The sequence below is a fragment of the Dicentrarchus labrax genome, unplaced genomic scaffold (assembly GCF_905237075.1).
Source record: "Dicentrarchus labrax unplaced genomic scaffold, dlabrax2021, whole genome shotgun sequence".
In the NCBI taxonomy this organism is placed as follows: Eukaryota; Metazoa; Chordata; class Actinopteri; family Moronidae; genus Dicentrarchus; species Dicentrarchus labrax.
In genome coordinates, this window is record NW_026136702.1 from 8,081,312 (window position 1) to 8,203,207 (window position 121,896).

The 121,896-nt window shown below is 38.9% G+C and overlaps 5 protein-coding genes across 18 annotated transcripts; 3 read left to right on the plus strand and 2 right to left on the minus strand.

Moving 5' to 3' along the window:
• Positions 1 to 13,385: 13,385 nt before the first annotated feature.
• On the plus strand, positions 13,386 to 22,139 carry LOC127351307 (uncharacterized). 11 transcript variants are annotated; one of them, XR_007880853.1, is made up of 7 exons: positions 13,386 to 13,484; positions 14,784 to 14,857; positions 15,373 to 15,481; positions 16,395 to 19,709; positions 20,630 to 20,785; positions 20,871 to 20,963; positions 21,722 to 22,139. XR_007880853.1 is itself a non-coding variant. In XM_051378690.1 (7 exons), exons 4-7 carry the CDS (start codon positions 18,693 to 18,695, stop codon positions 22,031 to 22,033), a joined length of 1,578 nt encoding a protein of 525 aa, XP_051234650.1. In that variant the 5' UTR covers positions 14,719 to 15,412; positions 15,791 to 15,979; positions 16,395 to 16,714; positions 18,677 to 18,692; the 3' UTR covers positions 22,034 to 22,139. The 11 variants fall into 11 exon arrangements, 5 of the variants coding, with proteins under 5 accessions (XP_051234650.1, XP_051234671.1, XP_051234682.1 ...); XM_051378690.1 differs by lacking the exon at positions 13,386 to 13,484 and adding an exon at positions 15,791 to 15,979 and having other exon boundaries at positions 14,719 to 15,412; positions 16,395 to 16,714; positions 18,677 to 19,709; XR_007880852.1 differs by lacking the exon at positions 13,386 to 13,484 and having other exon boundaries at positions 14,719 to 14,857.
• A 22,502-nt stretch (positions 22,140 to 44,641) lies between these two features.
• Positions 44,642 to 50,639, plus strand: erlec1 (endoplasmic reticulum lectin 1). Of its 2 annotated transcripts, none has more exons than XM_051417893.1 (14): positions 44,642 to 44,966; positions 45,118 to 45,222; positions 45,752 to 45,832; positions 46,012 to 46,089; positions 46,186 to 46,249; positions 46,365 to 46,411; positions 46,512 to 46,735; positions 46,864 to 47,005; positions 47,097 to 47,258; positions 47,343 to 47,402; positions 48,280 to 48,404; positions 48,495 to 48,572; positions 48,735 to 48,810; positions 49,591 to 50,639. In XM_051417893.1, exons 1-14 carry the CDS (start codon positions 44,826 to 44,828, stop codon positions 49,660 to 49,662), a joined length of 1,455 nt encoding a protein of 484 aa, XP_051273853.1. In that variant the 5' UTR covers positions 44,642 to 44,825; the 3' UTR covers positions 49,663 to 50,639. The 2 variants fall into 2 exon arrangements, with proteins under 2 accessions (XP_051273853.1, XP_051273863.1); XM_051417903.1 differs by having other exon boundaries at positions 46,189 to 46,249.
• Positions 50,640 to 51,697: 1,058 nt separating this feature from the next.
• gpr75 (G protein-coupled receptor 75) lies at positions 51,698 to 54,772 on the minus strand. Its single transcript, XM_051417880.1, has 2 exons — positions 54,388 to 54,772; positions 51,698 to 54,043 (listed from the first exon to the last, which is right to left on the minus strand). The coding sequence occupies exon 2, from the start codon at positions 53,909 to 53,911 to the stop codon at positions 52,268 to 52,270; it is 1,644 nt and encodes a 547-aa protein (XP_051273840.1). The 5' UTR covers positions 53,912 to 54,043; positions 54,388 to 54,772; the 3' UTR covers positions 51,698 to 52,267.
• A 1,545-nt stretch (positions 54,773 to 56,317) lies between these two features.
• Positions 56,318 to 80,247, minus strand: psme4a (proteasome activator subunit 4a). Of its 2 annotated transcripts, XM_051417861.1 has the most exons (48): positions 79,550 to 80,247; positions 78,185 to 78,325; positions 77,911 to 78,027; positions 76,535 to 76,591; positions 74,981 to 75,025; positions 73,715 to 73,864; positions 72,449 to 72,512; positions 72,288 to 72,362; positions 71,804 to 71,926; positions 71,621 to 71,713; positions 70,380 to 70,645; positions 70,059 to 70,245; positions 69,856 to 69,945; positions 69,596 to 69,660; positions 69,115 to 69,265; positions 68,923 to 69,021; positions 68,752 to 68,821; positions 68,562 to 68,629; positions 68,235 to 68,450; positions 67,035 to 67,192; positions 66,380 to 66,475; positions 65,994 to 66,049; positions 65,821 to 65,877; positions 65,620 to 65,675; positions 64,867 to 64,965; positions 64,624 to 64,686; positions 64,443 to 64,538; positions 64,140 to 64,271; positions 63,815 to 64,024; positions 62,584 to 62,720; positions 62,246 to 62,299; positions 62,026 to 62,155; positions 61,822 to 61,903; positions 61,540 to 61,693; positions 61,333 to 61,402; positions 61,096 to 61,221; positions 60,775 to 60,927; positions 60,534 to 60,638; positions 60,344 to 60,435; positions 60,131 to 60,262; positions 59,812 to 60,020; positions 59,627 to 59,712; positions 59,376 to 59,504; positions 58,564 to 58,719; positions 57,117 to 57,279; positions 56,880 to 57,013; positions 56,597 to 56,737; positions 56,318 to 56,387 (listed from the first exon to the last, which is right to left on the minus strand). In XM_051417861.1, exons 1-47 carry the CDS (start codon positions 79,744 to 79,746, stop codon positions 56,603 to 56,605), a joined length of 5,544 nt encoding a protein of 1,847 aa, XP_051273821.1. In that variant the 5' UTR covers positions 79,747 to 80,247; the 3' UTR covers positions 56,318 to 56,387; positions 56,597 to 56,602. The 2 variants fall into 2 exon arrangements, with proteins under 2 accessions (XP_051273821.1, XP_051273829.1); XM_051417869.1 differs by lacking the exon at positions 76,535 to 76,591.
• An 885-nt stretch (positions 80,248 to 81,132) lies between these two features.
• wdr27 (WD repeat domain 27) lies at positions 81,133 to 121,375 on the plus strand. Of its 2 annotated transcripts, XM_051377734.1 has the most exons (24): positions 81,133 to 81,465; positions 81,889 to 82,030; positions 82,673 to 82,797; positions 83,040 to 83,153; positions 83,259 to 83,310; positions 83,979 to 84,049; positions 84,149 to 84,257; positions 84,345 to 84,447; positions 86,308 to 86,390; positions 86,717 to 86,781; positions 86,977 to 87,089; positions 88,073 to 88,146; positions 92,922 to 92,991; positions 93,783 to 93,851; positions 93,943 to 94,046; positions 94,679 to 94,768; positions 95,646 to 95,767; positions 97,608 to 97,741; positions 98,964 to 99,061; positions 100,013 to 100,134; positions 102,666 to 102,763; positions 106,915 to 107,017; positions 109,706 to 109,804; positions 120,533 to 121,375. In XM_051377734.1, exons 1-24 carry the CDS (start codon positions 81,331 to 81,333, stop codon positions 120,644 to 120,646), a joined length of 2,409 nt encoding a protein of 802 aa, XP_051233694.1. In that variant the 5' UTR covers positions 81,133 to 81,330; the 3' UTR covers positions 120,647 to 121,375. The 2 variants fall into 2 exon arrangements, with proteins under 2 accessions (XP_051233694.1, XP_051233705.1); XM_051377745.1 differs by lacking the exons at positions 86,308 to 86,390; positions 86,717 to 86,781; positions 86,977 to 87,089.
• Positions 121,376 to 121,896: the final 521 nt, after the last annotated feature.

Sequence of the window (121,896 nt, forward strand, 5' to 3'; positions counted from 1 at the left end):
AACTTAGTTTGTGAATTACAAATGTAGTCTTTTAATTTCATATCTATATTTAATATCCTTTTAACACGTTATAAGTGCAAAGCTGGTACATTTAAATTGTGAATTTAATTGGATGTAAAGTTTCTAAAAAGTAAAATGATCTGTCACAGATGACTTGACTCCCCTGCAGTATAATGGTTTGTGACAACTTTCCTGAATTGAGGAAAAAAACTAAAACTTTGCACACTAGCAGTAATTGGACTTTAACCACTCCTGCAATGATTCTTTTCATTTATTTATCATTTATATTAGTTAATTTTGAATTTCTTCTGATACAATTTGCATAGAGCAGTTACATTTAGCCTTTTGGACAGCACAACTAAATTACAATTGCTTTCTTTAGACTGCAGTTGTACTCCTCATTATGGTTTTATCCTGAAATTAAGACTGGAAAATAACAATATATTGGAAACAGTGGAATCAGAACAGGACACACAACATTGGTGATCTGTATGTCATATGGAGATGTGGTGAAAGTACCATTTTAGGGGAAATGGCCATTTTTGGAAATAAGAGACTGCATAACTTCTAATATCCAAGGCAAAGTTGAAAAATTCTTTATTATTTTTAACTACCTGTTCATTGAGCATTGTATTAACCCGTGTCTTAGCAATGGTTGTTTTAATTTGAAAACTGCATTTGATAAGGAATGGCGCATGATTGTGTCCAACAATGAGAAATACCTCAGGGAAACATATTCAATATAAAACATCATCAAGGCTTTGTATAATTGGTTTAATAAATAGTAATTTGTGCTGGAAAAAGAATAGTACAATTCTACATTGCATATTGCTGTGCAAATGGTCCAACGTTTGTGGATAAAAGTCCTGAAGTTTCTGTTGTCATGGTAGGCATCATGACAGCTGCTACCCTTAGACATTGGAAAGCCGGTAAGCCCCTAGACTTGAAAGAATGGGCAAACCTCATGACGGCTTTAAATCAGCACATTCTCAATACGGTAGACGGATATCACACTTACGTGGCACTTCCTACCACTGATCTTTACTCACTTTGCTCCTTTTTTCATCTTTTTCCTTTTTCCCATTTATCTCGCAATGAAACATTTGGCAGCAAGTGAATGTTTTGCGTATCTTGAATTGCAAATGATGATGTCATGTAGTGAAAAAACAAAAAAAGTTCACTTTAATTTTCAGATGGATCTCCAACCTACGTATAATTTTAAAGTGGGTTTGACAAACGGTCCAATATATTTGTGTATTCGCTCTCTACAGAATATAAAATTTAAAAAAACAACCTACCTGTGATGTTGCAACCTAGCTCTTATGAATAAGAACAGGAGTAAAATGGGATCGTTAATAGATTGTATGCCGTTTATAGATGTCAGCAGTAAACATCAGGCTGCAGACCTCCATCTTACTGTAAGCTTTTTAAAAAGACCAAATCCATCTGGGTGTTGCATAAGGTGCGTGATGCAGCATTGTTTCTCATTAGTATCCAGCGTGTTAAGATGCCAACTGACAGCAGTCCTGGGGGATAGCTTTGTGCTGCTCCCTTATTTATGTGCCTACTGCAACTCAGGAACGTCTCATCCTACATGCTCTCCACATCCCCCATCTTTATACATTAAGCTCAACCTCAGGAGCACCTCTGGCAATGCAGAGGTTGGGTATATTTGTCTACCCACTCAGAGGGCGACGGCGAAGTCTGAGAAGGTTTTTAGACATTTCAGTTTTATGTAAATGTAATTAATGACATGCAGAAACATTCATTTCAAGTCGTCTAAAAATAACAGCAGATGCTATTTCAACAGCACGTAAATCTGCTTATGTAGACGTGAACAAATTAAAAGTACATTCATCAGAAAGCTATAGTATCCTTGTATGAGATGCTCCCAAACAGTTGGGTTGGTTCTGTTGCTGATTGCTGTGCCACTGGATGCTTGTATGTGATTGGTGCTGTTATGTATGTAGTTGGAGGTTGGTAGGCTTCATGGAGAGGGTAACAAATAAGGTTGATTTACCCCTGATTGCCGTCTGACTTTCAGCTTCCTTTTTTGTATTACCATTGACTGGACCAAATAAAACTGCGTACATGTCAGTTGACCTTGGCAATCATTGTTACTGTAATTTCGGACGTTTCTAAAATATTCCAATGTTCCTTGTGGCTGTTGTATCCGCTACACAGCAGACAGGTGATTATGCAGACTCTATGTCAGCCTCAGGCTTGTAGTATGGTAATTCCAGATGTCATGCATATAGTTTACTTGTTCTGCTTTGCATGCAACAGATGACACCAGAGATTTTAAACTTTGATGGTTTGTTGGGTTTATCTTGAAATTATAATATTTTATAACTTGTTTTTCAAGTAACGTTAGCATAATTAAACAAAAAAAAGAACCATTGAAATATACTAGCAGATATTATGCCAGGTGTGTGACATAACATTGCTGCAAACTCATGTTACATAATTGCAGTGTATAGTGTAAATAGAAGAAACATTAACTCATAACAACAGAATCATATATCAGCCAAATCATTAGAAGAGACTCTGTTTTTTTAATTTTTCCTTTTAACTGTAACGATAGTACAGTTACCTCCCAAAATTCTATGCAAAACATCGACCAGCTTATTAAAATCAAGAGCTAACAAGATGGCTATACTAATAGCTAATTATGCAATGAGCTTAAATGTTTACTTGTTAGTTTATTGATCATTTTCCTGCCACTTTTGTTTAGGGATGCTCGATATTGGCTTTTCTGCCGATATCCGATATTCCGAAATTGTCCAACTCTCAATTTCCGATACCGATATATGCAGGCTTTTTACACTAAAACTGTTAGGTAACAACAAAACATATCTCCTATTGTGGAATTAACACATTATGCCTAATTTTATTGTGATGCCCCACTGGATGCATACATAAATGCAATATGGCTTTCCAAATGTAAACACTGTCTGTGCAAAATAAGAGAACTTCAACTTTCATTGTATTATTACTGAAAAGAGCTTTGGTTAATGTGTTTAATTGTATTATGCACCTGAAGGAGTGCCAATGTAAATTCTAAGCCAATTGTTAGTTTGGTTAAGGAACAGCTCATAGCAGGGTAAAATATTTAATGTGCATTGCAGTTATTTTGTGTTAATATTAAAATCATTCAGCTTTAAATTGTTTGCTTGTTAGCCACGGTTAGCAACCAATCAGTCTAGTTGTTGTTGTTATACATCATCTAGTGCGCCGGTAAACGTTCCATGCTGTGTTCATGCAGGCTCGGAAATGCTGAAGCCTACAGAACAAACATCGGTTATAAAAACCCAATACCGATAATTCCCGATATTACATTTTTTAGTGAATATCGGCCGATAATATCTTTTGTTATTTGTGTAGTTTAAGAAATGCTCATCGTCATCTGAGTGGATGCAATCTTATAATCACCTTACTCAGAAATGTATCTATACTCTAATTATTTGCAAAGAATACAAAGAAGTACTGATCAATAAATACAGTATATCCGGCCTTTGCCTACTTTACAGACACAGAGTCTGAATGGCCATACCAAAAACGGTAGAGGAGCTTTGTCAGACAGACAGATACATTTTTGATTCCAGTTCTTGATTGATCACTCTTTGTGAAACAGGTCAGTTTTCTGGTTTGTCGAGAGTGCTCGTTGATCATTCTGATGTTGTGTGACTGGCTGTCCAGATGCTCCAATATGTTGGAAGTGGGCACAGTCCATTGACACTGCTGAGGCTGCAGTGAGGAGCTCTGAGGATACTGCCAGTGCCGCTTGCTGGCCCTCTAACCATAGCAGATGATTGTGCTTGCTCTGTAATTCGCTCAATTTAGCGACTGTCAGTGGGTCCTCCACTCACCATTTGCTCTTCTAGGACTTTTAGAGGCCCACTGTTGCAAGATAAATGTGACTACAAACGGTAAGTAATGGCTCATTAAAGTTTACAGGACATCCATTTTACATTATACTGTCCATACTATTTTAAAAGTATGAATATAATGTATAAAACCACGTTCCCATAATGTTAGCTTAAAATTAAGCAAGCAAACACAAGTGTTTAAATCCTAGAGACTACAAATGTTTTGTGACATAGCATTTGTCCTAATTGTGACACCCACGTGATAACAAATCAGCATTTTGGATGTTGAGTCTATTCTTTGCAGACTCCTACTGTGCGTTGCTGTAGGCCCTGTGTCTGAATCTGACAGGGAGGTCCTAAGTTTATGTGGCGTGGCACCGGGGTAGACACACACCATTACTCTGAAGCCCCAGGTTCACGCATGAACATCACACACAGCCCTCATCCTGCCTCCCCCACTGATGGCTTCCTGGCTTGCCAAAGAGAAGGGCTGCCCTCCTTTTCTAGCCTCATTGATTCTGGAGGGTCTCCATCAATTAAATCTGATAGACTTTCAACTCCACTGAACTGAGCGCAGCAACTATTCTGGAAAGCAGAAGGGTTACCCCAGCCTGAGAACCTAACCCACCACAGGCTCCTTCACATGAATGTAGAGAGACACATCATTGTCTTTAAGCACATACTAACCACGGGCAGGAGCAGCGCCTACATTTGATCTCACATAAATCTCGAGCTGCAAATACAAAAGAGCTATTTCTATAATTGCAAACAATATGATTTGTTATTTAAATTGCTGACAGCTATTTTTTTCAAATGAAACATGCTGCCTGGAGGTACAACAAGTCAGTACTGAGCTACACAGACTACCTTATTTCAGATCAAGGGAAACGTACAGATCACGTTTTCTCCTTTTTAATATATATTTCCTGCCACGTTGTGTATCGTAGTATGTGTGTTTTCTCGAATAAAACTGGCATGATTTGTGTTAATTGATTTAAAAGCTGATGTTTGCATTACTGCTATTCCTTCAAGTAATTACTCTATACACATAGCCTCATTATTTCTCATTTACATACACAATTCACGTACAGTGATAATTAGGCTATTATCATTTTACACCCCACTGACACACACATAAAATACAAAATACTTTGCAGTAAGATCACTAATAAATAGGGATTAGTAGGTTATTATTGATTTTTAGGTATCACATTGTTCGCCGTGTAAAAATACATGATCTAATGTGGATGTTTGATTATTAAATTATAATGTTGATAATTTGTCACTTTGTCTTTCTGTCTTCTATCCGAATCTTAATTAACGATTTGTAGAATAATAGTATAATAGAATAATAGTTGGAGTCAGGATGGCATTTTTCACATTGTCAACAAACCTCATAAAAAGCTGAAAACCAAAAATGAATTGATCCTCACCAGTAGCATCTGTGTAATAAGGCCTGATATATCTTATTCCTATACCGCCATTACTGAAAACACATCAATAAATGAGACACACTGTTGCACTGGGTGACATGTTCCTTAATGAACTAGGCACTTAAGTTTATTTGGCTAAAGCAGGACTTCAACCAATCAGATTAACGAACCATATAACCAAACTTTTCTCAAAGCCAGTCGGGACAAGAGCGACAACATATTTTTAAAGCGATAAGAGACTTCAGTGCCATTCTTTGTTCTTCTTACAATGAAGAACTACTATGTAGTTCTGATATAACTGATGCTAGCAGCATTTATGTTAACCCTCTCCCACATGTCGTCAAATCATTGTTAAACCACGCCCGTAGCACCGTAACTGCCAGTAGTTCCTCAGGGGTTTCTGATTGGTATGGTACAGACTAGTCACAAATGCATAGGTCGAAGCCTGGCAAGATGGATTCTCATGTGATCCAGCGGCCTCACAAGGTTAGCTGAATGTTGGGTTCAATCTCATGTAAGTGGAATTTATGAGCTTCTTGGAATTAAAAGCCCTTCACATATCAGATGAGGATAAACAGGTTGCAAGTAACAGTGAAGGAACAACATAGTCAGACAGAGGTGACACCAGACTAAGGCTAAGGAAAAAACAAACATTTATCCAGGAACTTGCTCAATCAGTGGATGATTCATATCTCAGAACAATTAATATGACCACAACAATGGAAAGAAATTTAACATTTTCTATTGTTAGAGACCATACATTTAAAAACACTTTACTCTTTCGACAATGTGTAAGCAGTGTATGAACTTTTTACCAGAAGTTAACTGTATTAGCTGTTGTAACTAAAATACCATCTGATAATTAATATAAGATCATCTCATTTATGAAATGCTTGACCCTTAAAGTTTTACTACCTGCTAGGAGATATATGACTAGAATGGACGACAGCATCAATGTTTTTGTCTTTTTTCTGCCTTTATAGATAATTATGCTGTATAAATAAACAGTCTTTCCTGTTCTGTATACAGTACAACCTGTATTTTGTTCCACAGTTGAGGCTGTCGTCATTGGCGTAGTGAACAGACATGAGGACTGATGGGTTATTCATGTGTAAACAAACATGGCATGTGTGCTCCGGGGCAATCTTTTGGAAGAAATGTCATTCTGAATTGCAGCAACTGTTGATGACACATGCATTCCCCCGGCAGCGGCAGACCACAACTACATTTTGGCGTACGTATATTTACAGGGATCCCTGACATTCTGAGCTTCATGGAGGAGAATGCAGAGTGGTTATGTGCCCAAAATGAGTGAGGCAGGAGGCTAAACCAGAAGCTTACCGACACCTCACCAAAGCCATTTCTGACGGTTACAATTCAGATGAAGAAGCCTGTTTTCCCCCCCTGGTGAGCTGAGGCAGGAGAAAAGAGAGCTATAGTGCAGACGATCAAAGAAGCATCGATCGGGTCTGCTGCTCTCAGAGCCCAGTGGAACAGAGCCTGCTTCTTCTCCAACCGTTCTCCAACACTGAAGTCAAGGCCACAGCTCCCCTGAGAACAAAATCACACACGGATTCATATACCTTCTCAAATTGATCATTGGTTTTGTTTTACCTTTCTTGTTAGTCGTCTTTCATCCAAAAGTGTCTAAAAGTCGGTCAATTGCTTACCCACCACTAATCTGCACATGCACACTAGAGCATGACACTTGTGAGTGTGGAATTATTGTCCCACAATGCAATGTGCACTAGAAATGGAAGAGCCACAGACAGCTGGAAAAATGTGAAACAATGCCGGGCGGTGGTGCAACAGCTCTGCAAGGACAGCCCTGGAAAGCATATGTCCTTGGAAATGCTTAGTGTTCTCTGCTATTTATAATGCTTTTTCTTTTTTAAAATACTTTTCAGAGGGTATGGTGTAATTATCTTTTCTGTGTGGCTCACTATTTTTCTCCATTTTGTGTTAGCAAAGAGAATAGCCTATTTACTAATAAGGCCACATGGTATACAATGCACTACACTGTCCCTGCTCCAGTACAAGCAGTGTCTTTTGTGGTGGTACACTGAATTTCAAATTCAAACAAATTATTAAGTATTAAATAACAGCCCTATTCAGGCATATTCGTTTTTAGACTATACATTTTGATTGGACCCGTGTATTTAATAGCATCTAGTGGTGAAGTTTCAGATTGCAACTAATTGAACACCGCTGGTGTCTGTATTTGATGACTTGGAAATGAGAAGAGTGAAGGAGAAACTACTATGGCCACAAAACACGCGAAAAACACAAAACTCCCTATCTACAGCGAGTGTTTGGTCTGTCAATTAATATTACATTTCATTTCTGCCAATAGATCCTCCTTAATGTTACACACTGGACCTGTAAGCCTTAACCAACATGTGTGAGTTGTCTCAATGTGTGATTTTACTACACCTGATTATGTTTGTTTTTATTTTTTCTACTGTATGTGTAGGTTAGAAAGTGGGAGCAGATTTTGATTAGAGAAGAGGCTTCATGAACATTTCATCGAAGGATGCTACTTCCTACTTCAGCAACATGGTAATGCCAGAGAGTGATGATGGCTGTTAGTGTTTGGGTCTTTGATCGTGGCAGGTTTTCAGCACAACAACAAAGTGTTATTCCAAATAGCTGCATCTTGGTGAGTCTCTGACTTTACATTTTTAGTGCAGCAGACAGCTTTTACTGCCACTAATGCTGTTACCTATAAAATTTCTAACACTTCCTTTAATATCATTCCTCAACCTGCCGAAGAAGATTGACAAATGAAGCCTGTCTTGGGAAACTTTAATTATTATTCTGTATCTTTTGCACATTGACAGCCCTGCGGCAACAAGAAGTCAAAATTTATTTCAGAGTCAAATCTTCCTTTTCTGCTTGTTACATGCTTAGATATATATAATAAGCCATATACCGTGTAATAGAACTTTGTAAATAACAAATAGCCAAATAATACTTTTTATTTCATTATCACTGATTCTTAAAGCAATACATTTTGGGAAGTAGGTTTATTTGCTTTCTTGCCAAGAGTTTAAGAAGATTGACACCACTCTGTGTAGTAAATATTAAACTAAAGTCAGGAGCCATCTAGCTTAGCTTAGCACAAAGATTAGATTCTGGAAATCAGCTGAGGAAATCAGCTTACCTATGTCCAAAAGTAAGAAAATCAATAATAATGTGATAATAAGTGCGCTTAAAGGAACAGTGTGTAAGATTTAGTGGAATCAAGCAGTATAGTTGCAGATTGCAACTCACTGGCTTCACTCTCCTCCCCACCCTCCTGTTTTAAATGGCAGTTCAACAATGCGGGGCTGCCACAGAAGGTAAGCCGTGGCAGCCGTTCCAAAAACAGAACAAATCTTCTTTTCAGGTGATTACACACTAATGAAAACATAACAATTAATATTATATTCCATCTGTGCCAATATATCTCCTAAATGTCACACACTGAACCTTTAAGAGGTGCCGGGGGGTAGATTTTGTTACCTTTGGACAGAGCCAAGCCAGGTGTTTTTTCCTTTTTTCCAGTCTTTGTGCCAAGCTAAGCTGATTGCCCTGAGCAGAAATTAAATGCCTCAGACAGCCTACATTCAGTTCAAAATAAAGAAAGGCATTGGCTTGATTCTTGCCAGTACTATCAGTTAGCATGATTGGACCTGAACCTGGTCACCATTGCACACTGAGGAAGGATGTTTTGTCTGAAATGCCTGCCGGTTAATAAATAATTTAATTATGTCCAGCTGATGTTTTTTTTCTTCTTAATATATATTTTTTTTATGAATCAATCTTTCTGTTTACAGTATTATCACTCTTCTAAGGCATTGCCTGTAACTTGATAAATCGGCAGCAAACAAAAGCCATCATTTGACCTTTATATGTCATACTGTATCATCATATGAATGAAATACTTCACTCACTCACGCATCACTGAAACTTTGAGCTGGAAAGTTTTCAAAGAAGTGACCTCAAAGCTCATCTCAACCAGTGGATAAATCCATTAGAAAAGATAAATAATGGAGAGCTGGCCCTTTTTAGGGATTTTTTTTTTTCTGCATTCTCTCAACCTTAATGTTAACCCTGCAATCTGAATTATATCTTATTCATTCAATATGACATCCTAATAGCACAGAGAGCCATATCCTGTATCTAGTGATAAGACTGTTTTGTACTAACAGCCCCTTGGTCAGCGATCTTGCATTCTTTGATAGAGATTAAATGGAGGAATAATGCAATGTGACAGGAAAAGGAAGTCTCTCATCCTACATAGTTCACTACTTATGTTATCAAAAACAGAAGCACAAAGTTTATGAAAAATGGACAAGGATTTACATTCCATATCTTAGGGACTGAAAGAGCTTGTGTTGCTCATATGAACACATTCCAATTCTATTTTTATTAAAGCCTAAATTCAATACAGATGGAGTTAACATGCACTGTATATGTTAATGTTAAACATGTGTCTTTTAAATTAGGAGGAGGAGACAACGTAACAAGGTTATAATACAGAAAATATGAATTATTTTTGAAACTTTAATTGTGTACATGTCACAAAAATAATGTTTGTTCAATGGGGCCGATCACACCAGGCAGCTCCACGGACCCACACACACACACACACACATATATTTATATTTTCCCTCTCTCCCCAATCCTACTCTGTTTTTCTGAAGGCGCATTATACCTTAGAGGATATGAAAAGTAGCTACATGTGAAAATTGCTTTTTGACAGAAGTAACTTTTCAAACTGAGGTTTAGTCCTTAAATGAACTTGTTCAAAAAGTCAGCTTCATCTTTGTGTAAAGCACACAGACCAAACTCGTAATAGCGTGGCTGACTCTTCTGTAGGAAATTATTGTTTTCAAAGCAACTGAGATGAAAATAAAAAAAGCTTTCAAGGGACCTGTTTTCAGACATTCCTTTTGTTGTACATTTGAGCTTTTTTCATGTTCATCTTTCATGTACATGATCATAACATGACCTTTGACCTTTGCAGTACTTTTAATGGTAGGGCTTGTGCAGAATGTAGGACTTTCACCACAATTAGCTTGTCTCAGACAAATTAGTTTGATCTGCGCCTAAAAACCTCAAGTCAGAACAGAATCCGTCTTGTGCCTGTCTGTGTGGATCTTCTATAGTTTAAGCAGTCAGAGACTTATCTTCACCTTATCATGAGCTGTCCCAGACGATACAGCAGTTTTCAAACATGCTTGATTACCTCTTAGCCAGAAACTGAATGCACTTGCGGTTGGGGCACCTTGGCAACAAGTCTGAGACTAGAAAAAAGCAGTATCCAGTGAGAGCGCTTGGGAAACCGGAGGCGGGACATGGAGGAAGAGATGCAGCAGACACACACATACACAGAATTATATTATTAATCTAACTGAAATTGTGTGACGAGCTTCATGGGGACTGAAAAAGAGATAGAGTAACATTATAAGATGTGTTCGAAGACACACAAAATATAAACAAATCATCCCAACTGAGAGAGAACTGTCTCACGTGGCAAATAATTAATGTCATTGCGTATGTATCTTATGTTGTTCTTACCAGCCCTCCAGAGCCCTGTTGTTTTCCCTGACCTTTTGCATCTTTATTGTTTATTATTACTGTGTAGTTTATGTTAACATGGTTTGTCAACATTGCATTGTATGCAGTCGTGCCAGTAATGCCACTTAAACTGAAAAAAGGAGGTCTTGCAGCTTTTAGTGTAGCATGTCAAGGCTAGAGGTTGTTGATCTGATGTCTCAAGACAGCACTGAGGTAAATGCAGTTAAGAAATATCATAAAAGTTTAGTTGCAGCCTGTTATATTAAAATTTATTTAGAAAATTTCAAGTTAAAAAAATTCACAAACCACTATAACAATTATTGATTTTTTTATATTGTGGGAGAGAGGGTGGTAGAATTTAATGGTGTTACCCTTTAAACAAAGTCCCTGTATATCAAACATATGTGATCATACATATTCCTAATGTTTGGCGGCTCAAATACTGTATATTCCGTATAAATACAGTGTCCATGAAGTTAACGTTCTTCTGGCTGTTAAATTTCACTTCCATCAGATATGAGAGAAGTGTAATTTTACAGTGAGTTGAAATATCAAAAAAATAAAAAAATATTTAATTTAGAACTAGGCACCCTACTGATATTCATGAGAGACACATAGCTTTTGGGGACATCTCAGTGAGATGCCACTGAGTCCGATTACCTCATCTTCATTAGCAGGAAAAAAATAACACATTTAGCTTAAATTTAAATTAGTCATTTAATACAAAGGGGCACCACCCCCTAGGAACATATTAAGTGAGACACATTCCTATGTCTTGAATTTTACACAGTACTTAATTCTGCATACTAATGGGGACATTTGTCACAAAGATCATTCTGCTCCATGGTTGATGATACAGGTGTTGACTCTCTCCGTAGTGGTGAGACTGAAGAAACAGGAAGTCAAGACGAATCTTCATGTTACAGTTAGTTAAAATGTAAAAACTCAAGGCTACAGCTAGGAACAGGAAGACATGCTTCAGTGCATGTATATGTAAGTCCCTGAGGAGGGTAAACATACTGTGAGGCCAACTCTACTGCAAACTCTCCTGTCACTGCGGTCACTGCAATTGCATGCCAATTGTTTCTTATTCAGCAATGAGACAAGGCAAAATAAAAGCCCTATAAGTGTGTATGTAATCCATCGTCACTCTGTGTCACAAAGCAAATGAAAGAACATAAACACACTACTGTGAAATATAATTAACGTACCTGACCATGAACTGTATGTACTACAGGTGTTGCGGTGGTGCTACTGCTGGAATGAAAACCTACAGCGTAGGTATATACGGTGGGACTGCTGTTAACCCCTGGCATTAAGTATAAATCCAGTTTAAGTAGCAAAGAAGTAGTGAGACATTGTAATACTGCCACAAAACCTCTTAGAGGTACAAAGCGTGTGATAATGGTGGCAGACACATGGGTGGTTTTAAAAGGCACTGGGAAATGTTTTGTTGTTTAGGTACAAGAACTGGTTTAACATTATAAAATGCTATAAACAAGGCCACTAAATACTGCCTATGTCTTTGTGACACAGCTGTGGGTTGACGGTATTGTAGTAATGTCTTATTAATAATAATGTTGACAACAGAAGGTACAAGGAGAGAAAATTCCTCAGAGCGCAGACAAACAGAGAGAGATATTTCCCAGCGAGAGGGAGCGTTGGGGGCAAACAGTGATGTGCTGGTAGAATTTACACTACTGTTCAAATAAGATTTATTATTTATTCTTCCTTTAAACATAGGGATTTATATAACGATATCACAAGGTGTCTATGGTCTGTCATGACCCATTTTGCCAGGCTCACTGAGCTAGACAAAGGGGGAGAGAACTCTCAATTTAAAGTAATTTAAGAAATATTCTATATGAAATGAACTAACTACTTACATAATAAATTAATCTGTAGTCTGTAAATCAGTGGCGGTCGCAGTATTGTATGTATGTGTGGTGTTGTGTAGGCAAAACAAAGAAAAATCTGACCAAAATGGTTATAGTAATAATAATAATAGCGTGGCAGGTCTGGTGCAGACATAGGGAACAGGGCATGTGAATGGAGGAATCAAGCCCAACTACAAAATCCCCCATTTCTGTCTCTGGTCAAAAAGGCAGCACTGATTTCACCAAAAACAAGTGTTTAGCTCCTTGTCATGCAACAGCTTAATCGGCACACGCTTCTCATTATCAACTAAGGACAACGAAAGCATGATCAGAAAAAATTGTGGCAAACAAGCCAGAACCAGAAACAGTACTTGAATCCACACATAAGGGTTCGTTTCCAGTCCTATACGAGCAAATAGTTGCATAGAACACTGAAAAAATGGAAGAAGGAGGGTTGTTCAATTTACAAGTATGCATTTTGTATATGCTACATAATTAATTTATATTTCTCTCCAAAACATGATTAAATCTTTAAAAAGCATTTCAATATTGAGGAATTTAAAACCTACATGTCTCCATCATTTGAAGAAGAAAGGAAAAAGTTATGTTTTATCAGCGAAAAGGCCGCCTCAAGGGCGGGCTCCTGGACAGGAAACGGTTGCTGAAGACCTGCAGGCTCCGCCATTTTCTCCCTCGCTGTGATATTTTCTATGGATTTGGGCTTCTCAGGACACATAAAGGTAATAAAACTTGTCAAATATGAGCCAGTGTTAGAAGCAGCGTGTTTATAATCAAGATTTGAAAAGGTTTGGCTTTTTATTTGCCGGTAATGTCGAGTAAATCCAAGTCAGTCTTCATGCTAACGTTTGCGGTCATTCACTGGTTGCTAATGGTAGCGGTCATGCCTGCCCTCATTGAATATCTTTATCTTCATATCTTTATCTTTATTAGTTTTTATGTCTGTTAACGTAATGTGTGCACGGCAACTAGTTTGTATGGGGAAATTCATAGAACATAGGCCTAGGTCTATTCTCTTTTCAAATTGGCACCTGTCGGAGGTATTAAACAAGTTAACGAGTGTGGGGGATGGGTAACTCTGACATTGGCTTTGGTGAAACATGGCTGCTGTAACGAAATGGACTAGGCGATATTAAAGTAGGTATCTTAGTATCAATTCTGCCATGCTGAGGTTCAGCAGTGTACTTTAACGTCATGTTCAGCTGTTCCCATTATGGAGGTGATTATGGTCCGTTCAAATTAACCCCTTTGGGGGAAAAAAAGTAATGTTGTTAATGTTTTTTTTTTTTATATACAGTCCGTGACTTTTGGGGAGCCTACTACTTAATAAGAAACACACTCGATTTTTGAGTATTTATTGATTGATTTATTTATTTTTTTGCTTTGTTTTTTCTTTCGGTAAGACATGCTTGTTCTTTCGTGCACGTCCACTGCGCACAGCTCCATTGACCTGCTTCTCCCGCAGCAACATGCTACCCGACTCTCACTCGCCTTTCCGAGTTTGGATAGACGTTGCCTCCGAGATGTAGAATGTGTATTGTAGATGAGAAACACACATTTTAGGATCACTGACTTGTATCAGAGCAGACATGGCCTGCGATTTTAAAAAAAATTTATAAGGAGGGCAATACCAATATTTGACAGTAATATTCTCAGCTGTCGTTGTTGCTAGGCTTTCAGTGTTTTCCATTAATTAACTCGTATGGGTCCGCCACAGTCTGTCACAGGGAAAAAAAAAATATACCGTCTCTCATATCTCTCTGTCAGCCCCTCCTTCCCTGCACTCTCTCGCGCGAGTAGGCTCACGCACTTACACACACACACAAACAAAACACGGGCACATGGACAGGTTGCGCTGTAATGGTGATAAACATTTAATACACCGCGATCGCACCCCCCCCACCCCACCCGTCGGACGGTCCGATCGCACCCCTAGCCTCCTGAAAATCTGTTGGAAACACTGCCTTTAGTTCATTATCAACTATAGCTCTTTTTAACATTTATTTATTTTTTCTGTGTAGATATCCTCCATCCAAGACCAATATTTGATATAAGGTATGTCTCTGGGTGCTGTGTCAAAGGCTCTGTAGTAGTGGTGAGTATTACTATTCACTTGCTTTTGTTGGTTTACTGGATGTGTTTAAACAAGAATGAATGGATTTCTCATGATTATGATGATATTATTTTCAAAAATATTGTAATGATAATTGCTGTAAATCCTACTGTCTTTAAGGGTGTAATGTTTATTTTTTGTTGAAACTATTTTGGAGAAGTGTTTCTAATAATTAGTCTGTCAGGATTTCACAAAATAATTTAACGGCACCACAATTAAACCACATAAAATGGCTGTGATTGTAATTTTTTGTAATTTTTTCAACAATTACTAAACTATATTGCTTTAACTTTTATGATGGTAAGATTTATTGATTTCTGGATTAGACTGCATTGGTTTAACATAAGAGTGTTCCCTAATAAACTGGCAAGATTATGCATTTTTAAATTATGGTTATTTATAATATATAATTATGGTTTTAAATTATGATTTGCTCTATTTCTGTAGGATGTGTGTCAGTGAGTTGAACTTCCATTTGTTTGTCTCTCTTTCTCTAGTGAATGTGGCAGTGTAAAGGGTGTTCAGTCGCTGTGCAAAGTAGGTCTGAATTACTTCACCATTATAAACTCAAACACCCACATTTTGGACGCACCATAAATTATCCATGTACGTATTCTAAATGTCCCTGTACATTTAAGACATGGAATGCTTTAATCATCCATCAAAGTAGAGTGCATTCCACACAAGATAATCAGACACGAAAAGAGTTGTCCATTTTCAGCTGTCACTTATGTGCATGCAAAAATTTAGCTAATGAAAGGGAGTTTTTTGTTCATATCAACACACATCTGAAGAAAAATGAAAATGTAGGTTGCATGTTCGTTGGCTGTAGTTTTCAAACAAGTATTTATGGAACCTTTAAGTCTCATAAGAGTCGCCGGCACACACCTCACACATTATCTGATTTTCTACCAGGTATTGTAAAAACAACTACAATAGCATCTCCACCATTAGATGATTTGTTTGCTGATAGCCAGGATGAGGAGTGTGTGTTAGAGGAAGTTTCTGATTCTTCACGAGATCAACACAATGCACTTCCAAGTGCAATTGAGCAGCAGCTTGCAGCAGCCTTACTAAAGTTGGAATATTTAGTCCACGTGCCAGGTACAGCAATTGATGATTTTTTGCAAGAACTTTACTACTTGATAAACATAGCATCAGTCACAGTATCTAGAAGTGTTGTGACAGATATCCTTAAGCATCACAAAATACAAGTTGATGACTCTGTAGTTACAGAAATCACCACAGCAGTATGCTCATCTAACCCTGTTCCAAAAGCAATTGAAAAAGGCGGCCCTCTTAGTACTTCATATCAACGTAAACAATTTTATAAGGAAAAATTCTGTGTTGTGGAACCAGTTACTTACATACTTGATCATAAAAAGAAACACACCTTTCAGTATGTCCCACTGTTGAAATCTTTGCAACAAATTTTAAATAATAAGGCCATTGTTGATAAGATAATTGAAAATCATAGAGGACAGCAGGACACTGAACTTGACCCATCTCTTGAATTCAGGTCCCCTGAAGATGGTTTGCATTTTAACGCAAACAGCTTCCTAAATGCAGAGGAGTTACGGATAACACTGCGTCTGTATGTGGATGATTTTGAGACCTGCAATCCCCTAGGCACCTCTAGGAAAAAACACAAGCTTTGTGGTGTTTACTGGATACTAGGTAACCTGCCACCAGGCTCCCACTCATCTTTATCATCTATTTATCTTGCAGTGCTTTGCAAAAGTGTTGATGTAAAAACATATGGTTATGAAACAGTCTTGGAACCCCTTCTTCAAGATATTAAAATTCTCGAGGACTATGGTGTGTATGTGCCTTTATTAGGTAAGTCTCTTAAAGGTACAGTACTGAGTATTGTGGCTGACAACCTGGGCGCGCATGGTATTGCAGGGTTCATAGAAAATTTTTCTGGTGATTACGTTTGTCGCTTTTGCACAGCAAAGAGTTGTGATTTCAGGAATCAGTGTGTTGCTACCGGTGCTTTCAGCCTTAGAACTAGAGCTGGCCATGCAGATCATGTAAAATCATCTTGTGAGAAGGGTACACATTGCTTTGGAGTTAAGAGAGAGTGCATTTTTACCAAAACTCTGTCTCATTTTCATGTTGTCTCCGGTTTTCCGCCTGATGTTGCTCATGATATATTTGAGGGCATTGTGCCTGTTGAGCTGGCCCACTGCTTGGCATTAATGATATCAAAGAAGTTATTTACATTAGATGAACTAAATAGAGCTATACTGACTTTCCCCTATAAATGGTCCGACAAAACAAACAAGCCACATATTGTACCACAAAGTTTCTTGGGTCGGAAAACTATCGGTGGCAACGCTCATGAAAACTGGAGCCTACTGAGGCTGCTCCCATTTGTGATAGGTCCCCTTGTCCCAGAAAATGAGCCAGCATGGCTTGTGTTGATGGATTTAAAAGATATTGTGCAGTTAGTTGTTGCTCCTGTGCATACAGATGAATCCATCTCATACCTTGAAAGCAAAATTGTTGAGCACAGACAGAGGTACCAAGACCTGTTCCCTGGTGTCAGACTTCTACCCAAACACCACTATGTAGAACACTACCCGCAGATGATAAGGTGTTTTGGCCCTCTAGTCACAGTTTGGACAATGAGATTTGAAGCCAAACATAGTTTCTTTAAGAACATTGTTAAACACACAAGTTGCTTTAAGAATGTACCACTGACTTTGGCTTCAAAACATCAAATGATGATTGCATTTCACCTAAACTCACCGTCTTATGGTAAATCTTGCCTAGATGTATCTACTGTCTCCACAGTTCCAGTTGATGTACTGAAGGAGGAAGTAGCTGAGGCTATAAAGCTAAAATGCCCTAGCACATCTGAAGTGCATCTTGCTAAGAATGCATCAAGCAATGGCATAGCCTACAGCAATGGCATGATAGTTGCCCATGGATCAGTAGGTGGATTACCAGAGTTTGCTGAAATTAGTCAGATGTGTGTAATAAATGAGATGTTGTTCCTCATTGTGAAAGTGCTGTGTGGGTGGTACACTGAACACTACAGAGCCTTTGAGCTAAGCTTGTCACCATCCAGAGAAGTAAAACTTGTGGCACTCAGTGAACTCACTGACCCCTATCCACTGGCCTCTTACACTGTTGGATCAAGTCATATGGTAACCTTAAAAAGGCAGATTATCATAAAAGGTTGGTTAACCACCAAAATGGTGATTAATAGTAGGACTGAACAGTTAATTGCAATAAGATATTTTCAGTCCAAAGTAATTGCTCTTTTTTTTACACACGTATATTTGGTGATATGGTAATGTGCATGCTGAGTTGTATGTTTTGTTATTTTGTCACAAGACATTTGTCTTTGGAGTCTGTCAATCTGCCTGCATGTGTATCATCACATCTATTTTCTCTTCACATTCAGACTGTATTTTTTTGTGCTTTGTTGCCCATGGGAGTTTCTCTGAAATCTCTTTGTATATCCATTATAGGTCATACTGTATTGCATGCACTGATTTTTGTGGGTCACATCCTAGGCTTCTCATTTGTTTCCACCTCTTTCTAGTTTTCAGGATGAACTTTAAGCTAGTACAGATGGATTTTATCAGGTAGTAGTTGGGCAAATTACAAAATGAAAGTGGGACTAGAATCAATTCTCCAAGGCCTTCTTCAAGGCCAAGTGGTAAACTGAAAATGAGAAACCTAACATCATGTTGCATCAATTAGTGTATTGACACAAGTAAAATACTTGACATAAAACAATAAGCATTAATCTTTTTTTCCTTTTTGTCACTTTCCTTCTTTTTACAGACTGAGACGTAGAAGGATGAATGCCCCGACACTTCTCAAAGTCATCCTGGGTGACAACAGCAGCCAAAGGATGACTTTTCAAAATGGACTCCCAGGATCTGTTAATGAACTTGTTAGTGAGGTACAAAGACAATGTGGACTTGACTATGACTTCAGACTTCAGTTTATGGATGCACTATTTGGAAATGACTTCATGAACCTCACTTCAATGGATGAAGTACAGGATAGAGGGACAATTAGAGTGATTGCCATGACAGATTCCTCAACTCCTCAGTGTGCTAATATCCTTCCCACCTCAGCTGCCCATCACTCCCTTAATGAATCCTCATCCCTGTCCAGTGGATGTGTTGACACTGACATACTCTCTTCACCGGAGTCAGAGTCATCCGGCTCTCGGTCATCTTGGCCGAGCATCTTTCGTGTTCCTCAGTTTAGTTATGATGCCGAGTTGAAACTTGCGCAGGGCAATGCAGCTTACAGGGAAAAGGGTACATTGTTTATTCCTGATCCTAAACTGAAGTCGAACATTCTTGAGGGCCTAGTGCAAGAAATTGTTAAGTACAAACTTTATGTTTCTGACAAAGACTTTAACACAGTTGGAGAGGCTCTAATCTCAAAGCATCCTTGCCTGACTGAGAAAGGCTCCCTCTCTGGATATGCTGGATGGAAATGCAGCTTGAAGAACAAACTGGCAATCTACCGCACTCACCTAAGAAAGCTTGGATGTCCTGAGGTGACAATAAACTCACTCAAGCACAAACCAGAGGGCAAATCAAGCCCTGCTTTTGGCATTAAAAAACCAAGAAGGTCTGAAGTGAACTACTGTCCCCCCTATCCTACTGGAGAATCTGAGAAGAGTCTTGAGAGTGTGAGAATGGAGCTTCTTTCAGATGTTAAGAAGAAGAACAACAGGGAAGCAGTAAGGATGAAAATGGAAAAGACATTTGCATATAGGAGACAGGAAGTGGTTCGCGACACACCAATGATAAGAGACTTCCAGACGAGATGGCCAGCACTTTTTGAAGTAGGCGAGGTATGTGATTTATTCTCTCTCTCTCTCTCACTCACTCACACTCTCTCTCTCACACATTACAAACTAAAATTAAATCTGTATGATTCCTATCTGTTGATTTACCTTAATTTGACAAAGTCATGTAACTTACCTGCTGGCTGCTTAGCAGACCCTCTCCCAAACTAAATCAATTGTTAATCCTTAAGTGTTCTTGGGGATATTTCCAGCCACCCTGTTGTTTATTTTTTAAGCCATTTTGGCTGTGTTGAATGAATATAGCTAAAATTTGCAAGAAAATTAAAAAAAAATAATAATTGAAATTGAAATCTCAGTACCTTAATTAAGCCTAAAATGGCAATGCTATCAAAATCCAGGCTTAAATGTTCCTAGCGCCAAAACCTGCCCCATTGAAACCCATTAAAACAACTTTTTTTGATCCCACGTTTATCCTAACATAACATCTCGCACAGTATGGTAAACATACTGGCATTTAAAGGGTTAAAAACAAAAAATATATAATTAATATTTTATATGTATATTTCAGGCTGAAGTAGTTCTAAAAGACTGGCGTGTTTAAGTCGAAAAAAATATCAATATATACTATTTTTTTATAGCAGTTTATGGGAACAAGCCACGTTTTGGCTTTAGGAACATCCACAAAGTAAATAAGTTAAGAACACTTAAGGGTCACCAAGTTTCAGCCGGAAAATATTTGGAGGGTATAGATGATTTTTTAAAAAGTATGATCATGACATAATATAACTAGAAAATAAAGCAATAAAACAAGGAACTTTTTGAATTATTCTGCTCCTGTACAAATGTTCTAATTTAATTTTAACTTACTGTTGGTCATGGTTACTTGATTGGTGTTCGTTTTTTTATTTATTTTTTTATTAATTGCTGCCATATTGCATGTTGTCTGTAATCATTCTCATTTTCAGATAAATGCTGAATTCAAACGGATCACAACAATGCCCCTGCAGTCCAGATTTCTATCGCAATTAGATGTTCACTCCGAGAAACTGCTCAAAATGTTTAAAAACAGAGGAGGACAGATTGGCAGACGCCTAGGGGGCATCATTGCACCCATGGATGAAGTAAGTATACTCTCTGGGGGACAAACTCAAACTTACACAGACAAACTCAAGCAAAACAACTTGTGCTTCTGTTTTTCTGCCTCAGGATGATGACGTGGATCTGGGAAGAGAATGTGTCATAAAGGCACTCTGCGTTTACCTGAACGAGGACCCAGAGAATCTATTGAGAGAGTATGTGGTAAGTATTACTTAGGTTTAGTATGTTGATGTTATCTTTCATATTTTGTATAAGCTTTAAAACATCTACCCATTGTAATTACTTTACAGTCAGCTAACTTGTAAGATAATATGGTAGTGATCTTAATCTATACAAGTAGTTCCGACCAAGCAATCTGATTGTTCAACAAGACATTTAGAACGTGCTCAAATCAGCATAACAGCACGCCTGACTCAAAACTAACAATATTATTCCGCCATCTCATGTTGTTGTATCCATCTCCATGATAACCATCCATGATTCTTATTTTTATTTTTTAGAAACATTGTTACTCGTGAAAAAAAAATCTAACTAAATCAACCTCCTGTAGAGTGTAAAAAGAATGCACACTCGCAAAAACCTTTTTAAATTTGAGAGCAAATTGTCCATCAAAATGAATATATTTTGATACATTTTATTTTGTTGGTAATAGTTGTATAATCGCAATATTACCCGAGAGGGTGTACTTAAACGTCATTTGAGCATGACAGTGATGCGCTCAGGAGCAAGCGCCTCGGTCCCTACCCTCTTGGGTAATATTGCTTAAATCAAAGTGTGTGTTATGTGTGTGGTTTTCAGCCTCTATGAGCCACTTTGTGTTAATTTCTGTATGAAAGTGCCATATAAATAAAGTTTGATTTGATATCTTAATAAATTACTCAATACAGATATGCAGTATTCCCTATATGGACGTGGCATGTAGTGTAATCACACTTTGATTCTTTTTGTGTATTGTACAGGCAGCAGATGAATCCCTCCTCCAGGAATCCATTGAGGAAACCACTATGGGTATATACGTCTGGAAACACAGAGATGACAGTGAAAAACCAGAGGACATTGGCATTGTCCTCGAGTCCCAGATTGTGATGCAGGATATGGACAGTGTTCCCTTAGCTGCTGCCATGTTGTTTGGCCTAATATATTCTTTGAACTTAAACTACCCTGCTGAACTCAAGTATACCTTTGAAGTGCTGCAGAAGGTGGTCATGGAGCTTGAAGGCAATGCACTGTCCAAAAAAGCCCAAGTCCTGAAGAACAGACTTTATCAGTGAACTGGCTATCCAGGCTCTCGAGCTTGATTTCTTAAGACATACATTATGTCACCTACCTCTTCCAGTTGTTGGACTTTTCTTTTGGGCGGGTAGGAGGCTTTTTGTTTTTTTTTTAATGGAACTATAACATAATTTCCCCCCCCTTTTTTAGAGTTTGGGGTGATTTTTGTTTACTGTGAACATTGAAAAAATTATAGTGGCTTGTTTACGATTACCAGTGTTCACATTATGGAACACCCTGTGGTCATGGTCAGGCTGTGTGCTATGTACCATAGAGCAAAAGGACAGGTGTGTATTCAAATGAAAATTCTCTGTCAGTGTGTTGTATGTACATAGATGAGTTTTAATGTGTGGTGACCGTAGCTTTGGCTTCAGGTTCTGCTAAATGGTGTGCACAAATCTCCCTCTGTTATCCACACGAACCTGCACACATTTCTGACTCCAGGGACTCTTCTTTGTTGAAGGAAAAAAAAGGCTATCCAACTTGTTTGCTTGATTTCTTAAGACATGCATTATGTCACCATCTACCTCTTCCAGTTGTTGGACTTTTCTTTTGGGTGGGTAGGAGGCTTTTTTTTTTTTTTTTTTTTTAAATGGAACTATAACATAATTCCCCCCCCCCATTTTTAGAGTTTGGGGTGATTTTTGTTTACTGTGGACACTGGTAATTGCAAACAAGCCACTATAATTGTTTCAATGTTCACATTATGGAACATCCTGTGGTCACTGTAGCTTTGGCTTCGGGTTTTGGTTCACCAATAATGTTCTGTCTTTGTTGGGGAGAAAAAAAAGGTATTTTTCTGGTAATACTGTATGCATTATTTCATCTACCTCTTACAATTGTTTGATTTATTTGGGTGAGTGGGAGGCTTCTTTTTCCACTATTTTTTTATCAAACTGAAACAGACTACTACCCCTATTTTTAGGGTTTGGGGTGATTTTTCTTTAACTGCCGTTCCTTCTTGATGCTTGAAACAATGTTCTAATAAATATAAATGGAAATTTTCAATTAAATAGTGTTTACTTTGTTTTTTCACTGAATTGTCAATATATATGATTTCCCAGGTAGTACACAGCAAGTTGTATTTTTAGTCATTACGGATGTTTGTTATGCACTGTCTGGAGTTAATAATTGAAGATATGTCGGCCTATTACCACGTCCTTTTTTATTTTCCGTAAAAGATTTGGCTTGATTAAGTGGGGTTGGGGGTGTAGAAATTAATTTCTTAAATTACCAATCATCTTATAAAAGTAATTTAAATATTTAAAGTATACCAAACTTAATAGTGTCCAATTTACCTGTGGAAGTTAGGTTAGCTTCACGCAAAAAAATTATGTTGGTCCAACTGATGATAATTAAATATCATACACATTAAAGAATAGCGTTCATTTAACATAAAAAAATCAGTCAGTTTAGCAGAAGATAATCTAATATACTTAACATCAAATAAATATTTTAAATTTATGTAAGAAAGTCATGTTGGTTTAACGAATAATAATTTAATGTACAGAACATGAATATATCAATTTGAGTAAACATAACTTTATTATGTGCAACCGATGTCCATAATTTTTTTATGTAAATCCAAAAGACTTTTTTTTTCAGTGAAGAAACCAGTGAATGGATGTGCCACAACTGTCTTCAATTACACAAAGATTAAAAAATGGAAGTAATTGTTTTGGAGCCGAGGATTAACGGTTTAAAAGTCAGTGCGCATCTTCAGTTGCTAATGATAAAGAACGCACACTAAGCCCAAAATATTGTTGTGGTCATGAACTCAGAACTAATTTCAACAGCTACATTGAGACAATTACAAAAGCCTACTAAGAATTAAACATTTCTCTAAATTGGCTTGTTGTTGAAAGGTGCTGAGCAAATAAATTTGCTTTGCCTTTAATATCTAATCTAATCTAATATCAAAGTGCTCAAATCAATATAATGACAGAGCGCTGACAGGTGCGACTACAGCCATATCTTATTCATTAAAGTTCCTCCTTGTTTTGTTTTTAGGTGGTCGCAGCTCTTCAACGAAAAATTAGCTTTGTTTTTCCGTTTTTTTGCTCATAAAGCCTTTTGTAATGCACAGTGCTTAAGGGAATTACAGTGTGTGCTCCTTATACCATGCACAGTCCTAAAAGCCCTGCACGGTGTGTGCTCATAGCAGGTAGTACATAAGAGGAAGTGGCTTGCTGGTTTTATACAACAATGCATGGATTAAATTTTTTTTTCTTTGCCACAACACTGGAGTACCACAGCCACATTAATATCGACAGTGATGTTATACAGTTTCCTTTACTGTAATAAAAAAGCATTTTAGTGCTCCAATTGCAGTATAAAGAGAAGCGTCTGTGTTACATTTCACATGTATGTGCTTGTAGGTGTTGTGTATATCCTCACTTACATGCTTATCTCCTTAGAGAAACAAATGAGCAAACTGTTAGCTGCGGCTCCCATGTGTAGGATTTTCTCGACAGCTGCTTTCATGTTGCTGACATTTGCTTAGGCTCTGTACAACCGTGATCAAATTAGCACATCAGAAACTTTCTTTAGGGTGTTGGAAAGCTCAATAAACCATTCCTGAGTGTATTTAACAATTCTGATATTGATTCTTGGCTTCAGTGAATCAGTGAGTCAAAGGAATCATTTTCACATGCAGATGCTTCTAAGAGATAACTACTAAATCAGCGTTGATATCATATAAAAGAAGAAAACAGACTTTACACTAAATAAACGTAGTGTGGTTTAACTGTGGTGCAGTTCACATTTATAATTCATTGTATCTGCACAACTGAATAAAAAAATCCAAGGCTTGTCTTGACTGTAAATCTTTTTGTATTGTAATCTCGGCCTGTAAATCATCTCTGATAGCTCTTCATTTGGTACAAGGCAGGCTTTTTGGATGCTACAAATCAGTCTGAGCAAGTCTTATATTTACAAGCAGATAAATGCTTTATGAGTATCTCAAAATTAGAGAAAAAGTCAGGTGTGCAGGACATCAATCAAAAACCCTGAGATTTGTGTGGGAAAGAAGTCTATTTATTGGGGGAAATGGGTAAAAGAGGGAGTGCATACTTTGGGAGAACCTTACAAGGATGAATTATAGCTTTCAGTTGATGAGATGTGTGCTCAGTATAATTTGAATTATAAGGATGTTTGAAGATACATGCAAATCAGAAGCAGTGTAATGGTGTTGAGATGCACAAAGGAACAAATGGGATTGAGGAGCTATCATCAAGCATAAATAGCATAAAATGTTATGTCAACTGAACAGTGTTATTTGTGATAGTTTGAGAATTGCATGGCAAAGAGACTTGAAATGTGAAACAGATAAGGCGACATGGTCACACATTGTATCGAATACAGGGAGGGATATAGCAGAAGCAAGGGGAAGAGGTATCCTATTTAAGGTTTTTGAGTTTACTACACACCCATCAAATTACACTGGATGGGACTGAGCCAGGATAAGATGTGCTGGAGGTGTAAAGGAGCATAAGGCTCCCTTCTTCTCACACTGTGGGATTGTCGTGTCACACAGCCACTGTGGGGCAGGACCCTACAGCATATGGAGGATAGTCTTGGGAATCAAATATCAAGAACTTCGAGACTGCCTATTCTGTGAGGCGGAGGAGTTGAATAATGCAGAATTATAAATTGTATGCATGGGAATTGTTTCACAGCTCAGATTTGTCCTCAGTTTTGAGAGTTTTGAAAGGCCTTCCTTTATTAAGGAGTATCACGATTCTTTAATAAAGACTACATCTTATGAAATAATCATAGCAAAAAGTGGAGTAAAGATATAATCAGGTGGGACAATTTTATTAAAAAACTCAAGATACAAGAAAAATGAACTGGTAATTGTATTTGTGATTTTGTGCATCGTTGACGTATGTGTGAATGCATGTATGTACTGTATGTCTAAGATATGTATATTTCAGTGTGTGCATGAAATTAACACGTTCATACAGAATGTTATATCATTCACGCATATAATTTTCCCCCACTTATGTGCAAATATGTCTTGTTTGCCATGTGTTATTATGTGGTTGGTGGTTTAAAAATATTAAATAAAATAAAAAAGAATATACCCTGAAAAAGTCATTCCAAGCCATTTGCTGTCAGTCCTGGTTTAGAAATGTTTGTGCGTGCATTACTGTGAAATGAATTGTAAACTAAGTTAATCTCACATTTACTGTCAGCAGAGCACTTACATACAGAAAGATGACATAGCGATAGTACTATACTGGTTATCTCTAGCTTCAACATTGGGAGAATTTTCATTTAAATATATGACAAACCTTGCAGGCAAAAGAAATGTCTTTGACACAAATGTGAAATAAATATATTCGGCTTAAACCTGTAAAATGGAATATTCTGAACTATCAGTACTTTGAAGAACCTTTATATTGCTCATTATCCAGTAATTTATCTCTGACAACATATATTCATCCCAAGGTCACCTCTGTTAGCCTCTAATAAATGTATTTGTCCTCAACCTGTTTGTTTATATTATAGTTGCATTTAGGTTGTATATTCTCTTTCTGTTAACATCTCAGTTAAACAAGGTTAAAGGTGAAGGTAGAAATTCTAAACAGGACCTAAAATGTATGTCTTTGTATTTTATTATGTCCCATTTTGTCAAGTGTTACAACTTTACTTTGCATTTCCCTAATAGGAGTAGACTATCATAAATCTCTGGGTTGCTGTAGCCAGCCACTTCACTGAGCATTGCAAAGTAGCTTCTTCATCTAAAGTTGCCAAGTGTGAGCCAACCTCAAGCCACGTGGCACTGTGCCTTACTCGTCTTCTGAGCCAGTGATTGTCCTGTTCTTTGCACTTAGTTACCGCTAGTGTTTGTTTGTCGTATTTTGTGAACAATGCATTGATGATTTCACTGTAGAAATCAAACCTATGGTACTTTTGAGGTTGTATGTTTTTGTATTACATTCAAATGGTGTCCATTAGACTCAAGCCATTTTTCTGCACAACCATAGTTTACGGTTGAAAAATGGCAAAAAAGAAAACTGTGCACCTGCAAGGAGGCAGGACACAGTTTTATATGCTAAGGTAATAAACCCATAAAAGTGTTCTGTTCAACACAGAATTAGCAGCTATAAGGAGCAATTTGCATCCCTTTCACCAAGTGAAAAGAAAACTTGTTTATTGGCTGAGGAGATGAGAAAGGCACAGTGCCACATGGCTTGCAGTTGTGAGGAGTGTCAGACCACTGTCGGCAGCCTTGGAGGAGGCAGCTGTCTTCCAGTCACTCAGGGAACAAAAGTTCCTTCCAGATGTTCAGGCGCTCAAAGCTTAGTCTGAATAAAAGAAATTTGAATATGAATTGGACTGTAATAGTTAGTAAGTTGGTGAATTTCAGTAATTGTCACATTCAATTTCAAGTATTTGCTTTGAATTTCAAATTGCTGTATTCAAGAAATTTAAATTCAGCTTCTTAGTATAAGCATGATAAATTCATATTTATGCAGTTTAAAACTCAATCTTTGCTCACACTGATCTCTGCTCATGTGTAAAATAACATCATATCATATAAACAGACAGCATATTATTTAAACAGACAGCAGTTTAATACAGGAGGGGATTTTATAGCTGCTGTGCAGAGCAGAGATTAATCTACATACACAGCAGCAGCCAGGATACATACAGTATAAATGCAGTGCAATGCACTTGAGAATTTTAATTAGTTAAGTCTTAATTGGCTTGAGTCTTCTAATCTAAAATCTAATAAAGTTCAATTGCAGTTCCATCCACTCTGTTTACACACTAGATGTGTTCATATAGATTTATTGCTGAATAAATCAGTTCCATCCAACTTTGATACATTTTCATGTACAAAGCATTTGCTAGTTTTGACTTGATTTCATTCGATATTAAATGAAGGTGCTATTAGGATTTAAGAGTGTTGGACAAGTGAAGAGAAGTTAAAATTGATGTAGAAAATGTATGGGTTAACATTGTAAAGCAAATAAAAAAAAGAAAAAAGTACAGGATAAAAGAAACAATTTACACAACATTTAAATAAATAAACTACAATCTGCAGTGTGAATGGTTTTAATTTACAGTTTTGGCACCCAAGCACTAACCCTCGACCTATATTGTACTTTACACTTTAATGCCCTTCAACAGCCTCCAGAATGGGCACAAACTATATGGCATCCAGCCATAGGTTATCTGTGTGGGTGGCGATTGTAACAGTGATAGCAAAAACTGTAACAGAGCAAAATGTTTCCAGGAAAGGAAATGTGCTCTCAAATAAAACACAACATTGGCTACATTACATTATGGTTTGTGACTACTGTGTAAATTTAGTATCTCTTCCTTTTCAACTATGCATTCCTGCTTGCTGAACATTTTGCAACTTGTGGTAAATATAGGTATTATTTGTTTTGCCTTTTTATTATGGTTTTTAAATATGGTAATATTTATGGTAATCTCCATTTACATTTTCAAACATTTTTTGTTCCTATTCATCTCATGGACAGTCATAAAATACAATTTAACAACAAAACACTGCCCAAAATAGCCCTTGATTCTTCATGTGGTTTTAAGTAAATATTTACATATCTAGACTTGCATATAATATAGTTTGTGGTTGCTACTGTAACCAGAGTGGCCGTTGTTTCAGTATATTGTACATTATACTGTATATTTGTATAATGATGGGTGAATCATGAGCTAAAAGTATCCGCTCAGCAGGTCATCTGTCAGGGTTGCTGACAGTACCAGCTGGCCCGTTCTGGCTGCGGTACAGGCAGGTTAGAGGGTGGGCCTCCCACAATCATGGTTCTCCTTTCTATATCAGGGGCTGGAAACACAGCCAAGCCTCAAGTTGTGGTGTGCCGTCCTCCAGAACAACAGCCTAATTGATCCAAAAAAAAAAAAAACACAACAGAAGGAAAGGAGGAGCAGATTGCCCACGCAGCCATTCATGTCCAGCACATTACTTCGGGTCCCAAGTTCAAACTGGGTCGAGGATAAAATAGCAAAATCACTGAGGCTACAAGATCAAAGGTGTGCAAGTCTGTGTGTGTATGTTGTGTGTGTGCACGTATTAGCCGGTAAAGGTATTTTGTGGCAAAATGATTAAAGTGTGGCGATGATAATAAATTGAAAGCCTCCTGGACATCACTGGCAGGCAGAAGATGAGTGTGTTTATGGGTGGGTACCTGTGAATGTGTCCTCAAATAGTCCCTGATATCAGCATGTTCAACACAGCAGGACTGAAAAAAAAGTGCATGACTTAAATAAAGTTCACTGTTAAAGAAAGAAACAGGTCAAAGAGGAAAATAACTTTTACAAGATAAAAATACTTGTACTGACACTTGACAATGAAAAGTCATTTTTAGAAATAAGTTTTTGCGCTGTATTTCTAACCTGTGAACTAATATCTGCTCTCAGCTCCTCTGTCAGCTCTCATTTCAGGAACACTTTTTCTCTTACTGGCAGTGAGGAATTAAAACATTAAATGAATGTTAATCAGATACAAGCGGCTTGTGAGATCCTTTGCATCTTCTTCAACATACAGTTAAGCATTAAAAACACGAGTGTACTATTTTTAGTTTAGTCAAGACCCACTGAAACATTCCTGGGATTTGAATTTACAAGATGAATATGGGTCTTTTTTTCCTATATTTTTTTTTACCGTGGCCTCAAAATTAATTCAAATTGTGGAAATAGCTTATTTGCTTTATTTACGAGAGTTCGATGAGAAGATGCCACTCACATGTCTGTGCATTGAGTTTGGAGGTGGAGCCAGGAGGCTAAAAGCTTAGCATAGAGACTGGGGCAAACGGCTAGCTCTCCTCTAACCCTAAATGTCTTGCTTGCAAAAAATGTAAAGGTTATCATTTGTGGGGTAATTTCCTGAAAACCAACAATTCCAAAGGGTCTTTTTTTACATTTCTGATTTTACGCAGATTGTCTTGCTGTTTCCCCCTGCTTTCAGTCTTTATGATAAGTTAAGCTAATCATCTCCTGGCTATATCTTCATATTTAACACAGACTAAAAAGTCCAGTGTGTATCATTTAGGGGGATTTATTGGCAGAGATGGCACATAATATTCATGGGTATGTTTTCATTTGTGTATAATCACCTGAAAATAAGAATTTTGCTTTTGTTACCTTGGAATGATTTTTTATTTATTTTTTATTTGCAGACACCGCGGGTCACCTTCCATGGAGGCTGTTCTTCACATGTTTCACAGCCACCGTAGCTTTATCTTTGCGCTTAAATAGGGTGGGTGAAGCGAGGGAGTTGCAATCTGCAATTACACTGCTAGATGCCACTAAATCCTACACACTGGTCCTCTAAGAGAGCTGTTGATCTCCTCACCTCTCTTGGAAATAAACATTCAACCATTAACTAACTATATTAAGTCAGCATTCAACGGTTTGTGTGAGGACATTCATCTGTACAAATAGGCCTAATTCATTTCTTAGTGATATCCAATAAGATTCCTTTCCTCACTACAGAAATTAAATCTCATTGTAATGAGTCAAGGAGGTTAACCTAAAACCCCCAAAAGTCAAAATTACATCTTAAAAGCAGAAGTCACAGCCAAATCTAACACCTTGAAGGAGGGCATGATTAAGTGTGTCCAAAAGTAAGACTCTAATTTTCAAAGATAATTACCTGCCATGAAACACTTTCTGAAAGATTTAAGGGCTGACAATTAACTTTGTGATGTAACGACTCCCTTCATTAGCTTTAGTATCTGAGGATTCTCTCAATAGATGATTTTTTAGAAATAAAATTGAATTATCATGTCAAGCACTTTCTAGGTAAAACCACCGGCAAGTGAAATCAGTGAGCAGATCGGGGAGGCTGGAGTTTATTTTGGCAGCATACCTCTGCATCCCAGCAGCGCTGAGGGTGAGAAGCCAAGCAGTCAGCTCTGAGGGGATCCCAGGTAAAAACTGCGAATGCATCATTAATTTATCCCAGTTTACATTGTGGCAGAGACTTCAAAGCTTGCTTTTTTGTTTCTCTGCGTGTGTCCTCTGTCTTCCCTCTGGCCCTGACCAGCCTGGCCTTTTTGGACACTGGAGGCAGGTGGAGTAGCAGGTCAGGATAGAAGGTAAAGCAGCATGGATCCTGCCAGTCACACAAGGCCCAGAAGACTGAGTGGCCAGGCCCTGCAGGACCAACTGGCAGATGGCTGCCTCAGGATAATGACCAGGTGACATCTGCAGAGTGAACAAGCCATCAGGCTAACAGACTCACCTTGACCCACCGGGGAAGCCAAGCTGCCCATTCTCAACCTCCTTCTCCTCCTCCTGCAATTCCCTCAGGTTACACCCACAAACCAAGAAGTATAACAGAAGTTTATTGATTTACAAAGTTTCTCAACTCCCTGAAAAAAGAGGTGTGAGATGGTCCTGAAAAAACATTAACAGATTTTATGTGGGTGTTTGAATTGAATTTTCTTTTATTCACTAGAGATTCACTCACTGCCTCTATCAATGCCAAATGACTGGGAGTAAATGTTTCTCTGAACCATTCTTCTTTTTTTTCTGTGATTCTTACCAAAAACCCCTTAAGACACCATATTATTGTCAGACAAACCAGACTCGTGGGATCTAATTTCAGGTGTCAGGAATATGGTAATAACATAGTATAATAGCAAAAGAAAATTGCTGTTTTTTTTTAATTATTCTTCTCACAATGTTGCTATTGACAACTGATTTTGAAAAGGCAAGGTTTGTTCCTTGTCTAAAGACTCATACACACTGACTATGTGATGCTGTGCACAAAGGTCATCTTTTGACAGCACTGGGATCATGATAAGGTCAGATTCCTTGTGCCATTTGGAAAAGAGGCAGTGTGATACCAACATGCCAATATAATTTCAGCATGTCTTTTTCATCTGAGTGTTAACACCAGACATTGTTTACTAAATAGCTGACTGTGGCTGTATGACTGGCTGGCAAACTGATGTTAGGGATAAAGTTGCGAAAACCTTGGAGGCTGAAAACAAAGAGGGGCCAAAGAAAGAAGTGAATTGAAAATAGCATTGTAGCTGTAACAGTTGTGCACACTAAGTTATAATGAAGCACATAGTTTCTGTGTTTTGTGTTCAAGTGTTAGATAGAAAGTAAGTAACTGTGTAAGGTTTTGGGCCCCCTGGGGGATACCTTCAATAACCTGTATATAAACAGAAAGAGTGCAAGATATAATATAATATTTTTACTTTCACCAGTAATACACCTGGATGGATTAGTTAGACATAATGATGTGCATTATGGAAGTGTATTCTGACTACCTACATTGTAATCAGAAATCAGTAAACCCAAATGTTCAAATTAATTAAATGAAACAAGTAGTGAAAACTTAAAATTAGTTTTTATGTATATTAATATCATATCATTTTTGATCAATCTGAACTTTTTTGCAGATTATGTAACCACTATATAAAAGGAGATGCAGAGTTCAAGATAACCAACCAGAACCAACCTAACATGCCACACTCCTTGTTTGATGATTTTATTCACAGGCTTTCAAAGAGTGCAATGCTTTGGATGAAGTTTTCAAAGTCCATGACGAACAGGTGATTATACATTTCACAGGTTAAATTTTTGTGTCAAGTTGGGGTTAAGCTTAATGATTTTGTTTTTGAATTCCACAATTGCTCCCCTCCATAGTCCATTTCTTTACCATCATACCAGTATGTCAGCACATTATTTGTGAATTTATGTCATTGTGGAGGTCAATTAGTTTGGACTTTTTTGGAATAAGGTTTGATTAGTAAACTTAGCAAACAGTGCACTTCCACTATTTAGATCTTCTTAGGAATTACATGATATCCACACAAGGTGTGCCACTGTTCTCCATGTCCTTCTTGTGTACCTGCATGAGGTCTGGATTCTGGATTTTTCAGAACATGCTTGTTAAGTCCAATTGAATAAATATCAGACCCATTCTATATCAACCCATATGTTCATTACATTTTTGTTAACATACATGCATTTATTTATGAAGACAACACGCATAAATCAACATTTCAGTAAATGTGCCAGTGTTAGCCTGCTGATTTTTAGCCCAGTAGTGGCACACTGTCATCTTCTCAGTGATCAAGAGCACAAACTTTTTATGATAATCAACCATAAAATTCTTTCTCTTACTGCCCGTGTTGTTTCAGTGAATGTTATTAGTGTATGATCCCTTTCTTTATTTGTTCAGGACGATTTGGATGAGTCAGATCTTGGGGATGCATCAGTGGCTTTCTTTACAAACTCCAGTTGTAAATTCTTACCGTGGCTGCCGACTCTCAAGACTGTCTTGATGATACATGTGTAGAACTGAAAATCTGAAAAGAAATAGTGGATTCCAGGGGCTTACTCGGTTAGAGCGTGGTCCACAACATGAACTGTTTTTGTTGAAGTTATTGCTCTACTCCACAGGCTTTCAGCCAGGTGGCCAAAAGTCTTTGTTAACATTGTTAAAATGACATGTAGTGTTGTATAAAGAGTTTACAAGCTATTTTACCTTTATTAAAGGTGCACTATGTAGTTGTGGGAAATAAATTTAAATCATAAGAGAAATCCTCATTGATAAATTTTCACGACTGAATAAATAAATGGTCCTTAGGAAAACACAATTTCATACTGTTTTACGTTGTTTATATTTACAGGACCGTTCTGAATAGCCTTCCTAGCTTCAGTGTTCCAGAGACAAAAATTCCCTCTGACAACAGGTTGTTTATTCTGTTATGAAAGTATATCAAATAGATTATTCTGATTGTGTATTATTACCTAATTAATATTTTATGACCCTCCTGAGTTTGAATTTCTTTTCCAAAACTACATAATGCACTGTTGAAGTTGCTAGGTTTAAACCAGATGGCTAAAAAACACTGCCTTAATGTAAAGTTTTGTCATTTTAGGAGAGAAGTTAAGCAATTAATACATTTCTGCCCTACATGTTTACAACCAGGTGTCCCATAAGTGTGCCTTCAAAACTGTAAATACAAATGTTTCAGTCTGATAAAAGGGAAGAGTGTAGGCAAGAGTTTCTACTTTTAAATAAAAAAAAAACATTGACTTGTACTTTTATGTTAGGCAATGAGTTGCCACAAATATGTTATGTTTTGGGCTAAATGATTGAGTTTTATTGAGTCAAAGTTTCTGCGTCCTCAGACTTTTGAGTTTATAAACTCAAAGAAGTAAGTAGAACTCATTTCATGTTTACAGTGTGTATAGGTAGTGTGTATCAAGTTGTGTAGGGTGTATCTGAAATCTATTCTTTAACTTCACGTTTAACTACAAACAACCATGAGTTCCACAAACAGACGAGACAGACCAGGCATTTCCACTGGCCTCCATAGAGGGTTTTCGCCCACTCGTCCAACGGTTCCTAGAACAGCTGACGGCCATACAGTGGGTAATGCAGGAATCTGGGTCTCTGGACAGATCAGCTGAAGACAACATCACTAGCATGTGTGGATATATTTAACACAATATCTATACACATACATGATGCATTCAAGAGAGAAACTATGAAAGAGGAGTGAAACTCTTCCTAAATCCTTCAAAAGCTCTTCTGGATCTGGAGGATCACAGAACAATATCATATCAGAGGACAAAGTCCGCGAGCGCCTGGGTGACACAATTTCACTCACTTTGTGACTGGTGTTAAAAAGCATCAGTTGCAGAAGTACCGAAAAAGTAACAGATATTGTGGCCAGAGAAGTGACGGAGAGTGTGAACTCCCAGCTCTCAAAAGGCTGCAGAAGCAGTGGGGGCAGCAGCGAGGGGAGGGGACCACCCGTCTCAAACTCTTTCACACGTAGACTAAAAGTCATAGTCAGACACATGGTAAAAATCCTTCAGAGCTGCACAGCTAAGATGAACTACAGGTCACTGAAAGAGAGGTTGTGGGCAGAGATTGCAAATTCTGATGTTGCTGTCAAGCCAAGTGGCCATCACATTAAGAGGATAGCCCAGGCGGTGCTCAAGGAGTTGCGATGCGAAGATCTTGCAAATGTGCCTTCTGTCCCGGGATGTATTCATTTACAGTCACATAATTGAGACTCTGAAAAGGCATCTGGTGACACCCAAAAACTCTGGTGGATTATTTTCACATCTAGCCAAGACCATGGCCAAACCATTCACTGCCTGCTTCAGCTGTGGCTTCAAAGAGTAATCTTTTGCGGTCTCGTGGCTGGTAGATAGGACAGACCTTTTTCCACAGCTGTGTAGACTTGGACACTTTATGCTACTAGCCTCAGCTCAGCTAGTAGCATAAAGTGTTCCACCTGGATGCGACATAAGTCATATTATTATCATTATCACTATTATTCATCATTTGCCATCGTTGTGACTATTGTCATTATCATTATCAGTCACTTCTACTAGTATAATTGTTCCTATTGTTATTACTGTGCATTTTTTTCCTTCTCTCTTAACCACCCGCCCTCTCTCTTTCTCTCACTAACCCCGACCGGTTGAGGCAGACAGCCGCCCACCTAGAGCCGGGGGCTGTTCGAGGTTTCTGCTGGGAGAAAGGATGTTTTTCTTTGCCACTGTCTCCGAGAGGCTTCGGTTTCCTCCCCCAATTGAAATAGTTATTATTAAATCAAATAAAAAATAGAAAACAAATAAATTTTTAAAATCTTTCTTATTAAGTTCATTACACCATGGCAATGGCTGTGCATGTAGCAGCTGGTAGCTTCCTCAAACACACACAGCCTTTCAGTAACTCTCATACTGCAACCTGAACGTACACTTGGTTGACTAAAGTAACGTTACTATCCCTCACACACCGGGGAAGACAATATAAAGACAAGATACTTTATATTGAGAATTCATTAAGTATAGAACTAAAGAGGCAGAAAAGAAATTCAGCACATGTGGGAAATAACTAATATTATGAGGATATGCAACAAAGAATACCATAATGAAATATTAGAAAACAATAAAAACAATATTAAAGGTGTGTGGGATGTGTTAAATAGTATAATTAGAAATGAATCTAGAAATCGAAGTTACCCTCAGTATTTAACTGACAAAAAACTATCAATAATATGGATGATGTGGTTAGTGGCTTCGTCAATCTTTTGCAAGTGTGGGACCAAAGTTGGCAAAAGGAATCAAGTAACCAAAGACACCCAAAGAGAATATTTGGTTATTATGAACGAAGTCATTCAGAGTAGTAGGAGAAAATCATAGACATTGTAACATTGTAACGGTCTGGAATTAAATTGACATGACAGTAGTTAAAAAAGTCACTAATGGACTTGCAAAACTGCTTATGCACATCTTTAACTTATCGTTTCTAAGAGGTAAATTCCAAGCAAAATGAAAATTGCAAAAGCGATACATTTATGTAAAACTGGGGACAGACACCACTTCTCAAAATACAGCCTTGTTTCATTATTAATTCTCTAAGATACTGGAAAAACTCTTTACTGAAAGACTTGACAAATTCATAGAGAAGCATAAATTACTGACTGACTGTCAGTATGGATTCAGATCAAACAGATCAACATGTCTGTCACTGAATTAATTAATTGAAGAAACTACTGTCATGGCCCTGCTCCTCTCCTGCTCCCTTTGCTCCTCCTCCTTCCCTGTGTGTGTCTGAGGGTGCGGTCTCCAATCACCTCACCTGTGCTTTGCCTCACCTGCTCTCTATCACCTCGTTAGTTTCAGCCCTGAAGTACCCCGGTGCCCCTTTGCTCGGTGCCAGATTGTTTGTTCAGCAGACTTGGTGGTACACTCTTGGCTCCACTCAGTGAGTAGCTGGCTCCTTAGTGTTTTTCCCTGTTCCTGCTCCCCTGTCAGATCCCCGTATCTCCAGAGTTTCAGGGATTCCACCTCTTCAGAGTTTTCAGAGATCCTATCTCTCCGGAGTCTCAGGGATCCAACCTCTCCAGAGTTTCCAGAATCCGACCTCTTTAGAGTTCCAGGGATCCTTCCCGTGTAGACCAGGTTCCGGGGTCAGCTCTTGAGTGCCTCCGGATCTTTGTACCCTCCGCCAGTTCTCCAGTCCACCCGTGCAGTTCGGGTCCCAGAGTCAGCTCTCCAGTGTTTCCGTGTCTCCGGTCTGCCTGCTGATTCTCCGGCCCGCTCCTGCTGAGGCCGCCCCTCATCTCCCCCAGTGTTTGTGTGAAATAAAGCCCCATCTAAACCGTCCATCTTGTCTGTGTGTCTGCTCCTGGGTCCAACCTAAACACTACACGTCACAACTACTAATTGTACAGGCAAAAAAAGTATGCAGTTGGGGATTTTATAGATCTTATAAAAGCTTTTGATGTCGTAGATCATAATATGTTACTTTATAAATTGGAAACGTACGGTCTCGGGGGGGTGGTGATGTTGAATTGACAAGCTATACACTAAAAGTAAGTGTTTTTATAAAGAACCTTTTAGAGGTTCTTGGTATGTGTTTGGCATCTTTTAAAGGTCCTAAATAAATAAAACAGTTTCAAATGGTTCATTTAAAAGAACTCTTGCGGTTCTATATTGAACCTTTTAAAGGTTCAATCAATATCCCAAATATTTTATTACAAAAACACAGTAATTTCACTACTACTACTACTACTACTACTACTACAATTAAAATAACCAATAATCTTTAATAATTGAAAGTTCAACAACAGTAAGCCCTTGGTCAAAAGAATAAAAAGAGGTGGTTTCATATTTAAAATTCACTGTATTGATCATCAAAAAGTAGTTGCATCATATAAACTATACTACTATAAGATTATACACAATATAAATCGTAGGCTACATTACAAAATATCAAATATTACAGTCAACAAACACACAGTAATTAAAATACATATGTATATAATTATATAGGCTATATTAGCTCCACGTATAAATGAAATACAACTCCAATTTCAGTTAAGATTTTAAATATTTAAAAAATCACATTTGAAATGACCAATAAATGTTAGTGAATAGTAATGGCAGATTTAATTCAGCCTGTAAAACAAAAGAACAAAAGGCTAAAGATGTTAGCTTATGTTAATCTTAACAAACACTTTCTTGAAAATCACCATTTGCTTGTTCACTGTGAAATTTCTCCTCTTGTGATGGTGACTCCTTCCATCTTTATGGATGCTTTCACAGTAAGGAGGGGACCCCCCTTTGTTGTGGAAGATGGTGGTTGAGAATGAGCTTGTTGGTTCCTGTGGAAAAGAAACATGTAAGACACTTCCTGAGTAAATGAGCTTGGAGCTTCTTCCTTCAACGGGGCAGCCAGAATCAGTACTGCTAAAGTCTGAAATTTAAGAAGAAATACATGATTTCTGCATAAAACCATGTGTGAGAGATACCATCTTAGTTAGCTTCAGCTCACAGCACCTGGCTGGACTGGAGGTCCCTCTGACTCCCACTATGTGACACCCTTATGATGTTAGGTGTCATCACATTGAGGGGATGTTGATTTAGCTCTGGGTCTTGGACAAAATGTAACCTTATTTCATGATACACTTTCAAACATCAATCATAAAAATCACAAAAATCATAAATAAGTAAAATAAAAGAACATAAATCAGATTCATTGGAAATTAAAATGTCAGGCCCCCAAACATTACAAATATATAATTAAAAAAAACAGTAAAACAATAATAATTAAATTGATTTTAATGTTTTTAAATTCATTTTCCAGTCTAATCCTGACCACATGTCCAAAACAATGCTGTCAAAACAGCAGTGAAGGTTTATAACACTTATTATATCTATAAAAGGATAATGGGAATAGTGATATATTGATATTGATAGATGTGGCAACATGGAAACAGTAGCATTGCCATGGTTACCACTAATGTTATTTCTTTGTGCCAGCCAAACTCTATATGTTATGTTATATTAAACTTGGTATCTGTAACCACATGTTCTTCCACAGAGCTAATGAGGCTGCTTAGAATTTGACAACAAAACAAAGATTATGTTGTTTGGAAATTGTAAAAGTAGAAGTGGGATAGATGGTGTATAGTATATAAAAAATACATCTCTAGGTGTCATAATGAACCACAAAGTCTGCTCGAAATTTCACATAAAACTTGTGATACCAAAGCTAACAAGGCACATTCTGAACCACAAAGTGCTGCACCTTCTTCACTGTTCACTGATATTGCCATATCTTCATTAGTGTGTGGAGGTATGGGGCAACACTTACAGGACTGCCCTACAGTCATTATGTATATTGCAAAAAAAGGCTATAAGGTTAGTTAATAATGTAGGTTTTCAAGAACACACTAACAAGCTGTTTTTAAAGTCAGATGCCTTGACGTTTAATGTCACACAGCTAAAATATTGTTTAAAGCAAGAAATAATACTTATTTTTGTCAGGACATGAGCCGCAATTTCTAATCAATTACAGTCAATCTCTTAACTTGTAGTAGATAGAAAGAGCATTAGAACAAAATGTAATAGAGGGGAATGGTCTGAATACTAAGTACAATGATCCCTTTTGCCTACATCATTTTGCATACAAATACATGTGGTTCATTATAAATGTGAAACCATCCAAAAGAGCAAATAATATCTACACCAGGTGCTTATAGTTAGATTAACTCAGCCGGATTTCATTAAGACTTAACTTTATCTTAGCATCAGTGTAGTGCCTGAAGTGGCTTTGTGTGCTCAGTAATAACACGTGTGTTTATACATTGGAAGTTATTTGAAGCATCTAATGAAGGTTACAAATATGCAATAACTAACAATGCTTCATCTTCCTGGATATTCATATATTTCCGTATATGAAGCATGAGATTAGTTCAACCAGAATCAGTGGCTCATTCATCAGCTGTTTGGTATCGGCTGACTGGTAATGTCCAGTCATAGCCATGCAGGTGTATGGCGAAACCAGTAAAATGACTTCCACTCATGTCAGTGCAGCCGTCTGTTATATCATTTATATATTTCTGTTTATCTGGAAAAACACTTGCTGACTTGGTTTAATTCTATACATTAAACTAGTGCCTTGACTTCATTTCTCCATCAGTTGTCATCCATTCCTCTAATTTAGTGAATGCTTTACACATTAGCCAAGTGGTAGACAGTGTGCTCATACATAAAATGGAAGAAGACATCATCTCTCACATATCTCAGCCAATTATACCCATCTGCAGTCCAAATTGGTGCCAAAGAGATCTAAGGACTGCATTCAAATGATGATGGATTGTGTAGGTTGTCTTTGCATCAATAATGCTAAAGCAGCCAATCGAATATAAATGACTCAGTGAATGCAGTATGCACTGTATCTTTCACTGGCGAGATAAACAACTTTGTTAAGACAGGAATGTATTTATTTGTTCTGTCAAAAGCTTATGTGGGTTGTTGTAGACTTTCTCAGATGATAATTTAGAGGAAACAGTATCTTGCGTCCAATATTGCACAGGTGTTGTTTGTTTGGAGTCAAGACAGCTATGCAGTCGGGATTGTTGGTTTTATTTTTTATTTTTTTAGCAATACCAACATACATTATAGAGTGACTGAAGATTCCAATCAATAATAGAAGGATGTATCATAATCTTTTTCACAGTTATCTGGCTCATTTTCTAATCCTGCTCAGATTGTCTTGGATTTCTAGCTGCTAAAGTGCTGATATTGATCAAATATCCACTGAATCTCAGTTTCCATTCTCTTTTCCCAGTCCGTCAAGAACTCTCTCCCTTACCTCGCAGAATTTGTGCCAATCACTCTCAAACTGTGAAGAAACACTAAATGACTTTCATTCTCAAAGTCTCCCTAGCTTCCCTAAGCTCTTCTAGCTTATGCTCACTGCTTAGGATGCATTTTCAAGTAGTTAACCCACTTTCTGTTCTTGCTCATAGACAAAATGTACTTCTGGGGTTTCACTGACTTTTGTATTCGAGCGTAGCGTCTCAGGACTCTCTGAAACAGCTTAGAGCTCAGACAATGCAAACAGTATTTACATAAACAACCATGGTCACCTTTGAGGATGGTCATGGTTGGATGGGCTGCTTTAGTTGCAGAGAGAGCTGTAATTTGAGGTTTCCCTAAGCTGGGAGAAGAAAGAAGAGAAGCAAGACTGTAAATACAGAATATCACATCCAAATAAAAAGAGACAAAGTTTGTGTTTATACAAGGATTGGGTTAACCATGAGCGCACAAACCTAGAAGTACCATAACCTCAACATTTGATTGAAATAAAACAAACAGGTCTATACTGTATGAATTAAATCATGGGCTCTGTGCCATTACAATGCATTCAGGGACTCAGGGATACTCTGTCTCCACTGACCTCTTCTCTGATATTATCATATAAGAGCTAAGCCTGAATCACAGGCAAACATAGCGAGGACCAGCTCTTTGAATATCTGGAGCCTATCCAGATCCATCCAAACAAAAATACTCTCTCATTACTTTCTCTGCAGGGATGTGGAGAGCAGCCCTCTGATCCACTGGCACGGTTAAATCCATTTCTTTCATGTTTCGCCGACTTTGTTGACTTTGTTTTGCTTCTTTGCATCATTTATTCAAGTTGTAGCTCCCTTTACAAGATTTGTTTAGCCTATAAAACAGTGTTTTAGTTTGAGTCAAACACAACAGGTGCATGAGTGACAACTGTGTACATGCACAGCAGACAGAACTAGGATAATTTGCTTTAAAATGCATATCAGGAAGCATACCACATGTTCTGACAATTCTGCCCTTAAGCTGGTAAACACACCTACCAGTCTGTGGAAGATTATTCAAAATGGTTTGACGGTTTGAGCCTTTTGGTGTTTTCATCACTCAAACAAAATCAGTACACAAATTGAGTCTGTGTGATTAAGGCAGCAGAAAAAAGGCATGATGTAACGTTAATATGCTTGACAAGTGTGCCGTATTAATGTGAACACTACAATGAACCGTAATTGATTAATTAGACGTGCTGTATGGACTCCGAGTCTGAAGGGGAATGTTAGAAAAAAACAAGGAAAGCTATGAGGATTACAAAATAAATACAACATGAAGAAATGCTACAACCAAATCAATATTGAATGTTATTAAGAAAATCTAGCAAAAGTGACAATATTGATCTGACACCTGACATATTCTACGTGTATTTTTGGGTGACAGCTCAGGAGACATCTTAATCTCGCTCGAGACCTTCAAATGTCAAGATTCATTTCTCTCTGTTCCCTTTGGAATGATCTTATTATAGTTGGGGAGATGACAGTTGTATCAATTATGCATAAGGTGAGAGTGTGTGGAAGGCATCTATGCAAATCAAGTTCACCCCATGGATCGCAGTGAAATAAATGAAAATGCTCATTTCAAAGTGGTGAGTTCGAGTATGTTCCTGCCAGTAAGGCTCCGTAAAAGACTGTGAACGTCCACAGAGGAAGAGACATTAAAGAAGTTTTGACTCGCTTGAGCTGCAATTGTATCTGAAATACCAATTCTTTTCAGGTCTCTGACATTTTTGCCATTTTGAAGGAAAATTGATACATAAAAAACAGTCAAAAAAGAATTAACTTTGCTCTGGACGCTTTGGAAAACGTAAGCGGCACTAGTAATTCTATTATTATTCATTTTTAGGAGGCAGAGAGCTATATCATCTGTACATGTAACCTGGACCAATGTGTAGGTTTTAGTGGTATCTAGCAGTGTAGGTGCAGATTACAACCCCCTCGCCTCACCCTCCCCTTCCAAGCCTGTAGGAGAAACTCCGTAAATAGCCAAAAACGTGAAAAGGCCCTATATAGAGCCAGTGTCTAGCTCTGTCTAAAAGTAACAAAATGCAATACCTGTGCAAATTCCACAAAAAACTGAGAAAACTCTACTCCAATCTGCTGTGGAAGATCCTGAAAAGCTGTTAAAAGCTCCAGAAAAAGCTAGTAAGTGGACCTTGAGTTAAGATCTTTTCTGAAACTACTCCAAGGTCAAGATGTTTTTACACTAAATTAGGAATTAGTTATAAATATTCTGTCATAAGATTACTGCCACAAGAAAAAAGTAACCCTGAGAAAATCATAATTCAATGGCAAATGAATAGTTACCATGGAAACTAAACACTGTCTGTCTATCTACTTACTGATCTGTCATCTTACAAATTAAATCTATTTTATCTAATCCATCTGGAACATAGTACATACTATGTGCGCACTTTCAGGCTATGTAAATATTTACAACCATATGTACATTGCAGACAGGTGTGAGTAGAAGCTATACGTATGTATGTATGTAGCAGACGGGTGTGGCTGTAGAGGCCAAATGGTCCAGTGGGACGTTCTCTTGCTAGTATCCTTCCCTGTTCCTCCATATCCCTTTCTCCTCCCAATCCTCTCACTCTTTGTCTCGAAATCTCTGCTATAAGCGCTCTCCTTTCTCTTGGCTCCTGTGCTTCACATTCTCACATCAACAGCTCCACCAACAGGTGGAAAAATGTCCACCTCAGGTTTACGCTCCACTTTTCCATCAGTTCAAGGCACGCTCTGCATTTCCCCCCTGACAGTGAAATGCACACCCCGTATTTTCAAGGTCTATGTGTTAAATTTCCTGTTAACTGAGAGCTGCTTTCATGTGAGCTGTTCAGGTGGTGGGGGGGATTATTTATTGTCATTCAACACACAGCAATGCTGAATCAACAGAGTCACCGGATAAGAGTAAGGACACTGCACGTTGGCACAGAGCTGGTCTCATCATCGCCTGCATATAAGTCAACTAACATATGCAGGAAATGCTTAGTAGATCATCTTCTCAATAGGATATAGTATACTTTACATCTTCATACTGCCTTTCATCTTCAAGTACTTATAAAAATAACTGTGAGACACCCTAAAACATCAGCTCTATGTATTCAGCACACACGCTGACACAATTCAATTTCCAAATCCATCCACTGGGAGGCAGAGATGAGGCAACATACCTTTTCTACATGATCTGGGAAGCTCTCAAGCATTTCAACTCAAAAAGAGCAAAATGCTTCAGGCAAGCTGTGTTCAGTAACAGCTTTATGATATGGTGCTATGGTTAAGTTTAGCACGGCATTGAGGAGTGTGATTTCACCTGTGAAAACTGTACAACAGAAGTACATTTGCAACTTAAAGATCTATATTTACATTAATCAGACCCTGCCATTGGAACTTCACACATATTTTTATACTGGTTAATACTGGTTATATTGTACTATATTAACCTCCAGATTATATATTTTACCATTCATTCACCTTAGCTTTCCCATTTTAACTGTAATTGTATGCATATTTTTTTCAGACAAGAAGTAGTTTTCAACGATGTACAAACTAGCCTTTGTGCTGTTGTGGAATAATTTTGGGGGATTTTAAAATTTTAAATATTGCTAGTAATAATGCATGCATAGTAAAATTATAGCTCACATAATTGAAACTGAGTGAATGTGAAATGTTTAATAATATATGATTCAGCTGTGTGCATTTGCAAAGCATGGTAGAAAAGAATTTAAAATGATTTTTTTTTAAATAATATATTACAACTGTTGTTTAATTAAAAAACAATGACTTCTACAGCCATAACTCCAGAGTTTCACTGGTTTAAGTTGTTGTTTCTGCTCCAGGTATCAAACTCCTTGTCATTTCCTCATGTCGCCACCAGGGGGCGCTGCTGTGGTTTCAGCACGACGCAAGGGCGGAACACGACGTGGCAAGTAAACAGTTCACTTCCTGTTTTTTGTGCCGTATTGACATCCGTCTCACACGGCAGTATCTTACGTCTGTCAAACCAGGACTTCCTCGGACTTTGGAATAGCAGCTTTTAAGTCGTTGTTCGTGCGAGGCGAGCGGGCTGTTATCGTACATGAGGAGCGGACTGTAGGAGCTCAGCAGCCGGACAGGAGAGATGATGGCTGGGCTGCTGATGGTGTTTCTCGGGGGGTTGCTGGAGGTCTGCAGCGGCGTCTCAGCAAACAGAGGGGGTTATCCCTCCTTTACAGACGAAATACCTTTCAAAATCACCTGGCCAGGCTCTGAATTCACGCTGGTATGCCTCCTCTTTTAGTAACACTGTTTGTTTTTTTTAGACACAAATGTACAGGAAGAGGTTTAGAGAGATGTTACTGTCACCTGTAAGCTCCTCTTTTCATACTCGACGCTGCTGTTGGTGTAACAAACGTTTTTGTTGTTGATTTCAGTCAACTTCAGGAGCACTGTACAAGGAAGATGACTTTGTCATCATGACAACGACAGAGCAAGAGAAGTATAAATGTCTCCTGCCTTCCCTGGCAACTGGAGACGAGGTAAGCAGGATTAACAATTTCTTATTAACACATTACAGGTTTTATGACCCAAGTTATTTATATATGAGGCAGAGCAGCTCAACGTTGTCCCACTGGGTTAATGCAAGGCATTTCCTCTCCGGTGTACATACTATTCTCCATTTTCCTCAGGTGTACTTATTCCAATGAATGGTTTGTCTTGATAGAAGCATGTTTGTCCAGGAGAGATGTGCAGGTTGATCTTCAGTTGCATGAGACCAGTCTATATCTCCCATTAATCTTCAATCTGTTTGACATTTTTCCTTGCTGATATAAAGGAAAGCAAAAACACTGGGGCGTGATCAGACAGGTTTTAATTAGATCCCCAGAAGAAGAGTGTTGCTGAGGATGTCAATCTCTTTGTTTATTGATTTATCGACACTGACAATTATGTTAATGTGCTTACACAAAAAATGACAATAACATCACGCTATTTTTTGTTTTTGTACTGCTGTTGTGTTCACTGACACAGCTCCCTTACCCTGCCTTATGTCTCTCACTCTTATCTTAGGATGATGATAAGGAGTACAGTGGGCCAACTCCAGGTGAACTGCTAGAGCCACTGTTCAAACGAAGCAGCTGTTCCTACAGGGTGAGAGTTTCATTTTCATCTAATTTCCCTCCTTCTCTCAGTGTAAAGACTGAAACTGATAGTGTTCACGCTACGTTAGTGGAGCATGATTAAAAATGTAATGCTGTGTTTCTGCTGTAATGCTGAGGGTGTTTGCTGACTTGAACTCTAAACTTGCTTTTGGCTTGCCGACATTGCAGATCGAGTCATACTGGACATATGAAGTATGCCATGGAAAGCATATAAGGCAGTATCATGAAGAGAAGGAGACTGGTCAGGTAAGTGTTTTGAGTGGCTGAAATCATTTTCAGATTACATGAATGAGACGCCAGCGTTGAGTAGAGTGTGTGCCTAAAGGTAATCGTGTGTTTCAGAAGATTAGTGTTCAGGAATACTTCCTGGGGAATATGGCACAGAAGAGCCAGTCGGCAGAGGCAGGTCAGTGTCTTTTGTAAATTTAATTTTGTAAGATATTCTGTTTTTAATATTTTTAATACTTTTTAGTTTTTTTGTTTTTCCTTATTGTGCTAAAGCTGGACATTTATTTTTTCAGATAACGCTGAAGAGGCAGAAAATGTCAAACCAGCACCTGAAACAGAAGTAAGTATTATGATGAAACTTCAGTAACCAACCAAATTTGCCAGGATTCGATTCTCACACACTTTTTTCTGTTTCTGTCACTCTTTCCGCTGGTGTCCAGGTGCCCTCTAAGAATATAGAAGGTCAGCTGACTCCCTACTTCTCAATGGAGATGGGAAATGGGACCCCTTGTGTGCTGAAACAGAACGAGGCTCGCTCCACATCTGTGCTGTACGTCTGTCATCCAGAAGCCAAGCATGAGATCTTGTCTGTCGCCGAGGTCACCACCTGTGAATATGAGGTGGTGGTGTTGACACCCCTGCTTTGTTCACACCCAAAATACAGGTAGATCTGTCACAGTGAATACATTTAATATTGTGCTCAAAGGACTATACCTCAGTAGTAGAAACAAGTTAGACATTCTGAAATGCTTTATATATATTATATTATTTATATATATATATTCCTTTCAGGTTCAAGTCTTCCCCGGTGAACGGCATCTTCTGCCAAGCTCTGTCAGGCTCCCCTCAGCGGCCTCAGCGGCTCGCTCAATGGGACAAGGAGCAAGAGGAGCAGCTTAAACCTCCTTTCAGTGCCACCGTCGAGGCCAGAGAGGTAAGGCATGCACAGAAAGAGGACAGAGAGGAAAATGTATGTGCGTACCGACGACAGCTGGCTCACATACTGTATATCTAACACGTTACAGGAGGAGGCGCCACCAGTGAGAGAGGAGGCCTTCACCTCCACTCACAAACCCATGACCGTTGGAGGCCAGACTCAGGTCACTGTCGGCACCACACACATCTCTCGTCTGACAGATGACCAGCTAATCAAGGAGTTCCTCAGCGGCTCGTACTGTCTGCACGGGGTGAGGCGTGTTCATCTATGGCACCTGAGCAGTGTTTAATAAACTATTTAATGATGTGTAATCATCTTAATTTGTGTGTTTCAGGGGGTTGGGTGGTGGAAATATGAATTCTGTTACGGAAAGCATGTCCATCAGTACCACGAGGTAAGGGTCTCTCCGCTGGGTGATTAATGTGGAATATCTAAAACAAAATCAAATGTACTTCTAGTATCAGTTTAAGCTGTTACTCTTGGTTGTAGGGCTGCAATTAACAGTTATTTTCTTGCTTAAAGCTGCAGTAGGTAACTTTTATAGAAAAATAACTTTTTGTCATATTTGAAGAAACTTTCACTATATACTGTCTGTAGTACATGAGACAGATAATCTGAAGAAAGAAACAAAAGTTCCTCTGGCTCATCCTAGTGCTCCCAATGGCATTTTGCAAGAATCCACCCCGTCTGAATGAAAGTAACCAATCAGAGCCAAGAAAGATAGTTAGTTGATAGTCAAATACCAACACTTTGGAATGGGACACAACAATAAAGTAGCTTTCTCGGCTCTGATTCTTTTTAAATGCCATTAGCAGCACTAGGACGAGCCGGAAGAAGCAGTTTTTTTCACAGATTATCTGTCCCAGGAAACTTTCAAACTTTTTTTTTAAAGTTATCTACAGCAGCTTTAATGGTTTGGTCTATATAAATTGTTTAAAACTAGAGAAAAATACCACATCACAGTTTCCTGAAGACTAAGGTGCTGTCTTTGAATTACTTATTTTGTCTGACAAACAGTCCAAAACCCAAAGACATTCAGGTTATCATTACATAAGACAAAGAGTGTAGCAAATCCTCATGATTGAGAAGCTGGAACATTTGCCATCTTTGTTGGCAATAAAAATGAATTCAAATAATGATTGTTTCAGCTCTACTTGGCAAAATGTGTTACTGCATAAGTGATCATTTTAATTGTGTATGTAAGATCAAATTAGCAAGGAAAAAAGGCTTTGGCATTTGTACAGTGATGCAAATGTTCATTGGTGCTCCAGGAAAAAGAACAGGGAAAAAACATTGTGGTGGTCGGCAGCTGGAATGCCAAGGAGCACACTGACTGGGCCAAGAAGAACGTCGCCCGATCCTACCAGCTCAAAGATGACGGCGTGCAGAAAGTCAAGTAGGCCATTCATATGTTTGAACCAAAACCTGGATGCAAATTAAACTCTGACTGTTGTTAATTTTTCTCTGTTCATTTTCTACATGCCAGGTTGGTTTCCCACTTTTACGGCCACGGTGATGTGTGTGATCTGACAGGGAAGCCCAGACAGGTCATTGTCAAGCTCAAGTGAGTGCACAGCTATGGGGGTGGGGGTGTGGGTGTGGGTGTGGGAGGGAGGAACCATTGCACCGGTTCAGTGTCGCTGCCCTGAGTCAACACATGAGTAAGACAATACACTGATGTTCCCCCGTTGATTCACTCTGATCACATTTCTCTTCTCTCTGTCAGATGTAAGGAGTCGGAGTCTCCCCATGCTGTCACTGTCTACATGCTGGAGCCTCAGACTTGTCAGTACATCCTTGGGGTGAGTTCTGTAGTAACCAATGAGTCACAGTCACTGAACAAAACACATGCTTTAGTAGTGTATCAGGTTAACGCTGAACCTTAGCTACAATGCTAACCTGTACTTTTTATACTTATACTTAATTTAGTTGGAGAGCTAAATTTAATGAAAGTGCTCTAAACTGTAACCAAGTTATTAATAATTTACATCTAGTTAGTGAAACCTTTTTCACAGCAGACATTTTAACTTCCTCAAACACAGGTGTAACTAATATTATTATTAACTGTTGCACTGCTATAATTGCTGGAACTGAGCCTTTGTTAGTGTTTTATTGAGTCATTATTTCCACCTGTGCTTTTCCTGCAAACTGTCTGACTTGGAAAAGGTTTATGAATGTGATTTGTTTATTATTTGTGGATGATAAAGACACAAGAGTGATGTAAGCAAAGTTTAGGTTAGCAAAATGACACGTACAATATAAGATGGACAGACATTTCAACAGGGAGGAAAAGGAAAAACTGATGACTGTTCCTTGAGGTTATTTAAATAAAATCCAGTATTTGTTAGTGGTTCCTAAAAATGCTATCAATTTATGTGCATATATTTTTTTTCCTCCTAAAGAGGAAGATGTGTGCAAACCACAGACAGTTTCCAAGTCTGTCTGTCTAGTAGTTTCATACATTGTTATAACAATGACAGGGAGACTAGAAGTTATGATATCTAACTATACTGGCTGTATGCAGACAAGAGGTCAACCTTGACATTCGAGGTGTTTGACATCTGTTTTTTCTCTTTATGTAGGTGGAGTCTCCGGTCATATGCAGGATTCTTGACACCGCTGACGAACATGGACTTCTGTCAATCTCCAGCTAAACTAACAAAGATCATATGACAGCAGCAGCGCATGAAGGACAAGTAGAGGACAGACGGAGAAGAGGTTGCACATGAAGAGAGTGGACACTTACCATAAAACAGAAGAGAGGGAGGAAGAGAGAGATGCCCATGACACTGCGCTAAAGGCCAAAATCAAGGTTAAACTGAGGTTAAACTTGATCTTGAGGATGGATTTCATGTAGCCTAGGAGTATAGCCCCAGCCCCGAGCTGTGCAATGGGAAATGTTACATCACAGCCTAATCCAGCAGGCTTGCTCAGACTTTGTGAAAACAGTGAAATGGGGCCGACGCATCACTCCACAACACAGTGGATTATTTCCCTGTACTTCATATCTATGCTTCACTTTCTGTTGATTAATTGCAAGCAAAGGAGTGATGAATCAGGGGATTTGTTATCATCAGGGGAATCAACAATGTTAATGGTGGTTTTATTGTCTTTAAGGTCTGTATTTGTGCGTGTGTGTGCGTGCGTGTGAGCGATATGAAAACTTGCTTGACTGTGGCACTTGTAGATGGGGGGGGGGAGAGAAACAAGTCTGAAGATCTCTTGCAGCAGTGAGAATGTGTGCTGTGTTAATTTACAGGATGAGTGAGTGTAACTTATGCATTAAGAGGTTGCTGTGGAATAGAAAAGTGAGAGGTTGATTAAAAATTAATTTGTTTGTAGGATGTACAGAATGTCTGTGGGTTCCTATAAGAGGTATTCTGTGGTTTTATGAAGAGGCACACTGGCAATCCTGATCACTGCTGTATCACAGGGATAAAAAAAAAACTGTGCATTTACAGCAAATAATAAAACTAAAATTTGAAACCTCATTTAAAATGTTGTATTACCACATGGGGGGGAAAACTGACTTCACTGAGATATAAGGTCATCATGGCAACAAATGTCTGCTTAATAATTATAGGGATATCTGGTAAATTGTGATTGCCTTTATAAAAAAAAATAGTTTTTATTCTGTAGTTCTCTTGTTATTTGTTCTTATTAATCATCATGAACTCTGTTATTTCCCTCCTGGAAAGAAGATACATTTGTTGATCCTCCTCTGAAAGACATCTACTATAGTAAGTTGCCATGGTAAATTTAAGGCCACCAGAGGGTGCTGATGCGGTGGGTATTGTATAATCTTTTCTACTTATGAAAACCTTTTTTTTTTTTTTATTTATCAAAAAGAAAAAACAACTCGACCTATAAAAGAATCATCACCATTTAAGGTCAAATTACATCTGAAGTGTTCAAAAGAAGTCATTACAGTTATTTTTATTCCCTAATACTAATACTAATACTTTTTATTTAAAAAACAAAAGAAATAGCAGACTGAACTGAAGGTCTTTGAAAGCTTCATCTGTAACCTCACTGTATGTAATGTAAAGAATACTAAGCATGTGGATATATTCTGAAATGCCTAAGGCAGATTTGCAGTTCAAACACTGTTACGTGAATATATCAAAAGAAAATAATGTAGCGTTCGTGCCAATTCAAACAGTTTTGTTGCCCTGAGTTATCATCCTTTTATAGGCCTAAGAAAACACAAGTATGATGTTTTTCACATTCTTAACATCAGCGCAATAACAGGTGTTTAACTCCAGCAGACATGAGGCCTAAATAAAAATGAAGTTTACCAGTATTATGATCATTTCATTAGCACTGAAGTGGCAATTAAAGTTAAAACCAGAGCTGGAACTAACAATCATTTTCATTATCCATTATCTGCCATTATTTTCTTGATTAATTGTTGTGTCTAAAAAATATCACAAAATAGGAGAAAATGCGCATTATATTTGTCGAGGGCCCAAAGGGACGTCTTTAGTTTAACTGCTGGTAAGACGAATAAGAGTGACAAGGGTCATTAAGTTTGCTATCATATATTAAAAAAGAAAAGCCTCAAATGCTCACAGTTCAAAGGCTGAAACCAGCAAAAGTTGCTTGACAAATGACAAACAATGAATCAAAAGTATCAAAAAAGTTGAGATTAATCATTTTAGTTTCCAGTTCAAAAAGCGAAAGCACACATCCACTGCACTTGCCAAACATTTATTGTGTTGAAAAGTGTATGAGGTTCACAAATATATTTGTCTTAAGAAGCAAAGGTCCTTCGAAGTGCAACCACATGCCATCGACAGCCATGTGTGGGCCTGTGCAGGGTTTCATAGTAGCCTGACCCCACAGCAGCACACAACCACAGAGGAGGCAGCAGTGAAACCAGCGACTGCAGTCTTTGGCTGCCATGAAAACCTACAGAGTCTTGGGTTACAATGGCACATGCGTGCGCAACACTGGGGCAGATTTATGTGAAAATGCAGCATCTGTAAAAGAAAAAGTCAATTCCATAACAGTAAATAACTTTTTTGGACACTTTCATTACAAATCTATTGCTTGGTTTTAGTTCCCATGGCAAGGCTGAAAATTAATTTTTTTTTTAAATGTTCCACTCAAGAAAACGTAACATGTATTTCCACTGTAGAAGAGAACAAAAGGTTAATACAGATTCCAAATAAATGAAATGGGCTGTTTTCAAGTTCATTTTGATTCACGTTGGATCTAAAGCCATGGCGAGATTGCCCAAACCTTTTATGTTTTAGATTAGACTGAGGGGATGGGAATCTGGTGCACTGAGGTGCTTTCAAAGTCTTGTAGTGCGTCTTGGTGAGTGTGGTAGTGCATGGCTACATAAGACTTGGCAAAGGCAAATGTCTGAGAGCTGACAGGCTGCAGGCTGGTGGGGGAGCTGGGCCCTGCAGAGGGACTGCTGTTGTATATACTGTAGTAGGGCTCAATGCGGGTGTTGATAGGCGTAGAGGTGCTCGGGGGGCGAGGCTTGCGCACACCTGTGGCCTTTGGACTACCCGCACAATCCCTGGAGTGACTGGGCCCGCACGCCTGGTCTACCAGCCTCCTCTGTGGCTTGGGTGACAGAACGTAGGCCGAGTTGGTCTCGTGATGGGAGGATTTATTCCGATTGACTTCCAGGCTGCCCTTCCCCATCGCATGCAGGCGAGTCTTTTGCTTGCAACAGAGGAAGCCCAGCGCTGCCCACTGAATACAGCACAGCACGCGGCGGCGGAGGCCTGCACTGTTGCGCGAGTAGACAAAGGGATTGATGCCCGACTTGAGAAAAATTAGCACAAAGCCGCAGAGTTCAAACTGGTAATGTGCAAAGCTACTTTCTGGTGACAAAACATCCTGTGCCAGTGAAACTCCCATCGGCAAGCAGCAAAGCAGCACAGAGAACACTATAACTACGCAGGTGACAACCGCCTTAGAGTCTTTGGCTGTGGCCAGGTTGACTGTAGACACCAGCTGACAGCAGGTGGCTCCTTGGGCAGCCCCTGGTACCAGTGGCTGGCTGTTCTTGTTGGCGTAAGAGTGTGTCTGAACATTCTGCAGTTTGTTGTAAGTCTGGTTACGGTACAGAGAGGGGCCTTGAACGGCACACTGCATGCTCTCAAAGCCTGCTGCAATGAGAGGTGGTGGGGGTGGAGGGCATGTGGCATCTACAGCGATGATGGGACATTTCCTCACTTGTGCGTTTTTTCTCAGTGTCTGAGCAATCATCAGATAGGACACAGACACCACGGCAACGCAGAAGGCAAAGTCTGCCAGGTAGACGTACAACACCACCCTGGCCTGTCCACCTCCCAGGCCAAAGTGGGGCAAGCAGGGTCCATCTCTACGCGGGTAGGCTCGCATGGTAAGGAGGGCGGCCATGGTGAAGCTGGATGTCCACAGTAGGGCGGTGAGCGCCAGCGTGCACGGGAAGGAGGCGGTGCGGTTGGGCTGCTGCCCCAAAACCATTCGCAGTCTGTGTAAAGCAATGACAGCAACCGTCTCCAGGGACATGATGATGAAGCCCGAGCTGGTCAAGTGGAAAGCAAAGCAGAAGCTCTTCGACACGCCGGCCCCTCCACCTGCATCCAAGAAGAGCACCAGTGCAAACATGGGAGCAGTCACGCAGCAGATGAACAAGTCACAGAAGGACAGGTTGAGGATCATGAAGTCAAAGTTGGTGCGGAACTTGCGAAACACAGGGTCAAAAAAGGACAGGAACACCACGAGGTTGCCGTAAGACCCAAGGCAGAAGATGAAGATGAGGAGGAGAGAGCAAAAGGTCAAGGTAGCAGTGTGGATCACCGCCCAACCTGACGGGGTCTGTGTGCCCAGGGTGCCATTGAAGTTCTGCTGTCTTGGCACATCCACCAGGTCTGATGGTGTAACAGTGGTGTTCATTGTATAATAACAATTTATAAGGATCCCAAAGTCATCGATTTCAACATTATTCCTCTACGTAGAAGGAGACTGTGAGGATCAGTCGATGGTGATAGGTGCTGCCTCCGCCATTGCTGCCACCTTGGTAGAGTGCTACAAAGGATACAGTCATGTATTAGCTGTTATACTGAGCAGTACATCACATTTAATACACAGCTGATTAAAGGGGGGCGACGGGTAGTGCCACTGTGTGTCAATAGGTACATACTGTATAATAAGCTGTGATGCACTTACATGTTATACACAATCTACAGTAGGCTATAGCTATGCACCACTGCATTTGGCCAATTATACCATACTCCCCCCCCCCCAACACACACACACACACACACACACACACATACACACACAGTCTGCTGAAATCCAGAGGAAATATTTAAGCTACATCACCGTTTTCCTAAAGCTTATACGATGAAGATGAGAAAATTATAACCTACCATCTGTAATCGATCGTGCGTCCATCATCTTTCATCATTTGATACAGCCCATCTTCATTTTAAGGCAATATGAGAGTAAGTGAACGCACCGCGGCTTTAACAGCGAAATCATCCACCAAAAAAAAAAAAAAAAAAAAAATCACAGCAGTCCACCGACAAAGACACTGACATAAAACACGTTTCCTCACATGTCTGTGTTACATTTCCAATGGCGCAAATACATGATAGCGTATTCGTTTTCTTGCCGATGTATCATTTCTTATACAGGAGCGACGGCCACTGGACGTGCACTGAAAAATGAGTATGAAGTCACTGCCTACGTATCTGGGCATGAGCATAACCACTGCATTCAGGTAGTCCATCTGTAAAAACTCACAACATATCTACCTACAAAACACTCATTTACCGGAGTTAAATGGCAGTTTTTCTACCTTTTTTTTTTTTTTTCTCCTTTTACTTCACGGTCACAAGATTTGAAAGAGACCGTTGCACCATATTCTGACACGTCAGATATATTACCGCAGCAAACGGGCTTCTTTGTGTCACCAGTGGCAACATACTGTAATATTAGCTTTTACGAAAAAAAAATATATTAAGCTGGATTTACACTGTTGTTTTATAACGGCATAATAAAGTAAAAATAAAACAATATTCCTAATAATTTTAATGTAACCCCCCCTCCGCTTTTCACTGCCGTCCTTGGGAGCAGCAGCTCAACAACGTGGTTGCTAGGCGACACGTAGAGACGATTCTCTGTGAATGTTTAAAGCAGTGGCAGTAATAACTGTCATGGAGGGCCAAGATACTCTCAGTAGGTTTATATTCATGTGGTCAATGTTTTCTGTAGTTAATACCAGATCAGATTTTCAATATTGGGAGACAAGATGCAGTTTTTTTGTTACAAACAATTTATTGTCATCTCAATCAATAAGCAAACAGTACATCTAAAAAAAAAAAAAAAAAAAAAAAAAATCACTGCAGTTTTGGCACTACACTATACATAAGTGAGGTACTAAATGCTTCAATGCTTTCGACTGCTTTCAAGTCATCAGGGGAAAAACATACGCAAACCAAAATCATTTCTTTTCATCTCACTGGGGTTTTGGAAAAAGGTAAATGTAACCGAGGATAAAAAGGGAAGAGGTCACAATTATGGACAGGCGGTTTGGTTATTTTCTTGCACCCAAACGCATGAAATGGTAATCAAACTGTGCTCAGGTCCTCACAGCAAAAGTGTCACACAAGACAGCAACAGATAGGGGGGGAGCTTGACCTCTCCCTTTGTCTGCAAGAGCAGATGAGAATTGGCTCCACTGCTAAAAGCTCAGCTACTTTATTTCAGACATACTTTCTATGAAAAATTAAAACATAGCATTTCAAAAAAGTAAAATAAATAAATAAATATGTTTGTGCATATTTGCTATACCATGACATATACATGATGCATATAATCATATTTAGAGCAAACAGCCACACAAACATTGTGTGCTGCAGGTGTAAGTCTGATCTAAAGAGACTTGTTCAATAGTCAGTTCTCTGTGGCTTGTAACAAACACTTCACTACTGTAAGATAGTAAAGAGTATGTCCTACACTGGACAATGTGTTGGCTCAGAGTTGATACTTGGGATAGAATCCTGAGAAATGTGTGGGACACTGGCAGATGTCTTCAAGCATCCCATAAACACACGCACTCACACATACGCCCGTGCACATGCACACAAGCCCCCCAAAAAAGAGAAAATAAACTGTACAATAATGTTACAAACTGCAGGTCATTCATCCCTGCTATGATTGATCCTTAAATATTAAGTATAGTAGAAATGTAAATGAGCTAAATACATAAATACACAACTTTTCAATCCTTCTGTGTGCCACAACTTAGTTGCTTTTGTGTGACACTCTCCTTCCAGGGTGATGGATGTTGGTTCATTCATCAGTCAAGAACGGGAGCCTCCTCCCCATTGCCGGCTGGTGTCTGTAAATCTGCAGGTGTCCCAAACTGATAGAAGTGAAACACAAACAAACATAACTGTAAAAAGGTGGCTCAATGAGTTCTCTCTTCTGCCTATAAAAGCATCCCTGCAGTAGCTTTATTTTGATGGTATTCAGTAATGAATGATAATCAAGTTGAAAGTCCTGTGGGTGTGCTAGTGAACACATTCAGTCATATTCATGTTTCAAGATTGGTGGGAAGTGAAATTGCTTTACCAGGTTTTAGGCATAGTAACAGGGGGAGACCAGTAAGTCAGTCAGGACCAGCAGCTGGTCATCTGTGAACTGCTGCTTGTGTTGCTGCCAGTTGTCATGGTGAGTCCGTCGGAAGTTTGACAGGGTTTTCTTCACAGTCATCTGGAAGGCCACAAACACTAATTATGGCTACATCGCACAGGTTTAGTTGACAGCAAGAGTAAGGTCATTTGGAGGAAAAAATTACACTGAAGGAGAATCCCACTGCAACAATATAATGTGATTAGTAGGTGATTACACATACTTCAATGGGTTGTGTGTCGTTCAGGTGAGCACTCAGGTCCATTAACAGCTGGGGCATCCAGGTGGGCACATCATATGGGCTGGAGAGAATACAAGCACTCAACCCGAGAACACCAGCATGGCGCCGCACCAGGTCTACAAAAACACAACAGGAGGGATTGCGTTAAAATGACAGAACAGCGAACTGGAGTGTGTCATCACATATTCTTGAGTAGTTAACTCTAGATAAGTTCCTTACCAGCAGAGGGTATAGTGTCCACTATAGTGCCGAGCTCCCTCTTCCTCTTCTTAGGCAAGCGGGTCTTGCAGAGAGCCTCAAAATGTGCCTGCATGGGGGTGTCCATGGACAGGAAATTGCACTGAAGGAAGCCACTGAGTGTTGTGGCGGCCATTTCTCTTACCTAGAAAACAAAGACATGAAGAGGAGATTGTAGGTTGAACTTCAAAGTGTATTGTGTTTGTAGAGGACACAAACTTCATAGTATTAATAACAATGTAGACTGAATCTGTCTACCTTCTTCACAGTAACTTCTTATAGCACAAAAAAGTCCCAAACAGAAGTGTCCTTACAGTTTATCCAATATTCTCTGCATCATGGCATAATTTAGCTAGTGTAGCATCTACATCTGGTCTTTTTGCTGCACATGCTAACACACAAACCCCAGCACCTTACTGACACTGTAAGAAACACCACAGCAACAATGTCATTAGGCAGGGTGTTGCACGAGTGTGTACGCTGACCAGCTGGATGGAAATAGCAGCCAGCTGGGGACTGGGGTGGATGTGGATGTGGATGTGTGTGTGTGTGTGTGTGTGTGTGTGTGTGTGTGTGTGTGTGTGTGTGTGTGTGTGTGTGTGTGTGTGTGTGTGTAGGGGGGGTGCTTCTCTATAATGGTCTGTTGTACATTTTATGCCTCTATTCTTAGCAAGGAAGGTAAACTTTTAAATGGGAATTATGCAGCTCTTTGAGCCGCGTTCTCTAGAGGAAAAGCTTCTTAGATTAAATTGGACCACTAGAGAAGACAGGTTACAGCCTTCCTAAGTTACACATCTTTCAGTTTTGTATAAAAAAAAAAAGGAAGGTAGATTCATATTGAAGTATATTGGTGCTGTCTGTGACTCGTTACTCAAACGTTAGTTTGTAATGTAATAAAATAAATGCATAAAACGTATCTTGGCAGTAGTCAAATTCTGTGATCATATGAATTTGTCTAATACAGGTGATTCTGAAGAAATGAGAGCAATGAAATATGACTAAGGCCTATAAATCAGGCTTAGAGAGTTTAAGAGGCCAAATAAAAATGGCTACTTCCATCCATCCCCCACTTCTCCTTTGTCTCTACTCCATCCCTCTCCCTCTCATCCTCCTTCAATCTGGACGTTATCTCCATAGCAACAGATTACTGCAGCCTGTGGTTTCCATAGCAACAGCAAGAGAGGGGGGGGGGGGGGTTAGTGGAGAGCCAGGAGGAGAGTGCTGAATCACTACAGTGAAGCTGAAAGACAGTGAGAGTGCCTGCTGGCATAAACAAGCATGTACTGGCCAATACCTTGGCGATTATTATATAATCAGACTGCCATATGTCTGTTCATCTTCCAGCGATCCTCCAGCGACGGTTATGTCAGCCTGACTAAATGTTTCAGCTTTACAGTTGTGAAAGAATGGTTGTCGGTTTTGTTTTTACCTCCAGTTGCTCATCCTCCAGTAGTTGTATCACCAGTGCCCGGACATTATTCACTGCTTTCTGGTTACTCATGAAGGTGAACAGGTTATAAAAAACCATAATCTGCAGGTATGTGAGCACCGTGTAGCGAGCGTGCCAGGAGCTGCTGCCAGCAATCTGCAACACACATCAACAAACCCATCCCACATCAATAACACACTCTGGGCATTTGTTCCACAAGAGGCAAAAGACCATGCCCTGGATGAGTACACCATTAAGGCTTTTTGTAATGGAGCTCCTCTTTTCGGGAATGCCACCCATTTTGAATCTTTATATGATATCAGATGGGTTACACGGCAATTCAATCAGAATCTGTGAGCACAATAAGTCAGCGAAGTCACTCTCTGCGTGGGTGTCAGACCAATCCACAGTTTCAAATCATTAGTTAACCAACTTTGCATATTACTGGTATTTGGTTGGTTATTTGTCTTTATTTCCATGTTAAATTCAATTTGTTATAATAATACTGAAAACAAGCAAAGAAAATCAGCAGAGAACTGACCAGCACACTGTCACTTTAAGGCTTTCTCAGTTATTCCCCAGGGAATTGCACTCTACTGTACTTACACAGTATATTATATCACAGATTAATATAACAATGAATGTTCAGCAGGGTATACTCAAAATCTCATTCACTTGTCATTCCCTTTGAACCTTTCATCTTTCTGCTTAATAATCGTATGGGTTATGAGATGGGAGGGTCTGTAAAAAGCCCAGTCATGTGTGAGGCAGGTGAAAAGTGGAATAACATCCACAGCTGCCAGATAACTCACCTCCTGCAGGGCACTGAGGACCATGGGGATCTGTTCTGGGTAGAGGAGTCCCTGAGACATCAAAGACAGGCAGGTCTTTGCGTCCCTCTTCAGTTCATCATAACTGTCATCATTCTCGACTGGAGCAATCTGGAAAAGAGGACAGAGATAGGTTAACAGGAAGGCAGGCGTCCTTTTAAGGTGTATGCTTAAATAGAAAAAAGTTGTTATGGATGAAGTTAGCGGATGGAGGCTATGAATGAGTGTTTCACCTTGAAGAGCAGCGGAAGCAACCGTAATTGTTCTGGAACAGCAGTGGAGAAGGAGCGACCAGCACTTGCAATCAGCCACTTCAGCACTGCAGACATTTGAAGACAAGATTTTTAATGTTTAAATAAAGATCCTTTGCTTAATTGCGGGTGGCAGTCAGATTGACGGTGACAGACCCTCAACAGACCTGTTTTGAGAAGCTTGATGGCCTGCGTCCTCTCATCTTGCTCTCCCACCTCGTTCTCCTCAATCACGTGGTTCTGGATCTCCTCATCACCCTCGGTTAGAGGCTTTAGCTGCAATAGAATTCGCTCTGTGAAGTCTGTGATGCGCGGAGAGGTGGTCGGCTGAGTGTATGGCAGGTTGACATCAATCATGAAGATGTACGTGAGCACACTGGAAGGATACCAAATCACAGAGGATGAAACCCAAAAAGTTCAGTTTCAAAAAGTTAATAATGACATATAGTACAATCATGTTCATTAGGGCTGTAAAAAGGACCTCACCTGCCAATTCGTTCCCGTACATTCTTGTAGACCTGTGTGAGTTTGGGCTCCAGGTATTGAAGCAATCGGTGGAGAAGCTCTGGAACACGCCACTCCTGCTGAGCAAGGCCTCCCTGCAGCACATAGAGACGACTGCAAAGGAAAAAGAAGCACAATCATCACAGTTTGACAGTTACATAAACATCCGCTTCAGGCAGCAACCTTTCTACTCACCAGGCATCGACAAAGGAGCCTCCCTCTCCGTTGACTGGAGACTCCATTAGCATCTCAAACAGCCAGTGTAGCTTACGTGGGTCTCTACTTTCCTGTACAAGACAGAGTCAAACGGAAGGACTGATACGTGACACAAGTTTAACAGGTGGCAGGATAAAGACATGATGGATATAAATGAGCAAAAGCTTACACAAGCTGTGGCAATGCAGGTGCCCCAGTCTGCATACGTTTCTATTGTGATGTTGGACAGGGCAATACGGAGCATTGGACACAACAGCTCCCAAAGGCTCTCAACCTGTAAAAGTGTACGCAGTAGTTTGTTTGTTGTTATAAGGTCTGGAAAGCACCTTCAGGGGCTAGGAAATTATGAGATTATAAGCAGCATTTGTATAATCTAACCACATTACTATGGGAGAGTTTGAAATCCATACCTTTGAGAAGCTCCAGTGCTTGCAGCCTCTGATCAGTCCAGAGATGATCTCTGCGACACATCGCTGCTTGCTCTCGTGGGTATCGGCCACCAGACGCTCCATGTGCGGTCGCAGCAGAGGAAGGAAGGCATCGCTGAAATTGCGGAACAATCCCTAGCAAGAGCAGAAGAAAGGAAAAGATGCATTTCTTTGTAAACAAAACTCTCCATGCACTGCCAACAGTAAGGTGCTGGTAGGTCACAGCGCCATGTAGTAAAACATCAAAATTGGTTGACTTCAGTCGGTGTTCTGCATTTAAACACTTCTCTCAGGGCATCTCACCTTGAACAAACAGAACCTGCGAGGGCTGAACTTGTCCTTGCCCTTACGGTCCTCAAGGGAGAGAAACTCAATGAACTGGTTGATGAACACTGGGTCAGAGAAATGGTCAAAGATGATCTGCTCCCGCTGTTAGGAATGACAGGAACATTTATTTTACTAGATGCAGTTAACATCACATCACATTATTGAATGTGTTATATCTTTTACTATGGGGTTTGTGTATGATTATGTACAAACCTCTGTCATTTCCTCTCTGGTCAGGTTCTGTTTAGGCTGCTCCTCCAGTGGTGCATAGATCAACAGTTTTCTGGAAAATAATAATGAGGTAATGGTAAATAAAAACGAGGTGAAAAGATGTTGGACAGATATCCAGAGAAACAGGTAAATATATCAAGACAGCCAAGTAAACAAAATAAGACAGAACTGGCATTATAAAGTAAGAACCTTGGCCAAGAGTAGTATCCCCAGTGAGTCTTCTCCACAAACACACAGCCATCCCAGTCCTTCTGTGAGCGTGGCAGGCTGCTGTTGTTATACTGGAGCCACTGGTTGTCTTGACGGTCTCCTGCTACCATATCACTTAGCTCCTTCCCTCCACCTACCAAACATAAGTGAAGATTTTTTTAGATGAACTTCAGAAATTACAGTTAGAGTGAAAATGAGACACAAAAACTGTAATGTTCATACACAAGATACACTAGACAAACAACACTGTATGATGCTTACAAAGCTCAGAGGGGCTGGCGGGGACTTTCTTATGTGGTCTCTTTATTTGTTTCATTATCCCTGCCACGGCTGATATTGCCACCTAATGGAGAAAATAAGACATTTCAAACAAAATTTCCACAGGAAAGACTAGAATGCGTCCATATGCTGTTTGAGTTTTAACAGCTTTACTACCACATGTCTCATAATGTGTGTGTGCCACACCTTGCGGACATAGAGGGAATCATGGTTCAGGCTTTTGACAAAGAACGTAATGGCAGGTGGTGGGAGTTGGTGGTCATCTCTAAGCAGCAACGACAGGAAGCCGATTGCAATGTGTTCGAACTTCCAAGGCCTGGAACATTAAACAAGCAGTCGTTACATTATATACAATAGTAAAAACATATAAATGGGATTTTATAAGGTAAATACTGAATTAACCTACATGTTCCTGTTGTTGATGCAGTCCAGCAGATCACCAATGAGCTGTTTGTATTTCCTACACAAATGTTGAACAATATTAGTATTTGCATCGGTTATGTAACGAAACCGATCTTGCTTACATTAAGGTTTCATGCAAAGTGGACACATCATCTTAATAGCTGGTCTACATATTTTGAAGTGTTTTTGGCAAGCCCAAAAGACCATGATGTGAACTGGAAACTCAAAGTTAAGCCATTTTGTATCCAAGTAGCTGCTCAAAGAGGAGGAGCTGTATTCAAGTGAGCTGCAAAGTCTTTGTTGAGGTGATGATTCTTTGTTTTGTTGCTGGTGTGAACTTACTCAACAGACTCAGAGTTCTTGAGCTCCTGCCTCTTTAGACCCTCTGCTGCTTCTTCCTCTGAAGGAACAGGATCCTTAGGAAGAGGATTTCCAGTGATCATAAGTTGTTTGGCCACAGCACAGCTCTCTGCAGGGATCTAAAGGGTGGGGAAAGATAAAAATATAGCATCAGAAATAATTCGTCCAAAGATGTGGGAAAGGCTGGAAGTTAAAGCAAGCCCCATTAGGAGGGAGTGATTTGTTAAACTGAGAATGAACAAGGGGGGAGATTGATAGAATATTGCCTTTTCCTTATAAAACTAAGTTGGGTGAAGGCCCAGGCTGATATCCGAGTTAGAAAGAAACTACAATTACTGCTCTGTGGTTGTACACCTCCACTGACAGTTTAAGTTTACATCCATGTCTGTCCAGACTTATAATATATGTGGTGAAGACTTTATTATATAAAAGTGTATTTTAGGGCTAAATCTAAGTTATAGCTAAAAAAATGTGGTGCTTTTGTTTTTTTACTGGCATTTTTAGATGCAAAGCCTCTCTATGAGGTGTAGGTGACACTAACTCACAGGCAGGATCACGATTAGCAATAACACAGACTTCAATGACACTCGAATTTCAGAATGAGGTAGTAAGTGAAATGCAGAATGGATGAGATAGTAAGATGAAAGCCCATACAGTGGTAGTTATTGTTTACTCATTGTGTCATCCCAGTCAACATGGTTGTGAAATCTGGAATTGGCTGATTCATTCTTGAATTCAAGTGTCACCAATTCAATGTCCAACTGTGAAACATGACACAATCTCCCCTTCTGTTCCTGAGCTATGGTGTTGAATAATGGCCAGGATATTTTGATGTCACTGAAAATTTTACCTTTGACCTTTTGGATAAAAAAAAATGTCATCACCTAATCGCTGTATCCCATCAAACATGCGTGAACATTTTTTTTTTTATAATCACCACATCAATTCTTGAGTTATGAAGACATGTCTTCAAGGCGTACAAGAACAGAACGATACTACAGTATTTAATAATTTACCCCCGGGGCCCGTTTAATACTGAGTTTCGGTACCAATCCTCATTTCATATAGATTATGCAGCAAGTTCAAGCCAACCTACAATTTCAAGATATTGGTATTTTAGTTAATGAGCTTCTACTATTATAGACAGGCAGATATCACAATTGCCTTCCCTTTTATAATCCATTGACGCAAGTGTTCTTTGTGTTTTTCTTACAGCGAAGTCGATGCCGATGGTTTCATACTGCCGATGGATTTTGTCTGCAAGGTCATCAAAGAGCCGCACAATGGAGGGCTTCTCCAGAGACATGGCTGAGCTGAGGCCAGAGCGTACAACAGCGGGCCACGTCAGAGCAATGCAGTCCCAGTCGTGCAAATTGGCCAGGCACACTCCACTGTGATTACCCAGAAGACAGTACAAGGCACCCTGTCGATGTACAAATATATGTTTATGAGAAAAAAGGATATTTGAATTCTTAAGTTTCTGTGAGTTTCTATGTTGTAGAGCACAACCCAGACGTGCCCAGAGAGGAATGTCATACTTTGAACTGCTGCTGTGTGACGCTGCTGTTGTCCGGGTTAAGGAACTCCAGGACATGGGGGATCTGATCTCTGCAGCAGAAATTGTAGGTTCCCAGTGCAGTGAACAGCACATTTTGAGCTCTGCTGCGAACCTGGATGGAACAAAGAATCCTGAGTTATATTATGTACTGTGTAAGTATGATAAGCACACTTGTCCCATGTCTTGTATTTATGATGTGTGGATAATCTGTAGTACAATTATATGGTACAAAAAAAGACAAAATAAACAGAGAGCTAATAAATGCCTTGATTGTGAAACTCACTTGACTGTAGGTGCTCGTGGAAAGCCTCAACAGATCTCTCATCAGCTCCTGGTGAATGCTCCTGTACTGACATCCTTCCACTGTGAGCTTTCGCAGCTGATAAAATAACAAAGATCCTGTGTCATCAATACAATGCAATACAATGATAACCGAAAAGGCTATTTCCCTTTTAACGGCTTACCTCATGCTGTAGCATGACTCTGTCTATTAAGAGAGCTCTGATGTGCTGCTTTCTGCCGTGTAGCTGCAATTACAATGGCAAGGCATTATACGCATTAAATTATTGGTCAGTTTTAAACGTAACACGTAATATCATTATCACCAATGCATCACATGTAAGCTTTGAGGGAGAGTGCATGGTTTTAAATGCCTACCTGGGATATCAATAGTACAAAAGTAACAAAAGTACAATAAAATGTCTCACTCTGTTTTCCATTGATTTTTTCACAAGGTTGAAGCTCTTCCAGCGGGAGTCAAACTCATGTTTGTGAGAACCTTTGAAGTGCAACAGGTCGCTGATAATCTGAAAGATATCAGAAAAAATATTGCAATAGCATAAGCATCAATACATCAGCTATTGGCAATATCTTGTGTAGAGACTTTAAAGGTCCAGTGTGTAACATGTAGGAGGCTCTATTGGCCGAAATGGAATATAATATTTATAGGTATGCTTTTATTAGTGTATAATCATGATTTAACCATCTTGTTGCTGCTGTTTACATTGTTGTCTACAGCCACCGTAGTGTCTCCTACACACTTCACAGCCCTTTCTCATTCCCAAGTCGTCAAATACAGAGCCGTGTTCAGTTAGTTGGAATCTGCAACTTCAGTGTTAGATGCACTAAATCCTACACATTGGTCCTTTGAGAGACTCAACATGTTAAATGTGATTCAAACAAAGTCAGTGATCGCCTATGTCTACACAATGTCCCAATACAGCACATAATAACTGACACACACTCCATGCTCTACTGTGGCATTCCATAAGTTATCATGTGAGTGTGTAGCTGTTTGAAGGATTTGTTATCCAGAGCTGTACAGCGGTTTTGTAGACATAGGCCAAATATACATGTATATGCTCTACACATGAAACCCGGATATTTGCATATAATTCAACACAAACAACTTAGTATTAAGACTTAAAAGTATACAGGCTATTATGCTTCTGCCTGCCTACCTTGATGATGGAGAAAAGAGACTTGGTGTCATCTTCAGAGTGCTCCAGGATGTAATCTGCAAGAAGAGGGAAAGTAACTCAGATGGCAGGACAGAGAGCTACAGTATATTGTAAGCTTGCCTGTTAAGATGAACGTGACAGCAATTTAGTAAAGCATGTGGCTGTAGAACAAAGAGAGATCACAAGCCAGTGAACACTTACGCAGCAGCTGTCTCATCACACTACAGATAGCGTCTCTGTAGTTCTCTCTGGATTCATCTGCAGGTAGAGATAATATTTTTGTGTCAGATTATACTCCAACAAACCCATTAACTTACATCTATTATGAGCAAAACCTTTATCATCCAACAGTTCTTAAAAAGTGACTTTCTTACCGTACTCTATTCCTGTATAGAGGGTGGTCTCATCTAGACTCACCATGCTATGTACCCTGGAGGAAAAAAACAGGTTCAAAGCCAAAGTTAAATACTTGACATTCAAAATTAAATCTCAAAACAAATTTCGTAGAAATAAAAATGTGCCTCAAAACATCTGTCCTATTAGCTATAAGACTTAAGTAATTATATTAAATGTTTTTGTTGTTATATGTTTTTAGTAGCAGTCCAAATGTTCCACTCCAGTAAACCTTTGATTCTAAAGAACTCAACACATTCGCTAACTATGTTCCTTAAGGAAACTTTAAGAAACATTTGGTAACTAACAGTGTCTTTCTCTCGTTTTCTTAGTCAGGACAGTTTAGCGTGCAAATGTAATTGCTCACAGTTCGGGGATGGGCTCTCCTTTCAGTGGAGGCATCAAACCCCCAGCTCCTAGGAGGCAGTGCTGAACAATGGTCAAGCTCTGTAGGACATCATCTCTAAAAAACACAAAATCAACACCTATAATATACAGTATCCATGCATTATAGAGCCAAACAAAATAAACAAAAATGGGTTGAATCAAGTTTATAGACTCAATTCAGTAGAAACTCAGGATATGCTATCTGTCGGCAGCACAAGTGAATACTCGACTGACTTGTTCCTCCTTTCTAAAGCCCTGCACTGGCAAAAAACAAGCGCTCTCTGATGCACACACGGAAGGAAACAATTAAAAAAGCTTTCTCCAGTGCGCGCAGATCACACTCTGACTGTACATGCAAAAACATATACATACTATAAAAGGGCAGATTATATAAGGGCACACAATGAAAGGAGATATATTGAAAAGCTTTCTATGATTCTTACTCTTACTAATACATGCAAAAAAAAACCACTATGGGGACAATAAAAGGTGATAATTTAAATCAACCCAGGTCTAACCCGAGCCAGGTCTATAAATAAACAAAAAAAAAAAAAAAGACCTGAGCCGGGCCCGAATCAACTCAGCGTGTTAGGGGCTTTAGGGTCTTGACAAGCTTGCAGACATCTGCTTCTTACCTGCTCATGTCCTCTTCTCCCTGTGCAAATCTCTGTAGGCGTTTAAGTTCAGGCTGGAGGATCAGGTCCAATAAATAAAAAGCAAAGGAGGTCTCCTCAACACTGGGCACGTGCCACCGGATATCCAAATTCCACAGGTCTCCAGGCCGACCCCAGTCCTGCACAAAGTAAAAACAATGAACAAAGCTTATACTTTTTATACATGACTAAACATATAAGGCTACATTAATACCACTAGATAACGGGCGACCCAGTAGCTCAGCTGGTAGAGCACGTACCATGTATCAAGCCAGACTCCTTACCACAGTATTGTGCTGCATGTAACCCCCTCTCTCTCCCCTGTCTTTCCTGTCTCTCTCTACTGTCCCTATCCAAATACAAGAGAAATGCCAAAACAACAACAAAAAAGAAAAAAGAAAAAACACAACCTATTTGTTGTTTTTTTGTTTTCCAGAAATGTGTAATCAAGAAAAATTAAATTAGATTTTTTTCTCATCTGGTTTGGGTCACATTCATATGTGGAAATACACCCAATAGGAACTGAATATCTGTCAATGCAACTTTACTCTGAATACTCATACTACATACTAAAAAAAGAGAAAGGTACAGGCATTCCCACCACTTAGAGAGGGACAAAGCTATATTTTTGTTATTTTTGTAATACAACTTTGACTTAACCAAATCCAAACCAAGGTATGTCACGGCATTAAAAATAATTCCTATATGTCTATTACCTATATGGCATTAATCAAAGACCGCTATAAGACTGATGCACCACATAACACATTATTCCAGGCTTGTACAACTGTTGGCAACTGTGGTAACCACAAGTGAGTTATCTAATTTCTCCTGTGGTACAGGAGACATTAATCCAGCCAAGTCATCTACTATCTGTGCCTCTACCAAGAAAGAGACTTAATGAGATCAAAGTACAGACTGTCGTCACTGACTAACAATCTAAAGAGAGGAGCAGACGATTAATTAAACCAGGTTATTAGTGTCTGTCTTACCTGGTTGAAGGATAAGTGAAAGTGATTGCAAGGGATTTTTTTGTTTCTAAAACATACTCGCACTTGGAGGCGATGATAAAAGCATTTACCTGGCAGATATGTGGGACAGCCACAATAAACAAAGCTAGGCTATTTTTAGCTACAAGATTTGATCAAGCTTCTGAAATGTACAACGAATCAATATTAGTACCTTGATGGGCAAGTAGTCACTAATTGGTTGGTGGAAGCCTCCTGGCATACTGCAGTACTCTGTCGGGTAGATGAGGACTGAAGAGCGAAGAAGGTGGTGTAGGAGGTTGCAAGCAAGAGTGTAGCCCTGCTTACACTTGAGGTGGAGCGTCAACTGCAAAATCTGCACCAGGTCCGAACGATAGGGCAGAATCTTGTCCCCATCCACACGAGTTACCTGAAGTGCACATGGCAAAGAGGGAAAAAATTGTGAAGAACAGTATTATATAAATGAGGTAATGTTGGTGATGGGAACTTAGGGGTTAAGTAAGTTAGACGTGACTGTCACCTCAGACAGTAGCTGGAGATTCCACATCAACTCCTTGTCAAGCTCCTCCTCATTCAACACTTCCTCATCTATTTAAAAAAAAAAAACAATGTGTCAGGCAAATGACAAACACTCATGGAAGAAGACACAAGTGGTGCATTTGGAAATCCCCTCTTCTAGAAATGCCTACTCCTATTTGGCGAGTACTTACTGACAGCTATTTGGTTTATGGCATTACAGCAGTGTGGCACAAACATCTTAAGTGACTCTGCAGGGTGACACTGAAAACAGAAGTACACAGAGGATGAAGAAAGTAAGTTAATACGCAAGAAGAAGTTGATGGTTTGGGCAACCATGAAGAGTTTGAGCGAACAGGACTCACCTTGGAAGCAGCTCTGCACATGTCAGCCACCATTCTCCCAGACACTCGCGTCTCAAAGATGTTGGTGGTTGCAAAGTTGAACACCTTTTCCAGAGCCACCTGTTAAAACAATATGAGAAATGTGTTCATATGTAGGTATATTATATAATGTATGATAGAATAACAAATGAAGAATGTGTGTTAAGTCTTAACCTTGAAGATGTCCAAGGAGCACTGTGTTAGGATGGTGCTAAAGGTGGAAGACAGGCCGAGCTCTACCAGACTCTCCAAATGAGTCATTTTCTCTGTTTCTGTTTCCTCTCTTGTTTGTTCCAGAGTGCTGCTGTCTATCAGGGCAAAGCACCTGTGCAGATAAAAAAAAGAAAACATGTTAAAATATTGGAGCATCATTTCACTCAAATAGCAAATATACTGTTTGTTATGAAGCTTGATCTTATGTTATGAAATCAATATGTAAATAATGATAAATATTGTTTTTCCATCCATCAATCATCCAACCAAGTACCTGAACACGTCAATATCTAATTTGAAACCACATTTTGAATGCCACCAGAGTGATTTGTTTCTGTGATAGGTATGAAATTTCATTGGCAAAAATGACGAATCATCATATCCATGAAAAGATAGGTGTTAATCAGTTGACCTAAAGGTCCTACATCCAAACTCCTCATACCTGTCCATGAACTGGAGCACAAAGTCTTCAAACTCAGCTGAGGCTGAGCACATCTCTCTTTCCACCTGAAAGTCGTATAAAGACATTAAAAAGCATTAGGACCATGTTGAAAATAAGTGTTTTCATTTTAACACGTTATGGATTTTTGTTGTTTTTTCTTTTCCTGTGTCACATAAATAAAATCAATCAATCATACGCCAGGATCATTTAACACCCTGAATTTACTCATGAAAATGGGAGGAAAAATAACAGTGATTCACCTCTGTCAAGTTAGTTCTTTCATGTAGGGCAGACGAACAGTCCACCAAAGGCACAAGAGTCACAAACGTAGCAATGAATTGAAATGTAATCTGTAGAGACATGAATGATGTTTATGTCAGGTTTCAAGAAGTTTAACAAAAATGAAACCACCAAAAATAGAGTATGAGTGTAGTAAGAAGATAACTATGACGTTTGAACGCACCATGCACTTGCTGAAGTCATTTGGGTCAACGCCAGGCAGAGCCCTCATGAGCAGGGGCAGCATGTGAGTAGGACCCTCAGGGAAGCGCTGCCCACCTGACACAAGGCTGCGTGCCACACCAATCATGCAGCTCAGAGTGGCTGTCAGCTGGTGGGGCTCTGTCAAAGTCTCCAGAGCAGGGTATGTTCTATGGTAGAGGCGGAGAACAATTAGCCCTTTGTGTTCCATTTCAAAATGTGGCTTTATCTCTTATCCGAAGCAGAAAACTAGCAACAATACAAAGATTTATCCTCGGGATTCTCTTGTTCAGTACAAACTTACTTCTCCAGTACCGGGGGAATGACCAACTCAGGCCGCATTAGAGCAAGATTTTGCAGGGCCTGGGCTGCATCGAGACTGCCCGTCTTGCTGAACATGGCCAGCAGAACCGGCTGCATCATGCTCTCCACGAAGTCTGTGATGTCTTCCTCTGTGAGCTTGTGACTGTCTGGTATTGGTGTTAGCCACGTGGGCTTTCTGTAGCGCTCTCGGTGCAGCCGGCGCACCACGCTGGCTGGGAGACGTTGGAGGAGCTTCATGAGCTTCATCTGGACATGAGGACAGAGGGGCAGAAAGACAGATACATGACAAAGGGGTGACACACAGTGTGCCTCCGTGTAGTGTAGAAAAATGGAGAGCTAGAGGGCGTTGTATGGAGCATCTAGAGACATGGTTGACATAACGGACATACAAACACAAACCAATACACGGTCAATGTCCTCTTGTCTTGTATGTATAAATTATGGGGTCGCTTTAGTACAGCCAAATCACTTGAGTTTCATGAGGCAAAGAAGAACACTCATTTTGTTACAGTGACATGAGATTTATAATTTCCACTTTTCCTCCAGTGAGTGGCTAGGTAGAGGCTCTGAAACGACATCAACGTTCTTACCCACGATATATCATTACCCTGACTCATATCATGACAGTAGTACTTTTTACTTAGTTGATTACCAAACACTGTTTACATCTACATCTCACATGTACCCAAGCAACAGCAGAGAATACACACAAACTCTCTGCCAAAAACAAGGGTTTGTGTATGAGGAAATGTTGCTGCCTGTGGTGCTTCAAATCTACTAGAGTGGGATCCTCAAAACAGAAAGGCATGTGGCCCGGCGCCCAGTGACCTTTAATAGCATTGCAGCCGTCCCACTCACATGTCTTCTTGTTATTTGTGAAATCGATACTGGCGTTAGATTCAGGAAGCTTCCTAGAAAAATGACTATGCCCTCTGTCATTGCAAATGCTGCTGCCATGTGCTGTGGTATGCGGTGTTAACATGGTGCTGGAATTAAAGTGGTAGCCAGCTGGATGAGAGATGAATCTAAACTCACTGGAACTAAGCAGACCCTCGTGACTCATCTTTCCTATAGATTTAAGTTGTTGATAATAATTCTTATAATAACACACAAGCTCAGTAAGGCATACACTCTAGTTTATATTCTAGATGTAAACTGCAAACAGTTCCACATATTCCCATGCTGCGTGTGCTCACACAAAGGAAGAAAGAAGTGACTCACCAACCAGCGGCCATGGTTCGATGGGTGGAAGAACGACGTAATACTATTGAAAAGGCCACTGAGCTGTGCTTGAGCTTGCTTGCTGGGTCCTCCCTGAAATTGACATAGTAATGGTGATAATTCTTATACTAATTATGGATGCAATTATTTACTAAACACATAATTTATTAAGACTGAACTAACCAGGAGGGAAGAGATCCAAAGCACCACATGGCTGATATCATAGGCATTGGTGACATATCGTGGCACCATCATCTGACTGGTCCCCACAGGGAGATTCAAACTCCTCAAAACTCTTGTGAAGATCTGAAATGTCAAAAACCCCAGAATTAGAGACTAATATTTGATTTATTGTAGACTCATTTGTTGTAAAACTGATCAGGTCAGGGATGTATGTTTATGTTTATCAGTAACATATGCTGGTGTTGCCAAAAAGCATGGATGAAAACAGTGACTCAGCTGAAGCACATGAAGCAAGTCACTTCCCATTACCAACAACAAGATCAACAAGGAAACTTGATAGTTTGTTTCTCTGACAAGCAGCAGTGGCCATGAAATACACACCATGAGCCAAAATCACACATGAGAGCATGTGACACAAATCTCAAAAACAAACACGTACTAAATCGTGTAGTAGGTGGTGGAAAGAAAAAAGAAGGCAGCAAACCTTAGGGATGTATGGGTCCCAGTCAATGTAGCCAATGTTGTCATTGGCCAAGCGAGCAAAGAGATTTACCAGGTGCTGCAAAGATGGAGGACATGTTATAGTAGGAAGACAGGAATACTGACTATTGTACATTCAGACATAATAAAAATTAAGCAACTCACCACTTCCCAGCTTGGAAGATTTTGCACAGACACCCATAAGCTGATCAACTCGTCAAACCACAACCTGTCAGACAAACATTTACAAAAGTATAAGACAACTATACTAAGTACATACTGTACATGTGACATTTAACAGACAGGTGTCACAGAGATATTTCAATTAAATTACAGTTTAGGGGTGGGGGAAAGACTGGGACTGGCAATTGTGCTAGTTGCATTAGTTTGCACAGCAGGTGGCATACAATTCAACATATATGAGAAATAAATGAACGACTCATTAATATTTACTTAACACTGAAATGGAGCACTTATTTCAAGGAAATTTAATTACTGTCACGTAGTTCTTTACAGGAAACTTTATTATTAAAATTATTAGGAAATTGTGAACCCATAAAATAAAGAGTTCAACCAAGAACCAAGATGCTGCACTCTTTGGGTGTTTTTCATAATGCTAACTTATGGTTCTTCCAACTCAGCTTCTAATCCCTTGAATGCACACCATGGATATGAAGAGCAAGGATGCTTCTGGAGAAGCTTAGAGCAAGAAAACACTGGTGTATCCTACAAGGGAGTCTTTTAATAAGTGGTGTGACGTATCAATGCTACACCACTGCATGTGGCTTTGCAGCATGTCATAGGACTGACGCTATGCTGGAAAAATCTGGAGTGATGACTTGCTTTGTTCCATGGTGGAGCGTATGTTTTGGAGGGATAGACTGTGGCCATAGAGGGACAGCCAGCACTCTGCAACATTGTTAAGGCATTAGGTAGACAGTGACATTTAAGTCACTCTCCGCCAGTATTAAGAGGCCTGAGAAGTCACTCACCACATCTCTACACCATGCATGGTGTAATGATGTGGGAGAAATGGATAGCCAGACAATATGATAATTACAATGGTAATAAAAAAATCAGTTTTATTAACCTTAAACAAGCTGTAAAAATACTGGGAATCAATGTGCATGTTTTAATATGACTGGTTAGGAAAAAGAAGGGAACTGGGTCTTGGTTCTCTTTTATAGCACTTCAATGCCTCACTTTGGGATATGTCCCCTCGCACATACATTCATAGAGGCACTTATTTCATGACTTCGGCCCTGAGTGGCTGGCAGTCATGACGTCTGCGCCGCTCGTCATATATTCATCTCTTCTCAGAAGCCAAGCTATTCTATACTCATTCTCAAGGCTAACTTGCTAAACTGCTTTCAGACTGGAGCAATGTCTTGGATCTCAACCATACGTAGGAGACAATGAAAAGGTTCTTACTTGAACCCCTTGTGGTGCAGCTCTGGAGGCAGAGTCGTGGGTAGAAAGAGCTCAAAGTAGCCGATTGCTCTTTGCATGGTGACATCAAAGGGACAGAGGAGTGGTCTCCACTCATCCAACATCTCCTGAGTAGAGGACTCTGAAAAGTAACTGCATGAACAGAAAGACGATTAGAGAGTCTAGTAGAATTAAACCAATAGCAGGTGATGATAAGAATTTCATTAATATAATTTGGCAACTTTTGCATAGGTATATATGGACGCTTTAAGCATCTCAACAAGCAGAGCAGCTTCGAGAGCGCTACATAGATGGACAAGCCTCGTATGTCTCTTATTTCCCTTATGAATCACATCCTCACACACCTGAACACACTCGTGAGATGCTTAACAAAACTAGGCTGAATTCATATTAATATACACTCTGTAAGACCTAATGTGATACACATTCAACAGCATACAACTGTAAATCATTTGGTCTTCATTTTGAGTTTTCATTCATGAAGACGTTTGTGTTATGTTCACATTACAGACAGGAGACCGAAATACACATGAACCAGCAGCTGCTGATATTTCAATGCTAGATCACAATGTTCCACAAACGGGAGATTACAAGTCATACACCTGACACATTTTAGCTGTTGGGGTAAATCCTGTGGTTCCACTGGGCTCATAGTCCTACAGAGGGATTTTCATGGTTCATTAGGTGCTTGTGTAAACCCTGTAGGTTATTTCAGGTCACCTAGCCTCCTCGGTGATTCCAAATCCACAGGAGGCTTTGAAAAAAACTGTTACTTCTAACCAAGGCTGCTTCCCTTCTGCCACACTGCTGATCCACAGTGTCTCGGCAGCTGACCACGAATCACTCCCCCTTTTCACAGAAACAGGAAACTCTCACAGAAGACAGAATTAGATGAGTTAATAGGATTATCTGCCTAAGTGCAAACTGAAGGAGGAGTTCTAGTGTGTCCAAGATATCTGCACGGGTCCAACTAACACCATCAGGGGAATGATGATGCAAATTAGTTTTGCCTAATAAGCAATATTTGGATTTGTCACCCACTACAGCACTAAATAAGCAACATTTTGAGGTTCCCGTCAGCTCAGCTTTACATGATGTACATGATTGTTAAATCTTTTGTTAAGTTACTAAAATCAATATTGGTGCAATCAATTGAATAAAAAACACCCGGTATCTTATTAAAGCCTTGTAGCCTAGATTAAAAAAGAAGAGTCGTCATAGACACAATCATATATTAGATGTACTTACGGTCTGCAGTTTTTCACGAGTGTTTTCAGCACACTTTCCACAGAGCTGTAATAAACATAAAGATGAAAGAGGGATGTCAAGGTCATGTGAAAACAACCACTGAAACACTGATGTTAGAGTTAAACAATCTTCACACCAATGCAACTTGACTTTGATTGCATGCACACAAACTTCTTTACACGCCTGACAGGTGTACAGTGAACGAGAAAACGTTAAGGTCTGGTGTGTAGTGAGGAAACTGTAGTAACGTGTCATTAACAGGCTTTACTGAAAATAAATAGTAATTGTTATTAATAGTGGTTGACCTTCCTGACCTCATGCCAATATACAGATTTTTATGTTAATCGTTCCACTAACTGTTCATTTATACCGCGACACACTGTTTGTTAGAGGTGGTCTGGGATTTACAACTAATAATAAAACATCTCACACATCACAAAGTCCTGACATGATAATCTTCGCATTCAAACGCAGGACTGTGGTCGCATAACAGTGTTGAAAGCTCGGGACCGATATAACCACAGCTTCTGAGCTCCCTGCTCCCAATCCCACCGATCTGCTCACATGCAAGCTCAAGCCATGCCTTGTTGGAAGTGCCCTTAGAATCCCACTCAACAAATGGTTATTAATCCCCACAGCATTCAAGCCTTTTGCAACAGATACACTCAATATTAAATACTCTAACAACAGCTGAATGATGGGTGACACAAGACAAACTGCAGCTATCTAAATGTATGTTTCCAGCCCAATGTTCAACACTGTAAGCCCACAACACACAGGTCACAGACCAGAGTCAAACTCATGCACTGCAAATCCAACAACAAAAACTAGTCAAACAGAGTGCCCCATTACAAAGCGGTCATGCACTGAGGGAGAAGGAACCCCAGACTACACTGTATGAGCTTTGTATCTGAGTTGAAGTGAACCCACACATTCACCCCAACACATTCCAGAAGGTGAGGACATGTGACAAGAGCTTGCGCTCTTCCATGACTCCTGAAAATGCTGAGTGAGTAGTAGTGTAGGTATGGCTAACTTTAAAGCAAGCTGAGAGGAGGGATATGCAACAACAAAAAACTCCCCTGAACATGGGCCAGTTGAAAGATCATTAATGCAAACACTAATACCACTGCTAAGATTATGGAGAAACAAATGTTATATAATGTATCATAAAAACAATACACTGTATTACTTCCTAGCATGGTGATCATCATTTTGTTACTACATCGTTGCCAAATAACCCAAAGGAAACACAACCTGACAGAAATCAAATAAAACAATATTAAAGAAATTACACAGTTTCTATCGCTATCTCATAGTTGATGTGGGGGGGGTAGGAGAAGGGTAAAAAAATCCTTTTAGCTGCAGTGCGACAGTCTCCAATATGAGTGAAATGTTAACATTGATTAAGTCTCGATTTTTCTTCTGTCACAAGCTGCATATGGGGTGTCCAGTTTTTCTATTTACATGCAATGTATAAAAAAAAAAAAAAAACAAGTAAGTGCCTCAAAAGATGAATTCAAGGTAAAACACAAAGAGAAGTATTGTCCTTACCACCTCTGAACCAATTTTATCATTATGTGTTTAGAGGATGAACGAGGCCGTGGAGAACTGAATGTGAAAGGAGACAAAGGCATAAAGAACACATTCAGCACACGACAAAGTGCCAATCACTCAAAAATATGAACATACTATGCATCAAACTTACACAATTTATTATGTAATCAGAGTATCATGTTTGGTGTGCATTAGTATCGTTTGGAAAGAGGTGAGCTGGCAATCAGCCACAGCAGCTTGCTTTCATCAGCTGTAACATGAAGTGATGCTAGCAAGGCATTTAAGTGTTAAAAATACAATGTTCCCATAGCACCATAAGAGAGCACCTCGCACTGCTTGCTAAGAACTTCAAAGGGATTTTCTAAGGGTGTTGCACGGGATAAACCAACATTTAAACTCTCCAAAACTTTTCATTAGTGTAACGGTCACAGCTGACATTGTTCCTTGTGAAAAGTACAGTTAGAAATGTTGCCCTTGTTCTCCAACAACCAATTATGCAAACGCAATTAGATTTTATTCAAACTACTGCATCCATAACCTAAGAGTAACTTAACAAAATCGGCTTGCGGAAATATTGGCCTTGATATATAAATATGTCTTGTGACTTTACATTTCATTAAAGTCGTCAAAGCACAAAACAAAGTGAACAATGTACCCCCTTGTTTCCTTCACATTGGTAAGTCTCATTATAGTAGCTATTCAGTTAAACGTTGTAAGTCTGTAATGGTGGATTACTTACATGAAAACATTTAGCCAACTTGGAACAGGGCTTTATCGTTTGAATTAAAATGCAGTTAAGCCAAGATAAATGGATGAGTCTTTGTGTGATACTTTTAAAGCAATCTGGACAATAGTGTAAACCCAATAAGGTAGTAATCCCTGTTTATGCTCAGGTCCAAGGTTAAATAAATCTTCCGCATGACAGCATTTCATTTTCAGTAACTACAGTCTTACTTAGGTCAACATTAGCTTATCCAATAACAGGAATTGTGTCCCTTGATATAAAACATCTGTTTTCCCTGTTGGAAAGTACAGACATGCCAACATGTTTATTCTGTTTTCTACAATTTATTCAGTAGTTACTTTTACCATCATATAAATCTTTAAAATGGATTTTGCAAGAAAAAAACAAAACATTAGACATGAACACACCCCAGATGTTCTGCCGGAGCCTGATGGCTACTGAGGGTGTAATCATCTCCAAATGTGGCTCCAAAACATTATCGGACATACCACACAACCACCAATTCAATGTAGTGAATGCTTGCTCCGTGTTGGACATATCAACTTTTTGAGTTTCTTAAATTCTACGATTACGCATGCCCTTAAAAAACAAATAATGTTAACAGCAACAGAAAAGAACAGAGGCATACTTGGGAAACCAGTTGAGGCCCAGATGCTCCGTCTTGGAGAACAGAATCCTGTCATGCAGCTCGTACAGTGGTCTCCAATTCAACTGAAGGTCCTCTCTTGACAGTAGTTCCCTTTTCCTGTTTGATGAATCAGACAGATACATGAAAATAAACCCATAGATCCTAGCTTATCATATAGTGAGTCTGCAGCCGTTTACCATCTAATTTAACTTCAAATACAAAACTGACATGTGTACAAGTTGTTGTGTAAAACAGATGGGGAGCGCATTCTTACTTGAGGAGGTTGATAAGAAGCCGAGCAAGGCCCTGCATCATGCTGATTTCCAGCTTGGGGATGGTCACTAGCTCATAGAGCAACTTGATGAACAGCACATGGTCTTCTTTGCTGAACTTCCGCCCATACAGCCTCATGTACCTGAACAAGAAGTACAGATTTAGGGATAATTGCCTAAGTTTCAACATGCATGAGTGGTCATAGCCCCTGGGGGCAGCACAAACAAACACAAAAGTAAGGTGCTTATGCTCTCTCATGTGTAAAAAATATGACATGACAACACAAGTGACAAATTCAGGCAATCCAAATATACATTTTTTAATAGCACAAGTAAAACTGAATATACTTTGTTGAGACCTTCGAAATGTGGCACTACAATATGTTTATATCACTGTTAATATGCGGAAATACCAGTGAAAAGAATCTGGGTCAACCCAACAGTAAACTTTCCATCTCTCTGAGCCGGCAGTGACTCACTCTTGGACAGAGCCATGTGCCAGCATTGGGGACTGAAACGGATTAAAAACAGCCCAGCAACCAAGTACAACAAAATGAAACAACACTCCAAAGTAATCCACAGTCATATTGACAATATTTTTACTGGCGCAGTGTGATTCATTGGTAAATAACTGCCAGATAAATGCTAAATGGGGGTGAAATATAATGCTACAATTTTTTTTTGGGGGGGGTCATGAATAAGTATGACTTGACTTGTCAGTTTAGGCAGTCAACTTTCACATAATAGATACTAAAAACCAAATTGACACTGCACACCAGAAGGTGGATGAATAATAAGAATCCCTTGAAGCAACTTCACAGGAAACTCCTGAGCACAAAATACCAAATCATTTCTATTTTTACACATCTGGTATCTTGTCACCTGACGTGCTGCATCAAAAAGAAAATGTCAAAGCCGGAACCAGCGACAATGACCTACTGTTATGCCGCACTGCCTGGGTCAGGTTGTCAATTTGACACACTATTGCGCCGATTATGAAACCCAGACCGCCCCTAATCAAAAACACTGGCGAGTTTGTAGTGTTTTTTTTTTTTTTATATCTAGGTTAGCTAACATTTTAAATAACCCATGAACAACAAAGCGGGTTATTAAGCAACACAGGCTCTCACTACCCATCAGATAAGCTAAGGGCAGAGTTTCGGGGCCAGCCATTGATCAGACAGCTGCAACAAGAACAAACTGTTAGCCGAGCAAACAGTCTCCAATGTTTACTCCCACAGTCAAAACACACAAAGTACACAAGATAAATACTCCACAATACGTTATATAAGGTTACACAAAAGTTTCAAGAGGAGGCAGCCACTGTTAATGTTACGCGAGGATAATGAAAGATTAGGGTTACTTACGTGGAAAGTTTCCTCGTCCAAAACAGCACACCGGGCCATATCTCTCTCAGCTGAACAGCTCGGCCCAAATTTCCTTTTATTCTACCCAGAATATCATTGGACTCCTCGTCTAACCTGTCCGCGTACGGCAGAAGTTTGTTGTATACGATGTCTTTCTGAGGAACAAATCCCAATGTGTCAGACTGTACCTTTTTCATATTACAAATTCGAAAAAAACCTGGCTAGCTTTCACTACGCTAGCAGAGATTTTACAGGTAAACCTTCGTCCCGGTGCACGTTTATTATCCGGTTAATATAACGACGAGCGATGTCCCCGAGGTAGCTACCCTCCCCGGTGAGTCGTTAGGACGGTTGTTATGGCCCCGTTAAGTTAACTGTGCGATTCACAACTTGCTGACACGCTAGCTAGCCATGTAGCGTCCGTTAGATTCCGTTTAAAGACAAAAAAAAAACTAAAAAACATTCACGTTATAAAGTGAGTCGTCGCGTTTTAATTATTAAGGCTGACGGGGGGGGAAACACGAGTTTTGTCCGCGTCGGCGCTCGAACAACGTGAATCCTAAAACCTGACAACCAGCTAGCGGTCCGGGCTAAAGTTAGCTCCCTACTACAAAAGCACAGTCATAACCCCGAAGACTGTCAGCGTCGACTGATTCATCCAACTACGGCAAAGCAGACGGCAGACGACACCCAGCTACAAGCTACACAACACACCCGTCATATCCGCTAGCTTCCGGGGGGCGGGGGGGGGACTACACTTCCCAGCATGCCCCTCTCCATTCATGCTTTTTATAAATATCTTAAATCCGCTTAAGAGCTCGTGTCCTCGGATGTGTTTTGTATTAAGTTAAGTTGTTTGTTTGTTTGTTTTAGGCCAAAAATAACTATTCAAAAAGTGTTTATTAGTTTTACCGGATATTTTAACGGTGATTAAGTATTAGTGAACGACTTGGTAACTGTTAATAAACGCCACAATAATCCAAGAGTAGATGCACGCTCATAAGCATAAAATGTCTATAAATTAAATTGGTATGAAAAACTTAATTATGAGAAAAATATTTTTTTATTTAATGATAATTATATTTTTCCCCCCTTTCAAACTTTTTTCTATTATTTTATTAATTCAGTCGTTCATTTTTGTGTTATTATCATAATAATTATTATTATTATTAATATTCGTTTTTATATTTCGTTATTTATATGTTTTTTTATTGTTGATTTTTAATTAGTTAATTTATTGGTAATAAGTGTCCATGATCAGTGGTGAACAGTGACCGCCATCTTGCGGTCAAACGCAGAGGTACAAGAACGAAGAGCCCGTGAACGTAATAGTAGAGAAGTCTCACTCTGACCATATTTAGAGGCACCACTGCGGCAAACAGTCCATGTCCGTCAAAAACGGCTAAATGTGCCGCTTACTTTCATAGAAGTGTGGTGTTCAGATATTTTAAAAATAACTTGGGTATGAAATAAGCTATTTGAGAGGCAGGCATATTTACCTGACCAAGATTAGTCGTTGTTTTTTTTAAACGTGTGTGAGACGTCTCTTTATCATAGACAATCTGCGGTACCGGAAATTGATGTGGGTGTGGTGTCCTAGCAACCTGCAACGTTTGTCCAATCCACCTGAAACTTCTGCTGTCCGTCTCTTCCTAACGTCAGCCGAGCGAAACCCAGCGTTAATTTAACTTGAACTGTTATTGACACAAAAGCAACCGAGCTACAGCACCTGGTTGATGAAAAACTCCAGGTTTAATGGGAATTAATTAGCGTTTGCAAAGATGATTGAAAAGCTGAGTTTGACCTGTGACAGACTGCTGTCACACCGGCAGCTCGCATGTTGTCACTCTTACTGTGGCCTACCACTGCATGGCAATGAAATGCTTATTTACAGTAATATGGACATAGAGCAGCAGGTTTGTTAACAAAGTGTTAAAATATCTTCCAAGTGTTATTTTAAGAATGTCATTAATTAGCTAGCAAGCATGTAGTTAGTTACACTGAGTCTGTAGATTTAATGTACATTAATGCAAACCACAGTGACTCATAATTGCAAACTATTTCTTTGAAATTTAAGTATTATCTGGTCCCTTAACATCCCTTTTTTCTACATTAGTATTTTCAAAATTGCCTGTGTACTCACTATTCTGTATAAATAAAATGTACAATGTAATATAAATATAGATTTAAGGTAGGGAAAGAAAATATGGATATGTCACAGTGCTGTGTTAAATGGTAATCGAATCCTGTATGGCCTCAAGCTTAGTTTTCCCTGCTCATACAGGAGCCACAAACAGAATTCATTTGTCGTAATGTGTTTTATATATTTTTGTCCACAGCCACTGCTACTAACTGGCCACCATGGTGAGATCAGTGCCATGACTTTTGGGAAAGGAAGCAGACCTGTTCTCCTGTGCTCTGCCTCTGCTGATTATATAATTGTCTGGGATATTGAACTATGCCAGAGGAGAACACAGGAGGGTAAGGACATAGTTCTGCATGTGCTTGTGTGTGTGCAGTGCAGTAAAGAGTTGCTCCCATGGTCAGAGTATGGTCTTCAACAGTAGTTTAATTCAGTGTTATTTATTTTAATGCACATTAAACTAGAAAGTAGGGCTGCATGTTACGGTAAAAACAGATACTGCAATTATGATATGATTCGCAATTTGTGTGGGAATGCTAATTTTTACTTTACCAATTTAATTTTCACTGAAAAAACTATTCAAATCATGATGATGTAAAATGTTTTGGGGTTTGTACCAAACAAGCATGTTGTCTTACGTCTGGAGAACAAGATTTGTAGGCCTGGGCATCTCTTCACAACTACAATATTTCATTATAAGGCTGTTACACATTTTACCTTTATCAAAAACTTGAAGCTTCTGCGATTTATTGCACTTGGCCATACTGCAGTTTCGATAATATTGTGATTAAGTGTGCAGCCCTTCTAGAGAGGACACCTTAGTTTGCACATGTTGCACTGAGAGTATGATCATTTTCTTGAGTAAAAACCTTTACAAGCCTGCCATCTAGTGACATTTTACGGGATAGGTAACTTATGTTTATTATGTTCTTCTACTTCTTTTGTTTTGAATATGAACAGACTTAACTGTTGGTTTGCAGGTAAAGTTGCAGCTGGAACAGTTATCGGGACTTTACTGGGTGAAGTCATCCATCTTTCATTTTGTTTCTCTGATGAACGAGTGGCTGCATGCTCGGGAGCAGCTGTACATATTCTCACCTCAAAGGTAAAGCTGCACATTAATATTTGCTTCAGAATACATTTGGGCTCATGGGTTGGCTCAATATATTACTTTCTATTGCTGAAATGGATTACAAATAACGTGCTTTGTTGTCGTTGATTTATTGGATGTATGTCACAGCACATCTCTATTAAAATATGTATAATATTGTTTCTTCCTGACGGTTTAGTAGCCGTCAAAGGTCATCCTTTATCTTATCCAAGTTATATTGTCTTTTCCCACATCAGAGACATGAAGTGATCTCTACCTTGACCGGCCACCTCGGACCTTTAACATCAGCAGAGTTCTGTCCCTGGAATAAAGACATCCTTGTCACCACGTCGGAGGATCGCACTTTTAAGGTACTGACTTTATCAAATGATAGAGCCACAAGTTATTATCACGCTTCTCGTATACACAACAAATAATACCAAATATTACACACACTGTATTAACTATCTTTTCAGGTGTGGGATTTAAAAATGGAAGCGGTGTGCTATCAGTCTTTTGTGCTTACAGGTATGATATTACTATTTACAATCTTTTTGGAGCAAATGAATTACCCTGTCTGAATCCTCCCGTTAAATTTGTACAGTAGAGGTGGTAACATCGCAAGTATTAGTGTGATTTACAAAAATCAGAAATCCAGGAGGCTTTGCTTAATATCAAGGTCTTCATCAGGTCTGACCCTGATTTCCTGTTTTTTGTATACCTTCACCTGCCTAACCCGCACCTGTCGGATCAGCCCCCAGAGCCATTCTTCCTCTTTAAGTATTAGTGGGATTTATTTGAAATCAGGATCTGTTAGTGTTTAATTAGCTACAAGTATCCAAATATAGGCGTCAAGGCTTATCTTTAAGCACGGGTAAGTCAGTACAAGTACGAGCACTTTAGGGCTGCACAATATAATGTAATGCAAGTTGCATGATAAAAATTTGATTGTGATTATTTTGTATTATTTTGATAACAATTATGGTTGCATTATAATTCATGATTATCCAGAATGATCATGTTTGCATCACAATTTTCATTTTCACTGAAAAAACAGTTACCTTTATCAAAAGATTTCAGATGAAATGAAAATGGTATATATAGTGATTGCTAAGGAGGAGTCTGAGCCTTGCAAAATGATTGAAAATATCATATTCTCCACCAACATGCCTAAAGCAAATTCTTCAATTCTGTAGCCTCTCCACTGCTCAGTGTGTTCTTCTTGGAGGAGAACAGGCACCTTATCACCGGTTCAGTGGATGGACAGGTTAGTGACCAAAAGCACACAGCCGTTAACGGCTAACAATCACTATCAGAGACTGAGATTCCTAAAGCTGTGTTACATACCTGTATCTATTGGGTTTAGGTGTGGTGCTTTTCTCTCCCTGATAACCACAAGTGTCACCTAGTGACTAAAATGGATCTTCAGAAGATGGAAAAAAGACATCACCAGTTGACATCGAGCCATCAAGCTGGTGATGACTGATCTCTCCAACAAACAATGACTATACCTCTTTTCACCCACCTGGCTGAAAGAGAAACTGATTGATATTTTCTTCCAGGGGTCGCAGACCAATCAGCTGCAGATAAAGTGGAGACTTCAAAACCTATCCTCAAAATGGCTTTATGTGACTCATTCACTGGCACTAGTTATGAGGATAGAAAGTAAGTGAACAAACTCCTGAGCAGTCATAAACAGTGAGAAATGTTTATAGAAGGTATATGATGTCTGGCATTTTGGACAACCCAGGGATTCACTTGTCTCACTTAGGGAAATGAAGGAGGTTAGCCTAGTTCACACAGAAGACTCCTGACTCAGCACTGGGCTAATGGCTATCAGATAGGCCCTGTTTATCTGAGATAACATCTGTTTAATGTTGTCTGACTTACAGTAGCATTTCCATTGAATTGGCAGACCTAGATAAGCAGCTACAAAATGGATGGATGGATCTTGTTTAAGAACTGTTCACTTCATTCATTAGTCACGTAGAAGCACAAGGTCTAATGTGGGCAGAGTGTCAACACAGAGACTATTCTTACTCTCAGGAACTCAAAATGGATTGATGGACCATATAGTGTGAAGTTACCATGAGGAAGAACTGTTTTACTTAATTTGTGACAAGGAATCTTAATGCTGAAGTAGGACAGTCAACACTGTGGCCAATGGCTATTCTCAAGGGCTCAATATTGTTCTTATTTCCACAAGGTAAAAATTGTATGTGATCCAGGAAAATCTTACAAAAGCAATTCAAATGCAGTTGTCATGAAAAAAAAAACAATAAATAGCTGCACATTTCTGCCATTAACACTATATAGATGTCATACTGTCACAGAAACCTTGGAAAAAACGCCCCATCTTTATGGGCTAATTGCTGCACGTGTCCACGCAGTCACAGGAAACTTCACACATCACAGGAAACTTTGCAGGCTCATAGCATAAACTGTTTCAGGCTGTTCAAACATCTGATGTTATGACAGGAAGCAGGCACTTAAAAAGCACAGACATAACTCTCTGTGTATTTTGTGGACCACTGGAATGAAATGGACGTTGATTCCTCATTGCTCAAAGCAAAGCACATGATCTCAGAGGTCCATCATCTCTACTCTTGACCCAGACAGACGTTTTAGCATACAACCACTGTTTTTACTGGCATCCAAATGATGGGCTTTAACAAATCAAACAGTTTTGCGTAGGTGTATTATGGGATAAATATGCAGCATAGTATGCTGTATATATTATAGAGTATCAGTTCATAAGTGGTCTGATCAATGGTTCTGATGTTTCAAATTAGTCTTTTTGTTTTTAAAACAATAATCTCTTTCTCCATCAAATAATGTGACGTTTTCACCTGAGCATTTGACGTGTCATCTACTTTTGTGTGGGTCTTTGTCATCCAAACATTTATGGCACCTTTATCCAAAATACTAACAGGTACATCGCTAATTTTAGTATATCAAAGCCACTATGTGTAGAATTTAAAATTCAGATGTTGGCACGCCCTAGTGGAAGAATCAAAAACGGCACTGTGATGTACAGCAATGAATGCTGCTCATTTTTTTTAGAAACATACTAACAGTACAATAATCACATAAGAATCCACACATAATGGCCTTAATTGTCTCCATCCTGGAGACAAAAGCTCACGCTCAGCATGAAAATAATGATGCACTAAAACGTAAAACCTGTCTAACAATAACATAACCTCAGCATGAAGCTCAGTGCAGGAAGTGGATAAAAAGGAACCATCAGACTCAACTTCCTCTTCTTTCTACTCTGTGTGGCAGTAGCTTCCATCTTGCTGGGTGTACATAGCTTAGACTACATGAATTCAAAGGGAATCTGAATAAAAACCTACTGTATAGTCCTATGGTGTGCATGCCTTCCCACTCCATCACATCAGTATGTTTTTCTATAGTATGTGGTTACACTGTCTTTCCCCAAATGAGCTGAAAAAATGCTTTTGAGGGAAAACCTGTAACTCTGTTTTTCCATATGTTTCTCTGTGGGCCCTGCGGGGACAACAGCTGGTTATATGTTGGAAGCTCTGATGGCCTGTATGTGGTTGATCTGGCTACCTCAGAACTCCTAACGGCACTATATTTCAAAGGTAGGCTGCTGCTGCTGCTGGTGGTGGTGGATTGCTAGTGTACTGCTGTAACATGTTTAAGCATTTCTTTCACAGTGAGAAATTCTATTAGATTCTTTTTATGAAACGTGGTGATTGATTTCAAACTATAAAGGGAATTTGCTTCTTTCTGTTTTCCATATCCTCTCTGTTTTTTACATTGTCTTAGGATAGTAAAGTTTATTTCGGGAGAATGACATGAACTCACTATTTTTTATGCCAGTTTCTTTGCATAATTTACAGCACCTGATACATACAAACTGGAAACTAAATTCATCTAAACCCATGACCGATGTTCATTCTTCTAGATTACCCCAACCTGAGCATCACAATGGCTGGGTCGTGGTCAATCTCTCCAGGGTGGGGTAACTCTGTGAGTAATTCCAATAGTATCTTGATAAACCAGAATAAGACCAACTATATGAACTATATACAAGATTTGAAAGCAATGATGTGTTATAGTGCAGTGTAAAAGCTTAATGTTGTATTTTTTAAACAAGTATGGACAAATACAGTTGTTTTGCTATCTTATTCATGTTAATTCATTTTTGAATTCCTTGTTACACAGATGGTGTTTTTAGTGAGCTCTTTGTTTACTCCATGTGTGGCCCTGTTGGAGTTACGCCTGTGTGACCTAGGGTGGATCTGGGCTTGTGGTGAAGGGTTTTCAGTGTTCCCGAGGTAAACCTGGAGTTAAAGGCAAATGTTTGGTGACACTACAGTATGTTGACTCCCTAGAGGACAAATGGTCCTTTTTACTTTCTCCCTTCAATATAGAGATCAAGGTAAATCATCTCCATTTGTAAAAATTCAGTATCTTGCCCAGGGACACTGGCAAAGTCTTATATACACAGGAGCTGGAACCCAGGTTCTGCTAGTATTCTGCTAGTCTGTAATTTGTTGATTCAGTGGCAATTATATTATTCTAGATCATGAAACAAAAGACAAAGGTAGAAAAAAAAGTTGCTTCTCTGTAGCTCAGATAATAATTTGGTTCCAGCCTCGATCTGCTGTGCTCAGTGAATGAATAAACTCTGTGAACGTTTTTTATATGCCTAAGCTTTTAAATCCACACGAGTTTTAATAAAGCTGTTTGTACTGAATGTACTCCTTAATCCAGAACATCATACTTATTACTCTCACAATAACAACGCTTTTGAAATGCCAAATGTTTTTATTTGTCCTCTGGGGGGAGAATGAAATTCATTCAGGTATTACCTGTACCTCCATAAATGATTATTTAGCAAAATCCAGCAGCACCAATAAAAAGTGATAATTTAAATAATAATAATAATGTGTTTCTGCTTTAACAAATGTGCAATTTATGAGCTAAAGCATAATCATGTCAGGTTGTTAAAATTTGCAAAAATACTGCAGTTGTAGTCATGTTGCGTTCTCTCAGGCACTGGTCACCTGACCTCCCCAGCTATAAGACATATGAGTGGGGTCTGTTTTTTAGTTGGCCTCTTGCCTGTAACTCCTTCTGACTCTGACATTTCCATATTAGCATGGCCTATTACAACCCTTTTTGCCATCTGGTTTTTCATGAGTCAACAATATCATGGTACTGAGAATTAGAAGGACTAATAATCCACAACGGTGGAAAATGCTGTGCTCCTTCATTTCCAGTAACTCCCCCCATGTCACCCCTCCCTTGTCTTCAGTTCTCCTGCGTTGCCTGAATCTCCTCTGAACGCTGAGTTAAAGAAGAAGGAACCCAACCATCCCAAAAAGAAAGGTCAGCATCCCTCTCGTCGTCTGAACACTCACTCACCTCTCACTTATGCTCATGCACATAAAATAAAAAAGGGAGCTACTGCTGTTTGATGACTCTTGGTTTTAAAAGTATGACCCATTTTACAGTTCTCTCCACGTCTGGCTAGTTGTCTGTTTTGCTTGGACACAGATGATTCTCTTAAATTGTGCTTATTGTAGGTTTATAGACAGTCTGTTTGGCTATTACAAGAGCTACTGAGAACGTCCTCATTATCTGTAAATATAGAGGATGGAAAAGATTCCATGCTTTGTGGGGGGTGTTGATGTGGCATGCGTAAGTAGATTCCTTTTGTCTGCCACATAGGCAGATACACTTTGTTAAAAGGGTTTTTTGGGGAGAGTTTTAATGTTTTGTTTTAAATTGTGATTTGTGATGTTCGGCTATATAAATAACATTTGACTTGACTACTTCAAATTATGCAACACTTAGAGTACAAAACATTTAGACTGATAAATATCTCACTAATTATCTCAGTTTGTTGTATGCTTGCTTCTTGCAGTAGCTGGAATCCTATGTAAAATTAGCCTATTTGTGGTTTTTTGGTGTACCATTAGGATTTGGCAGCTTGAAACTATTCAGCTGGAGACCTACAGTACAGTATACTGTGGTTTACATGTTGCTCTTACAGAGAGTTAGCGCTGCGAAAGCCAGTATTAGCCGGACTCCCCACAGCTGGAGTGAAGGGAGCTACCAGTGCCAGACTATGTAGGGGATCTTCAGGGGAGTCTAGAGGTGCTGCGTTACAACAATGTCAGACCGAAAACCACAAACATTTACGGACTAGTGAAAACCCACCATGCTGCCCCGCCATGCATCTCTGTATTCTTAAAGATATCTGCAGAATTATATACAAATTACACCATAAACCTCTGAGACTCCTGGAAAGGAAAATTGTAAGTCTAGCACAAGGCTGACAGAGCTTTTTTAAAGGAACTGTAAGCACAGATTAGATGTATGCTGTCATGTCATGCTGCCATGTAACATAATTATGAAGTGAACCAGGACTGTTGGCTTTTAATAAAAGATAATTAGCTGTCAATACTTTCTGCATGATGTCTTTGTCTGAAGTGTAATGCCTGAGTCTTGTTGCTTGGAATTGTTTTATACTTAGGATATCAGGGGACTACTAAAGTACTAAAGAGCAATTTGATCTGAATGGCCTTTGAATGGTTTTCCATAGAAAGTGATCAATTCAGTAACAGTAGAAATAAACATGCCGATGAAATTGAACAAACAAGTTAATGTTGTCTTTGTTGTACCTTTATAGAAAAAGGGTGCAATGTTTAATGTCATATGCTTCTTCTGCCAAACCACCAGACTTAAACTTACTCAACAATTCATCATACATATTAATATATATATATATATATATATATATATATATTGTATGACTCGATTGTACTTAGTAGCTTAAAGGGAACTATATCTGAATTTCATTCTACAACCTTTCAGTTGTAAATGACAATAACATAACCTTGAATCAATGAAATGATTTTAAAAGGAGAGACAGGCTTAGATTTATGTGAAAGTACTTAACTACAATATCATCTGAATGTCCTCTGCAAGACATCAGCCTACTTCCACATGACACAGATCATTAAGCATCAATGTCAGTCTTATTTTTTAGAGCTACTTTGCTAGTTTTGGTCGAAGAGAGATGGGAAAACAACCTGTATGTCACAGGGTACTGTGAGGCCTTGACTAGTCCAGTTGGAATGAAAAAGGATTTTATTCTATTGTTCCATTTATCACTGCTTTACAGCAAGAGTACCTTATAGTATAGTTCACACTTAGCTCTCTATTAAAGTTTGATATGTGGTTAGTGCTTTATTCGCATAGCTATATGTAATAGTACATTCTTTGACCTCTTTGTACATTTCCTTCCAGTATGCTACACACATGTTACACATGGCCAGCATATTCTTCAGGTGCTACATGATTTCTGTTGCTGTCAGACCCTCAGTTTGGCTCCATATTCGTAATTCCAGTCAGTCTTCGGTTACTGTGCCTCTGATACCTTTTTACTTCAACTCACTCCTTTCTCCTACTGTGTGCCCCACTTTTCACAGGTCAGTAAAGCAATAACTCACACCAGAGACTTTGGTTACAGTCAAAATGATATCCTTGAGACATATATACCTGCTATGGTTTATACATTTTTAGAAGCTTGAATTGTTTAGTCTTTTTCTTGGGCCGCATTCAACAGCTAACTCAGAGGGAGGTCTGAGTTTTACCATCTCCTGTTTTCTGACTGAGAACAAAATGTAGTGGTTTACTTTAGAATAAAGTCCAGGGCTGGCCTGAGCCTTGCCCCTTCTAATTCAGACAAACCAAACTGTAAAACAAATCTTTGTCACTTCTTAAAATCACAGAAACCGTGTTAACCCTACATCATAAGAAAACACTTATGGTTTTTAGTTTTACATGTGTAGACCCAGACACAGCAGATAGCCCCCCTCCTGAACCTCATGTGACTGCAGCCAAAACCTTATTGTAACAATAATCATTTAGTGCTCTTTTTGTTGTTGCATCAAAAGCTAAACATCATAATGTTTTAAGCTAGACTGAAGAATTTCAACATTATGAAACCTGTGTGCTGTAATGGTAAAGACAGCGTAGGCTAAGTCTGACATAATGAGTTGAGAGCTGTAAAAAGAGCACACAGCAAACCGCTGTGATTTTACGCAGATATGACTCGACTTGGAAATTTGTCTGAAACTCTCACTTTGCTTCAAATAGCGTCTAGTCTCAAGTCAGCGTAAATTATGAGATTTTTACTGCCCCATAAAACTAAATGACCATTATATATCAGCAGGGGGTCAATAGGGCTGCTGAGCAAAGCCAAGTGATTGTGTCGCCAGGTAATTAGATTTCTGGCCTCAAAATGCTTAGTTTTTCCTGCATATAATCTGTTCTAGATCAGAAGCTACTTCCAGTACACCACCTCACACACACACACAGTGGAGGAATGGAGGAAGGTGCTACATGTGAGCGACCAGTGTCACAAGAGTTTTCGTTGTCAGGTTAAAAAACAAATAGCACATTTGTTATGTACTTTTTTTTACTGTCTTTCCTTAGTTATACCATACAATACCAATTTTACGTTTTAAGTTAAAAACCAGAGCTGTTACAAAGTTGAACTAAGGAAGGAAATAAGACTATTGCTTTTACAGATGCAAGACAGCATGAATAGTATCAGCAGTAATATCCTTTGAGGCTGAACAGATAAAGAAACGACATGTACCTAGAGAAAACTCAAATTTCAATGCAGAATCCAAGGAAAAGGGAACAGATTAATTGTTCAGAGGTTGTCAAGTGTACTTTACAGGAAAATACCCTTCAAGCCAAAACTGGAGTGAACATTGGCACTGCTGATCAAAGATAAAAAGCACTCCCAGATAAGAGAGGGTTGAAAAGAGATCCAGATGTGCTTCTTTTTGATTCTGACTGGTTGGTTTCACTTGCAGTAAATGTATTATTGTATTGCGACTAGGGCTGCACAATATTGTAAAAGATCATATTGCAATTATTTGACAGATATTGATATATGATGCTATTTATTGTGCAGTCATAGTTGATACAACTGATAATACCTAGCACTCAAACATTAGGTAAAGGATTCACAGTCAGGTGAACCTGTTAAGCTGTTCAAGTTTTGTAAGTTTAATGGTCTATTAGCAAATTAAATCTACTGACATTGCGTGCCTATTGCTGACTTTACTGTAAGATGACACATTTTGTTGAGGTAAAGTTATTAACCATAGGTTTGCTTGCTGTTATTGACTGTCATTAAGGATTCTTTCATCAGTTTTCCTTTTCAAAAATCTCTGAAGAACAGTTCAAATGCCATTTGTCATTTTGACATTTCGAAAATAAGCTACTGCTAAACACATCAGTGTGAGTGGATCTGACTACGGCACCAATCAATCTGTGTTTTTCAGGTTCCTGTTCGGTAACAAGCTGTCACAAAACTGCAGTACCTTAGAAAATGAATTACTGTCACTGAAAAAAGCAAAGCTGTGTAAAATATATTGCATGGAAAGAAATTCAAGCTGTGTCTAAGAGCTCAAACACACACCTAACAAACAAGGTTTGCTTTTAGGTTTTAGTTTTCTTAGTCAACTCAATTATTTTAGATAAGTCCTGGGAAAATGTAATTTTACAGGTTAATCTCTGCTTAGGTGATAAGCTAGTGTTGAATTGGAGTCAAGGCTGTAAACCAAATCCATATAATTTTTTTCTGATGCAACTTGAGCCCTAAGTTGCTGCTCAGAGATTATGTGACTTTTTCTTACTTTGCCTGTATTTGACAGGAGAGCAGTTTTTGGAGAGCCTCACACATTTTAATGGTTGTGGAAAAAGTGAGCTCATTGTAATATAGTAAAGGCACTGACAGCGAACAGGGAGCAGAATGAACCATCCCACAGTTTGTGGCTGATGCACTTAATGCTCACAGCGCAGAGTGGTCACCCAATAATATTGTATCTTCCATTCCTAGTATAATCCATTACCCACTACAGTATAATGAGTAGTTCTGTCCTAATTATGGAAAATAATGAACAGGAGTCTTTTTCCTTTTGACCTTTTACTCATGTTGCAACATCTACCCATTTCTAAATGTTACTTTCTTTTTAGGATCTTTTATCTTTGTTTTAGGCGCATATACTGTAGATCATTTATTCTTCATACTGTTTGTCAGTCTGTGTCTAATAGACCACCTTATCTGTTTTACAAAGGAGGAATAAAGGAGCAGCCTCTGGTTTTCCACTCGAAAGTGAAGTCATCTGGATACACCAGTGCCCCAAGGTAGGTTCACAGAGTAACTTTTTTCCTAATAGAAAATCTAATTGCAGTTTATTGGATTCATAAAATTGGAAGAGGGAAAAGAGCAACTTTAAAGTAAATTTAAAGAGGAATGGAATTGTATTTCTTTATATTGGTACTTCAATGGGTGGAGCATTGCACTAATGTTATATTTCCCAGGACTACTGCTGTTGCTCTTTTAAAATGTATCACACATGTTACTATAAAACACTTCCATACAAAAAAAACAAAAAAAAACCTTACCTACAAAATTTTCTCTATCATAGCCATAACTTGTATAGGCCACTTAACACTCATCCAGGTCAGGTTAATGATGGCAGAGGGGCAACCCTCTTGAGATTTTCAGGCAATCAACAACTTGTTCTTGGTGTACCCCATGATAGTCATTTCGCAATTGGCAATCCTCAGTGCAAATTCAGGAGGGCAGCCGGAAGCAACACCTCCTGGTACCCCCTCAGTGTGAACTAGCAGTAATATAGTTTTGGGATCTGACTGGTTATCACACGTCCATCTCCGTTATTGCATTGCATTACAATCCTTAATGTAATAAACAAGAACTACTTTAAGCCAACAGCACTTTGCAGCTATTCCAATGACAGAGTTTTTCAACTGGATCTATTTAACCTCTTCCAGGACACTCAGTCTTTGCAGTCCCCCACAAGGCATTGCTAGCAAATAATAATCTAAAAAACAATATGCAATGAGGTTTCACGAATCAAACAATTGATACATGCAAAATCACATGATTTTTTTTATTTGCTTTGTCTTTTCAGAAGAAGTATGTTTTCACCTAAAACAAATATTCAGAAGAATCCTTCTTCTAAAAAAGATGCCAAAAATACGTAAGCTATCACATCATTTAAAATACAATGCTGAAAAAGTTTTCAAATGCGACTGTTGATATAAATACTAAACTTATTTTTTGTCATTTAGAGGTTTATTCCTCAGAGATTATCCAGCTGACAGTGCAGCACCTACTGTTCCACAGATTGATCTAAGCACTGGCAACAAACCAGTCTACTGCCTTCAGTACTCAGGTGAGACAGTTTTACAATACTGACCATACTATGAAAAACACAATATAATCATATGTTTGAATGAGTGGCCAGTCAGTGATGTTTTGAAAATTCTAAAACCATAATGTATTACCTCAGGCAAAGTAGTTATAAAAATAAGTATGAGTAGACAGGGACAAGAGTTTGAGGATCTGAGGTGTTATAGTCAGAAATTATATATAATAATAGAAATGGCCTAGAGTAGACAGTAAATGTTGTTGCATCTGCACTTTGAAGAACTACCTCATGTGTTAGGACTGCCGGATGGTCCTCTATGATACTACAGTACTACACTGACTTGTGAAATCCCATTGCAGCCTGAATTTTTTAATACTTCATCAGCAGCAATCAAAAAAGAATTATAAACTGCAGCTAGTTTAGTCTATCCTCTACTGGAAGGGTAAATTAAGGTGAATAACAATTTATGAAGTATGACAAAATTATAACTTTCCTTAATTGTTACAGAATTATATTACATTTTAGGATAAATGTTCCTGTTTCAGACAAAACACCTCCCTGCTGTTTAAAACCCTTTCATATTTTAGGTAATAGTAAATCAGCTGTTGAATGAAAAATCCTCATAAAATGATTCTGTGTTTCCTTGTCTCTCCCAGGTGACGGAAAACAAATCCTGTGTGGTCTTGGCGACAGCTCGGTGTTATTGTACAAGTCCTCCCTTACTGGCAGTCCAGCTGTCTACACAGGTGCATGAAGTGGAGTATCCATACCTTAAAAGCCTCTGAGTTAAACAGTATTTGTCCTCAGTCACCTCAGCATTTCTTTTAGCAGTGCATTTGAATGTTCTTTCACAAAAAGGATTCATTTTATGCAAAATGTGTGACTTTTCTTTATAATAGGGCTGTATTAATGGACTCTTTGCAAATTATGCTCTCATTTTACAGCTATTCAAAGTAAAGATCTGATGTTTTTATGAGACTAGGAGGATGTCACTAAGAAGTTCATCCTCAGCTTGGATTTAGGTCTGCTTTATTTGGAATATTCTGATTAACATACTTTGAAATAGGTCCATGGCTTAAGATGAAAGTCTCCAGGAAAATCCAAATATTCACTTACTCAGCTTTCAGTGTCAAAATTGTAGAGAAAGAGTTCTCCTTTATCAGAAAAGCGTGGTTTGGTTAAATTCCAAAGTCAAAATTTGGTACAGACTGTCTTTGTTTTTGTCAGACAGTAAAAACCTAGGTGATGGTAAAAAAGAAAGATGAAAAGGGCACATTGTCTTGAGACCAACTAGGTTTAAACATATATTTCTCACTCCTTCTACGCACTATTGAAGTAAAATATTACGAAGAATGATCCTGGGCATTGAAGTTCATACCAACAGGCAAAGAAAGGATCTCCATGCATGTCAAGCATATGTTTCGCATTGGCTCAATGAAGTGGTAACACAGTGTCCACAAGGGGGTAGCAGAGATAAAAGGACAGAAGTTGAGGTGACCAGTAGGTCACCGAGAACCTCCTCTCTTCACTCCGCTTGACTCTCTGAACAGTACCATAAAAGTAAGTGTTGCAACTACACACACTGTATTTCCAGGTTGGTTTCAAACCTCTGTTTATATGCAGGGCATGACAAGCCAGTGAGCAGTGTAAGCTGGAGCCTCAACAGACAGTGGTGGCTGAGTGCGTCAGAAGACCAGTCACTCCGAATCTGGACCCAGGGCAGTCCAGAGCCTGTGATTATCATGGTAAATGTCTCATTCATTCACTAAGACACACTTCTTTTTTTCTTTCTTCTTCTTTTTTTTCTTTTTTATGGATTTCATTCAGTCCCTGTCGCCCTAATCTTAACCATCACCACTAAATGGACCATTAAGCCTAAATCAAACCTTCAATCACTCATTGTTCTAAGCCCAAGTTTTAACCATAAAAAATGGTGAAATGACAACCAGCCAGACTGACCTCATATTGCAAAAATGTCCTCACACTGAAGATCTAAAAACTCAAATTGGTTTTGAAGTAAAACCAAATAACTACAGACACATGCTGTACACATTTTGTACTCTCACTCCTGTCTACTAAGACGGCTATGATTGCTGGAAGGATTTTGTCCCTAATTGCAGTGTGTGTAAATGAGGCCACACTTGAATGACCGTAAAGCTACTGTATCCCCAATGTTTTGGTCATGTTTTAATGTGTTGTTCTCTAGAACATTCTTTTCACAGTATAATGTCTCAGGTCTGGATCCTGCATCAAGAGATTTGTAGTGTATTAAGGGCGATGGAAAGGGTGCACTGTATTATTAAATATAGTGGTGTAATGCAGGTAAGAAATGTTGTGATGAAAATGATCTATTTTGCTTTGTCTGTAACTCATTAGAAAGTGAGTCACTGTGCACCTTTATAACTTCTGCAAGGGAATTTCTGTGTAATGTTCCAACTCTATCTTTGACATATTGATATGAAACTCACTTTTTCCTTTTCTAATGAGACTAACCTAATGGAATTAAAAAAGGGAAAGCCAAATTAATTGAGATGATAAAATGGTGTGTATCTTGGCTCAAAGGTAGTGACATTGTCATTCTAAGCATCTGCTGGACTCAGAGCATCCAAAACTCTGATCATATGCAGAGCCTCCTTACTTCATTGGGTATCACATTTAATGGGACAGTCAGAAGTGTGTCTACTTCCCCATGCCAAGTGAAAACTCTGGGGTCTCCCCAATAGCTGATGCTAACCATCCCTGCTTTGCTCCACTCAGTGAGATAGTTTTGAGTTTGGCCCGATCTGCAGCCTTTGACTACTTGGTGTGCTTGTGAAACAACTTGGCAAACAAATGTAAGTCTTTTCAGGGACAGGAACTCTGCCGGGGTGAGCCAGAATTACACATAGCTTTGCAAAGTTATGCTTGAAAACTCTAGAAAGAAATAACCACATAGTATTATTAAAGTGCTTTGTCATTGGAGGTCCAGTAGGAGTAGTAGGTCTGTCAGGACAACCTTGTTTGCTTATTTTACCTTGATAGACTCTAACTATGCAGTTTGGGGATTAAGCAGAACAATGTTTATGCCCCATACTAATACTGTTTCTGATAAGGATGTTTTTTCTTGAGTTCACTACCTCCTTTTGTGAAACAGATTTTCTCTGAGTCGCTTTTTCCACATGGTGTGAAAAACGTTGAAGACGAGAAGACATTGGTTGTTAGTGTTAGAGCACCATTCATACCCACACGTTGATTCTTCTGGGTTTAAAGGAATAACACAGACAATATAATGTGTAGGTTATCACTACATAGTTGGGGGTGTAGCACATATAATTTTGAGCAATAGAAAAGCTATAGATGTGTACGGTACCTACTATTACAGCTTTTTATTGCTTTCATAATTCAGATGTGACTTTGCTTTAAATTACCTTCAGGAGTACGTAGTCAGACAAAACTATTTAGGATCGAGGAGTGTTTCCAGATTTTTGCCTTTGTTATTATCAATGATGTTCCCTACAATGAATATTTGTAAAATATAATATTTAGTAAATATATAATATTTTATTGCATAATTTTAGCTTGATTTTTGTCTCTTTTCTCCTTTAGGGCAACAGTATGTTCTCCAAACCCATTAGAAGTGCTCAATTTTATTACCTCGACAAATTTCTACTTCTGGCATCCGGGCCGTCTCTATACTTGTACCTGTATAATGTGGACATCACACGTGACAGCATCAAAAGGTAATTACGAGTGTGGATAAGGATGCATAAACTTGCTATGGGTTTTTAATGGGTTTTACTTAAGTGTAATGTATTATTACAATATAAAAATGCATTGCACCGATCAATGCAAAGAAAACACTGACACCACTGTCTCTTTCTCCTTTGGTGTCAAGCTGTATCTGAGTTTTTCACACAATTAATACACAAATAAAACTATTGGAGCAATGCAGTTCACAACATAAATGCATGTTTTTTAGTGTTTAAAGGGACAATCAACTGTCAAAGCCTCAGATCATACATTGAGCTACAGTATGAACACCCATTGTACTGTACTATATGATCTCAAAATCTGTACTCTTGGGCTATACAAAGATTGTGCAAAATAAATAAGATACATAATTGTAGTATTCAAATTCTATATCATTATACTGTGTATTTTATTCTAGTATTTAATGATTCTAATATCATTCCTGGAAGTCATTAGTAGAATACACCTGAAAGAAATGTGCCTCACAGATTGTGATTGGGTCCAGACAACTACAGTTTCTCTGTTGGGGCTGAAACATCAGAACATAAATATCAGATTGTGTTGCACAATCACATTGGCATGTATTCAAACCTCAAAGCTGCGCGGTAGCACTACAGTCTTGTTGGCCTCTAAAGGGTAACACTGACACATCGGGGGCTAAAAGAACATTAACAACACTTGCAGGGAAGAGAGGGATTCAAATTAATCATCTACCACTTTTCAGCTCCAGCTATTGTGATATTGACAACCAATGCAAAAACATCCATTGCAATAACATTGTAATGCAGATAAAAGGGGAAATATAAATCCAAGAATTGTGTAATCTATGTAGGAAAGGCTTTTTCAAACAGGGGAATAGCTACCACAGAAACTGCTGACACTCATTGCCTCCCAAACTTCTTGACTGTGTACTGTAAGCTGCCAGGGCTTGTTTTGGAGGCCATGGAAATAACAGTGAAGGGTCTCCATACCCTCTTTTAGCAGTGCCTGTTGCTGTTTCATCTACTTCTTCTTAAGGTAGTTACTTGTGTAAGTAAAAACAAAATCAGTTGTAAAGGGTAGTGCCTCTTCATGAATTCTGTCCTACAGCCTTATAGCTCAGATAGAGATGAAGAATCATAGGTTTGCAGAGTGATTTACTATTGATCATATACCTATACCAGAACCTTTATTGGTTGAAAGAATTATGCAACTTCTTCTTTTTCTTTTTAGATATCAGCAACGGAGCGTCGTCAAATTGGCAGGACGCTTTGCAACGACATCAGCAACAGACATCACTGCCTTGTCTGCAATCAGTGATTTCTTCTCTTGTATCCCTTTTCCTGTTATTGTTGTTCTTGCAGCAGTAAGTGTTATAGTTAGACTGCATTGATGCTTTGGAGACCAAAGTGAACCCATCACATAAGTAGTTTTACTTGGAGCATCTCGTTGGACCACTTCCATGTCTACCACTGCACTCAGCCTGTGCTTCATAAAGTCTTCACGTGTTGCCTTGGGGCTTCCACTGCTGACTTTACATGTAAATCAATTAGGTGTCTTTTATTTTTCTGGAATGTCTGCATTCCCAGCCCCTTGTTAGGGTTTACAGTGCATTTACTTTCCAATAAATTCACTGAACTGAGCTGCACTGGGATGAGAGAGATCCTGTCAGGAGTCATCTAACACCCTTGTGCTTAGCACAGGCCAAGTGCATATAAGGTGATTTGAAGTCTGGATACATGGATATATAAATTAAGGATTTATTTGTGTATCATTAAAAACCCCATTCAGATTTCTTTTATAGAAGTAAACTGGGAGAGTGTAAATGGGCACCATGCAAAATGACACTGTCTCATCTATATAGATATACAAGATATGCATTTAACTTGGTATTAAAGTAAAAAAATATGTAGTTTCATAATTTCATTCAAAATATCTCCATGTAGAGTCAGATACTGAGAAAAACTTCAACATAAAAGACTATTTAGGAGGCAGAATACAACCATTTGCAAACTTGCAGATTACTAACTGACAAAAGCTTTATACTTTTGCATTACAGCATAGAGTGAAAGAAGCTGTCTGCAAGAAAAATGTATTAAGCTATCTGCTCAACTTAGCACCAGCTTCTAGTGCTGGCCCCTGAAGAATTGGCATTAACCTTTTTTTTTTACCTTGGAATGCTGACCACATAGATAAAATGTAGATATACTGCAGTTAGTCTACAGCAGGCCTTACAGTTTGTAATTAATAAATCTCATAACCTTTCCTAAAAGCTGTCTCAGACATTGTTCTAGTGTGTGGTTCAGATCGCTCCATTCAAGTATTTGACATGAACAAGGGTACAGTTGCCTCAGAGCTGCCTGATGCTCACAACAAAGCCATCCACTGTGTGACACAAAACAAGGTGAGGCCATTTAAATGTTCCTTTGAAGAAAGTCCAAATAGTTATTTAAAGGTTGCATCTACTATGTATTGCGTTGTCTCTATTATATTGACAGTAAGTCAATAAAGACTGTACTGTATACTGTATGTGAAGTGACATACAACACGAGACATGTATTCAATATGTGGTCTCTATGCATAGATTGTTCAGAGATAAGACATTGTGAAGTTTATGGAGCAGCATTTTAAGCCTTTACTTTAAAAAAGAGTGGATATTTCAGAAATAGTTCTAGATGACAGTGTCCTGTGGCTTGAAATCACAAAATTAAATAAAAATTTTAAGAAAACTGAGGAAGAAAAGGGAAAATTCAAGCTTTACCTCTATTGTAAAAATCTAAATATCAATATTGTTTTCATCTCACAGCCTACAGCTTCTGCTGTACCTTCTTACATAATTAAGACAGCCATTTCATTTCAGAGTGTGATTCTTAAAATGCAAAATGTTTAATAATAATTGCATTACAGCATTTATCTGTGAAATTTTGCCTTAAACCCTGCACATTGCTATCCTGAAAACAGCACTTTTCTATAAAATCAATTACTGAAAGATAAATGTTTATTGTTTTTAAAAAGTCACCTGTTTTTTATGCTTCAGAGTTTTTGTCAAATCTGTTTCAGGCTTGTTTCTCTTCTGTTTGACTTGAACTTACATTGACCTCTAATCTTTGTGAATGGATAGAGGCAAAGACGTCTCATCACTCCACAGGCAGACTGAGTGACTTTTAGATCTAACCCACACAGCAAAGAATTTGCTTGACTTGGCATCAATTGGTAGTATGCGCCCCATCTTCCATTTTACTCTTGAAGAGTCTACTATTTGGCAGCTGTGATAGTGTTACATAAGACATCTATAGAGTTACATAAGACACAGCTCGTCTTTGAGGGAATAAAAGCGTTAGTTTGTGGTGTGATTAGAGAAGGTCAAGGTAAAAAAAAATGTCATGGTTACCCAAAAGTTTCCATGACAGACAGACAGGACATGCCATCATCAGTACCATTCATCTTGCTGAGTGTTTGAATGTAAATCCCGGGTGCATCAGGATTAAGACTGCCATAGGAGATGGCAGGAGGAGATTCCATGCTGGATGATGGCCTTGGAGCAGTGCAGTTCCATGATGCAGTTGGGGTTTATGTGGCCTCACTCCCACATCACTGTCTCGGACAAATGTGGGCTCAATTTGCTGGTGTCTAACAAGAAGACAGCTTAGGACATCCATTATAGAGCTATGAAGAATGTAATACAAAATGAAGCTATAAATATTAGTGATAAATTTGGGCATTCGAGCCTGGGTTTTCTGTATATGATTTACATTTCTGTATATCTAGCACAGACAAATGAAGGTCCTGGTTTCTCTCCATATATAGTCGTATGATCTATCTTACAGATACTTATATAACTTATAGGAATACAAAGTGCATTTGTGTGAGAGAGAGAGAGAGAGAGAGAGAGAGAGAGAGAGAGAGAGAGAGAGGGCTTGTACCCAGTGACCTCAGGGTATTGACGTTAGTCACTTCTGCATGTTGACCTTTGCATACTTGACACCCCAGGCTGGATTAGCTGGACACATTGCAGCTAGTGGCATGGATTAAGCGCATTAACCCATTCAGATGTGATGCACTCCTACACACAGCTGACTATACTCCTTCAGCCCAGAGGAGCCTGTTCTTTGTCACGCCAGCTATTGTGTGCCATGCATTGTGGAAAACCTGCAGTGTGTTGTTTCAGCTTGGCTATTGCGTCAATGTGGGGTCCTCCGCCTGGGTGCCCAAGGGCCTTTTGGATTCCCGTAGGGTTAATACCTGTGGCTCAGAGGGATTGCCCCTGCCCGGAGACTGCACACATAACATCACTCTTCCCTCCCCTCTTGCTCTCTCGTCCCAAACGGAGCAAACATCGGGAACTGCAGCATGTGAAGCAGCTTTTCCCACTTCAAATTTCCATCGCCTCTTCTGCAAAAATTCACCTGGAACTCATCAGAGCAGAGGAGTTCTCGGAAAATGGAACTGGAAATGCCCTCTCAGACTCCCGTTCTCACACTCTTAATGGAAATCTAAACAAAAAACACCCCCACCACTGCTCTCCCTCTCTCTCTCTGTCACACACACACACACACACTCTGCTGTATCATCTGATAACTTGGTGTGAAAGTCATGTATGGAACTTATGTATAGATGTGCAGTGGAAACTATATGTATTTATAGCTGAAGAATAGTGTGCTACATAAAAGATGGAAAATGACTCAAAGACAAATGAACAGTTTTGCTTCCATTTCACTTTTCTTTCCATCCCCAGTGTGCTTAGGTTGTCTTTAATCTCACCTCCTACTTTAGTAACAATGCTACCTGGAATAATAATATAATAACTATTTGCCAATACAGGAAACACAGCAACAACATTTTCCAGCACTGGACGATAAGAGAAGCTGATTTACAACCTATTTCAGTCAAGCATGTGCTGACTAGTCATTTTTGTTTTTTGTATATATTTCACAGGGCTCTATGTTCAGCACACAAGCGCCGGATTCACACAACCTCTTCCTCACAAGTGCGGTCACGGATGGTGTGAAGATCTGGGACCTCCGTACACTTAGGTTGGTGTTAATATTGTCTGCTCTGTTGGATTTGTAATCAATGCATCTTTAATGTGAAAATAAGGCCAGAAAAGTGTGATTAAAAAGTCTATGTCTGTATATTCACATTAACTAAATACTCCTGTATTCAGGACCATCCCGTACTGTATGGCAAATAGTGCTATCCAAAACACCTCGCATACAATTCTTAAATGACTAAAGGCATTTGTAACACCTAACTTCTATCAGCATAACACAATATTTATGAAATATCTTCTTTTTTTTTTCTATTTCTGAAAGAAAGACCAAACCTTTTACATTTACTGTGATAAATAAAATTAATGAAACTGTTTGTACCCGATTTGTTTTTTGCCCGCTTTATAGTCTTAATCTCTGTACTCAGGCCTCACACTGGCTGGAGGGTCGCTTCATCACATCAGTCAAAATTATCTAAGAGCAATAAATGTTCATGCCCATTAAGGTAGAAACCATTATAGTTTTTTATTCCTCTGTTATTCCTGGAAGTGCAAACTGATCTTATATTCAAATTGCATCAACATTTTTTCTTACATAAACATTCCTCAGTTGATGAGTGAATCGGCAGTTCAATTTCCAAAGTATGTAGCTGAGAATATTTTTCTTTGGCCCTTAGTAGCAGATATCCATATAAGGGGGATAATTCAAGTAGGCTCCCTTGGATTTCAAAATGTTCTTTTTGGCCCGGTAGCTGGCATTATTGAGTATTTCATTCTTTCATGTCTGAGACTGCTTTCATGTTTAACTCCTCCATCCCAGACTCCATCAAAACCTTATTGCTGATAAATATTTGTGCCTGGTTTCCAGGTCAACTTCTGGTTCTGAGAGTTGTCATCAAGCATCCCCCAGCAGATCCTCTGAGATGAAACATTGGATATATGAAAACAATATGTAGAAACTTTTTTTTTCATTTTGTCAGCGCTGTTAATTTTATTTCCCTGTTGGATAAACCTTATGTATCTGTTCCTGTAGCTTATACGGACCACAAAAAGAATTACAGCTCCCCTAAATGAATGTTTTCTATCTATTTTTTTTATGTGCAGCTTTCCGCTAATGGAAGTAGTTAAGTCTGCTCTAGGTTTTATGTTCATCAAAATTATATAACAAGGTAATATAAAATTTCTTGGAACAATGTGTGGCATGAGTAAAGCGTACATAAGGTACTCATGTGAGTGCTCCTCCTAATCACATTATTTTATTCAGTGTAGCTTTTTCTTCCTTTTCTTCTAAATGCTTTGAGGCAGTGGTTCCTAACCTGGGGGTCGGGACCCTCACTAGGGGTCGCCAAAGCATCATGGGAGGTTACGAGGCCTTCTTGACTTTAAGTGGTGTAAGAGAACTTAAAAAATAACTGCATAGTTTTAATGTAGCATGTAGCAAGCTAATGAGAATACTTAAAGTTACTGGGGTTCATTCCTGGAAACGGCCAATGCAGTTATGTGCATATATTTTCCATTTTCCTCCTTGTATTGGACTGGTGGCAGAAGTTACAGTTTGCTGAACTGACCCATATAAGGTATTTATTAAACTTTAAGAAAATATTGAGAAGATAAAAAATTAGGGGTTGTTTAGCTATTGTAATGATGTTAATCCAACCAGGAGCAAACTTAATTGAAATGGAACTTACGTACCTAGACAAGACATTAACATTAAGTTATTTTATGACTTATTGTGCTTGTCCATAATTATTTGTGATGAATGGTATAAGCTATATAAGTTTATACTGTATATGGCCACTGTGAGCTAATGATAGTGTTGTTATTAGAGACACAACTCCATTGACAGAAACTCTAAGTTGGGACAAAACTGTATAATACTGTTTAGTGTCTTTGACCAAACTAGATAACCTCCAAAAAAAAAACATAATAGGAAATTAAATTTGACTAAGTGGAAACTTCTGAAACTAAATCTAAAATTTTATTTTGCTCTGTCACCTGAGAATCCCCAGCACTTCTTGCTCCTTCCTTTTCAGACAGAAGCGCAAACATGCACGATACCCATGTGTATCCATCAAAGATTGAATGGCGGTAATGGTTTTTGAAAGTTTGCCACACTTAAAGAAAGAGTTTTATAAGCAATGTCAACCACTGACTTGGTCACAGTTTATTTTTTAAAGCCCCCACCTTTCAGTTACCCTTTGTATTTCCAAACGATGTGTTTAAGTGTGCAAGGATCCAGTTTAGGGTTCTACACACCAGCAAATCAGACCCACTCAGATACTGATTCTAAAGATAGAGAGAACAGATGGGGATCTGTTTCTCTTTAGTTCAGTGATGTGTTCCCCTTAAATCTAGTGGAATTTCCATCATCTTATAAATGAAAGTTGAGCAATACATAATATACATCATGTATTTATTTCAAGTAACATCCAATAATGCAAGAAAAAGCAAGCTTTTGTCTGATTTGCACTGACACGGTTAAATTGGGTGAAATATATTGGCTTCAAGTAATGAGCTATGATTAGCCTGCTGATTGCCTTGATGACTGACACTGAATACCCAGGTGGATTCAGTAACCGCATAGGCTCCCACTCAAGAGGATCAGACCCTCCAGTGCAGTCTGGGTTAGTCATCAGGCCAATGCCGGATACTCATCATCACTCACACAACACGGAGAATGTGTGTGTGGGGGATTCAGCCCAGCATCTCCTCTCCTCTCAGTCAAAACATTAGATCCACATTCTGACCTAGAAAACCAGAAGAGTGTTTACTCTAACTTGTTAAACTGCTCCTTATCAGTGTGATTAGTGACAGGTTGTGTCAGCTCGACTGCAGACCTGAATGTCCAGATGTACTGACGCGGATTTAGAAACAGATATATCTCATTCATCTTGCTGTGCAGCCCTGTGTTGCAAAGGGCTTAGCACTAGTCCTTCATCTCCTCAGTCAAGGCTAAGTCTTGTCTTGTGCCTAATCACCTCTTTTTTTCCCCCACTTGATTGGCCTCATTAGCTGCCAATCATGCCAAATCTGTCAGCCCCTGTTTTCCTTCTTTAAAGTTGAGTCAAGTGTATGGCCACAAACTCTTGCATGCATGCCCTGCAGAACCTTCCAGGACCAGTTTTTTTCCTCTTCAGTCAGGTGGCCATTTTTGCAGCATTGTCAAGGCACTCCAGGTTTTTGGCTGAACCAGCAAAATCTAATGAGGTGTTCAGTTTCAGCCAGTGAAGCTCTGTGCCTCACTCTGTTGAGGGCCGTATGGGCAGATAGCATCATCGGATGAAACACCTTACAAAATCGAGTAATGCCGAGGAATACAAGATCACAAAAATCGTCATAGAGGTTTAACAACAATTCAACATTATAAGCTTCATAAAGTTTGTATTATTGCTTGGCAGTTGTATTTACTTGCACACTGGTACTGGGTATATCACATTTCTTAGTGGTCACCAGTGAATATGACCTACTTTTAGTCCAGCTTAATGACATTAACATGTGAATGTCAAACACATGCTCTCACCAGATCGTGTCAAAGCCCTGCCGGTCCCTGCCAGCATGCCAGCCCATATAGAGTCCCTTGCTTAGCTAGCTGTTAGTGGCATTGTAAAGACATTACATGCTGTTGCAAACCAAAACAAAACTGCACAGAAGTTGCACGAGGGGGCCATTCGTCATCTACTACCTTCTCTTTTTCTGTGTTTTGCTTGAGTCATGCTCAACTCCTTTTCCCCGGCCGGGTCAGATGTTTGTGAGATGCGAGTTATACTAATAGACTTTGCATTTTTGTTGTAACAGATTACTTCAACAAAACTGGCTGTGTGAAATGCATTCATGCCCATACCAAAGATTTCTTGTGAATCACTGCTTTGTAGATTATAATAATGTTTTTATTAGGGATGTCCCTTCTTATGTCACAGCCTTTCTTGGTTCAGGGGAAAATAATTTGTAATGGATTGAATTAGATTGTTTTTTATAAAGTATACAAATTATACACTCTTAATATGTCCATTGCAGTAAATTAATACACAAATTAAATATATATATATAGAGAGAGAGATTTAATCCTACAAGGATTAAGTAAAACTAAACTTGTATTATGACATCACCAGTCAGATTTTTAGTCTCTCCTTCACATTAGGTTGGTTTTGAGTTCATTGACCCCATTAATTCTCACCACTGTGTGCATCTCCTCCTCAGGTGTGTGCGTCGTTACGAGAACCATCTAAATCGTTGCCATCCATGCTTGTCAGCTATCTCACCATGTGGCCGGTTCATTGCCTCAGGCTCTGAGGATAACTGTGTAAGTTGTTATACTTTTTCCGTATACGCTGTGTGCATCATTATCCCCTGTATACACTCCTCTAGTTAAACTGTGTCTCAGACAGGTTGTTGATAAGCATAATTTCACAATGATCAGTCTATTATTTTCATTTATGTCAAATTGAATGGGGGGGGGAAGCAATTGAGGAGGCTGTCCATCGAAGCCACATCATCCAGTGTTTGGTTTTATGAATTTAGAGCAGTGACGAGCAGCAACGTATTCTTACTCACTACAGTTAGTTGTTTTATATATATTTTAAATACATTATAGTGTTTATATTTTAATTGACCTTGTAAAGAGGAAGATGAGCATGAAAACAGAAGCATATCTTTATTAGTTTCACCTCCATTTAAGGTGAGGACTGCTTGTGCTTGACTGTGCTTGACTCAGAGATTTTTATTTGGACTCTAGCCTTTTTCCATAGAAGTCAAATTCAACATTCATGTTGAAGCCGAACTGCTTAATTGCTTTTCCAGACTGTGTCTTATACTTGCTTTCAGGACATTTTCAGAAGACTGCCTCCCTTTTCCTTATCCATCTCTCTTTTCTTCTGGTGTACGTGCTTGTTGAAAGAAATGGAATAATATATGCATGCTGCTGGTTATTATTAATTACGGGGACTCAGCGCAGCACAGACATTTGAGAGCATCTCTGTCGAGATCGGATATTTCCAACGTTTCTCGGAACTCGGGAGAGTGTATAGTAGTGAGGTACACCGTATTTATTTGTAGCTGCCCTGAGACTTTCATAAGCCAGACACATTTGTACTTGTCTTAATATATCAAAAAGCAATCATGGAAAAAAGAACCTGAATACTCTAGAAAGACTCCCTAGATCATATTACACACTTTCCAAAAACATAAGGCCAAAAACAATCTAAGTGGAATATGATTTCAGTACGGTCGATACAAACCTATTGTATGTTCAGTTGAAATATGTATTATTTTCACCCGTTTTGACTTCTCCTTTTATCCCCTGACATGAAATTGATTATTTAGATGATAACAGTTTTCGTTTTTTAAATTGTAAATCGAGATGTATGCCCGATGATTTAGTTTTAAATCCCAGGCTGTATTGCCCCTGCTCTCCGCTTCAGTTACTTTTGATATAAACTGATACATCTGGGGGTCCATGTGATATTTCAGCATTCCACAAGGAACTTTTTTCTTCCAAGTATCTAATGCCCTGTTAGGCACCACACACGTCATATGCCTTAGACAGGAGATACTCTACCCATGGACCGTTTGACAGAGCTCACTTGAAGAGGTTTTTCAGAGAAACATAATACAAAACAGCTGCAGGAATCTGATGAGTTGTCGTCTGGTAACAAACATCCCCACATCTGTTTTTATCTGTGCTCATGGCACTGAAGCAAATGATCTTGAAACCGAGTTATTGTATTTAGAAAAAACAACCTGATAAAACATCTCACATCTATTCTATTTTAAATTTAAGTGTTGATTCTAAATGTCTACACAAGCAGTATGCAAATTTATTTTTGTGCCCCCAAGACCAAGTGTAAAATCCACACCTACAAATGACGGGAGAAAATAAAAATAATATATCTGAAGAGTTCATTAGGATTGTTATCAGTCTCAATGACCACTAACTTTTGAAGTGCTCAGTATTTTAGTGCTATGAGTGTGCAACAAGCTTCAAAGGCCAACAGTTTTTATTCTGCCAAAAAAGCCAGTGATGAGAATCAATATTACAGTATTAGGCATTGTAATGCTTGCATCAATGTACTTCATATCTCTTTTGGATTTGCTGCAGACTGTTAGGGCAGTTTTTTTTTATGTGTGTGTCTTGATGGTTTAAATTTGATACTTGCATCTTGCATCTGTTCAATACTTTGTAGTGCAACTTAGCACAACCTATTACAAGCTAGTGTACTCCAGGGTGTGTCATTACACTGTGGCATTACTCTATAACAAAATATCTGAAATGGCATTGTGCATCAGTGTTTAATGTTGCCTTACACAAGCAGTTGTACAAGCACTTTGATCAGGAATCTTTGCTGATTTTATAAAAACGAAATAAAACTAAGAACCTAGCAATCATTTGATGCCAACGTTCCATACTTAACACTTTCCAATGCTAAAGACATATTTTGTCTATCACTGAAAAAGTACTGAAATACTTGGCTGAAGATGTCTCCAGTCATTTGGAATAACTGATTGTGGCACAGTATTGCATGATTTTATGTGTGTGATTACTATCAACAAGAGTCACACTGTCTCGCCAATCTCTGAACATAGTCAGAAACCATGAAACTGTCATCAAAAAACTGTAAACTTTCCTATAAATTATTCAAGTGTTCAGACTGAATACTTATGAATATGGATGCTCTGTGGACCTCAAAATCTGAATCACTGCAAAGCTGGAATAAGATGAACTCAAAGTTTTCCCTCTAGGATGAAACAATCCTTAAAGCAAATCTGCATCCATTTGTGTTCATGTCTTTCCATTCACTTTGTATGTAGTTGTACCACATGTAATATGTGCTTCTTGTTCAACCTGAACTCACTTGTGTATTGTATCTATTATGCACATATAATGAGCTCATAAACTAATATTATATAGGTTGGTGATGTCCTATATTTGTATTTCACTGCATGGTTAGAGTTCATGTTCTTTTGTTCTTGCAATCCATGTCATTCATTCCAGGCTTATGTGTATGACATCCGTAGCAGCAGCTACCTCCACAAACTTCAAAAACACTCAGACACAGTGCTCAGTGTGACTTTCAACCCTGCCACACCAGAGGTAAGAACCTTTCTTTAACTTATGTCTTTGTGGTTCTGTCCCTTCCTTCTTCTGCTATGTATTCAGTGCCCCATCTCACAAAACTAAAAGATCTCATCATCTCAAATAAAGCACCAGCCCTATTTACTCTTCATCCCACTAAGCTCCCACAGAGTAAATATTTTGTACATATTCACTACATGCCTTACTTTTGCTTACTGACATCAGATATTGGACAGCTAAAGTTAAACCAGAGATTGACCTATGTTAACTCTGTGCCATCACGCAAGGGGACGTGCATACTGGCTAGTTTTGATTTAGCACCGCTCCCATACACACCCTAGCCATTACAACACCGCTAAGAAGTGAATTTGGATCTAATTCCAAATATGGTTCTTTATCTCGAGCATCTCGAGAGAGAAATGTTTCAAAGCAAAGATAAGAGGTCACAGTAAAAAACAGTGTCAGTCAGAGGTCACGTTTTCTTCAGTCCAAGACATTGCTTCACTTCATAACTTCTTAAGTTTTAATAAAGATGTCTATTTTTCTTTTTTTTTTATGATTTCACTTTGGAAATGTAAAATACACAATTCCAAAATATACTTTTTTTTCCACAAATATTTCATAGAGTCAGTTGGTTACACAAGTCTGCACTATCTTGTCTTTTGCAAGTGTTTCTAAAGAAGGAATGATGTCCTCAGGCTGAGGTCACATAGCAGGGCTTATTGAGACCATCCCAAAGTTTAGAGTGCATGGTTGGACATTTATGTCAGTGACCTCACACAATTTCTACTAGTAGCCAAGAAAGAATTCAGTACGTCGATTGAGAAATAATGAGAAATAATTGTAGTGTGTGTGTGTGTGTGTGTGTGTGTGTGTGTGTGTGTGTGTGTGTGTGTGTGTGTGTGTGTGTGTGTGTGTTTCAATTGTTCTCATCCTAGAATTTCAGTGTACAAAAATGCTGCTTGCATCTCCAAACACTTCTGAGACAACAAACTTTTTTTAGTGTTAGCCTCCTGGACCAATACCATTTTAATTTAAAATTTATATCCCCCAAATCGCTCTGTGGCTTTAACCAGTGGTGGCCAGTTCATAATCCAATCAGATAAGAACTACCGCTCTTCCGTGCCATAACCCTGTGGAATCTAAAGACTTGCTTTGTGCACTGTGCTCCTCTACTTTTATGACTGGCTGCCTGCAGGGTTGTTCCAGCTTGTGATTGGCTGCGCAGTTACACAAAAGATGTATACAGGGTTGTGCATGTTCGGTTCAGGAGCTGTTTTCCAACTTTCCTGTTAACTGTTAACTGTTTTTTTTTTTTTTTTTAATCCCTTGTCGTTTTGTTGCACTGTGTCTAATAGGATGCGACTGAGACAAAATTCAATATTGATTATGTCAGTGCTTCAGTTTGTTTCTGTGATGTGGCTGTTTATTTCAGATTGTCCCCACAATGAATTAAAAGCTGGTTTCCTTTCTTGGACTAAATCTAAACTGGTAGATATCTTAGAAATTCAGGGACTGTAGGGAATCTAAGTTTGCAGTGCTACTTTATACCAGTATCCTTTCAATGTCTCCAACAAAATCTCCAGAGCAATTCTTACAGAGCAACAAAAATTCCCTTTAGAAATGTTTTATTGTCCAGTTAATGATTTTCCTTTGGAACTATTCAAAGTAGATTTGAAAAAGAAAGCTTTAAAATATAATATCACATCCTCTGCCGGACGTCTCATGAGACTTCTTGTAGACTGTCTTCTGGACTTGAAGCACATGTTTTAAATCTGCATGTCCGTCTGTGTAACTCCATTCAGTTAAACGTTGCAGCACAATGATACATTCAGACTTCCAAGTTTGAAAGTGGAAAGTTTGATCCATGGCCATTTACTGGCTGAATTACAGTAATCTGCAGAGTTTGAAGACACACTTCATCAGTCAGAGCATGCTCACTCCCCATCACTACTTCTGCACATTCTGTTTTGTTTAGTAAGACATGTGGTCAAAGCAGAAACCCATTAAAAAATCAGAAAGGTTGGCTCTATTTGACTAATCCTTTCCACCACAGGTGTCAGCTGATCGATTAGAATATTACTTTAATCTTTATCAAGATGAAAATGTAAATGATAAATTAGTACATGAATGTGAACAGTTGCAGTATTACTTCTCACAAATTATTTCCACATGGAAATCTGGCCATATTTTTTTTCTAAATGTTCAAATTTGTGCAAATAAACAAAACCTTTTCTCTTCAGTGTAATATTAAATATGAGATGGAATTCATCTTTTTTCTTTAATCTCCTATTGGCCATCGCTTGTTTCTGTTCTCATATTTGTGTCATTGACCATCACATACTGCAAGAAACTGCCAAGATTTGAGCCGTTTGAAGTCATAAAACTCACAAATGTATGAAAAATACGGAGGGTTCCAGAGGGTCTGCAGCTAAATATAGAGCTCTGACAAAAATCAAAATTTCCCCATGAGCACATCCTGAAAGCATGCTAATGTTCCTAACATAGGATTTATGTTGTGTTGACACATAGTGACTGAGTGAGAGCTGCCGAATCATAAAAAACCTCAGTTAGGCACATTACCCACACCTTGGTGAGCTCTACCAGGGGAGCTATCCGGGCACCCGTGGGTGACTAGGATTTAAGTTGACCTCATGCTTTCAATATACTATATATATGTTTACTTTGGTACTATAATTGCCTGACTCATTCAAAGCACAGAAATAGTTGTTCATGTTCATGTTCAAATAAACTTGTCTTGTCATCCTAACCAATAGCCAGTTATACTGTAGTTTATTGAATTACAGCCTTTTATTACACAAGCAGTTCTGCATTGGCAAACTGTCTGCTCCAGTGATTGTCAAGCAATTGTCTGAATGCAATTAGAACACGGCTGGAGACAGTCTTGTCCATTCACCACTGCACAGCTACCTTTTGTCTGCCCAGCCGAAGGGACAGAGCTGTTCTTGATCAGTGACTGTAATCAGCATTCCCTGTTGCTTATTTATTCTTTCTCAGGACCTCTTAGAGGGAGGACAACTTCTTGAATTCTTGTAGAATTTAGAAAAAACCATATGAAATTTATAGATTCACATTCTTTCAGATCTTCTTTTTAGTTTTCCTCAATTAAATTATGAAGAATCCCAACCTGAGGTCTACTTGCAAGCTTTCAACTGTGTCTTCATTTGTGGAGGGAGTTTTGTTATTGAGATGGATATGCTTACATAGCACCTTCTCGTCCATGTTAGCTTAGTGTCAAGGGTTAAGGCAATTTATTTGTCATTGTACAACACAAGAAAGCACAAACAAATGAAAATTGTTGTTTGAGCACCATGGATGTTGATGGAGCAAGTCTCTGTAAAGATGTGGACAGTCTCTGATTTGCTGTTGTTTGGCCAGCCTGAGTCCCATTTTGTCCAAACTGGACATTAGCCAGGAGCAGCCTTAAGTCAAAACTCGGCCAGCACGGCTCCTATTCCGGATCTCTTCTTCTCCTCCTGGGGCGATCACAGCACCGGCCATGGTGGACTGGTTAGGCTTGGGTGGATTGTCTCAAGGTCTGCTGCATCGTAATCCAAACCTCTTCTTCCTTTTCCGATGACTGTAGGCTGTTTCTGTCATAGGTAATACATGTTTCAGCAATGAAGCCAAAAAAATGAAAGATTAAAACAAAGCCAAGTTTGAGGGAGCTACCAGCTGCTGCGTATGTGTGCGCTGCCTTTGCTATGTAGTCAAAATCTCCTGATCCAGTCAATTTGAACCAGTAGGAAATACGATCAGACATCATTCAGTGATGTTTCAGCAATAAAGCCAAATAAAATAACAGATAAAAACAAAGTTTGTTGCAAAGTTTGAAGGAGCTACCAGCTGCTGCATCTACATGAACCACTGCCATGGTATACAAATTAAAGTTCCTACCAAAATTCCTCAGTAGGGCTGCATGATATGGTAAAATCATCATATTGTAATTATTCTGACAGATATTGCGATATGATTTGAAATTAGTGTAGGAATGTTTTTTAATCACAAATTTAATTTTCACTGGGGAAAAAAAACTATTAAAGTCATGATGATGTGACTTTTTTGGGGTCTGTAACTAATAAACATGTTTTCATCAGGAGAACACGATTTGTAGGCCAGGGCATCGCTTCACAACTGCAATATTTCATTATAATGGTCTTTAGTCACATATTTTACCTTTTATGTGGGTTGTTTTGAGACAGAAATATCTCATTCATCATTACAATTTGGTACTTAGATGGGTTTAAATGGGATTAATACAGTTGTAAAGAACTAGTGAAATGTTGTTGACATAATTGCTGCAGATTTATTTTGGTGCTAAACATTGCAGGGTCCTGTTAAACAGCTGTCAGATTAAGCACACTGATGGCTTGATGATGTAGCCTCCTTATGCAACATTTCAACCTCATGACGTGGTTAGACATGGGAAACAGTAGTTCAGTTTGTGTCAAGAAAATCTTTATACAATATCTGTGAAAATGTGAGGATGTATGAATAAGTATTACAAAGATGGAGTTGAGAGTCCAGAATCTCACTCCTTCAGTGCACTCATCATTAATATGAGCACTCTGCTTAATATTACTTAGCATGAGATTTATCATAGATACACACATAGAGAGTTACAGAAACCTCTCCTTCGTATTAACTGAAAAATATTTTTTCCTATTCCTCAGACAGTTGATCTTCTACTGATTCATTGAGTGCCTGGCTCAGCTTTGGGAGGCTGCTTCTAGTTAAACTTGATCCAGTTGATCTAATATCTGACTGCAGTGGATGCATACATATTTATTTTTATTTGTATTTTGTTCTGTAAATACATTCGTAAAGAAGTCTTGGGGAATAGCTCAGCAGTCTTACAGTTAAGGCCATGTTATATCATGATGGTAACATCACTGTATTTCCTGAGCCTGTGCTTTCTCCTTGCCAAGACCTGAAAAAATACTGACAAAAAGTGTCCCCAACCTGTGCTCACCTTTCTTTCTAGCCACATTTGAGAGCCAGATGTTCTCCATATTTACTGCTGTGAGAACCTTGCGATGCAAGGCACAGAGAGATAATGCAATGCATATTTTCCACTCATTTTTCACTCATGTTTTCCACCCTAATACTTAAAAGACCATCAAGCAGTCAGATCTACCTCCGGGGTTCATTCCCTCAGGTTTATTCCTGTGCTTTAGTCTGTAATGAGAGATCCCAACTTTTACTGTCACTTCACTTTGTTGTCTTGTAAAATCTTGTGGGATTTCACATGGCATACCTCTGTAAAGTTTTGTAAGCTCCCCTGTGTTGGACCTAAATGTGGTACTGTAAAAGTTGACTTGAGTTATTTTCACACTTGTAACAAGAGGGACCTGCTGGTTCAACACATAAGGATGTTTTTATAATTTTTTTTTCAGATTTGTGGGAGGTAAACTAAGCAGTGCCCTTTTTGAGTCGTGCCTGAAAACAATGCATTGTTGATACTGTATCTGAAGTGACTTCCTCCAATGATTTTTGGAATTTAGAAACTTAAGGATTATAAGTAAAGGCAAAGAAAAATGCTGTGGCCAGAGGCAAATCAACAGTGACTTCAGAGAAACGGGTTACTAGGTCAGACTAGAGAAATAGACTTCATGGGGCTGTGCTCTATTTGGGTTTCTCAGATTTCTGTGCTGTCTCACCCCAAGCTGTTGATAGCTCCGATTACACTGTTCCACATCAGCAGTGGAAACATCTTTGTGGGGTTTGCCAAAGATTGGCTTATTAGTGAGGTGGATTTCTTTTAAAGGACAGTGGAGTGCCCCCTCATTTTCCTTTATTACCTTTGCAGAGGAGGTTATGTTTTCAGTGATGTTTGCTTGTTTGTTTGTTTGTCTGTCAGCAGAATTATGTAAAAACTGCGTGCAGCAAGGGCCAAAGAAGGACTCTCGAAAGAACAGGAAATTATAGTAGGAGACCACAAGTAATGGTTCTTTACAATCTGAACTTAATAAAGTGGCTTTTGCTTTGAATAATCCTCAACCAGGTGTGCTTGGTTTAGGCAGGGTTTTAAACATGCACCTCACCTCACACTAAGTTTCAATGTGAGGTGAATCAGCCAAGAGTCCAAGAGTTTTCCACATTTGGTCAGATTATTGTGTAATTTCAGTTGAGTAAAATGTCAAAAAGATCAAATTAAAAAACAAAGATTTGGGTTTTTTTTTTTGTTTTCATTTTAAAAGAGAATTTAATGATTGATGACCACAAACTACCAAAAAAACAGACATTTTATGTAAACTAACATTAAACATGTCCAAAGTGTTTGTGTTTGAAAGCATACTCACTTAAATTATATTGAGAAAGTTTTCCTGTTTTGTTTTTGTGAAAGTATCCTTGAGCAAGACACCAAACCCCCTCGTCTGTTCCAGAGACACCGCTGCGCTCTGACATATCTGGTCAGTTTTTAAATGCATACATGTGTGTTTGTTGGAAGGGAATATGAAAGTAAAAAGTACTTCTTTATTTAAACAATATAATCAAAAGGGAAAAAAAGAACTATTAAATAATGTTTTCAGTTTCAGTCCTTTGATTAAGTGAGAAGTTTCTGAACTCTTTCCCTCAAGTACTTTAGACCTCATTTGCACTTCATGTGTTGGAGTTAGTGCAGAACTGTGACCGCTTACTGACACAAGCAGCTGTCTCTAAAAGTTAACATGTTCTATCGTCCCAACTAAGAAGATGAACAATGAGTGAATCATCTCATTGGCTTTCAAGCTCTGTGCAGTCTTCTCTCCATATGTCAGCGTGTATCATCTTTGCTCTTTGCAGGCAGAAAGAAATGCAGCTGGCGTCCCACTAGACGTTTTTACTGTATCTTTTCATTTGTGGCCATTTGGCATTTGAAAATCTATTCACACTCCTTAGTACTTTTTTTTTATATTTTATCTCTCCGTTTCCTCTTTGCTTGACCCCAGAGAGCAAATCGCTCTCTTCTTAGTGTAGTGGCGAGACAGCAAATACAGACCTGGATTGCTGTCTGCTCCAGAATGTCACATTAGAGTGAGACACAGACTGAGCTGAGACAGCCTCTCTGGAATCAACTGGCCTGTGTTCAACACAGCTGGAAACTGCAACGAACAGGAAGTCAGAAAATAAAGAGTTTGGGTCCAGTTGCAAAGTCACATAAGGCATTTTTAAGTATCAAAACCTTTCACATGTAGTAAACAGCATTTCTCAGTTGGCTGTGTTGTTAGCATTGAGTATATACAATGCACAGAGCTTCCGGATCTGAAAAGTGAAGCCAACGCGGATGTGACTTAAAATCTGCATTGTCAGTAGAGGCCAGCAGGGGGAGCTCCATTGGCTACAATTTAAAACAATACCATGCACTCTTATAGAGAAATGACCCAACTTTTCACTTTACTTATTAGCCCAGTAAATAGTTTCCTAATGCGTTTTTTGTCTCGATCACTAGTTTCAAGTCTTCTTCCAGGCTAGCCGTCATTGTTTCCTGCTTCAGATGAGTCGAAACTGCGCAGCCAATGAGACACACATATAGGATTCTGGAATAAACAAACATGATAAAATAACATCTTAATTAATAAGGAAGATGGGCTACAGGGCACATGGATGAACAGTAAGGGAGTCTACATTTTAAGGTTCAAGGTAACTTATACGCATTGTACAATACAAACTGAGATTAAAATAATAATATATAAAAATAGATTAAAATATAACAATTTGTACAGTTATAAATATATACACACACGTATACACCCAAGAAATAGTATTCTTTGAATTTGCATCTGGGGGAATGTAAACAGCAGCAACAAGATGATAATATGGTTTCATCTTCACATCAAAACTTTGGCATTTGAGAAACAGTGTCCATCAGCTTTGACTCTGTTTGAGCACCAAGTATCATTTACCGTTACTTATATTATTTGGATCATTTTAATTGCCACCAATAACAATAAATATGATAAGAACTGAGTGAGGCTTAACTGCATCATAAACAAAACGTAGCTGTTAGTTTATAAAGAACTTTGTATATTAATACTACGAATGCATAAAGATTAATAAGAGGTTAAAATATCTATTTTGCATATACATAAGTGGATACATAAGGGATCATATACATAAGTCATTGTCAATACTATAACCAATAGCAACAGATGCTTGTAAGCTCATCAAACAAGTGACCCTGGTGACCGTCTGCTCCTTTTCCCATCTCTCATGTAGATCTTACTTCCCCTCTCAGCATGTACAGTACAGAACATCCTGGTATGTTGGCATTTATCAAGTCTGTGCTCTACAGCTGATGAATGATATCCTTTGGGAGGGAAAACACATTGCTCCTCATATCTTCAAAGCCCAAGCTATTGTTCATACCAGATCGTGCAGACGGACACTGCGTTGTCCAGAATGTCAGCATTTGACAGGAGTGTTCGCCACTGAAAATCTAACCCACATTGCATTCTTAATCATAATTTTTATTCCTGCTTTGAACTATTGATTTGTGGTCTTTTTTCCGCAGTATTGAGCCAGTATGCCTGACTATAACTTAGATTATGTAACATGCGTGACACACCTGAATTATGTTCCCAGAATTCCTAAAAAGTTTTGAATGAGACTTTAATATACTAAACAAAAAAACAAATAAACAAAAGTATCATTAAAGAAGATGCAGCCCACGTTTTCAACATTGCTTCTCAAGCATGACCTATGTCTTTGGGATTATTAAAGGTCAAATTTTAAAACATATGCTTGTGAATTACTTGAAAACCTATTTATCACAGGATTACATAAGGCCGTTGCAAATAAATCTAACATCAAACCAACGAAAACTGTGTTTCTTAGAAGTGGGATGTTGAGGAAAGCGAAATACCTCACTTTTGATGGCCCAGCATGACCTCATGCTATATGTCTACAGTGAATCAGCACGCAACAAGGTCTGACTTCTGACCCTGAAGGTCGCCCAAAACCTTCAGTGCTCATAGGCTTTAGCTTTCTTCAGCCTCAATGAACAGAGGTTGAAGGTTGCACAGATGGAATGTGGCAGATTACAGATGTTTGATGTACAAATTCCATTAATGTTATCACCTTTTAAGAAAATCTGAGATTTTCTCCACTGCATGGTTTACATGGAGGAGTGTAATGCCAAGGCGATTACACAGTCTGATGGTTTTGGATGGCAGTTGATGAAGAGAGCTGTGGTTGCTAATGGAGCTGCTCTCTGACCCTCTTAAGTTTTAAGTAGCTATTTTAGCCGCTCTGGGGCCGGACCCAGACAGCTTGACTATTGTTGATTAAGGTCATCGAGCAGGAGGTCATGGTGAAAGAAGACTCCTGGAAGAGCTAGTTAAATGAGCTGTCAAACTGTTTGTTTTGTGGGAGAGTCTCAAACATTTATTTTTTTATTTTTGCTCTAAAAACACTATACAACACATGCTTATCTAAGTATGTATGTTGTCTTTGGCCTCCACGCATTTCTGTGTGTCTAAGGAGAAAGTCTGCAACAATTAATCATCAAAAGAAGTTTGAATCCACCCATTGAATATCTGAGTCATCCTCAGACCTCAGCTATTGTGACTCCCTTTCCCAGCACAGGCATCTGCTTGCTGGTAAACGATGATCTCTCCTGCATAAAACAGCTTTAGTACATGGGAAAAAATGTTGGACTATTGTTGTACTAAATGTGTTTTTTATCACTGCTTGGCAAATTGTTGTTTTCCAAGATGCCTGCTGTTAGTATATTTAAAAAAGATATTCTTTTCTTTACAACCACCTAAAAATCTATGAAATCACCATAAATGACACTGATGCTCCACCGCCGATCTGGACGTTCACCCAAACATTCCTGTTTAGTTTGCAATTTATTGGTTTGTTTTCACTTAGTTTTCATCATGTAGAGTGTAGCACTTTAAGACTTTAAGTGGGATTAAGGGTAGTACAAATAACTTTGGCTTGAAGTAGTATGAAATAGATTTTAAATGGTTGTTACTTGCCCTAGTCTTATGCATCACGTATGCTTGAAAGTTAAAATACAGCTGTTTGTGAACAACTGTCTTGAATTAAGATTGTTCCATATTATCATATACTCTACTCTGAGCAGCTGCAGATATGAATATGTAGCACAAGCCTCATTCTGACCCCCAAGTGTAGGTTACCTGTTGCTATTACTTCTGATTGGCTGTGAGAGTGTTGAGGTAATGCTCTCTCCCCCTCATCTGCTCTCCCGGCTGATAGAGACAGATGAGATAATCATCTTTTGCTAATATAGTGAAAAGGCGATTGTGTACATGTCCTTTTATGTGTGCCGCGTCCACATGTTGGTTAGAGTGCGGGGTGTCTGTTTGCACACGTGTGTGTTTAAATGGTTGTGCAGCTTGTGGGTTGGTGTTAGTTTATTGATGTGTGGGTGCCTTATTAATCTGTAAACAATTGACTCACCATGACCAGTACTGGCGGGAACCTCAAGCCCCTCTTCTCATTAAACAAAGTTATATAACAAAGTTCAGGCAAGGTGGCTTAATGTTTTTTGTGATAAATGGCAGGTATGGAAAACCAAGAATTTCTTTGAGAAACACTGTATGGATCTTGACCTTGGTGATGCTAGTCTTCTTTAAGGGAGCAGGTGTGCTCTTGTGTAACTTGGTCCTCTAAAATAGAGAGTCGTAAACAGGAGAGTGATGTGTGACACACTCCCTGGGAAATATCATCCGCAAGCTGAACGTGATGTCATCTTTTTTCTCTTGTCTCTCCTAGCTGCTGACTGGGACCCTGGATGGGAAGCTGAGACTGTTTCAGTCCAGCAGTGGGGCCTGTCTGTCTCATGACACCAGTGCTGCTGTGCATAGCATCCCCAACATGACTGCATAATTACAGCAGGCTGCTGCGAAGACCATGTAGGTTTCATTAAAACATTTCCAACCCCCTGGCTAGGATTTTACTGGGAAAGAAGAACGAAAGGGTTTGTTTTTGGTTATTGGTTAAATGAAGATAGATACAAGTTTAAAGAGGTTTTGTTTTTCTTGTTATATGTGACTTTTGTGTTCTTTTCAAATTGTCAAAAGGACCCACCCATTTAAACATCTTTGTTAAACTTCCAGAATGTAGAGACTGCTTTTCTTTTGACTGAGATTCAAAGTGGTTTGATTCAATCAGTGGTTTGATTAAATATGTTTTCATTTAACCACATTACTGTGATGCAATATTTACTCAATTATATGTAATTACAGCTAAATTTGCCAACAACAATTTTATCAGCAGTTATTCCCATACGTTCGTCTACATTCTCGATGGTCAAGCATAAGATTTAGTTTGTTCAGTATGTGGAACAGATGTACTTCTGTATCACTGGCTGTGGCCACTACTTAACAGATCAGCACACAGAGCTATGACATCAACTGGGTGCAACCTCTTTGGCTGCCAGACACACAGATGCTACTACTGTTCACACTGACAAACCCATCGCATTGTTTGAGCTGTACATTTACTCTTCTCTACCTCAGTCACAGCAAAATGTCAGCTACACTCAACTGTAATGGAGCAGAATAAAAATATGGGACTCTCATGTTTGTCAAGTATGAATAAATTGTTACATCTTCATCACAGTATTTCTCTGTTTTCTACACAACATGTATTTATGTATGTGTTACTGTATATCTGTTTTTACTAGAAGTATATAAGGTGTACCTCAAGGTTCGATTTAAGGACCACTTCTGTTTTCTTTTTTTATTTATGATTTCTTGATTTTTGGTGATTGTTATTAGTTACATATATACTGTAATATATACATTGAAACTAATATATATATGCATCAAAGTCCTATTTAGCACTATTACCACATTATATATTTGCCACAGTAACGTGGCCCCAAGTATCCCATACTATATACTATTATATGTACATAAAAACCTCATTCATCACATATTAAAGAGACTTTTCAAACCAACTTCAACATTTTACAAAGTTGACTGTCAGCTAACAAACTCAATAAAACAAAGTCTTACACAATAGTCTTTGGTATGAGAGAGAACCTTAAATCCAAATCCAACTCTCTGGTTTTAGTTTGTAATGATGGTGCATCTCTCCAGAAAGTTGATCTAATGAAATGTCTGGGTTTATGG

Coding starts and splice junctions, on each gene's coding strand:
- psme4a (XM_051417861.1), bottom strand. CDS start 79,746: ATGAAAAAGGTACAGTCTGACACATTGGGATTTGTTCCTCAGAAAGAC. Junction 75,026..76,534: donor ATAAAATTGGTTCAGAGGTG/GTAAGGACAATA, acceptor TGTTTATTACAG/CTCTGTGGAAAGTGTGCTGA. Junction 62,156..62,245: donor TGCATCAACAACAGGAACAT/GTAGGTTAATTC, acceptor TTAATGTTCCAG/GCCTTGGAAGTTCGAACACA.
- wdr27 (XM_051377734.1), top strand. CDS start 81,331: ATGATTGAAAAGCTGAGTTTGACCTGTGACAGACTGCTGTCACACCGG. Junction 84,050..84,148: donor CCGGTTCAGTGGATGGACAG/GTTAGTGACCAA, acceptor TATTGGGTTTAG/GTGTGGTGCTTTTCTCTCCC. Junction 86,782..86,976: donor CTCCAGGGTGGGGTAACTCT/GTGAGTAATTCC, acceptor CTTGTTACACAG/ATGGTGTTTTTAGTGAGCTC.
- erlec1 (XM_051417893.1), top strand. CDS start 44,826: ATGATGGCTGGGCTGCTGATGGTGTTTCTCGGGGGGTTGCTGGAGGTC. Junction 46,412..46,511: donor AACCAGCACCTGAAACAGAA/GTAAGTATTATG, acceptor GCTGGTGTCCAG/GTGCCCTCTAAGAATATAGA. Junction 47,403..48,279: donor ATGTCCATCAGTACCACGAG/GTAAGGGTCTCT, acceptor TTGGTGCTCCAG/GAAAAAGAACAGGGAAAAAA.
- gpr75 (XM_051417880.1), bottom strand. CDS start 53,911: ATGAACACCACTGTTACACCATCAGACCTGGTGGATGTGCCAAGACAG.
- LOC127351307 (XM_051378690.1), top strand. CDS start 18,693: ATGAATGCCCCGACACTTCTCAAAGTCATCCTGGGTGACAACAGCAGC. Junction 19,710..20,629: donor CACTTTTTGAAGTAGGCGAG/GTATGTGATTTA, acceptor TCTCATTTTCAG/ATAAATGCTGAATTCAAACG. Junction 20,786..20,870: donor TCATTGCACCCATGGATGAA/GTAAGTATACTC, acceptor TTTCTGCCTCAG/GATGATGACGTGGATCTGGG.